Consider the following 144,179-nt stretch of genomic DNA (forward strand, 5'->3'; position numbering starts at 1 on the left):
CACCAAACTCGAAACTCAGATATTCACCCCCACGATCAGACCGTAGGAACTTGATCTTCTTGTTACGATGATTTTCAACTTCACTCTGAAATTGCTTGAACTTTTCAAATGTTTCAGACTTGTGTTTCATTAAGTAGACATAACCATATCTACTCAAATCGTCAGTGAAGGTGAGAAAATAATGATATCTGCCGCGTGCCTCTACGCTCATCGGACCACACACATCGGTATGTATGATTTCCAACAAGTCACTTGCACGCTCCATTGTTCCGGAGAACGGAGTTTTAGTCATCTTGCCCATCAGGCATGGTTCGCACGTGTCAAGTGAATCAAAGTCAAGTGACTCCAAAAGTCCATCGGCATGGAGTTTCTTCATGCGCTTTACACCAATATGACCTAAGCGGCAGTGCCACAAAAATATGGCGCTATCATTGTTAACTCTAACTCTTTTGGTCTCAATGTTATGTATGTGTGTATCACTATCAAGATTCAATATGAACAATCCTCTCACATTGGGTGCATGACCATAAAAGATGTTATTCATAGAACAACCATTATTCTCTGACTTAAAAGAGTAACCGTCTCGCAATAAACAAGATCCAGATATAATGTTCACGCTCAACACAGGCACTAAATAACAATGATTCAAGTTCATAACTAATCCTGATGGTAACTGAAGTGAAACTATGCCGACGGCGATTGCATCAACCTTGGAACCATTTCCTACGCGCATCACCACTTCATCTTTCGCCAGCCTTCGTCTATTCCGCAGTTCCTATTTCGAGTTGCAAATATAAGCAACAGAACCGGTATCGAATACCCAGGCACTACTACGAGAGCCGGTTAAGTACACATCAATAACATGTATATCTAATATACCTGATTTTTATTTGGCCGCCTTCTTATCAGCCAGATACTTGGGGCAATTGCGCTTCCAGTGACCCATACCCTTGCAATAGTAACACTCTGTTTCAGGCTTAGGTCCAGCTTTGGGTTTCTTCGTCGGATTGGCAACAGGCTTGCCGCTCTTCTTTGAATTACCCTTCTTGCCTTTGCCGTTTCTCTTGAAACTAGTGGTCTTATTCACCATCAACACTTGATGCTCTTTACGGAGTTGAGACTCTGCGACTTTCAGCATCACAAACAACTCGCCGGGAGACTTGTTCATCCCTTGCCTGTTGTAGTTCAACACAAAACCTTTATAGCTTGGCGGCAGTGATTGAAGGATTCTGTCAGTGATAGCTTCTTGCGGGAGTTCAATCCCCAGCTCAGCTAGACGGTTTGAGTACCCAGACATTTTGAGCACCTGTTCACTGACAGACGAGTTCTCCTCCATCTTGCAAGCATAGAATTTATCGGAGGTCTCATACCTCTCGATCCGGGCGTTCTTCTGAAAGATAAAATTCAACTCTTGGAACATCTCAAATGCTCCATGACGCTCAAAGCGACGTTGAAGTCCCGGTTCTAAGCCATACAAGACTGCACATTGTGTTGGAATTATGCCCTAGAGGCAATAATAAATGTATAGTTATTATTATAATTCCTGTATCAAGATAATAGTTTATTATCCATGCTATAATTGTATTGAAAGAAGACTCATTTACATGTGTGGATACATAGACAAAACACCGTCCCTAGCATGCCTCTAGTTGGCTAGCCAGTTGATCAATGATAGTCAGCGTCTTCTGATTATGAACAAGGTGTTGTTGCTTGATAACTGGATCACGTCATTGGGAGAATCACGTGATGGACTAGACCCAAACTAATAGACGTAGCATGTTGATCGTGTCATTTTGTTGCTACTGTTTTCTGCGTGTCAAGTATTTATTCCTATGACCATGAGATCATATAACTCACTGACACCGGAGGAATACTTTGTGTGTATCAAACGTCACAACGTAACTGGGTGACTATAAAGATGCTCTACAGGTATCTCCGAAGGTGTTAGTTGAGTTAGTATGGATCAAGACTGGGATTTGTCACTCCGTGTGACGGAGAGGTATCTCGGGGCCCACTCGGTAATACAACATCACACACAAGCCTTGCAAGCAATGTAACTTAGTGTAAGTTGCGGGATCTTGTATTACGGAACGAGTAAAGAGACTTGCCGGTAAACGAGATTGAAATAGGTATGCGGATACTGACGATCGAATCTCGGGCAAGTAACATACCGAAGGACAAAGGGAATGACATACGGGATTATACGAATCCTTGGCACTGAGGTTCAAACGATAAAGATCTTCGTAGAATATGTAGGATCCAATATGGGCATCCAGGTCCCGCTATTGGATATTGACCGAGGAGTCTCTCGGGTCATGTCTACATAGTTCTCGAACCCGCAGGGTCTGCACACTTAAGGTTCGACGTTGTTTTATGCGTATTTGAGTTATATGGTTGGTTACCGAATGTTGTTCGGAGTCCCGGATGAGATCACGGACGTCGCGAGGGTTTCCGGAATGGTCCGGAAACGAAGATTGATATATAGGATGACCTCATTTGATTACCGGAAGGTTTTCGGAGTTACCGGGAATGTACCGGGAATGACGAATGGGTTCCGGGGGTTCACCGGAGGGGGGCAACCCACTCCGGGGAAGCCCATAGGTATTTGTGGGGGTCACACCAGCCCTTAGTGGGCTGGTGGGACAGCCCACCAAGTCCTATGCGCCAAGGAACAAAAATCAAAGGAAGAAAGAAAAAAAAAGGAGGAAGTGGGAAAGGGGAAGGACTCCCTCCCACCAAACCAAGTAGGACTCGGTTTGGGGGGGAGAGTCCTCCCCCCTGGCTCGGCCGACCCCCTTGGAGTCCCTTGGACTCCAAGGCAAGGTCCCCCTCCCTCCTCCTATATATATGGGGCTTTTAGGGCAGATTTGAGACGACTTTCTCACGGCTGCCCGACCACATACCTCCATAGTTTTTCCTCTAGATCGCGTTTCTGCGGAGCTCGGGCGGAGCCCTGCTGAGACAAGATCATCACCAACCTCCGGAGCGCCGTCACGCTGCCGGAGAACTCTTCTACCTCTCCGTCTCTCTTGCTGGATCAAGAAGGCCGAGATCATCGTCGAGCTGTACGTGTGCTGAACGCGGAGGTGCCGTCCGTTCGGTACTAGATCGTGGAACTGATCGCGGGATTGTTCGCGGGGCGGATCGAGGGACGTGAGGACGTTCCACTACATCAACCGCGATCTCACATCGCTTCTGCTGTACGATCTACAAGGGTACGTAGATCACTCATCCCCTCTCGTAGATGGACATCACCATGATAGGTCTTCGTGCGCGTAGGAAAATTTTTGTTTCCCATGCGACGTTCCCCAACAGTGGCATCATGAGCTAGGTTCATGCGTAGATGTCTTCTCGAGTAGAACACAAAAGGTTTTGTGGGCGGTGATGTGCGTTTTGCTGCCCTCCTTAGTCTTTTCTTGATTCCGCGGTATTGTTGGATCGAAGCGGCTTGGACCGACATTACTCGTACGCTTACGAGAGACTGGTTTCATCGTTACGAGTAACCCCCTTTGCTCAAAGATGACTGGCAAGTGACGGTTTCTCCAACTTTAGTTGAATCGGATTTGACCGAGGAGGTCCTTGGATGAGGTTAAATAGCAACTCATATATCTCCGTTGTGGTGTTTGCGTAAGTAAGATGCGATCCTACTAGATACCCTTGGTCACCACGTAAAACATGCAACAACAAAATTAGAGGACGTCTAACTTGTTTTTGCAGGGTATGATTGTGATGTGATATGGCCAATGATGTGATGTGATATATTGGATGTATGAGATGATCATGTTGTAATAGAAATATCGACTTGCACGTCGATGGTACGGCAACCGGCAGGAGCCATAGGGTTGTCTTTATACTAACATATGTGCTTGCAGATGCGTTTACTATTTTGCTAGGGTGTAGCTTTAGTAGTGATAGCATAAGTAGCACGACAACCCCGATGGCGACACATTGATGGAGATCATGATGATGGAGATCATGGTGTGGCGCCGGTGACAAGAAGATCGTGTCGGTGCTTTGGTGATGGAGATCAAGAAGCACGTGATGATGGCCATATCATGTCACTTATGAATTTCATGTGATGTTAATCCTTTTATGCACCTTGTTTTGCTTAGAACGACGGTAGCATTATGAGGTGATCTCTCACTAAAATTTCAAGACGAAATTGTGTTCTCCCCGACTGTGCACCGTTGCTACAGTTCGTCGTTTCGAGACACCACGTGATGATCGGGTGTGATAGACTCAACGTTCACATACAACGGGTGCAAAACAGTTGCGCACGCGGAACACTCGGGTTAAGCTTGACGAGCCTAGCATGTGCAGACATGGCCTCGGAACACATGAGACCGAAAGGTCGATCATGAATCATATAGTTGATATGATTAGCATAGGGATGCTTACCACTGAAACTACTCTCGACTCACGTGATGATCGGACTTGGGATAGTGTAAGTGGATCATGAACCACTCAAATGACTAGAGAGATGTACTTTTTGAGTGGGAGTTTAGCATATAATTTGATTAAGTTGAACTCTAATTATCTTGAACATAGTCTAAAGTCCACTTTGAATATATTTGTGTTGTAGATCATGGCTCACGCAAGTGTCATCCTCAATTTTAATACGTTCCTAGAGAAAGCTAAGTTGAAAGATGATGGAAGCAACTTTGTAGACTGGGCTTGTAATCTTAGGCTAATCTTACAAGCTGGAAAGAAGGATTATGTCCTTAATGCTGCGCTAGGAGATGAACCACCCGCTACGGCTGATCAGGATGTTAAGAACGCTTGGCTAGCACGTAAGGAGGACTACTCAATAGTTCAATGTGCAGTCTTGTATGGCTTAGAGCCGGGACTTCAACGTCGCTTTGAGCATCATGGAGCATTTGAGATGTTCCAGGAGTTGAAGTTTATCTTTCAGAAGAACGCCTGGATCGAGAGGTATGAGACCTCCGATAAATTCTATGCTTGCAAGATGGAGGGAAGCTCGTCTGTCAGTGAACATGTACTCAAGATGTCTGGGTACTCAAACCGTCTAGCTGAACTAGGGATTGAACTCCCGCAAGAAGCTATCACTGACAGAATCCTCCAATCACTGCCGCCAAGCTATAAAGGCTTTGTGTTGAACTACAACATGCAAGGGATGAACAAGTCTCCCGGCGAGTTGTTTGCGATGCTGAAAGTCGCAGAGTCTGAACTCCGTAAAGAACATCAAGTGTTGATGGTGAGCAAGACCACTAGTTTCAAGAGAAACGGCAAAGGCAAGAAGGGCAATTCGAAGAAGAGCGGCAAGCCAGTTGCCAATCCGTCGAAGAAACCCAAGGCTGGACCTAAGCCTGAAACAGAGTGCTTCTATTGCAAGGGTATGGGTCACTGGAAGCGCAATTGCCCCAAGTATCTGGCAGATAAGAAGGCGGGCAAAGAAAAATCAGGTATATTTGATATACATGTTATTGATGTGTACTTAACCAGCTCTCGTAGTAGTGCCTGGGTATTCGATACCGGTTCTGTTGCTCACATTTGCAACTCGAAGCAGGAACTGTGGAATAGACGGAGGCTGGCGAAAGACGAAGTGACGATGCGTGTAGGAAACGGTTCCAAGGTTGATGCAATCGCCGTCGGCACCGTGTCACTTCAACTACCATCGGGATTAGTGATGAACTTAAATCATTGTTATTTAGTGCCTGCGTTGAGCATGAACATTATATCTGGATCTTGTTTATTGCGAGACGGTTACTCTTTTAAGTCTGAGAATAATGGTTGTTCTATTTCTATGAGTAACATCTTTTATGGTCATGCACCGAATGTGAGAGGATTGTTCATATTGAATCTTGATAGAGATACGCATATACATAACATTGAGACCAAAAGAGTTAGAGTAAACAATGATAGCGCCATATTTTTGTGGCACTGCCGCTTGGGTCATATTGGTGTAAAGCGCATGAAGAAACTCCATGCTGATGGACTTTTGGAGTCACTTGACTTTGATTCACTTGACACGTGCGAACCATGCCTCATGGGCAAGATGACTAAAACTCCGTTCTCCGGAACAATGGAGCGTGCAAGTGACTTGTTGGAAATCATACATACCGATGTGTGTGGTCCGATGAGCGTGGAGGCACGCGGCGGATATCGTTATTTTCTCACCTTCACTGACGATTTAAGTAGATATGGTTATGTCTACTTGATGAAGCACAAATCTGAAACATTTGAAAAGTTCAAGCAATTTCAGAGTGAAGTGGAAAATCATCGTAACAAGAAGATCAAGTTCCTACGGTCTGATCGTGGGGGTGAGTATCTGAGTTTCGAGTTTGGTACTCACTTAATACAATGTGGAATTGTTTCGCAGTTAACACCGCCTGGAACACCACAGCGTAATGGTGTGTCCGAACGTCGTAATCGTACTTTGTTAGAAATGGTGCGATCTATGATGTCTCTTACTGATTTGTCGTTATCGTTTTGGGGTTATGCATTAGAAACAGCTGCATTCACTTTAAATAGGGCACCATCAAAATCCGTTGAGACGACACCATACGAACTGTGGTATGGCAAAAGACCAAAGTTGTCGTTTCTTAAAGTTTGGGGATGTGATGCTTATGTCAAAAAGCTTCAGCCTGAGAAGCTGGAACCCAAAGCGGAAAAATGCGTCTTCATAGGTTACCCAAAAGAGACAGTTGGGTACACCTTCTATCTCAAATCCGAGGGCAAAGTGTTTGTTGCTAAGAACGGAACTTTTCTCGAGAAGGAGTTTCTCTCGAGAGAATTGAGTGGGAGGAAGATAGAACTTGACGAGGTTGTCGAACCTCTCATCCCTCTGGATGGTGGCGCAGGGCAAGGGGAAACCCCTGTGATTGCGACGCCGGTTGAGGAGGAAGTTAATGATGATGATCATGAAACTTCAGTTCAAGTTTCTGTTGAACCACGCAGGTCGACGAGATCACGCGCTGCTCCTGAGTGGTACGGTAATCCCGTCTTGACAATCATGTTGTTAGACAACAATGAACCTGCAAATTATGAAGAAGCAATGGTGGGCCCAGATTCCAACAAATGGCTAGAAGCCATGAAATCCGAGATAGGATCCATGTATGAGAACAAAGTCTGGACTTTGGAGATACTACCTGAGGGCCGCAAGGCTATTCAGAACAAATGGATCTTTAAGAAGAAGACGGACGCTGACGGTAATGTGACCGTTTATAAAGCTCGACTTATGGCAAAGGGTTTCTCACAAGTTCCAGGAATTGACTACGATGAGACTTTCTCTCCCGTAGCGATGCTTAAGTCCGTCAGAATCATGTTAGCAATAGCTGCATTTTTCGATTATGAAATTTGGCAGATGGATGTCAAAACGGCGTTCCTTAACGGTTTTCTTAAGGAAGAGTTGTATATGATGCAACCCGAAGGTTTTGTCGATCCTAAAAATGCTGACAAGGTGTGCAAGCTCCAGCGATCCATTTATGGACTGGTGCAAGCATCTCGGAGTTGGAACAAACGCTTTGATGAGGTGATCAAAGCATTTGGGTTTATACAAGTGGTTGGAGAATCTTGTATTTACAAGAAAGTGAGTGGGAGCTCTGTGGCGTTTCTAATATTATATGTGGATGACATATTACTGATTGGAAACAACGTAGAGCTTTTGGAGAGCATAAAAGGTTACTTGAATAAAAGTTTCTCTATGAAGGACCTAGGAGAAGCTGCTTACATTCTGGGCATTAAGATCTATAGGGATAGATCAAAACGCCTGATAGGACTTTCACAAAGCACATACCTTGATAAAGTTTTGAAGAGGTTCAAAATGGAACAGTCCAAGAAAGGGTTCTTGCCAGTGTTACAAGGTACGAGATTGAGTAAGACTCAGTGCCCAGCAACTGATGAAGATAGAGAGCATATGCGCACCGTCCCCTATGCTTCAGCCATAGGCTCTATCATGTATGCAATGCTGTGCACTAGACCGGATGTTAGCCTGGCCATAAGTATGGCAGGCAGGTTCCAGGGTAATCCAGGAGTGGATCACTGGACAGCGGTCAAGAATATCCTGAAGTACCTGAAAAGGACTAAGGAGATGTTTCTCGTGTATGGAGGTGACGAAGAGCTCGCCGTAAAAGGTTACGTCGATGCAAGCTTTGACACAGATCCGGACGACTCTAAGTCACAAACCGGATACGTATTTATTCTTAATGGGGGTGCAGTAACTGGTGCAGTTCCAAGCAAAGCGTCGTAGCAGATTCTACATGTGAAGCAGAGTACATGGCTGCCTCGGAGGCGGCTAAGGAGGGTGTCTGGATGAAGCAGTTCATGACGGATCTTGGAGTGGTGCCAAGTGCACTGGATCCAATAACCTTGTTCTGTGACAACACTGGTGCCATTGCCCTGGCAAAGGACCCAAGGTTTCACAAGAAGACCAGACACATCAAACGACGCTTCAACCTCATCCGCGACTACGTCAAGGAGGAGGACGTAAATATATGCAAAGTGCACACGGATCTGAATGTAGCAGACCCGCTGACTAAACCTCTTCCACGGCCAAAACATGATCGACACCAGAACTGTATGGGTGTTAGATTTATTACAATGTAATTCACATGGTGATGTGAGGGCTAGATTATTGACTCTAGTGCAAGTGGGAGACTGTTGGAATTATGCCCTAGAGGCAATAATAAATGTATAGTTATTATTATAATTCATGTATCAAGATAATAGTTTATTATCCATGCTATAATTGTATTGAAAGAAGACTCATTTACATGTGTGGATACATAGACAAAACACCGTCCCTAGCATGCCTCTAGTTGGCTAGCCAGTTGATCAATGATAGTCAGCGTCTTCTGATTATGAACAAGGTGTTGTTGCTTGATAACTGGATCACGTCATTGGGAGAATCACGTGATGGACTAGACCCAAACTAATAGACGTAGCATGTTGATCGTGTCATTTTGTTGCTACTGTTTTCTGCGTGTCAAGTATTTATTCCTATGACCATGAGATCATATAACTCACTGACACCGGAGGAATACTTTGTGTGTATCAAACGTCACAACGTAACTGGGTGACTATAAAGATGCTCTACAGGTATCTCCGAAGGTGTTAGTTGAGTTAGTATGGATCAAGACTGGGATTTGTCACTCCGTGTGACGGAGAGGTATCTCGGGGCCCACTCGGTAATACAACGTCACACACAAGCCTTGCAAGCAATGTAACTTAGTGTAAGTTGCGGGATCTTGTATTACGGAACGAGTAAAGAGACTTGCCGGTAAACGAGATTGAAATAGGTATGCGGATACTGACGATCGAATCTCGGGCAAGTAACATACCGAAGGACAAAGGGAATGACATACGGGATTATACGAATCCTTGGCACTGAGGTTCAAACGATAAAGATCTTCGTAGAATATGTAGGATCCAATATGGGCATCCAGGTCCCGCTATTGGATATTGACCGAGGAGTCTCTCGGGTCATGTCTACATAGTTCTCGAACCCGCAGGGTCTGCACACTTAAGGTTCGACGTTGTTTTATGCGTATTTGAGTTATATGGTTGGTTACCGAATGTTGTTCGGAGTCCCGGATGAGATCACGGACGTCACGAGGGTTTCCGGAATGGTCCGGAAACGAAGATTGATATATAGGATGACCTCATTTGATTACCGGAAGGTTTTCGGAGTTACCGGGAATGTACCGGGAATGACGAATGGGTTCCGGGGGTTCACCGGAGGGGGGCAACCCACTCCGGGGAAGCCCATAGGTATTTGTGGGGGTCACACCAGCCCTTAGTGGGCTGGTGGGACAGCCCACCAAGTCCTATGCGCCAAGGAACAAAAATCAAAGGAAGAAAGAAAAAAAAAGGAGGAAGTGGGAAAGGGGAAGGACTCCCTCCCACCAAACCAAGTAGGACTCGGTTTGGGGGGAGGAGAGTCCTCCCCCCTGGCTCGGCCGACCCCCTTGGAGTCCCTTGGACTCCAAGGCAAGGTCCCCCTCCCTCCTCCTATATATATGGGGCTTTTAGGGCAGATTTGAGACGACTTTCTCACGGCTGCCCGACCACATACCTCCATAGTTTTTCCTCTAGATCGCGTTTCTGCGGAGCTCGGGCGGAGCCCTGCTGAGACAAGATCATCACCAACCTCCGGAGCACCGTCACGCTGCCGGAGAACTCTTCTACCTCTCCGTCTCTCTTGCTGGATCAAGAAGGCCGAGATCATCGTCGAGTTGTACGTGTGCTGAACGCGGAGGTGCCGTCCGTTCGGTACTAGATCGTGGAACTGATCGCGGGATTGTTCGCGGGGCGGATCGAGGGACGTGAGGACGTTCCACTACATCAACCGCGATCTCACATCGCTTCTGCTGTACGATCTACAAGGGTACGTAGATCACTCATCCCCTCTCGTAGATGGACATCACCATGATAGGTCTTCGTGCGCGTAGGAAAATTTTTGTTTCCCATGCGACGTTCCCCAACACATTGAACTACTGAGTAGTCCTCCTTACGCGCTAACCAAGCGTTCTTAACATCCTGATCAGCCGTAGCGGGTGGTTCATCTCCTAGCGCAGCATTAAGGACATAATCCTTCTTCCCAGCTTGTAAGATTAGCTTAAGATTACGAGCCCAGTCTACAAAGTTGCTTCCATCATCTTTCAACTTAGCTTTCTCTAGGAACGTATTAAAATTCAGGATGACACTTGCGTGAGCCATGATCTACAACACAAATATATTCAAAGTGGACTTAGACTATGTTCAAGATAATTAGAGTTCAACTTAATCAAATTATATGCTAAACTCCCACTCAAAAAGTACATCTCTCTAGTCATTTGAGTGGTTCATGATCCACTTACACTATCCCAAGTCCGATCATCACGTGAGTTGAGTATAGTTTCAGTGGTAAGCATCCCTATGCTAATCATATCAACTATATGATTCATGATCGACATTTCGGTCTCATGTGTTCCGAGGCCATGTCTGCACATGCTAGGCTCGTCAAGCTTAACCCGAGTGTTCCGCGTGCGCAACTGTTTTGCACCCGTTGTATGTGAACGTTGAGTCTATCACACCCGATCATCATGTGGTGTCTCGAAACGACGAACTGTAGCAACGGTGCACAGTCGGGGAGAACACAATTTCGTCTTGAAATTTTAGGGAGAGATCACCTCATAATGCTACCGTCGTTCTAAGAAAAATAAGGTGCATAAAAGGATTAACATCACATGCAATTCATAAGTGACATGATATGGCCATCTTCAAGTGCTCCTTGATCTCTATCATCAAAGCACCGGCACGATCTTCTTTGTCACCGACGCCACACCATGATCTCCATCAACGTGTCGCCGTCGGGGTTGTCGTGCTACTCATGCTATTACTACTAAAGCTACTTCCTAGCAAAATAGTAAACGCATCTGCAAGCACAAAGTTAGTTATAAAGACAACCCTATGGCTCCTGTCGGTTGCCGTACCATCGACGTGCAAGTCGATATTATCTATTACAACATGATCATCTCATACATCCAATATATCACATCACAAGCATACCCTGCAAAAACAAGTTAGACGTCCTCTAATTTTGTTGTTGCATGTTTTACGTGGTGACCATGGGTATCTAGTAGGATCGCATCTTACTTACGCAAACATCACAACGGAGATATATGAGTTGCTATTTAACCTCATCCAAGGACCTCCTCGGTCAATTTCGATTCAACTAAAGTTGGAGAAACTCACACCCGCCAGTCATCTTTGAGCAACGGAGTTACTCGTAGCGATGAAACCAGTCTCTCGTAAGCGTACGAGTAATGTCGGTCCCAGCCGCTTCGATCCAACAATACCGCGGAATCAAGAAAAGACTAAGGAGGGCAGCAAAACGCACATCTCCGCCCACAAAAACTTTTGTGTTCTACTCGAGAAGACATCTACGCATGAACCTAGCTCATGATGCCACTGTTGGGGAACGTCGCATGGGAAACAAAAAATTTCCTACGCGCACGAAGACCTATCATGGTGATGTCCATCTATGAGAGGGGATGTGTGATCTACGTACCCTTGTAGACCGTACAGCAGAAGCGTTAGTGAATGCGGTTGATGTAGTGGAACGTCCTCACGTCCCTCGATCCGCCCCGCGAACTATCCCGCGATCAGTCCCACGATCTAGTGCCGAATGGACGGCACCTCCGCGTTCAGCACACGTACAGCTCGACGATGATCTCGGCCTTCTTGATCCAGCAAGAGAGACGGAGAGGTAGAAGAGTTCTCCGGCAGCGTGACGGCGCTCCGGAGGTTGGTGATGATCTTGTCTCAGCAGGGCTCCGCCCGAGCTCCGCAGAAACGTGATCTAGAGGTAAAACCGTGGAGATATGTGGTCGGGCTGCCGTGGCAAAAGTTGTCTCAAATCAGCACTAAAACCCCACTATATATAGGAGGGAGAGGGGGGAGCCTTGCCTTGGGGTCCAAGAACTCCCAAGGGGTCGGCCGAGCCAAGGGGCGAAGGTCTCCCCCCCCCCCCCAAACCGAGTCCTACTTGGTTTGGAAGGTGGAGTCCTTCTTCCCTTTCCCACCTCCTCTTTTTTTTCTCTTTGATTTTACTTCCAATGCGCATGGGGCCCTTTTGGGCTGTCCCACCAGCCCACTAAGGGCTGGTGCGGCACCCCCATTGCCTATGGGCTTCCCCGGGGTGGGTTGCCCCCCCCCCTCCGGTGAACTCCCGGAACCCATTCGTCATTCCTGGTACATTCCCGGTAACTCCGAAAACCTTTCGGTAATCAAATGAGGTCATCCTATATATCAATCTTCGTTTCCGGACCATTCCAGAAACCCTCGTGACGTCCGTGATCTCATCTGGGACTCCGAACAACATTCGGTAACCAACCATATAACTCAAATACGCATAAAACAACGTCGAACCTTAAGTGTGCAGACCCTGCGAGTTCGAGAACTATGTAGACATGACCCGAGAGACTCCTCGGTCAATATCCAATAGCGGGACCTGGATGCCCATATTGGATCCTACATATTCTACGAAGATCTTATCGTTTGAACCTCAGTGCCAAGGATTCATATAATCCCGTATGTCATTCCCTTCGTCCTTCGGTATGTTACTTGCCCGACATTCGATCGTCAGTATCCGTATACCTATTTCAATCTCGTTTACCGGCAAGTCTCTTTACTCGTTCCGTAATACAAGATCCCGCAACTTACACTAAGTCACATTGCTTGCAAGGCTTGTGTGTGATGTTGTATTACCAAGGGGGCCCGAGATACCTCTCCGTCACACGGAGTGACAAATCCCAGTCTTGATCCATACTAACTCAACGAACACCTTCGGAGATACCTGTAGAGCATCTTTATAGTCACCCAGTTACGTTGCGACGTTTGATACACACAAAGGATTCCTCCGATGTTAGTGAGTTATATGATCTCATGGTCATAGGAACAAATACTTGACACGCAGAAAACAGTAGCAATAAAATGACACGATCAACATGCTACGTCTCTTAGTTTGGGTCTAGTCCATCACGTGATTCTCCTAATGACGTGATCCAGTTATCAAGCAACAACACGTTGTTCATAATCAGAAGACACTGACTATCGTTGATCAACCGGCTAGCCAACTAGAGGCTTGCTAGGGACAGTGTTTTGTCTATGTATCCACACATGTATATAAGTCTTCATTCAATACAATTATAGCATGGATAATAAACGATTATCTTGATACAAGAATTATAATAATAACTATATTTATTATTGCCTCTAGGGCATAATTCCAACACTAACCCTTGATTTCCCATCTTCATTGTTCAGCGCTCTAGGCTAAAAATACTTTCTTGATGGAAATGGCTAAGTCCTCAACATTGTGCATGTATACTATTGGCACATAACTGAAATTCTCGAAATTAATATCATGACTGGGAATCTCGTCCCATTCTATGACAGGACAAAGCATGCAGTATACATCAACAAGAATATAAAAGATTTCACAGAAGATGCTATTGAAAGAATTACTAACAACTACAACACTCCTACCGGAAAAGGTGGTTTTGGAGAAGTCTTTAGAGGAGTCCTTGACGATGAGCTAGTTGCAGTGAAGAGATATATCCGCCAAGAGTTGAGAGAAGAGTTTATGGATGAAGTAAGCATTCATAGTCAAATGAGCCCCACGAATGTGGTGAATCTCATTGGCTATTGTATTGGGGAAAGTACCCTAACAATGGTAACTGAGTTTATCTCCAAAGGAAACCTCGATAACATGCTCCACAACAGTAACACTTCCACCCCTTTCAGTAATGCCCGTGGTAAAGGCTAATGGTCTAAGGACCTTTTTGACATAGAAATAATTACTGCAGGCAATATAAAGATTCTTGAGGAAATAGGAAAACTGGCAACTGACTGCCTGACATTGGACATTCATAAATGTCCCAGAATTACTGATGTGGCTAAACGCCTTTTGATGCTGTGGAGACAAGAAAACCGGGAGTTCTTTTTGAGAACAGAAAGTGTTGGCACAAGCAACTTAATGAGATGTTTGGGCAGTTTCGAAATGGATGTTGTGAATTCTGAGATACTGGTAAAGCTTGGCAACATGCGATTTTTCATTGAGAAGGAGCTAACTAAATTCACACGGAACTTCTCATGTCTACTCAGTGAAGGTTGGTTAGCTGAGGTTTACGAAGGCACTCTAGAGGATAACACAATGGTGGCAGTGAAGAAATCTCTTGATGGATATGAGGAGCATATAATTCATTTTGTTAATGGATTGACGATCCATGCTCAACTCATCCACACGAATATCATCAAACTGCTCGGCGTTTGCTTGGACGTTGGTATTCCAATTTTCCTATACGAGTATGCTCCTGAAGGCAATCTTTCAAGCCTCCTGAATAGTAGCAGTCATTTCCCCCTGGAATTGCGGCTGAAGATTGCAATGGGAACTGCAAAAGCATTAGCATACATGCGCTCATCTGATTCTGGTTGCATCAGACATGGTAGTATCAACCCTTCCAATATACTTGTAGACCATAACTTCATGCCAAAAATTAGTAGTTTAATGCTGACATATATGAAAAAAGGATTTTGAACAAAAACGCATGTGCTAATGTCTCGCACATGCCAACCCGGAAGATCGTCGAAATAGATAGTCAGTCAACAATATCAACAAATGGATTAGTAGGTTATTGCTAGCATATATATATAAACAAAAAATAGTAGTTTAATGCTGGCATATATGAAAAAAAGAATTTAAACAAAAAGCTAGATGCTAATATCTAGCACATGCCAACCCGCGAGATCGTCGAAAGATATAGTGAGGTGACAATATCAACAATTGGATTAGTATAGGTTATTGCTATCATATATATATAATAAAAAAACAGTTTGATAAAAAAAATAGTTCAATGCTGGCATATATGAAAAAAAGAATTTGAACAAAAAGCCAGCTGCTAATGTCTAGCACATGCCAACCCGAGAGATGCAATTGCGCTATTTTTTTACGACTGTGTCCTTGTAGGAGATCTTTTCACTGTATTTTTGTTGATCCGTGCGCACTTATGGATGCTGGGTCACGGATGGGCTCGGAGACCATCTTTTCGTCCCTGTGCACCTTTTGACGGGTCGCGGGTTGGGCTCAGCGGCCTCTTTTATTTGTGCACTTTGACATCTTTCGCAGCTGCCGTGCATTATCCCGTATTGACGATGCAATACGTGGAATTCGGCCTAATAAACCGGGCAAGTCTTGATTAAACTTGCGATACGGTACTAATCTGCGCAGCGATTCGCGCCGTGGATTTCGCGTCCCGCGCGCACTGGGAAAAACTCGGTTCGCACTGCTAGTTCTCGTCTCGACGCCGCAAAGTCTCTCTTTCCCTCGAGCCCTCTCCTCCCCACCTCGAGCGACTCCTCCCCGTCGCCGACGGCCTATTCCGGGGCAGACGGCGGTGCGCAGCACGCTCCTGTGGTCGTCTCGCTCTGCTCCGGCCAGATTCGTTCACTCGCAACCCATCCCTCCCCCTTGTCGCGGTTAGGCTAGGCTGCTAGGGTTTTTCCCTGACTCTGGTTCTGCCATGACCCACGTCTCCACTCCTCCTCACCTCGTCTCATGTTCCTCCCAGATCCACCATGCCACGGTCGCCATGGGCCTCGACGGCGCGACGGCCTGCTCCATCCCCACTCAAAATCTCGAGTGGCTGTGCATGTGGAGACGGCGGCCAGAACGACCGGATTCACGCCGTCGTGAACAGCACCTGAGACCTGACGCCATCAAGTTCCGTGGCTCCTTCGTCGTGAACAAGCAACGGACGGCTCCTTCGTCATGAACAAGCAGCGGACGACGCCATCCAGGTCCGCCACAGCACATCATCTCCAAGGTCTATGTCTTCCCCTCCCACGTCTCCCATCTTCATCTCCAAGCCTTCTCCATTTATATTATCTTGTTTCCTCTCCAGATGTTCCGCTACAAGCAAGACAAGGCCTATATCTTGGACATAACTGCTCTGCTAGGTAATCAGATCATGACGGCTTGCCTCAAACTCCATCTTAAATAATTAAATTGCTCTGTTTCGTCATGTTACCACTGCTGTCATCAGGTTTTACCACGTACTACTATGTTATCGCATGCACATTGATTGGATCCAAAAGGCTGTTTTCTTAGGCAACACTTCCTAATCATGCAAGTAATTTTAAACTGTGTTAGATCTGTTTCTCTCTCTCTCGAATTGAAGAGCATAGCTAACAATTTGCACATGTAAGGTTTTAAGTTTCGATTTATACTGTCAATCGACTGTAAGGGAACATGCATGCATATCCATACGTACCGGCTGTCACCTGGATCGTCTTTAGGTTTCTGATGTGCAAGCTGATACAATTATTTTGGTAGACGAGCATGGAAATATGCATTAACTTACCTAAAAGTTAAGCTTGTTATGTCTGTTAACTAGGTTTCAGTCAAGAGCTCTCCGTGTTATATGAGTAGATGGTGATGCTAGCATGCACATTTATAAGACGTGTTGATCGTATACTTGTCTGTCAATAGGATCATGATTCTTTAGCTTTCATTGGTCAGCCTGTCGATTTGCGTTTTGAATGTGCGTATAGGTACATAATTGTTGTTAACTTTTCTAAAATGTATACTTGTCTTGACTCATGACTAGTTTTCAGTTAAGAACTCCACACGTTATATGAGTGGTTGGTGTTATGCTAGCATGTACATTTACAATACGTGTTGACATATACTCCCTCTGTAAATTAATATACGAGCATTTAGATCATTATTACTCTAGTGATCTAACCGATCTTATACTACTTTACAGAGGGAGTACTTGCTTCAACAGGATCATGATTATTTAGTTTCATTGACCAGCCTGTCAATTTGAGTGTACAGAACCATGTTTTTATGAACCATAAGGAGTTCTTCTACCAAACAAAGTCACTGGTACCTACACACAAAACACGAGACAAACTTGTCCCCAACATGTCAAGAAAGTTGTCAAGCTTCTTGCCTTGCTATACTTGAAAGATTGGATGGCATGATATGGTAGGAATTTATAGATAGATAAACTAAAGGGAACGGCATAGCAAAGAAATAATATTTTTGGTAAAGTTTTCAATATAATGAGATAGACCCGTCGGGGCCATAGTTTCACTAGTGGCATCTATATATCTAAGATTACAAGTGTGCCGTGGTGAACAAACTACAGTTGGACATTGACTAAATTGTAATGTTTCTATATGACTATAATCATTCATGGTATAATCTCATATAGGCATTATGTATGTGATATGTATATTGTTATCCCACTACATCTACAACTAATACTCCACCTCAGAACCCGCTATCCAGCATGCATTTCGAAGTATTAAGTTCATAACAAATAGAACATTGCAATAAGCATGATGACATATAATTGTATATATATGCTCGCTTGTAAGATAAGTTAATCTTATATATATATATGCATAAACATGTATATTTAGAATTATACGAAAACTAATTTCCGAACACCAAACGAGGCATCACGTTAATCTCCCGAACACCTAAACTCTAAAACCCTAAAACCCTAAAATAAACAAAATCTGCAGAAACTCTTTAGTCCCGGTCCGTGTTAAGACCCGGGACTAAAGGACCTGCCCCTGAGGGCGCTCCGAGGCGCCCACGTGGAGCACCTTTGGTCCCGGCTTGTAACAGGGCCGGGACTAAAGGTTAGGACTTTAGTCCCGCCCCTTTGGTCCCGGTTGGTGAACCGGGACTAAAGCCCCTTACGGGCCGGGACTATAGGTCTGTCCCCACTAGTTCCCTTTCAACAATTACACATCAAACTTGGCCAAAGAACAAAAATAGATCGGAGAGCATACAAGGCTATCGAGTTATAAAACACTAGCGGAGAAACGGGCTATAGTCCCAGTTGGCAAAGACCTTTTGGTCCCGATTCACCAATCGGGACTAACAAATAGAGCCTAAAGCCCTCTCCCCTTTAGTCCTGGTTGAACACAGACCGGGACTAAAAGTCCCACCACGTGGCAGCCATGCACGTCGTGGTAAAAAATAATAGTGCCTCACACCAATGCAACTCGGGGGATTCAAACTCAAGACCTCATGTCTATTTCCCTGCGCAGCTTACCACCCCACCTACACAGATCATGTGACTTGGGATGGGATGCTTTCCTTTTGAACTATAGCCTATGGAGGACCTTTAGTCCGGGTTGGTGTTATCAACCGGGACTAAAGGTCCCACACCAACGGCGACTAAAGATGGCAGTGTCGCCCGTCTGCTCCTAGCCGTTCGAACCGGGACAGTCCCGGTTCATAAAACAGTCGGGACTATTGCTCAATCGGGGCTAGGATGAAAGTCATGTTTTCTACTAGTGAAACAAAGAAACTTCAAAAGATTCAGTTTATTTCAAGAAACAATCTAAACATAGAGTGATAATTCATCATGGATCCTGATCATGTGAGACGAGTCACAAGAACTTTGTATTGAATCATAACGGAGAAAGGATACCATCTAGCTACTACTATGAACCCAGAGGTCCTAAAGGAACTACCCACTCATGGTCATAGGGGCAGCAAAGTAGATGAAGAAACCTCTGGTGATGGATTTTCTTTCTCCAGCAAGGTGCTGGAACGGGCCTCCAGATTCGATCTTATCACAACAGAAACTTGCTGCAGCGGAAAAATTTGATGAAATTTCGCTCACAGGGTTTCACAAAATATGGAATTTATAGGCAGAAGAATGGATGGAAGGCGGTGCTAAGTGGGCCCATGTGGGCACCCGGCATGGGTCATCCCATGGACGCGTGGGGCCCCTGGCTGGTCCCAGCAGATCACGACATAATCTAGAATCTCTTGGCCGCAAAAAATCATATTAAATCCTCGGGGATATTTTACCTTCATAGATATGGATTTTCTCGAAAATTAAAAGCATGTAGAAAACAAAAGTAGCTCTTGCCACTAAATTAATAGGTTAATCCAGAAAAATAATATAAACTTTTATAAAACATATTTAAAAGTAAAATTATAAGAGCATGAAACAAAAAAATATATAAATATGTTTGAGACATATCAACACACAATCATTTTTTATATTATTCAACAAAGCCTCACAAAAAAATACATGGATTAACCTAAAAACACCTTTCTAGCAACCTCTGTCATTACACCTACAAGCTTGATGAAGCGCCCTGATCTCCTACCAAGACACGCCATCTAATCCGGTCGCCTCAATAAGCTGCCCAATAGAGAGATGAAAGCACAAACTAGTCTAGCCGACCCTTAGTGCACACCGCATTTGCATGCCCTAGAATCCTCTATCGTCATCCTACGATTGTTCCACCTTCAGAAGGGTTCAATGCATCGACCTTTCCAAACCTTGTTGTCATCGACGACACTACGAAGTCATACAATGCCACATCCTCTTGTGTGCGACCGTCAACACACGTCCAACACCAACACTCCACTACACAACGCCACCGACATCATTGTGGTCGGTGCGGAAGATGCAACACCGCTCCACCTCTGAGCCCCTCCAAGTCAGCACCTACTTCAAAAGGATGCCACTGGAAGGGAGAACGGCATAAAAAATGGTATCCGTCCAATATAGGAGACTCGGATCTAGGGTTTCCCCGAGAGCAAACAATCCTTCCTACTTAGTCCACGTGAGGGTCCAACTGCGCCACCCCTCTGACATCATATCATCTAAGGGTGTGTTTGGTTGGAGGGATATCCTCCCAGGGACAGGGATAGCCACTTTTTTCTATGGTTGCCATGCGTTTGGATCTGGGGCGAGGAGGGACAGGGTCAACCAGATGCTGGGAATATTCTCAGAAAAAAGGAATGTGGCCAACCGCCAAAAACGGGCGGGCGGTGGCAACCACCCTGGGGCAGCCCGCGCGGCATGGCGGGAGGCGGCCGTCGCGGGAGGCGGCCGTCGCGGGCGCGGCTGGCGCGGGAGGTGGCGGCGCGGGCGCGGGTGCGGCCGTGGCCGGCGGCGGCGCGGACGGTGGCGGCGCGGGCGCGGCCAGCGCGGGCGGTGGCGGCGCGGGCGCAGCCGGCGCGGGAGGTGGCCGTCGCGGGCTCCCCAGCCACCTGGTTATCCATCCTCCCAACCACCCTAGCCAAGCAAAAAAAAAGGATAACCCTACCCTTACAACCAAACAAAAAAAAGGGATATCCCCAGCCACCTGGCTGGGGATACCCACAACCACCCTAGCCTATCCCTCCAACCAAACACACCCTAAAAGTCCAAAACAGTGCCTCCAAGAAGGTAAACATGCTCAGGTGCTAATGTCTAGCACATGCCAACCCATGAACGCAATTACACAAAAAATTTACGATTGTACTCACATAAATGATCTTTTCACCGCATAGTTTTGGTCCGTACACACTTATCGGTGATGAGTCACGTCTGGGCTCAGAGGCCTTGTTTTCTTCCATGTGCACTTTTTGGTTATGGGTCTCATGTTAGACTCAACACCTAAATGCCAATGGCCAGATGACCGTGTAAAGGTGTTCGTCCACGCACTCCATATCAGCCCGACATGTAGGCCCAATCGTTGAGACCCGCTGTTTTCACTACCTTATCGCCGATTAGTGCTAGTGCGTATAAATTGTTTAAAAAGTCAAGCTTTACAGATTTGATAAAATTTATAAAAACATTATTTATATCTGCAACATCAAATATATAAAATATGAAAACTAAATCTTACGACGAATCTTACTACATATGTTTGACCTACACTTTGGTCGAGAAATCGAGCCTCAAGTTCTAGGCCTGCACTTTGGTCGTCCGTGGGACCGGCAGTCCGATGATTTATTCGACGCACACCTTTGTGAGAGACAGTCGTATGTTCACTGAGAGACCAAAACTTTTCTCTTGTCCATTGCTTCACTCCAGATCCTTGGGGTTTCTACAACTACTAGGCAGAATACTGCGAGGCACTGAATCTGAGTGTTCAACAACTACTACTCCCTCCGTTCCTAAATATAAGACCTTTTGGATATTTTACTAGTAGACTATATACGGAGCAAAATGTGTAAATCTACACTCTAAAACATGTCTATGTACATCCGTATGTACTTCATAGTGTAATCTCTAAAAGGTCTTATATTTAGGAACGGAGGGAGTAGTAAGAAACCTTTGAGGAAAACATGAAGTTTCTCGGCTCGAGCTCAAATACTTCTGGATAAACGAGAAATTAGAACAAAATAGAAGAAAAATACAAGAAATTCAGAATATTTTTTTGATAATCTTTGAAAAATGCTTTAAATGCATGCAAAAATTCATCACGAAATCACATCGGTGCAAGGCCTGGTAAAAACAAAATTGATGCTCTAGAAATGTTGCTTTCAAACTCATTTTGGAGTTTTGATTTCGTTATTTTCTGCCATGACTTTCTCCAATGTTATTTCATGATGAAAATCTGTATTTCAAACATTTCGGAAAATTTGCCATTTCAGTAGAATATATATTTTAATTTTTGTACTGTTTATAACTGGAGAATTGGAGCTTGGGATTAAAAGGATACTTTCGTAAATAGATAGGGTCTCTTGTTGGTTTCTCTCATAGATCCTCGCGCCTACTCACTCCCATGATTAACATGTCGGTCCATCCATGCATCCATGTGTCGTGCTACCTCCTACTACGTGTCACACACAAAAGGATCCTCGTCTATAAAACAAGTCTGGCCATCAGTCTGTGACACACACCAACGACGCAGACACACAGGAGTTTTGATTTTGTTTTTTTCTGTCATGACTTTCTCCAATGTTATTTCATGATGAAAAAATGCATTTCAAGCATTTCATAAAGTTTATCATTTGAAACAATAATGTTTTACTGTTCACCACCGGAAGAAGTTGAAATCCTAGAAATAGTCTCTTGCAAAAATGTAGGAAAAGGATGTGTACAATAGGCCGAAAGTGATCGGATCTTTTTTGGGACCTTGCGTAAGCGGGAGCTACATGCATCAAGCTGCTCTTTACTGTTTACAACTGAAGAATTTGAGCTTGAGATTAAATGAATACTTTTGTAGATACTTTCTTCGTTCCTAAATATAACTTTTTAAAGGTTTCGTTAGTAAAAAGAATTAAAAAACTTGTATTAAAAAACGACGTGAGCAGATAGGGTCTCTTGTTGGTTTCTCCCATAGATCCTCGCGCCTACTCACTCCCATGATCCTCAGTGTCGGTCCATCTATGCATCCATGTGTCGTGCTACCTCTTACTAGGTGTCACATACAAGCCGAGCCTCGTCTATAAAACCAAGTGCCCGTCAGCTCTGTGACACACACCGACGACGCAGAGCAGACACACACGCGGCCAGGTAGGTGGCAGATCGAGAGATGGTCCGTGTCAGGACGACCAGTGCTCCTCTACTCGCTGCAGCAGTACTAGCGGCGGTGGCGGTGGCGGTGGCCTGCTCGCTGGGGTCTGGGGCTTATGCGGCGGCAGAGCATGAGGCCGCCGGCGCTGGCGTGGACGACTTGTGGTTGAGGCAGCCTCCGATTACGCGCGGCCTGTCCTTCGACTTCTACAAACGGAGCTGCCCCAGGGCCGAGTCCATCGTGCGCCACTTCGTCCGGGACGCCGTGCGCAAGGACGTCGGCCTCGCCGCCGGCATCCTCCGCCTCCACTTCCACGACTGCTTCGTCCAGGTACCTACCTTGCCTTGCCTCCCATCAATCCGTTAGTTGGTTGATGCATCCATGCCATGGACATGGGTGCGCGTCTATGCTCATGCATGAGATCACGGCATGAGCGCGTGCATGCAGGGCTGCGACGCGTCGGTGCTCCTGCACGGGTCGGCGACGGGGCCGGGGGAGCAGCAGGCGCCGCCCAACCTCACGCTCCGCCCGTCGGCCTTCAAGGCCATCAACGACATCCGCGACCGGCTCGAACGCGAGTGCCGCGGCGCCGTGGTCTCCTGCTCCGACATCCTGGCGCTCGCCGCGCGCGACTCCGTGGTGGCCTCCGGCGGTCCCGAGTACCGCGTGCCCCTCGGCCGCCGCGACAGCCTCCGGTTCGCCACGCAGCAGGACGTGCTGTCCGGCCTCCCGGCGCCAACCTCCACCGTGCCGTCCCTCCTCAACGTGCTCGGCCGGCTCGGCCTCGACGCCACCGACCTCGTCGCGCTCTCCGGCGGGCACACCGTGGGGCTCGCGCACTGCACCTCCTTCGAGGGCCGTCTCTTCCCGCGCCCCGACCCGACCATGAGCCGGGACTTCCTCGGCAGGCTGAAGCGGACGTGCCCGGCCAAGGGCACGGACCGCCGCACACCGCTGGACGTGCGCACGCCCGACGTGTTCGACAACAAGTACTACGTGAACCTGGTGAACCGGGAGGGGCTCTTCGTGTCCGACCAGGACCTCTTCACCAACGCCAACACCCGGCCCATCGTCGAGCGCTTCGCACGTAGCCAGCGGAACTTCTTCAGCCAGTTCGGCGTGTCCATGGTGAAGATGGGCCAGATCAAGGTGCTCACCGGCGGCCAGGGCCAGGTCCGCCGCAACTGCTCCGCCCGCAACGCCGACGGCCTCGAGTGGCCGTCCCTGGTGCAGACCGTCGTGGACGCCGCTGCGGAGAGCCTAGTAATAGTGGAGTAGCAGCTGTTAATCATGTGGAAATAAACTAGTGTGCGATGTCCGAGGCAAGGCATGATGATGAATCTACAGTAGACTAGCAGCTGTTTTTCAGGAACGGGCCCATTTCCAGTTGGGCAAATCACTATGTTATCCGAGTAGCCGAAATCAACCGGCAAATCGCTGCGCAGATTAGCACCATACCGAAAGTTTAATTAGAGCGTGACCAGTTTATCAGACGGACTCTGGGAGATCATGCACGGCTGTTAGCTGCGAAAGATGTCAAAGTGCACAAATAAAAGAGGCCACTAAGCCCAACCCATGACCCAGTGTCAAGAGGCGCGCACGGATGAAAAGATGGTCTCCGAGCCCATCCGTGACCCAGCACCGATAAGTGCGCACGGATCAAAACAAATGCAGTGAAAAGATCCTCTATGAGGACACAGTCGTAAATTAAAATAGCGCAATTGCATACCTTGGGTTGGCATGTGCTAGACATTAGCACCTGGCTTTTTTGTTCAAATTTATTCGTTGAAGATTTTGACCACTAGATTCAGAGATGTAGGTGTTTTCGGTTGTTCTGTCGACGTCCTTGCCGAAACAATAGGCACGCACGTGTCATTTCGGGTCCTTTGCAATCCACCTCGTGGGGTAACATAAATGTCAGTGAGATCTTTCAAAATAAATTTTATTTTTGCAGACCTCAATCAAAAAGTCAAACATGCTTTTTTAGATGAACTGAACAACTACATCTAAATGAATTCTCAGTTTGTCATGTTGCAATAGCAGCATGCCCTAGATCATAAATGAAAACACAAATCACTCGCTAATTTCACCATCGAGTCGTGACAAACAGCAGATGGGGAGGGTTCATCGACTGATAATTACCGGTGTACAATAGAAGGGGAACTTTTGGAACCTGGGTCTATATGCATCCTATAATCCAAAAAAAAAGCAATTCAATAAAAAGTCAAAAAAATCTAAAAATATTTTTAAAATAAACTTGATCTTATATCGCACTTGTAAGAAAAACATTCATAAAAAAAATTATACTTTGACTTCTTTTCAAAAAAGACAAAATTTTGATCAAAATAGTGTGAATAGTGACCTATAATATTAAATAAATTTTGATTTTTTTGGCCCAAAAGTTAATGTTGATTTTTTCGTGAAAATTTATATACTAGTGCAAAACAAAGTCAAGTTTAATCTAAAAATATTTTGAAACTATTTTAACTTTTTAATTAATTATTAAAAAATCCTCATACAGGATACATATACAATCAGAAACCAAAATGTATTTCTCATGTACAAGACTCATTTAACATAGCGCCCCATAGGCACATCCTCGTATTAGGTGACAAAGTCGGCCTTTCTATAGATGTGGCAGTTGAACCCACCAGCGAGGCGTGGCCATGATAGGCGGCGGCAGGCACGGTTGTGCTTGTTTTTGCGAGGGACGCGGTTTTGCTTTCGTGAGAGGCACGATTTTACCTTTCGAGAGGCATGATCGTGCGTCTCAGAAACGGAAAAAACATTGTTTCTATTTTTATTTTTTGCAAGAGGCACGATTTTACTTCAGCGAGAGACACGGTTTTATTTCCGCGAGAGGCATGGTTTTGCTTTCGCGAGAGCCTCGGTTTTGCTTTCTTGAGAGGCACGGCCGTGTCTCTCAAAAATGAAAAAACATGATTTTTGTTATTGTTTTTTTTGTCAAAGGCACGATTTTGCTTCCGCAAAAGATACGGGTTTGTCTTTGCGAGAGACATGTACGTGCCTCTCGAAAAAAACGTGTTTCTTGAAAAAAATTTCGTGAGATGCATGGTTTTGCCTTTGTGAGAGGCACGTACATGTCTCTCAAAAAGGGAAAAACACATTTTTTCGCGAGAGGTATGATTTTGCTTCCGAGAGGGACATGGTTTTACCTTCATGAGAAGCATGGCCGTCCCTCTCGGAAAGAAAAAAAAGTAAAAAAAATGTGTTTCTTGTTTTTTTTTCTATCACGAGAGACCCATTTTTTGGTCTGGTTTTTTTCATGAAAAAAAAAATCGTCAAAACTTATCAACATGGGATCTAGTTTTGAAGATCTCGACGCGAGAAACCCAACGACGAAAACGGTTCGAGATTTAGATGCACGGTTTAGAGATAAAACATTTTAAAAATATGAATTTACGAAAAAAGAGAAACCTCCGGGTTGCGACAAGTGGCACGCCTGTAGTGCGTCATTTGTCACAACTTGGAAAGGTCGGAGTGATCTTTGAAAAGTGTACTCCTCAATTAGTGATTTCGCCTCTTTGCTTTGGTGCTTCAGACGTCGTTTCCTTTTGTTTTCGCAAAGGGGACTGATCTGCGCCAGCGCGCCAGCCGAAACTTTCGGCCGTTCGGCTGCCTAGCGTCCGATCTAGCGTGCGTAGAGGGTCCTGATTAGCACATAGGTCGGGCCTTCGTCGTCTCAGCAATTTCGATCGGTACTAGCAAATCTCGGTAATGGTTGCAACAAAAAATGTCTCGATTGTAGCAAAATTGACCTCACACACTCCAGCCAAACAACCTCGCTGGTCATAGCGTGGTCGTTTGGTTGTACCATTTTGTGTTACCGATTGTAGCAAAAGTCCACAATGGGTTGCAGCAAAAACATCATTGCCTTTGGCTGTAGCTGGTTGTGCATGTCGTTTTTCTGATTGAAGCTTTTCAAAAACAGCATTGCAGCAATCTTGCAAATGGTTGCAGCATTTTTAGGTACTGTTTGCAGCTCCTCCGCTCCTTTTGTGGTTGCAGAAAAAAAAGTTCGTCGGTAGTAGGAAAATCCAAATTACGGTTGCAGCAAATCGCCGTGGCGAGGTCGCAGCTATGCCTTGATGGATGTAGCAAAAAAGTACGTAGATACTAGCAAAAACCAATTATGATTGCAGCAAAAATCACCATCATCGCAAGGTTGCAGCTTATGCTTGATGGATGTAGCAAAACACTTGATCCGTAGTAGCAAAACACTTGATCCGTAGTCGCAAAAAACAAGTATGGTTGCAGCAAAACTTCCCATCATGGGTTCGACGAATGACCACATAGACCCGCGAGCAGCGCTACGTGCCGATACGTCCGGCGAAACAATTTAACCGACGCATCGTTTATAAATGTTTTCCTTTTGCAAACGGACGCTCACAGGCGCCAGGATTCGAACGGGTGACCTCAGATGCCTAGTTAGATCTTGTTCACTCCTGTCTTTTAATGTATTTTCATTATTATATTTTTTAGAATGATTTTGTTCATTTTTTCTATTCCTTTTATTTTGCTAAATTGAATGAATTTTTTTGAAAAAATTGATGAACCTTTTGAAAATCAGTGTTTTTAAAATCGATGAATGTTTTTCAAATTCGTGCAATTTTAGAAAATAATGTGCATTTTTTAATTCACTATCTACTTTATTTTATTTTATTGTGTTTTAATCTTTTCTAAGGGATATTGTATTTTAGTTATCAACAGCGAAGCGACGTCACCGAGCTAGCAGGCAGCGAGGGAGCATGCATTTTATGGCCGGGCCCAAGAATGACTGGGTGGGCACACAAGCAATAGTTGGTGCTGACAACATCCGCAACGTCCATGGGTGAACTGACCACTGCCTTGTTCTAATGAGGAGAAGGACCTCTTCGCGATGGCAACGGATATCACTGTCGGAGATGGCAGATCGACGAACTTCTGGCATGACCGCTGGCCGCAAGGCTCCAGCCCAAAGATAATCGCCCCATCTCTTTTTAAGATTGTTGCAAGGTAAAACCGTTCAGTATCGGAAGCCTTAAAGGATGAAAAGTGGCTCCAAGACCTGTCTCGGGGGCTGCTGGATAACATGATTTCTGAGTTTTCTAAGCTTGCTGGAAGGCTGGATCGTGTTGTGCTGCATGAGGGCCAATCCGATGCTATCACCTGGAGATTCTCTCAGCATAGGACGTACAGCGCTAGTTCGGCGTACCGGCTTCAGTTCGAGGGGTCGATTCAAATGCTCGGGTACAAACTGATCTGGTCCGCCTAGGCTCCACGCAAGTGCATATTCTTCATTTGGACGGTCATGCTTGATAGGACCCCGACGGCTGACGTTCTGCTGCGGCGTGGATGGGCAAACGATTACTTCTGCCCCCTCTGTGTAAGAAGCTTAGAAACCCCATCACGCCTCTTCATCGATTGCCCCTGGTTAAGAACTATTTGAAACTCCATCGCCTCACTTACGGATATGCCTACTCTATGCCCGACGAATTGGGCGGGGGACTACAATTTTACTGCATGGATGCAGGATCGATACGACGCCACAGTCAAGGAAAAGAAGAAGGGGTTGTTATCTCTTGTGCACATGATTACTTGGGAAATTTGGCGGGAGCAGAAGAGGAGAGTCTTCCAGAAAGAATGCATGACTACGGAAGGTTTTAAGTGTAAGATTAGAGATGAGATTAGGGTCTGGAACATGGCAGGTGCTGGGATTTTTTTTGACCCCGGCTGGGGTGTAATACTGTATTTTGTTCTTCTGCTTGTTTTTGTTTCTTCTTTTCCTTCTCTCTGGCCTGCTTGGGCCTCTCCTCCTGTACTCTGTTGCACCCCCACTGATAAATGAATTTGGCAAGCTTTGCCAACATTCAAAAGAAAAGAATGACTGGGTGGGCACACAAGCAATAGTTGGTGCCCAAAGCGTTGACTAGAGCTCCCATCTATTCCTTCCGTTTACCTTAAAAAAAATCTATCCTTTTCGTATCTAAATAAATTTTTTGGGATAATCTAAATAATTATAGTTGAAAAAAATAGACTACTTTTTTCAACTACAATTGTTTAGGTACAGAGAAAGTAGCTATTTATTAAAAAAAAAATTCCCAAAAAAACTATGATTGTTGTTGATGGGAATCATTGGTTGTTCGACTCAAAGTCAGCTCCCCTGCGCTCCCCTGCTCCGCCGCCGACCTCTCCTCCTCCACCGCCTCCATCCCGCAGCGGTCTTCCTCCGGCTCGGGATTCACTGAGGTCAACCGCGTCCAGGTGCAGCAGGTGCTTGCGGCCATCCCTCGTCGGAGCTCGGACAGCTTCCCTCAGCCGGAGCTTGACGCTCAGCTTCCCCAATTTCAGCTCCGTACGTCCATGGGTCCATGATAAGTTTGAGGTGAGATCCACGACTTCACACGCTCCTCCTGTTCCGACACCTACCACAGAGCACCTCTATTTCTCTGGCATATTTCGGTTCAGTTTAGTCAGCAATGAACCCCTCCTCCTTCATTCAGCAGACACAACCAGCTCCTACCCCTCCTCCTTCGTTCCCATATGTTTTACCCAACTACAAGTATTTAGATACAGAGGTAGTACATAGGAAGCAACATGTAGTTCCGGGGGCAATATCGTTCAAGTCTGTTTATTTATGAACTAAAAATGACAGCAACTACTAATCGAACAAATTTGCCATTCTACACGGCCACACCTCACACAAATACCTTGTAATTGAATCTAACGGTTTTGCAGATGCCAATGGGCTTTACAGGTACAGCTCATAGCTAGAAACATGGGTTGAATGCTCAACTGCCTGTCTATGCACTCGTCTGTTGTATTGATTCCAACCATCTCTGACCAACCGTGCAGTCCCACCTCCCAGCAAGAGCTCAAATCTCAAAACCTAGTGTAAGTGAACCTTGATAGATCCCGTGGATCGACAAGACTAGATGTGTTCGGTGTGAAGTGGAGATTTGTTACCTTATCCCGTACTCGATGAGCTCCCTCCGGCTACCGTCGTGAGGTGGTGACGACGGTGGGGAAGGAGAGAGATCCGGTAGTGGCGGTGATGGACTTCCCATCGCTTCAGTGCATCCCTCTAGATCGGATCAGGGTTAGAGAGTGGGGTGCCAGTGGCGGCGGCGAACCTCGTAACTTGTGCCACGGTCCCCACCTCCTCTTTATAGCACTGCGTGACAGGGGCCCACCAACCTTGCTTGGGCTGGACGCCCCCGATCAGGGCGTGAGTCAAGGTCCAATGGGCCGTTGGGCCCATTGAGAAAGAGATCAATCTAACATTCTCCCCCTTGATCTCATCATATACGTTAAACTTTACCCGTTTCGTAACAGATCAATACATAGGGCATGTTTCATCGCCACGGCTCAATTGCCGATGGAATCAGACAGCCACAATGTACCTCTCTATTTTGAGACAGATTCTTTAACCTTGGGCCCTTTATTGTCCGGAAATTTTAGACTATACCATAAAACCCATGCCGACTGTGTGTTCTCCGAACACACTGGGCGGTAAGCCTTTGATAAGCAGATCTGCAAACACTTGTTTGTTGCTTTTATGCTTCAAGCATTTTTTCCATAATTCCGGACTTTCTCCTTCACAACACGTAACTCTTTGTCAGTGTGTTTGGCATCAACACTTGACTCGTTGTGACAGGAGCAAAAGAACTTAAAATGGTAATCGTCGTTGTCAACCATTATCCACTCCGGGTACAGGTAGCCTTAACCACGTTGCCTGTCCTTCAGCCTCATATCAAGCTATAACATATCATTGCATCACATTGATGACAATCGTTTTACTCATTTGGAGATTTTCCACACAAAACTCCGAGTATGAAAGTTAGCGACAACTGTGGATTTCGCTATACATTTCACAAGTCCTGCCTTTGTACTCACAATCTTTTGAGAGCACTTATTTCTTTTAGCATGAGGCCAATATCTTTGACTCCATTCCATTGATTTATCTATGGACTGGACATTGTCAAAACAACCCGGATATATACGTAAACTGTGTCAGGGTAACATCTTGTGCTTCCAACAACTGAAGCATATGGTACCATATTGGTTTACAATCTTTTCTTATTAGCTTTTGAAACACCATAGTTTCCAGTTCCATTACCCTTGACTTTGAGAACAGGCGTAGGTTTTCTCGTATGCATACTTTAGAGATCTTTCTTAGCATGTCCATGCGACATTCCTAATACCCCTTTTTATTCTTTTGAACTCTGAGGACAAGAACTTCTTCTCTCCTCCTGCACTAGAATTGACATCACCACTAGCAAGTAGGACGTCATCCACATGCACAGGAATTGGGAAACAAATTTCCCATTCTATAACTTTGCATGAATGCAATTGTCCTCTCATTTTCTTTGCACAAAATCTTCCGATTTAAGTCATGTTTTACACCTTTACATATTTCCTTTGGAGTCACATTTGCCTTGTAGACCCTTCATAAAGTCTATGTTAGTGAAATTCAAATGATGGAATTTCACTAACATAGACTTTATAGTAGTCACAAGTATCTGATTTTCACATTCCTAGAGACCATCAAAATCTCAGGTACTGGCACTTCTTTCATATGGGGTTGTCGTTGCTCTGTCATTGCCAAGAGGCAAATTAATTCTATAGTCACCCATTTCCAAAAGGCAATAGGTTTTACAGGGACCTGTATCACAAGATCCCTTGTAGAGCTAACAACAGGTGTTGTATCGTTCATACAACATGCTCCCCCAGATTACTCCATCTTCACTGAAGAAATGGCGTATCTTTAAAACTTTCTTCTTTATGGCACTTTATGCACCACTGTTGTATTCCTTAGTCTGCTTTCGGAATTATAAAAGATCCGAAAATACAACTGCTTCTTTTCTTTAGGGGTATCATAATGACGGTATTCAGATGACTGTCGTACTCCCCTTGACAATCACATTCTTCATTAATGGATCACTTTAGATGCATAATGTGCATCACATCGTCTAAAGTACAGAGGAGTCATGAAATACACTACAATGTATTTCATGTCTCTATCTCCCCCTCGAAATGTGGCAAGAACTTTTCTGCCACAATTTCGAAACCCATTCATAGCTCTTGTGAAATGAGGAAACTTCGATTATCTAGCTCATTCATCTTATCACTTCATGTAAAATGAAGTTATAAGTTAACTAGTATGGGAGTACTCTTTCCTCATTTCATTTCAGAAACTCAACAGAGTTCTTTATCATTGTCTCTTTTGCAAGTCACACTTGCATATCATTCTTGTCTTTAGGTTCGTCTGTTACTTTTATCCTTTCTGGATTTAGTGATTGCATAATGACCGCTACACATAAAGTGTACGGTCGATAATAGGAAAGCTTAATAGCTACTCCATACTTTTCTCCCATAGTGGGACACATTAACCGCACATGAGTCATCATTACTTTCTCCTGTCATACAGGATAAGGCCTTTGCCAAAATTTCTCCCGCCATACACGGATTGTTGACATAATACAATGTCAACTTTACCCGGTTACGCAGGCATTCTTCCCAGACTTTTCCCGCCATGCGGGTAATTCCCTTTAAGGGACATAAATGCCATAATTGGCTCTTTTGACTGCATCAAATTCAGAAATAAATCTGAATTATCTTTGACACACATGTTTGATCCGACGTTGGTCAAATTAAACATGCATGTTGCTTGTTTCATTTCAATCATGTTGATTGAAAAAAGGAGACTCCATCATAGAGAGTACATGAAAGACATTCGTCAACCAAGACTCTCAATGATCTATCTCTTTTCTTTTCTTGAATTAATATCCAAGAGTTCTTTTCTTGTGAAGCCATTCTTTAGAGAGAATTTATTCCCTCAAGTTATGGCCTTTCTTTTCCATCTTTCGGGTCACTAGTATCCAAACCATTCGCTTTCATGAGTGAAAGCTTGAATAACTTTTAGTCTGAGAAAACTTAGCCAATGAACAATGGTAATGAGCATAAAAATAACCCTACGTTGGTCTGATTAAAATCATGCACATTAAACCTTTTAAAACTTTCTGGAATATTCTAAATCACCGTTGTGGCAGAATTAGAATAAAACATCATCCTTCTACATTAATTCCATATCACCGTTGGGCAGAAATGGAAATAATGCATATAACTCATAAACAATGTGATGATAGTATTCTTATTGAACAACTTTGCTAAGAAATAATCATCATCATCATTAACCATATGCGTTTCTTTATCTGTGCTCCGAAAATTGATCACTTTGATACAAAATTTATCAGATATTTAAGCTTTAAACATAAGATGACTCATACAATTATAGTATTGTTATCATCAACGTTGGTCAGAAAATAACAATACCATATTTAACTTTAAAACAAACATCATTTTATTGTCATAGCGGAAACTGTTTGAATCCTATTTCACCCACAAGGGAAAAACTTTGCTAATAACAGTTCTTCCAATTAAATATTCCTGTTGGTTCCAATTTAATTGGATGACTAAATCTTTTTACTTTGCAGCGGAAAAAAAACGTGAATATAAAAATTCATGCACCTTTACAGAAAAATATTCTGTTAAAATCAAAGTTTCATGAACTTTATAATTACTTTTATAAAATCGATGAACTTTTCCTTTTCTGAAAAAATATTGTATTTTCAGAAACTTTTATTTTTCTTTGCAGAAAAATTATGTTACTATTACAGAAAAATATATTCCGTCATAATTAAAAAATTCATGAACATTATTAATGCTTTTATAAAGATCATGAACTTTTCCTTTTCTGAGAAAACAATTTTGTTCTCAGAAATATTTTTACTTTTCTTTTCAGAAAAATAAATTAACAATTCTGTCTAAATTGACAGAAACTTTGAACTTTTTCTTTTGCTATTTTCTAAACATATTTTCGAAGGAAAAAATGCCTAGAAAAGTCTTTTAAATCTGCCTATTAATAGACAGAAACCTAAAACTCCTTAAAAAAGGAAAAATGGCCGAGGCCTTTTCTTCCTTGGGCCGGCTTCGGTTTCTCTCGCATATTTCAGTTCAGTTTAGTCAACAGTGAACCCCCACTAGTGGGGACGGGGCCTTTAGCCCCGGCCCGTAAGGGGCTTTAGTCCCGATTCACCAACCGGGACTAAAGGGGCGGGACTAAAGGCCTAACCTTTAGTCCCGGCCCTTTTACAAGCCGGGTCTAAAGGTGATCCACGTGGGCGCCTCGTAGCGCCCCACGGGCAGGACCTTTAGTCCCGGTTCGTTACACGGGCCGGGACTAAAGATTTTCAGATTTTGCTTATTTTCGGGTTTTTTTTAATGAAATTATTTTTGGGTTTTAGGGTTTTAGGGTTTAGGTGTTCGGGAGATTAACGTGATGCCTCGTTTGGTGTTCGGGAATTAGTTTTCATATAATTTAAATAGAAATAATTATGCATATATATATAAGGTTAACTTATCTTACAAGCAAGCATATATATACAATTATATGGAGATCTGAATTATCGGGACTAGAGCCTGTCTATTTGATTACATGGACGAACATCAGTAATGGCCCCTAGCTACACTAAATCGTCCTTTGTCATCTATAGCTTCCGTCCTCAGAAAGGTCGCAAGCTCCACTGCAACAGCAATCGCGCGTTGCTCTGGTAGGACCTTCGTCGTCATGGCCGTGTGCTATATAAGAAGAGGAGATGAATATGAATATCAATCATGATAACAAAGAATGACGGGTAAAAATAGAGGTGTAAATGTTCATTGCTTACGTCGAATATGTGATCCTTGTGTTGGGAAACGTCGCATGGGAAACAAAAATTTTCCTACGCGCACGAAGACCTATCATGGTGATGTCCATCTACGAGAGGGGATGAGTGATCTACGTACCCTTGTAGACCGTACAGCAGAAGCGTTAGAGAACGCGGTTGATGTAGTGGAACGTCCTCACGTCCCTCGATCCGCCCCGCGAACAATCCCGCGATCAGTCCCACGATCTAGTACTGAACGGACGGCACCTCCGCGTTCAGCACACGTACAGCTCGACGATGATCTCGGCCTTCTTGATCCAGCAAGAGAGACGGAGAGGTAGAAGAGTTCTCCGGCAGCGTGACGGCGCTCCGGAGGTTGGTGATGACCTTGTCTCAGCAGGGCTCCGCCCGAGCTCCGCAGAAACGCGATCTAGAGGAAAAACCGTGGAGGTATGTGGTCGGGCTGCCGTGGAAAAGTCGTCTGAAATCAGCCCTAAAACCTCCGTATATATAGGTGGGAGGGAGGGGACCTTGCCTTGGGGCTCAAGGAGCCCCAAGGGGGTCGGCCGAGTCCAAGGGGGAGGACTCTCCCCCCCCCACAAACCGAGTTGGACTAGGTTTGGTGGGAGGGAGTCCCCTTTCCTTCCCACCTCCTCCCTTTTTTTCTTTCTCTCTTGATTTTCTTCTCCTTGTCGCATAGAGCCTTTTGGGCTGTCCCACCAGCCCACTAAGGGCTCGTGTGCCACCCTCAAGGCCTATGGGCTTCCCCGGGGTGGGTTCCCCCCCCCCCCCCGGTGAACTCCCGGAACCCATTCGTCATTCCCGGTACATTCCCGATAACTCCGAAAAACTTCCGGTAATCAAATGAGGTCATCCTATATATCAATCTTCGTTTCCGGACCATTCCGGAAACCCTCGTGACGTCCGTGATCTCATCCGAGACTCCGAACAACATTCGGTAACCAACCATATAACTCAAATACGCATAAAACAGCGTCGAACCTTAAGTGTGCAGACCCTGCGGGTTCGAGAACTATGTAGACATGACCCGAGAGACTCCTCGGTCAATATCCAATAGCGGGACCTGGATGCCCATATTGGATCCCACATATTCTACGAAGATCTTATCGTTTGAACCTCAGTGTCAAGGATTCATATAATCCCGTATGTCATTCCCTTTGTCCTTCGGTATGTTACTTGCCCGAGATTTGATCGTCAGTATCCGCATACCTATTTCAATCTCGTTTACCGGCAAGTCTCTTTACTCGTTCCATAATACAAGATCCCGCAACTTACACTAAGTCACATTACTTGCAAGGCTTGTGTGTGATGTTGTATTACCGAGTGGGCCCCGAGATACCTCTCCGTCACACGGAGTGACAAATCCCAGTCTCGATCCATACTAACTCAACGAACACCTTCGGAGATACTTGTAGAGCACCTTTATAGTCACCCAGTTACGTTGCGACGTTTGATACACACAAAGCATTCCTCCAGTGTCAGTGATTTATATGATCTCATGGTCATAGGAACAAATACTTGACACGCAGAAAACAGTAGCAACAAAATGACACGATCAACATGCTACGTCTATTAGTTTGGGTCTAGTCCATCACGTGATTGTCCTAATGACGTGATCCAGTTATCAAGCAACAACACCTTGTTCATAATCAGAAGACACTGACTATCATCGATCAACTGGCTAGCCAACTAGAGGCATGCTAGGGACGGTGTTTTGTCTATGTATCCACACATGTAAATGAGTCTTCATTCAATACAATTATAGCATGGATAATAAACTATGATCTTGATACAGGAATTATAATAATAATTATATTTATTATTGCCTCTAGGGCATAATTCCAACACCTTGTGCTCAGAGGTAAACGTGCGAATGGTCTCGCAAACATAGTATCCGCATAGATGTGTTCCCCGTGGCTGTTGGTCGCACTTTACGAGAATAGAATATATATAATCAAAATAATAATCTAGCATCATAAATGTATTGAAAATAGAAGTATATCATACTACTACTTACCTGAGCCGCTCTAAAGGTCAGCTTCTCATGCTCGATACCGGGAGTCACGCACTTGAACCGCTTTCAAACCCTGCCCGACAAGGATAATGATTTGCTAAGTTTTTCATTAATTGATATATCAGAAAATCATCGAAAGAGACCGATAAAGCGCAAGAATGATTGAAATTACCCTTGGAGCATGTCCTGCAGGCTTTGGAACTGTTCCAAGGGTCTCGATAATGGGTCGAAGGCATCAACTCTTCCCTTATCAATTTGAATGTCCAACAGAATCCAATGAAAGCTGCACATGTATATATATATATATATATGTCAGTAACTTATCAATTACACTTATACGTGAATGGACACAACAGAGTAAAGACCCTCACCTGAAGTTGTATGGAAACAGTATGTGGTCACAGAAATTTTGATCTATTAGAAACCTTAGAAGGTTTTCCTCCGTCTCCTTGGGATAATTAGTTAGCGTCGCTATATGTATTTTATCTGGGTCAATAAACCCAATATTTAGGATGCTCTTACTTTTAAAATCCAGAATCTTTATTCTGCATAATAGAGTACAAGTTATATATAGACAATGAATTGAAATAAGTAAACAAGTTATATGTAGACAACAAATTGAAAAACTTACAGACAATAGCAACTCATAAGCGATTTGTCGAGGGCGTCGCCATTGTACATTTGGAAGAGTCCATCAAAGTCGATATGGATTTGTTCGGGGCGGCCGTAGTACTCCTGTGGGACACTCAGCACGATCATCGTTCTCCCATTCTTTGATTCACTTAAGTACCATTGATGCAAGTAACGCATATTTGTTGGGAGATCATCTTTGCTGACCAAAGGCTCACCCATGACAAACTGTGGCTTAGGGGCTATCACAGCCTTGGGTATCTTGTCGTCTTGGGAAGACAACAATTCTTCAACCGAGACACCACATGCAGCCGCCAACTCCTTTGCTCTTTCTAAAGCTAGCCCCTGCACCGGAGGGGGAACATTCTCGGTTAACACCTTGAGGGGTGGGATCGACTGTTTGGCCTGTTGTCCAAGCTGAGGAACGTCTGATTTTTTCTTGCTTGTAGTTGAACTTGATTTGCTCCCACTTGCACTTCCACGTGATCTGCTCTTTTTCACTTCCTTCTGCAATGTGCGTGTATAGTCATCAGGCTTATGGTGTAAGTCATAAGGTCTGATAGGAAGATTAGCATGACGTACCTTTGGGAGGGGCGACCGTTTGCGCTTTGGGGTGCTCTGTGGCTTAGGAATCGTCGGCGGAGCGTTCTTGGTGGCACACTCCCGCTTAGTATCCGGAGCGGGCGGCGGCGGAGACGGACGACCCAAGTCCAGCGGCGGTGATCGAGATCTGCTCTTTTTCACTTCCTTCTGCAATGTGCGTGTATAGTCATCAGGCTTATGGTGTAAGTCATACTGTGATGGAAGGGTCGTGAAGTATTTTGCAAATGCTATTTGCTTCTAGGTGTATTCCGGGCGGGGCTCGGGTTCCTTCTTTTTCATCTGCGCATCATGATGTTCCTTTGCTATCCTGGCGTTTTCCTCGGGGGTACGATCATAAGGTCCGATAGGAAGATTAGCATGACGTACCTTTAGGAGGGGCGACCGTTTGCGCTTTGGGGTGCTCTGTGGCTTAGGAATTGTCGGCGGAGCGTTCTTGGTGGCACGCTCCCGCTTTGTATCCGTGGCAGGCTCAGGCTTTGTATCCGGAGCGGCGGCGGCGGAGCGTTCTTGGTGGCACGCTCCCGCTTTGTATCTGTGGCAGGCTCAGGCTTTGTATCCGGAGCGGCGGCGGCGGAGCGTTCTTGGTGGCACGCTCCCGCTTTGTATCCGTGGCAGGCTCAGGCTTTGTATCCGGAGCGGGCGGCGGCGGAGAGTTCTTGGTAGCACGCTCCCGCTTTGTATCCATGGCAGGCTCAGGCTTTGTATCCGGAGCGGGCGGCGGCGGAGCGTTCTTGGTGGCACGCTTCCGCTTTGTATCCGTGGCAGGCTCAGGCTTTGTATCCGGAGCGGGCGGCGGCGGAGACGGATGACCCAAGTCCGGCGGCGGTGATCGAGATGGACTCGTGTTGTGTTGGCCGACGTCATGTGGAGGGCTTGGAGGTAATGGAGGTGTAGGTGACCTGCGACGACTCGGAGGCGGTGTTGTCCTTGGGGCCGAGCCTGGAAGCTTGATGTAGTTCTTGTCCCATAGGATGACTCCACCCAGTACTTCTCCGAGTGTCCTCTCATCTTCGGGTCCAGCTATGTCGAGCTCCATATCATTAAACCCCGTCATGATTTCATCCACCCCGACTTTAGCAAAGCCAGCTGGAATCTCACGGCCATGCCAGGGTGCATCAGGGCCAGAAGGTAAAGCTTGTCCGACGACCACCTTCATGGATATGTTCTTAAATTTCTGATGGAGTTCACATGATGTTGACTCCTTGATTCCATCCACGGGGTAGCCGGGACCGCCCTCTATCATTCTTCATTCATCGTCGGGCGGGGCCTCAGATTCAGCCACGCTGCTTTTCCGCTTAGATGGGGCGCCGGTAATATCAAGTGCAGGATCTTCCTGGCGCGGTACTCCTCTAAGCTCATCAATCTGCTTCTGTTGCTCGTTAATCCTGGTAAGCAACTGGTTGAACTTGTCATTCTCCTCATCCTGCTGCCGCTTCTTTGCTCTCTCTCGGCTTCTGTAAGTGTCTTGGTTGCTGGGGAACGTCGCATGGGAAACAAAAAATTTCCTACGCGCACGAAGACCTATCATGGTGATGTCCATCTACGAGAGGGGATGAGTGATCTACATACCCTTGTAGATCATACATCAGAAGCGATTAGAGATCGCGGTTGATGTAGTGGAACGTCCTCACGTCCCTCGATCCGCCCCGCGAACAATCCCGCGATCAGTCCCACGATCTAGTACCGAACGGACGGCACCTCCGCGTTCAGCACACGTACAACTCGACGATGATCTCGGCCTTCTTGATCCAGCAAGAGAGACGGAGAGGTAGAAGAGTTCTCCGGCAGCGTGACGGCGCTCCGGAGGTTGGTGATGATCTCGTCTCAGCAGGGCTCCGCCCGAGCTCCGCAGAAACGCGATCTAGAGGAAAAACTATGGAGGTATGTGGTCGGGCAGCCGTGAGAAAGTCGTCTCAAATCAGCCCTAAAACCTCCGTATATATAGGTGGGAGGGAGGGGAGGAGGCAGCCTCAAAACCTAAAGGTTTGGCCGAAATTGGAGGTGGAGGAGTCCTACTCCAATCCTACTTGGAGTAGGATTCCACCTTCCCACTTGGAAACTCTTTCCACCTTGTGTTTTTTCCTTCTCAAACCTTATGGGCCTTAGTGGGAACTTATTCCAGCCCACTAGGGGCTGGTTTATCTCTTCCCATAGCCCATGAGACCCCTTGGGGCGTGACACCCCTCCCGATGGTCCCCGGCACCCCTCCCGGCACTCCCGGTACACTACCGATGAGCCCGAAACTTTTCCGGTAATGCACGAAAACCTTCCGGTAACCAAATGAGGTCATCCTATATATCAATCTTCGTTTCCGGACCATTCCGGAAACCCTCGTGACGTCCGTGATCTCATCCGGGACTCCGAACAACATTCGGTAACCAACCATATAACTCAAATACGCATAAAACAACGTCGAACCTTAAGTGTGCAGACCCTGCGGGTTCGAGAACTATGTAGACATGACCCGAGAGACTCCTCGGTCAATATCCAATAGCGGGACCTGGATGCCCATATTGGATCCTACATATTCTACGAAGATCTTATCGTTTGAACCTCAGTGCCAAGGATTCATATAATCCCGTATGTCATTCCCTTTGTCCTTCGGTATGTTACTTGCCCGAGATTCGATCGTCAGTATCCGCATACCTATTTCAATCTCGTTTACCGGCAAGTCTCTTTACTCGTTCCGTAATACAAGATCCCGCAACTTACACTAAGTTACATTGCTTGCAAGGCTTGTGTGTGATGTTGTATTACCGAGTGGGCCCCGAGATACCTCTCCGTTCACACGGAGTGACAAATCCCAGTCTTGATCCATACTAACTCAACTAACACCTTCGGAGATACCTGTAGAGCATCTTTATAGTCACCCAGTTACGTTGCGACGTTTGATACACACAAAGCATTCCTCCGGTGTCAGTGAGTTATATGATCTCATGGTCATAGGAATAAATACTTGACACGCAGAAAACAGTAGCAACAAAATGACACGATCAACATGCTACGTCTATTAGTTTGGGTCTAGTCCATCACATGATTCTCCTAATGATGTGATCCCGTTATCAAGTGACAACACTTGCCTATGGCCAGGAAACCTTGACCATCTTTTGAACAACGAGCTAGTCAACTAGAGGCTTACTAGGGACAGTGTTTTGTCTATGTATCCACACAAGTATTGTGTTTCCAATCAATACAATTATAGCATGGATAATAAACGATTATCATGAACTAAGAAATATAATAATAACTAATTTATTATTGCCTCTAGGGCATATTTCCAACAGTCTCCCACTTGCACTAGAGTCAATAATCTAGTTCACATCACCATGTGATTCCAACGAATCCAACACCCATATAGTTATGTGGTCTGATCACGTCTTGCTCGTGAGAGAGGTTTTAGTCAACGGTTCTGAAACTTTCAGATTCGTGCGTTCTTTACAAATCTTTATGTCATCTTATAGATGCTGCTACTACGTGCTATTCGGAAATGCTCCAAATATCTACTCTACTATATGAATCCGTTTCACTACTCATAGTTATCCGGATTAGTGTCAAAGCTTGCATTGACGTAACCCTTTACGACAAACTCTTTAACCACCTCCATAATCGAGAAAAATTCCTTAGTCCATTAGTTACTAAGGATAAATTTCGACCGCTGCTAGTGATTCAATCATGGATCACTCTCTGTACCTCTCAACATACTTTGAGTCAAGGCACACTTCAGGTTCGGTACACAGTATGGCATACTTTAGATTCTACGGCTAAGGCATAGAAGACGACCTTCGTCTATTCTCTTTATTCTGCCGTGGTCGGGTTTTGAGTCTTACTCAAATTCACACCTCACAACGCAACTAAGAACTCCTTCTTTGCTGGTCTATTTTGAACTTTTTCAAAAACTTGTCAGGGCATGCATCTTGTTGAAACTTCTATTAAGCGCTTTCGATCTATCTCCATAGATCTTTGACGCTCAACCTTCAAGTAGCATAATCCAGGTACTCCTTTGAAAACTTCTTTCAAACAACCTTGTATGCTTTACAGAAATTCTACATTACTTCTGATCCACAATATGTCAACCACATATACCTATCAGAAATTCTATAGTGCTCCCACTCACTTCTTTGGAAATACAAGTTTCTCATAAACCTTGTACACACCCAAAATCTTTGATCATCTCATCAAAGTGCTTATTCCAACTCCGAGATGCTTGCACCAGTCCATTGAAGGATCACTGGAGCTTGCATACTTGCTAGTATCTTTAGGATCGACAAAACCTTCTGGTTGTATCACATACAATGTTTGCTCAAGGAAACCGTCGAGGAAACAATGTTTTGACATCCTACGTGCAATATTTCATAAATAATGCAGCAACTACTAACATAATTCTAACAGACCTTTAGCATCGCTACGAGTGAGAAAGACTCATCATAGTCAACTGTTTGATCTTGTCGAAAACATCTTTGCGACAAGTCGAGCTTTTCTTAATAGTGACTTATCACCATCATCGTCTGCCTTCTTTTAAAGATCCATTTTACCCAATAGTCCCATGACCATCAAGTAGTTCTACCAAAGTCTACACTTTGTTTTCACACATGGATCCTCTCTCGGATTTTATGGCTTCCAGCCATTTGTCGGAATCTGGGCCCACCATCGCTTTCTCCATAACTCGTAGGTTCACTGTTGCTCAACAACATGACCTCCAAGACAGGGTTACCGTACTACTCTGCAGCAGTACGCGACCTTGTCGACCTACGAGGTTTGTAGTAACTTGATTCGAAGCTTAATGATCACCATCATCAGCTTCCACTTCAATTGGTGTAGGCGCCACAGGAACAACTTCCTACGCCCTGCTACACACTGGTTGAAGTGATGGTTCAATAACCTCATCAAGTTCTACTACCCTCCCACTCAATTCTTTTGAGAGAAACCTTTTCTCGAGAAAGGATCCGTTTCTAGAAACCAACACTTTGCTTTCGGATCTGAGATAGGAGATGTACCCAACTGTTTTGGATATCCTGTGAAGATGCATTTATCCGCTTTGGGTTCGAGCTTATCAGACTGAAACTTTTTCACATAAGTTTCGAAGCCCCAAACTTTCAAGAAACGACAGTTTAGATTTCTCTAAACCTCAGTCTATACTGTGTCATCTCAACGGAAATACGCGGTGCCCCATTTAAAGTGAATGTGGTTGTCTCTAATGCATAACCCATAAACGATAGTGGTAATTCGATAAGAGACATCCCAGCATGCACCATACTAAATAGTGCGTGGCTATGACGTTCAGACACATCATCACACCATGATGTTCCAGGTGGCATGAACTGTGAAACAATTTCCACATTGTCTTAACTGTGTACCAAAAATTCGTAACTTAGATATTCATTTCTATGATCATATCGTAGACAGTTCATCCTCTTGTTACGACGAACTTCACTCTGAAACAGAATTGAACTTTTCAATATTTCAGACTTGTGATTCATTAAGTAAATACTCCTGTATCTACTCAAGTCGTCAGTGAAGTAAGAACATAATGATATCCACTGCGTGCCTCAACACTCACTGGACTGCATACATCAAAATGTATCACTTCCAACAAGTTACTATCTTGTTTCATCTCAATGAAAACAAGGCCTTGCTCATGTGGTATGATTTGCATGTCACTAGTGATTCGAAATCAGGTGAGTAAAGATCCATCAGCATGGAGCCTCTTCATGCAATTTATACTAACATGACTCAAGCGGCAGTGCCACAAGTAAGTGGTACTATCATCATTTAACTCGTATCTTTTGGCACCAATGTGTAACACTACAATCGAGATTCAATAAACCATTGAAGGTGATTATTCAAGCAAATAGAGTAACCATTATTCCTTTTGAATGAATAATCGTATTGCAATAAACACGATCCAATCATGTTCATGCTTAACGCAAGCACCAAATAACAATTATTTAGGTTCAACACCAATCCCGATGGTAAAGGGGGCGTGTGACGTTTGATCATATCAACCTTGGAAACACTTCCAACACGTATCGTCACCTCGCCTTTAGCTAGTCTCCGTTTATGCCGTAGCTTTCATTTCGCGTTACTAATCACTTAGCAACCGAACCAGTATCCAATACCCTCGTGCTACTAGGAGTACTAGTAAAGTACACATCAACATTATGTATATCAAATATACTTCTCTCGACTTTTGCCAGCCTTCTTATCTACCAAGTATCTAGAGTTGCTCCGCCTCAGTGACTGTTCCCCTTATTACAGAAGCACTTAGTCTCGGGTTTGGGTTTAATCTTGGGTCTCTTCATTAGTGCAGCAACTGTTTTGCCGTTTCACGAAGTATCCCTTCTAGCCCTCGCCTTTCTTGAAACTTAGTGGTTTTTCAAACCATCAACTATTGATGCTCCTTCTTGATTTCTACTTTCGCAGTGTCAAACGTCGCGAATCTCTCAAAGATCATTGTATCTATCCTTGATATGTTATAGTTCATCACGAAGCTCTCAAAGCTTGGTGGCAGTGACTTTTGGAGAACCATCACTATCTCATCTGGAAGATTAGCTCCCACTTGATTCAAGTGATTGTCGTACTCAGACAATCTGAGCACACGCTCAACGATTGAGCTTTTCTCCTTTACTTTGTGGTCAAAGAATTTTGTTGGAGGTCTCGTACCTCTTAACAAGGGCACAAGCATGAAATCACAATTTCATCTCTTTAGAACATCACTTATGTTCCGTGACGTTTAAAACGTTTTCGGTGCCTTGCTTCTAAGCCATTAAGTACTTTGCACTGAACTATCGTGTAGTCATCAGAAACGTGTATGTCGGATGTTCACAGCATCCACAGACGACGCTCGAGGTGCAGCACACCGAGTGGTGCATTAAGGACATAAGCTTTCTGCGTAGCAACGAGGACAATCCTCGGTTTTACAGACTCGGTCTGCAAAGTTTGCTACTATCAATTTTCAACTAAATTTTCTCTAGGAACATATAAAAACAGTAGAGCTATAGCGCAAGCTACATCGTAATTCGCAAAGACCATTAGACTATATTCATGACAATTAGTTCAATTAATCATATTACTTAAGAACTCCCACTCAAAAAGTACATCTCTCTAGTCATTTGAGTGGTACATGATCCAAATCCGCTATCTCAAGTCCGATCATCACGTGAGTCGAGAATAGTTTCAGTGGTAAGCATCCCTATGCTAATCATATCAACTATACGATTCATGCTCGACCTTTCGGTCTCATGTGTTCCGAGGCCATGTCTGCACATGCTAGGCTCGTCAAGCTTAACCCGAGTGTTCCGCGTGTGCAACTGTTTTGCACCCGTTGTATGTGAACGTTGAGTCTATCACACCCGATCATCACGTGGTGTCTCGAAACGAAGAACTGTCGCAACGGTGCACAGTCGGGGAGAACACAATTTCGTCTTGAAATTTCAGTGAGAGATCACCTCATAATGCTACCGTCGTTCTAAGCAAAATAAGGTGCATAAAAGGATTAACATCACATGCAATTCATAAGTGACATGATATGGCCATCATCACGTGCTTCTTGATCTCCATCACCAAAGCACCGGCACGATCTTCTTGTCACCGGCGCCACACCATGATCATCCATCAACGTGTTGCCATCGGGGTTGTCGTGCTACTTATGCTATTACTACTAAAGCTACATCCTAGCAAAATAGTAAACGCATCTGCAAGCACATATGTTAGTATAAAGACAACCCTATGGCTCCTGCCGGTTGCCGTACCATCGACGTGCAAGTCGATATTTCTATTACAACATGATCATCTCATACATCCAATATATCACATCACATCATTGGCCATATCACATCACAATCATACCCTGCAAAAACAAGTTAGACGTCCTCTAATTTTGTTGTTGCATGTTTTACGTGGTGACCAAGGGTATCTAGTAGGATCGCATCTTACTTACGCAAACACCACAACGGAGATATATGAGTTGCTATTTAACCTCATCCAAGGACCTCCTCGGTCAAATCCGATTCAACTAAAGTTGGAGAAACCGTCACTTGCCAGTCATCTTTGAGCAAAGGGGGTTACTCGTAACGATGAAACCAGTCTCTCGTAAGCGTACGAGTAATGTCGGTCCAAGCCGCTTCAATCCAACAATACCGCGGAATCAAGAAAAGACTAAGGAGGGCAGCAAAACGCACATCACCGCCCACAAAACCTTTTGTGTTCTACTCGAGAAGACATCTACGCATGAACCTAGCTCATGATGCCACTGTTGGGGAACGTCGCATGGGAAACAAAAAATTTCCTACGCGCACGAAGACCTATCATGGTGATGTCCATCTACGAGAGGGGATGAGTGATCTACATACCCTTGTAGATCGTACATCAGAAGCGATTAGAGATCGCGGTTGATGTAGTGGAACGTCCTCACGTCCCTCGATCCGCCCCGCGAACAATCCCGCGATCAGTCCCACGATCTAGTACCGAACGGACGGCACCTCCGCGTTCAGCACACGTACAACTCGACGATGATCTCGGCCTTCTTGATCCAGCAAGAGAGACGGAGAGGTAGAAGAGTTCTCCGGCAGCGTGACGGCGCTCCGGAGGTTGGTGATGATCTCGTCTCAGCAGGGCTCCGCCCGAGCTCCGCAGAAACGCGATCTAGAGGAAAAACTATGGAGGTATGTGGTCGGGCAGCCGTGAGAAAGTCGTCTCAAATCAGCCCTAAAACCTCCGTATATATAGGTGGGAGGGAGGGGAGGAGGCAGCCTCAAAACCTAAAGGTTTGGCCGAAATTGGAGGTGGAGGAGTCCTACTCCAATCCTACTTGGAGTAGGATTCCACCTTCCCACTTGGAAACTCTTTCCACCTTGTGTTTTTTCCTTCTCAAACCTTATGGGCCTTAGTGGGAACTTATTCCAGCCCACTAGGGGCTGGTTTATCTCTTCCCATAGCCCATGAGACCCCTTGGGGCGTGACACCCCTCCCGATGGTCCCCGGCACCCCTCCCGGCACTCCCGGTACACTACCGATGAGCCCGAAACTTTTCCGGTAATGCACGAAAACCTTCCGGTAACCAAATGAGGTCATCCTATATATCAATCTTCGTTTCCGGACCATTCCGGAAACCCTCGTGACGTCCGTGATCTCATCCGGGACTCCGAACAACATTCGGTAACCAACCATATAACTCAAATACGCATAAAACAACGTCGAACCTTAAGTGTGCAGACCCTGCGGGTTCGAGAACTATGTAGACATGACCCGAGAGACTCCTCGGTCAATATCCAATAGCGGGACCTGGATGCCCATATTGGATCCTACATATTCTACGAAGATCTTATCGTTTGAACCTCAGTGCCAAGGATTCATATAATCCCGTATGTCATTCCCTTTGTCCTTCGGTATGTTACTTGCCCGAGATTCGATCGTCAGTATCCGCATACCTATTTCAATCTCGTTTACCGGCAAGTCTCTTTACTCGTTCCGTAATACAAGATCCCGCAACTTACACTAAGTTACATTGCTTGCAAGGCTTGTGTGTGATGTTGTATTACCGAGTGGGCCCCGAGATACCTCTCCGTTCACACGGAGTGACAAATCCCAGTCTTGATCCATACTAACTCAACTAACACCTTCGGAGATACCTGTAGAGCATCTTTATAGTCACCCAGTTACGTTGCGACGTTTGATACACACAAAGCATTCCTCCGGTGTCAGTGAGTTATATGATCTCATGGTCATAGGAATAAATACTTGACACGCAGAAAACAGTAGCAACAAAATGACACGATCAACATGCTACGTCTATTAGTTTGGGTCTAGTCCATCACATGATTCTCCTAATGATGTGATCCCGTTATCAAGTGACAACACTTGCCTATGGCCAGGAAACCTTGACCATCTTTTGAACAACGAGCTAGTCAACTAGAGGCTTACTAGGGACAGTGTTTTGTCTATGTATCCACACAAGTATTGTGTTTCCAATCAATACAATTATAGCATGGATAATAAACGATTATCATGAACTAAGAAATATAATAATAACTAATTTATTATTGCCTCTAGGGCATATTTCCAACAGTCTCCCACTTGCACTAGAGTCAATAATCTAGTTCACATCACCATGTGATTCCAACGAATCCAACACCCATATAGTTATGGGGTCTGATCACGTCTTGCTCGTGAGAGAGGTTTTAGTCAACGGTTCTGAAACTTTCAGATTCGTGCGTTCTTTACAAATCTTTATGTCATCTTATAGATGCTGCTACTACGTGCTATTCGGAAATGCTCCAAATATCTACTCTACTATATGAATCCGTTTCACTACTCATAGTTATCCGGATTAGTGTCAAAGCTTGCATTGACGTAACCCTTTACGACAAACTCTTTAACCACCTCCATAATCGAGAAAAATTCCTTAGTCCATTAGTTACTAAGGATAAATTTCGACCGCTGCTAGTGATTCAATCATGGATCACTCTCTGTACCTCTCAACATACTTTGAGTCAAGGCACACTTCAGGTTCGGTACACAGTATGGCATACTTTAGATTCTACGGCTAAGGCATAGAAGACGACCTTCGTCTATTCTCTTTATTCTGCCGTGGTCGGGTTTTGAGTCTTACTCAAATTCACACCTCACAACGCAACTAAGAACTCCTTCTTTGCTGGTCTATTTTGAACTTTTTCAAAAACTTGTCAGGGCATGCATCTTGTTGAAACTTCTATTAAGCGCTTTCGATCTATCTCCATAGATCTTTGACGCTCAACCTTCAAGTAGCATAATCCAGGTACTCCTTTGAAAACTTCTTTCAAACAACCTTGTATGCTTTACAGAAATTCTACATTACTTCTGATCCACAATATGTCAACCACATATACCTATCAGAAATTCTATAGTGCTCCCACTCACTTCTTTGGAAATACAAGTTTCTCATAAACCTTGTACACACCCAAAATCTTTGATCATCTCATCAAAGTGCTTATTCCAACTCCGAGATGCTTGCACCAGTCCATTGAAGGATCACTGGAGCTTGCATACTTGCTAGTATCTTTAGGATCGACAAAACCTTCTGGTTGTATCACATACAATGTTTGCTCAAGGAAACCGTCGAGGAAACAATGTTTTGACATCCTACGTGCAATATTTCATAAATAATGCAGCAACTACTAACATAATTCTAACAGACCTTTAGCATCGCTACGAGTGAGAAAGACTCATCATAGTCAACTGTTTGATCTTGTCGAAAACATCTTTGCGACAAGTCGAGCTTTTCTTAATAGTGACTTATCACCATCATCGTCTGCCTTCTTTTAAAGATCCATTTTACCCAATAGTCCCATGACCATCAAGTAGTTCTACCAAAGTCTACACTTTGTTTTCACACATGGATCCTCTCTCGGATTTTATGGCTTCCAGCCATTTGTCGGAATCTGGGCCCACCATCGCTTTCTCCATAACTCGTAGGTTCACTGTTGCTCAACAACATGACCTCCAAGACAGGGTTACCGTACTACTCTGCAGCAGTACGCGACCTTGTCGACCTACGAGGTTTGTAGTAACTTGATTCGAAGCTTAATGATCACCATCATCAGCTTCCACTTCAATTGGTGTAGGCGCCACAGGAACAACTTCCTACGCCCTGCTACACACTGGTTGAAGTGATGGTTCAATAACCTCATCAAGTTCTACTACCCTCCCACTCAATTCTTTTGAGAGAAACCTTTTCTCGAGAAAGGATCCGTTTCTAGAAACCAACACTTTGCTTTCGGATCTGAGATAGGAGATGTACCCAACTGTTTTGGATATCCTGTGAAGATGCATTTATCCGCTTTGGGTTCGAGCTTATCAGACTGAAACTTTTTCACATAAGTTTCGAAGCCCCAAACTTTCAAGAAACGACAGTTTAGATTTCTCTAAACCTCAGTCTATACTGTGTCATCTCAACGGAAATACGCGGTGCCCCATTTAAAGTGAATGTGGTTGTCTCTAATGCATAACCCATAAACGATAGTGGTAATTCGATAAGAGACATCCCAGCATGCACCATACTAAATAGTGCGTGGCTATGACGTTCAGACACATCATCACACCATGATGTTCCAGGTGGCATGAACTGTGAAACAATTTCCACATTGTCTTAACTGTGTACCAAAAATTCGTAACTTAGATATTCATTTCTATGATCATATCGTAGACAGTTCATCCTCTTGTTACGACGAACTTCACTCTGAAACAGAATTGAACTTTTCAATATTTCAGACTTGTGATTCATTAAGTAAATACTCCTGTATCTACTCAAGTCGTCAGTGAAGTAAGAACATAATGATATCCACTGCGTGCCTCAACACTCACTGGACTGCATACATCAAAATGTATCACTTCCAACAAGTTACTATCTTGTTTCATCTCAATGAAAACAAGGCCTTGCTCATGTGGTATGATTTGCATGTCACTAGTGATTCGAAATCAGGTGAGTAAAGATCCATCAGCATGGAGCCTCTTCATGCAATTTATACTAACATGACTCAAGCGGCAGTGCCACAAGTAAGTGGTACTATCATCATTTAACTCGTATCTTTTGGCACCAATGTGTAACACTACAATCGAGATTCAATAAACCATTGAAGGTGATTATTCAAGCAAATAGAGTAACCATTATTCCTTTTGAATGAATAATCGTATTGCAATAAACACGATCCAATCATGTTCATGCTTAACGCAAGCACCAAATAACAATTATTTAGGTTCAACACCAATCCCGATGGTAAAGGGGGCGTGTGACGTTTGATCATATCAACCTTGGAAACACTTCCAACACGTATCGTCACCTCGCCTTTAGCTAGTCTCCGTTTATGCCGTAGCTTTCATTTCGCGTTACTAATCACTTAGCAACCGAACCAGTATCCAATACCCTCGTGCTACTAGGAGTACTAGTAAAGTACACATCAACATTATGTATATCAAATATACTTCTCTCGACTTTTGCCAGCCTTCTTATCTACCAAGTATCTAGAGTTGCTCCGCCTCAGTGACTGTTCCCCTTATTACAGAAGCACTTAGTCTCGGGTTTGGGTTTAATCTTGGGTCTCTTCATTAGTGCAGCAACTGTTTTGCCGTTTCACGAAGTATCCCTTCTAGCCCTCGCCTTTCTTGAAACTTAGTGGTTTTTCAAACCATCAACTATTGATGCTCCTTCTTGATTTCTACTTTCGCAGTGTCAAACGTCGCGAATCTCTCAAAGATCATTGTATCTATCCTTGATATGTTATAGTTCATCACGAAGCTCTCAAAGCTTGGTGGCAGTGACTTTTGGAGAACCATCACTATCTCATCTGGAAGATTAGCTCCCACTTGATTCAAGTGATTGTCGTACTCAGACAATCTGAGCACACGCTCAACGATTGAGCTTTTCTCCTTTACTTTGTGGTCAAAGAATTTTGTTGGAGGTCTCGTACCTCTTAACAAGGGCACAAGCATGAAATCACAATTTCATCTCTTTAGAACATCACTTATGTTCCGTGACGTTTAAAACGTTTTCGGTGCCTTGCTTCTAAGCCATTAAGTACTTTGCACTGAACTATCGTGTAGTCATCAGAAACGTGTATGTCGGATGTTCACAGCATCCACAGACGACGCTCGAGGTGCAGCACACCGAGTGGTGCATTAAGGACATAAGCTTTCTGCGTAGCAACGAGGACAATCCTCGGTTTTACAGACTCGGTCTGCAAAGTTTGCTACTATCAATTTTCAACTAAATTTTCTCTAGGAACATATAAAAACAGTAGAGCTATAGCGCAAGCTACATCGTAATTCGCAAAGACCATTAGACTATATTCATGACAATTAGTTCAATTAATCATATTACTTAAGAACTCCCACTCAAAAAGTACATCTCTCTAGTCATTTGAGTGGTACATGATCCAAATCCGCTATCTCAAGTCCGATCATCACGTGAGTCGAGAATAGTTTCAGTGGTAAGCATCCCTATGCTAATCATATCAACTATACGATTCATGCTCGACCTTTCGGTCTCATGTGTTCCGAGGCCATGTCTGCACATGCTAGGCTCGTCAAGCTTAACCCGAGTGTTCCGCGTGTGCAACTGTTTTGCACCCGTTGTATGTGAACGTTGAGTCTATCACACCCGATCATCACGTGGTGTCTCGAAACGAAGAACTGTCGCAACGGTGCACAGTCGGGGAGAACACAATTTCGTCTTGAAATTTCAGTGAGAGATCACCTCATAATGCTACCGTCGTTCTAAGCAAAATAAGGTGCATAAAAGGATTAACATCACATGCAATTCATAAGTGACATGATATGGCCATCATCACGTGCTTCTTGATCTCCATCACCAAAGCACCGGCACGATCTTCTTGTCACCGGCGCCACACCATGATCATCCATCAACGTGTTGCCATCGGGGTTGTCGTGCTACTTATGCTATTACTACTAAAGCTACATCCTAGCAAAATAGTAAACGCATCTGCAAGCACATATGTTAGTATAAAGACAACCCTATGGCTCCTGCCGGTTGCCGTACCATCGACGTGCAAGTCGATATTTCTATTACAACATGATCATCTCATACATCCAATATATCACATCACATCATTGGCCATATCACATCACAATCATACCCTGCAAAAACAAGTTAGACGTCCTCTAATTTTGTTGTTGCATGTTTTACGTGGTGACCAAGGGTATCTAGTAGGATCGCATCTTACTTACGCAAACACCACAACGGAGATATATGAGTTGCTATTTAACCTCATCCAAGGACCTCCTCGGTCAAATCCGATTCAACTAAAGTTGGAGAAACCGTCACTTGCCAGTCATCTTTGAGCAAAGGGGGTTACTCGTAACGATGAAACCAGTCTCTCGTAAGCGTACGAGTAATGTCGGTCCAAGCCGCTTCAATCCAACAATACCGCGGAATCAAGAAAAGACTAAGGAGGGCAGCAAAACGCACATCACCGCCCACAAAACCTTTTGTGTTCTACTCGAGAAGACATCTACGCATGAACCTAGCTCATGATGCCACTGTTGGGGAACGTCGCATGGGAAACAAAAATTTTCCTACGCGCACGAAGACCTATCATGGTGATGTCCATCTACGAGAGGGGATGAGTGATCTATGTACCCTTGTAGATCGTACAGCAGAAGCGATTAGAGATCGCGGTTGATGTAGTGGAACGTCCTCACGTCCCTCGATCCGCCCCGCGAACAATCCCGCGATCAGTCCCACGATCTAGTACCGAACGGACGGCACCTCCGCGTTCAGCACACGTACAACTCGACGATGATCTCGGCCTTCTTGATCCAGCAAGAGAGACGGAGAGGTAGAAGAGTTCTCCGGCAGCGTGACGGCGCTCCGGAGGTTGGTGATGATCTCGTCTCAGCAGGGCTCCGCCCGAGCTCCGCAGAAACGCGATCTAGAGGAAAAACTATGGAGGTATGTGGTCGGGCAGCCGTGAGAAAGTCGTCTCAAATCAGCCCTAAAACCTCCGTATATATAGGTGGGAGGGAGGGGAGGAGGCAGCCTCAAAACCTAAAGGTTTGGCCGAAATTGGAGGTGGAGGAGTCCTACTCCAATCCTACTTGGAGTAGGATTCCACCTTCCCACTTGGAAACTCTTTCCACCTTGTGTTTTTTCCTTCTCAAACCTTATGGGCCTTAGTGGGAACTTATTCCAGCCCACTAGGGGCTGGTTTATCTCTTCCCATAGCCCATGAGACCCCTTGGGGCGTGACACCCCTCCCGATGGTCCCCGGCACCCCTCCCGGCACTCCCGGTACACTACCGATGAGCCCGAAACTTTTCCGGTAATGCACGAAAACCTTCCGGTAACCAAATGAGGTCATCCTATATATCAATCTTCGTTTCCGGACCATTCCGGAAACCCTCGTGACGTCCGTGATCTCATCCGGGACTCCGAACAACATTCGGTAACCAACCATATAACTCAAATACGCATAAAACAACGTCGAACCTTAAGTGTGCAGACCCTGCGGGTTCGAGAACTATGTAGACATGACCCGAGAGACTCCTCGGTCAATATCCAATAGCGGGACCTGGATGCCCATATTGGATCCTACATATTCTACGAAGATCTTATCGTTTGAACCTCAGTGCCAAGGATTCATATAATCCCGTATGTCATTCCCTTTGTCCTTCGGTATGTTACTTGCCCGAGATTCGATCGTCAGTATCCGCATACCTATTTCAATCTCGTTTACCGGCAAGTCTCTTTACTCGTTCCGTAATACAAGATCCCGCAACTTACACTAAGTTACATTGCTTGCAAGGCTTGTGTGTGATGTTGTATTACCGAGTGGGCCCCGAGATACCTCTCCGTTCACACGGAGTGACAAATCCCAGTCTTGATCCATACTAACTCAACTAACACCTTCGGAGATACCTGTAGAGCATCTTTATAGTCACCCAGTTACGTTGCGACGTTTGATACACACAAAGCATTCCTCCGGTGTCAGTGAGTTATATGATCTCATGGTCATAGGAATAAATACTTGACACGCAGAAAACAGTAGCAACAAAATGACACGATCAACATGCTACGTCTATTAGTTTGGGTCTAGTCCATCACATGATTCTCCTAATGATGTGATCCCGTTATCAAGTGACAACACTTGCCTATGGCCAGGAAACCTTGACCATCTTTTGAACAACGAGCTAGTCAACTAGAGGCTTACTAGGGACAGTGTTTTGTCTATGTATCCACACAAGTATTGTGTTTCCAATCAATACAATTATAGCATGGATAATAAACGATTATCATGAACTAAGAAATATAATAATAACTAATTTATTATTGCCTCTAGGGCATATTTCCAACATTGGTCTCTGGCAAACCCAAGCCACCACGGGTAAGATGGACCGAAGCCTCGCGTTCGTCCTCCATGTTCGTCATTGCCGAGGACCAGTGTGAGCAAATCTTTATCTCTATCTGCAGTGAACTTTCTTTGTCCCTCCTTAATTTCTTTCACTATCCTTTTCCAGTTCTCCCTGGGTATCCTAAGATTGTCATTGCAGATGAGGTCCCCTCTTGTTTCGTCGTACGACCCACCATGCGCAAGGAACCAATTTCTTGCTCTCAATTCCCACTCATCACGGAGTGGTTCAGGTACGATGCCTTTATCTATCAGATCTTGCTCTTTCTTTTCCCACTTTGGGATGGCAGTCTCATAGCCCCCTGGCCCCAGCTTGTGGTGATATTTCTTCTTGTCGGCATTTATCTTGTTCTTTTCTGATAATGCCTGGGCATCTTCTGACTCCTTGTACTCTTGAAATTCCTTCCAGTGATTCGCCTGCTTGGCTAGATACCCCTCGAATACTGGCACTTTCTTTGTCTTCAGATAGTTTTTTCATAGCTTCTTCTTCCAGCTATGGAACAGTTCGGCCATTATCTTTAGAGTCCACTGCTTGACTTTGGCCCTCAGTTTGTCTGCGGCGTCTTCATTCTCACATTCTGGCAGGTTGAAATGTGACATGAGATCATTCCAAAGATTATCTTTGTACCTTTCGGCGACATAGTCACTATCGGCTGCCCCTTTGCGCTTGTTCCACTCCCGAACGCTGATCGGGACGTGATCCCTAACGAGAACTCCGCATTGCTTCTTGAATGTGTCAGCAGCATTCTTAGGAAGCTTGGGTTCGCCCGTAGGCATTATCACCTCAAAGGTGTAATGCGTTCGTGCATCCAACTTTCTAGTCGGGCCTCGTTTCGTAGATTTGCTCGATGTGGAGGACTAAGAGGGAGAAACATTCGTCAAATGAATGTATATGTATACAATATAGAGCTATCTCCAATATTTTTCACATATTACAAGTGATTGTCGAACTTCATATGTATACCTCGCCGGACTTTATTATTTCTTCACCGGCTTCTCCACCGGCTTCTCCATAAGTGGAGCTATCACCTTCTCCGTCATTGGACCTATCTCCTGCCCCATCGGCTTCATCTTCGTGTCGCTCGACCTCCATTCCATATCCGGAGTCGTTTAGATATGACGTCGGAGATTCGGCTGGTTCAACGTCGGGGCCGTCTTTGATTATATCTTCGAGAAGTTCTTCCTCTTCGAGGTTCCTGATATGTTAGATATAAACTAACAAACTATATAAGAGGGGTTGGAAACTTCGAAGGCTCGTTTTATATAGGAGGACCTTTAGTCCCGGGTCTTGGCTAGAACCTAAACTCTAAAATACCAGCCGGGCGGAGCCCAGTCCCGGACACTTAAGCATATACAATAGCAAAATTAAACTAGTTCTATTTATTTTCTTGCTAAAAATAAACTATTAACACTTAAGCATATACAATAGAAAAAGTAAACTATTAACACTTAAGCATATACAATAGCAAAATTAAGCAATAATCTAAGAAACACTATTAACACTTAAGCATATACACTATACAATAGCAAAATTAAATGACAAAAAAAAATTCTTCTTCTTGTAACCCTAAACTAATTTTTTCCTCTTCTTCTATTTCTCTTCTTCTACTACTTCTTCTTCTACTTCTACTTCTCCTCTTCTTCTACTACTTCTCCTCTCCTCTTCTTCTATTTTTCCTCTTCTTCTCCTCTCCTCCTCTTCTTATTCTCCTTTTTCTTCTTTTCTTCTCCTCCTCTTCTTATTCTCCTTTTTCTTCCTTTCTTCTCCTTTTTCTTCTTTTCTTCTCCTTCCCTTTTTCTTCCTTTCTTCTCCTTCCCTTTTTCTTCCTTTCTTCTCCTTTTTTTTCCTTTCTTCTCCTTTTTCTTCCTTTCTTCTATTTTTCTTCCTTTCTTCTCCTTTTTCTTCCTTTCTTCTCCTTTTTCTTCCTTTCTTCTCCTTTTTATTCGTTTCTTCTCCTTTTTCTTCCTTTCTTCTCCTTTTTCTTATTTTCTTCTCTTTTTTCTTCCTTTCTTCTCCTTTTTATTCTTTGCTTGTGCTAGCCGGAGTGTTGGGGAGGAGGGGGCGTGGGGCTTACCGGCCGGAGGTGTCGACGGCGCGCGGCGAGGAGGACGGTGGCGCGCGGCGAGGAGGACGGGGCGGCGCGCGGCGAGGAGGGCGGCGCGCGGCGAGGAGGACGGCGGCGGCGAGCAGGACGACAGCGATGGCGAGGAGGACGGCAGGCGGCGGCGAGCAGGACGGAGGGCAGCCTGACGGCGTCGTCGAGTTCGTCGCTTGCCGCGCCGGGCAGGAGAACGAGAGGAAGAAGAAGAGAAATGGACGATTTGGGTTCGCAATTTTCTAACTCCCGCTTATACAGGTGGATCTTTAGTCCCGGTTCGGGGCTCGATCCGGGACTAAAGACCCTTTAGTCCCGGGTGGAGCCACGACCCAGGACTAAAGGCCCTTTTTCGGGTAGACCAAAAGGCGGGAAGCACGGGCCTTTAGTCCCGGGGCGCGGCAAGAACCGGGACTAAAGGGGGTCTTTAGTCCCGGTTGGAGCCACGACCCGGGACTAAAGGCCCTTTTTCGGCAAACTAAAGGCGGGAAGCAGGGGCCTTTAGTCCCGGGGCGTGGCAAGAACCGGGACTAAAGTGTTGCCTATATAAACCCTCGCCCCTACCCACCATATCCCCTGTTTTTTGGTTGTTGAAGTGTGACCATGCCATGCTCTTGCCACTCTAGTTCATGCACATGACGTGTTCGATGAAATGCCCGAGCCACTCTACTTAAGCTTTCTCCTCTCCAAGCTCGACCTCCAAGCTCCATTTTCCTTAATATTTGTCTAGGTTTGGCCGTGCAGCAACTGCGAGCACCACCGTTGTGAGCCTCTTGTTCTTATCTTCTTTTTAAAATCAAAAAAATCTTACTTGTATGATTTAGATACATACTTGTATAAATTACTCACTTTCATTATTTTTTGTTATTATATAGTGCGATGGTTTTGGTATCCGCCTCCGTCGGCCCTCGTCCTGTCTATGATTCTGATGTGGTATATATTATCTTTTATAACTATTTGTTTTATTTAGTGTTTATGACAATTATGACGACCAATGTGACATATATTTTTTTAATCTAGGAGGTATGTGAACCGGAAATTCCAACCCACATAAAAATTCTTGTCGAGAAGTTAAATTTGGTTGAAAAAGAAAACAAATACTTGAAGAAAAAATTGAAAATAATTGAGGATAAGAATATGGAACTAGAGTTGCATGTCGCCGATGTCATCGATGATCGCAAGATGAAGATCGATGCGATGCGGTTGAAGATGGATGCAATGCGGTTGAAGATGGATGAAATGCGCTTGAAGATTAGGAATATTAGAAAATATGCCATTGATAAAGAGGCTTGGTATCATTATGCTGTTGCGTCAATTGTTACCTTAGTTGCAATTTTGATCGCGTTTGTTGTTGCATTTAAATGTTTTACATAGTTGTATGTTGTTTTATGAGAGAACTTTATGTATTTATTTTTTGCAATAGTAACATTTGATCGCTACTGTTCTTTGGCTTTAATGTGATGATGAACTTGTATTAATTTGGTCATATGTTCTCCAATGGTTTTTTGATATATTTAATTTCATAATAGAGATGAATCGCCAATGATAATATTTAATTTCATAATATGGTTTTTTGAATTCCATACTTTTTGTGTGTTCAACAATTTCTGACTTCATTTGGTATATTTCGTGCATTTACTTATTTTTTTGAGCTAGTTGACCCTGAAATTGAAAAGCACTACAAATGAACTCTGAAAATGTTGAAAGTTGGCATGCTATCATCATTTCACCCACATAGCATGTGTTAAAAAGTTGAGAGGGCTACGACAAAAACTAGATGCACTTCCTGTACAAAACGGACAATCTCTCTCGAAGTATCAGAGTTTCGAACGAGAACTCATCTCTTACAAAGGGATTTCATTTTTTTGAACTTATTTGAACTCCATACTTTTTGTGTGTTCAAAATGCACCATTCAAAGGCACATCACAAAATTTCAACAATTTCTGACTTCATTTGGTATATTCGTGCATTTACTTATTTTTTTTGAGCTAGTTGACCCTGAAATTGAAAAGCACTACAAATGAACTCTGAAAATGTTGAAAGTTGACATGCTATCATCATTTCACCCACATAGCATGTGTTAAAAAGTTGAGAGGGCTACGACAAAAACTGGATGCACTTCATGTACAAAACGGACAATCTCTCTCGAAGTATGAGGGTTTCGAACGAGAACTCATCTCTTACAAAGGAATTTCATTTTTTTGAACTTATTTGAACTCCATACTTTTTGTGTCTTCAAAATGCACCATTCAAAGTCACATCACAAAATTTCAACAATTTCTGACTTCATTTGGTATATTTCGTGCATTTACTTATTTTTTTTTGAGCTAGTTGACCCTGAAATTGAAAAGCACTACAAATGAACTCTGAAAATGTTGAAAGTTGGCATGCTATCATCATTTCACCCACATAGCATGTGTTAAAAAGTTGAGAGGGCTACGACAAAAACTGGATGCACTTCGTGTACAAAACGGACAATCTTTCTCGAAGTATCAGGATTTCGAACGAGAACTCATCTCTTACATGGATACTATGAAAATGAAAAGTGTTTGAAATTTAGTACATTCCATACATGCATTAAATAAAAGGTTTAATACATTATTACATTATTGCACCAATATTCCTATCTATTATTTCTGTTTTCTTCTGGGTCGTAGCCATGGAGAATCTTCATCATTCAGTAGGATGCTTGGGTCAGTTTTCACTTTGAAGGGCGGAATTTCATGAAACTTATTATAATCTTCTGACATGTCTGTCTTGTCATCTACTCCCACGATGTTTCTTTTCCCTGAAAGAACTATGTGGCGTTTTGGCTCATCGGACGATATCTTCTTTTGCTGATTTCTTTTTCTCGTTAATGTAGACATGTCCTTCACATAGAAAACCTGAGCGACATCATTGGCTAGGACAAATGGTTCGTCCATGTACGCAAGATTGTTGAGATCCACTGTTGTCATGCCGTACTTTTGGTCTACAACTACCCCGCCTCCTGTCAGCTTCACCCATTTGCACCAAAATAAAGGGATCTTAAAAGTAGGTCCATAGTCAAGTTCCCATATCTCCTCTATGTACCCGTAATATGTTTCCAAACAGTGCCCATTCTCGTCTGTTGCATCAAAGCGGACACCACTATTTTGGTTGGTGCTCTTTTTATCTTGGGCAACCGTGTAAAATGTATTCCCATTTATCTCATACCCTTGGAAAGTACATATAGTCGAAGATGGTGGCCTGGCCAAACAGTACAGCTCATCTCCAACGGTGTCGTCATTCATGAGATGTGTCTGCAACTAACTGTCGAAAGTCTTCTCGTGTTCCCCTTTAATCCAAGAGTCGGCCTTCCCCGGGTTTTCGGAGCGTAGAACATTCTTGTGTCTCACGATATACGGAGCCACCACGGTGGAATTGTGTAGAACTGTGTAGTGTGCTTGAGAAAAAGAATGCCCGTCCATACATACTTTTGCTTTCCTTCCTAGTGTGCCTTTTCCTGTCAGCCTACCCTCATACCGAGATTCAGGAACACCAATCGGCTTAAGGTCAGGAAGAAAGTCCACACAAAACTCAATGACCTCCTCTGTTCCATGGCCCTTGGAGATGCTTCCTTCTGGCCTATCACGGTTACGAACATATTTCTTTAAGACTCCCATGAACCTCTCGAAGGGGAACATAGTGTGTAGAAACACAGGACCGAGAATTCTAATCTCTTCGACTAGGTGAACTAGGAGGTGTGTCATTATATTGAAGAAGGATGGCGGGAACAACAACTCAAAGCTGACCAGACATTGGACCACATCAATCTGTAACCCTGATAGACTTTCTCGATCGATTACCTTTTGAGAAATTGCATTGAGGAATGCACATACCTTCACAATTGCCAGGCGAGCATTTTCCGGTAGAATTCCCCTCAATGCAACCGGAAGCAATTGCGTCATAAGCACGTGGCAGTCATGAGACTTTAGGTTTTGGAATTTTTTGTCTTTCATATTTACGATTCCCTTTATATTCGACGAGAAGCCAGTCGGAACCTTGATACTGAACAAGACTTCAAAGAAGATTTCCTTCTCTTCCTTAGTAAGAGCGTAGCTGGCACGCCCTTGAAACTGCCCTGGATGCATGCCATCTCTTCCTTTATGACGTTCCTGGTCCTCCCGTGCTTCCGGTGTATCTTTTGACTTCCCATACAAGCCCAGGAAGCCTAGAATATTCACGCAGAGATTCTTCGTCAGGTGCATCACGTCGATTGCCGAGCGGACCTCATGGACTTCCCAGTAGGGTAGCTCCCAAAATATAGATTTCCTCTTCCACATGGGTACGCGCTTATCAGGGCCGTTAGGAACAGGTTGGCTGCCAGGACCCTTTCCAAAGATTACTTTTAAATCTTTGACCATATCAAATACTTCAGCACCAGTACGGATGACAGGCTTCCCCCGGGGTTCTGCCTTGCCATTGAAATGCTTGCCTTTTTTCTTTAAGGGATGCTTGGGCGGAAGAAAATGACGATTGTACGGATACACATTCTTCCTACAGTTGTCTAGATATATACTTTCTGTCTGATCCAAACAGTGCGTGCATGCATTGTATCCCTTGTTTGACTGTCCTGAAATGTTACTAAGAGCAGGCCAATCATTGATGGTTACGAAAAGCAACGCTCGAAGGTCAAATTCCTCTTGTTTGTGCTCATCCCACACACGTACACCTGGTTCGGCCCACAGCTGTAAAAGTTCATCAACTAATGGCCTTAGGTACACATCAATATCGTTGTCGGGTTGCTTTGGACCTTGTATAAGCACTGGCATCATAATGAACTTCCGCTTCATGCACAACCAAGGAAGAAGGTTGTAGATACATAGAGTAACGGGCCAGGTGTTGTGACTGCAACTCTGCTCCCCAAAAGGATTCATGCCATCTGTACTCAGACCTAACCATAAGTTCCTTGCGTCAGCTGTAAATCTCGGGAACTCTCTCTCTCGATTTTTCTCCACTGCCGATCATCGACGGTGTGCCTCAACTTATCGTCTTTCATACGATCTTCAATGTGCCATCGCAACAACTTCGCATGATCTTTATTTCTGAACAGACGTTTCAACCGTGGTATTATAGGAGCATACCACATCACCTTGGCAGGAACCCTCTTCCTGGGTGGCTCGCCCTCAATATCACCAGGGTCATCTTTTCTGATCTTATACCGCAATGCAGTGCATACCGGGCATTTATCCATATTCTCGTACTTCTCACCACGGTAGAGGATGCAGTCATTAGGGCATGCATGTATCTTCTGCACGTCTAATCCTAGAGGGCAGACAAGCTTCTTTGCTTCGTACGTGCTGGCGGGCAATTCGTTCTTTCTTGGAAACATCTTCTTCATCAGTACCAGCAACTTTTCGAATGACGAGTCAGTCACACCGGTCTCTGCCTTCCACTTCAGCAATTCCAGTGTGCTACCCAGCTTCTTCTGGCCATCTTCACAAGTTGGGTACAACAATTTGTTGTGGTCCTGTAACATCTGCTCGAACTGCAACCTCTCCTTTTCTGTGTCGCAACCTCGCCGTGCATCAGAAATGACCCGGCCAAGATCATCAGCGGGCTCATCTGGTTCCCGTTCTTCATCCTGATCTTCTTCTTCATTATCTTCCATTGCGGTATCAGCATACTCAGGGAACATAGATCGGTAGTTGTCATCATCGTTCTCTTCTTCTTCATCGTCGTCTTCCATCATAACCCCTCTTTCTCCGTGCTTGGTCCAAACATTATAGCCCGACATAAAACTGGACCGAAGCAGGTGGCTCTGAATGACTCTTGAGGAAGTGTAATCCTTCTCATTCCGACATTCAACACATGGACAAAACATATAGTCACCACCATGCTTATTCGCATCGGCTGCATCTCGAAAAGAATGCACGCCTTCTCTATAAGCGGCTGTGCGTCGATCACCGTACATCCATGGATGGCTCATCTGTGTTATACGACAGTATATCAAATACAATCACGATCCTAAAAATTAGTACCGCACGGTCTAAACGAGGAAATATAGTTGCTAACCTTTTAGAATAAGTAGAAATAAAGAGGAAGAGGTTTAAGCGTGGCTCAGGCATCTCATATCGTAGTTGTGTTCGATGAACTGAAGCGGCATCGCTCTAACACACATTTCAACAAACACCTCTAGTGCATCAAAAAAAGTGGAGAGCAAGCACCCACCCACAATCCTCCATCCAAGAAAAATGCAAGGAAGAGGGGAGAGGGGGGTTGTGCTATATATAGGCAGAGGACTTTAGTCCCGGTTTGAGACACAAACCGGGACTAAAGGTGGCGCACATGCGGGCTGCCAACCGCGTAGCCCTTTAGTCCCGGTTTGGGACACGAACCGGGACTAAAGCCTCGAGGGAGGCATGGGGAATTGAGGCGACGTGGCCGGGCCTTTAGTCCCGGCCCAGAGGCAGGCTGGGACTAAAGGGTCCAGGCCAAAGGCCCGTTTTCCACTAGTGCCCGCATCCTTCATTCAGCAGACACAGCCAGCTCCTACCCCTCCTCCTTCATTCGCATATGTTTTACCCAACTACAAGTATTTAGATACACAGGGAGTACATAGGAAGCAACACCTAGCTCCGGGGACAACATCGTTCAAGTCTATTTATTTATAAACTAAAAAATGACAGCAACTGCTAATCGAACAAATTTGCCATTCCACAGGGCCACGCCTTGCACAAATACCTTGTAACTGAATCTAGTAACGGTTTTGCAGATGCCAATGGGCTTTACAGGTACAGCTCATAGTTAGAAACATGGGCTGAATGCTCAACTGCATGTCTATGCACTCATCTGTTGTATTGATTCCAACCATCTCTGACCAACCGTGCAATCCCTCCTCCCAGCAAGAGCTCAAATCTCAAAACCTAGTGTAAGTGAACCTTTCCTCCATTTTGTGAGGAAAAATACTACTCCGTAGTTGCTACTCGTTAGTGACTAGTGAAAGCACAATCCTTGTCTCCCTGCGTCTGCGTGCAACAGCATCTCAAACACACGCATATCAACATTCTTTTTTTTAGAAAAGGAGGATTGTCTCCCGCCTCTGCATTCACACATATCAACATAGCAGTCGCATCTCAAACAGAGACTGGACATTTTAATTTTATACAACTCGAGTTGTTTGAAGTATGTTGGTGTCTTGGTGATGAATGTTAGATTTCTCTCCAGCATATATCTTCTCTAGTTCGACGTACATACTACATAATATGTTGTTGTGGGAAATATGCAGCTATGAGTGTAGATAGTAAATCAGGGTAGTTGGGCTACTTTGCTTCTGTAATCTGATCTTTCTTGTAGAACATTTGAGTTGACAATAGAGGATCTAACCCCTTGATTTCCCATCTTCAATGTTCAGGTCTCTAGGCTAAAAATACTTTCTTGATGGAAGTGGCTTAGTCCTCCAAATTGTGCATATATACTATTGGCACAGAACTGAGATTCTCAAAATTAACATCATGACTGGGAATCTCGTCCCGTTCCATGACAGGACAAAGCATGCAGTATACATCAACAAGAATATAAAAGATTTCACATAAGATGCTATTGAAAGAATTACTAACAACTACAGCACTCCTATCGGAAAAGGTGGTTTTGGAGAAGTCTTTAGAGGAGTCCTTGACGATGAGCTAGTTGCAGTGAAGAGATATATCCGCCAAGAGTTGAGAGAAGAGTTTATGGATGAAGTAAGCATTCATAGTCAAATGAGCCACATGAATGTGGTGAATCTCATTGGCTATTGTATTGGGGAAACTACCCTAACAATGGTAACTGAGTTTATCTCCAAAGGAAACCTCGATGACATACTCCACAACAGTAACACTTCCATCCCTTTCGATGTAAGGTTGGGTATTGCTATAGGCTGTGCAGAAGCATTGATCTACTTGCATTCTATGCATTTGTCAGGTGACAGCCTTGTATGTCATGGCGATATTAAACCTGCCAACATACTTCTAGATGCCAATCTTACAGCAAAAGTATCAGATTTTGGACTGTCAAGGCTTCTTTTAGGAGGCATCACTCAATACACTAGGAATGTAAAAGGAAGTATAGATTACATGGATCCTATATATCTTCGAGAGGGACGTCTTACCCCAAAGAGTGATGTATATAGTTTTGGAGCTGTGCTCTTGGAATTAATAGCTAGGAAAAGTGTAAAGGAGGGTAGTTGTAGCCTCATATCGACTTTCAGTAATGCCCGTGGTAAAGGCGAATGGTCTAAGGACCTTTTTGACAGAGAAATAATTACTACAGGCAATATAAAGATTCTTGAGCAAATAGGAAAACTGGCAACTGACTGCCTGATATTGGACATTCATAAATGTCCCAGAATTACTGATGTGGCTAAGCGCCTTTTGATGCTGTGGAGACAAGAAAACCGGGAGTTATTTTTGAGAACAGAAAGTGTTGGCACAAGTAACTTAATGAGATGTTTGGGCAGTTTCGAAATGGATGTTGTGAATTCTGATATACTGGTAAAGCTTGGCAACATGCGATTTTTCACTGAGAAGGAGCTAACTGAATTCACACGGAACTTCTCATGTCTACTCAGTGAAGGTTGGTTAGCTGAGGTTTACAAAGGCACTCTAGAGGATAACACAGTGGTGGCAGTGAAGAAATCCCTTGATGCATATGAGGAGCATATAATTCATTTTGTCAATGGATTGACGATCCATGCTCAACTCATCCACACGAATATCATCAAACTGCTCGGCGTTTGCTTGGACGTTGGTATTCCGATTTTCCTATACGAGTAGGCTTCTGAAGGCAATCTTTCAAGCCTCCTGAATAGTAGCAACCATTTCCCCCTAGAATTGCGGCTGAAGATTGCAATGGGAACTGCAAAAGCATTAGCATACATGCACTCATCTGATTCTGGTTGCATCAGACATGGTAGTATCAACCCTTCCAATATACTTGTAGACCATAACTTCATGCCAAAGGTCTCAAGATTTTCACTCTCAAGGGCACTTACCATTGAGTACGATTATGATGACTCTGTAGTCGTGCACATGCACTACAGCGACCCAACCTTCATACAATGTGGGCTTCTTACAGTCAAAAACGATGTGTACAGCTTCAGGATCATTCTCTTGGAACTCATTACCAGGAAGCTATCAACATATGATGAAGATTGTCAACTAACAGATCTTGTTATCCTATATAACAAAGCATATGATTCGGACAACAGTGGAGCGGCGATGTTTGATAAGTATATCACAGCCGCGGAAGACGTCATACTGCTTGAAGACATTGGGAAGCTAGCAATTGAGTGCACGAAACTGGGACCAGATCTTAGGCCAACAATGAAGGAGGTGGCAGAACGCCACGAGATTCTTAAAATATCTTGGGGCAAAGCTATCCAAGGGAGGTAGCTACTAGCATCTCATGTTGGAATCTGGGGCTATATATGGCTGTAGTATGCTTAAATGACACAGGAAGGACAACAACCATGTTTAAAACGTATCTGCCGCTTAAGCTTCATGCTTAGCTCTCTTTGAACTGAGTTCACAATTCTAATATTGTTTTTTTATTGTTATCTGGATTTATGTAACCTGGGTGGAGAAGCATCTAGCGTTTCTCTGTAATGTTATCTCGATTCCTCGTGCATGCAGACGTTGAACTATACTCCCTCCGTCCCATAATATAAGAGCGTTTTTGACATAAAAATGATTTTATATTATGGGACAGAGGGAGTAGATGTTATCCAATATGTCAATATTAGTGTTACATCGCCTATTTAGCATTATATTATACGTACTACATTCATACCATAATATAAGACTTTTTTACAATAATGGTATAAAGGTAGTATGTTTTACTCATTTCATTTTTTCTCTTCCACCCACGTACGTGAATGGGCTGAACTGCTCCGTCACTCTCAATCTATCTTTTTTGGAACATCATTGTCTGTTTTTTTTTACATACTTGGGGTATGCTTTCGGGAGTCATTTTCTTTTGAGTTGCATGCTTGCTTGGAATTGCAATCCATACCGGCAGCTCCTCGCAAGCATCTCTCCCAAGTTTCAAGTAAACTCCGTTTGACTTTACTATTCCAAGTTTGGCTTTCCATTTCTTTGTAAATATTTGTGTAAATATCCGGAAGTATATGACATGCTTAAATTACTTTCGGTCACTCACATATTTGCACCTTGTTCAGAGATGCTCCGCTCCACAGCTCTAGGAGCGGAGCTGACGGAGCCATAGTTGAAAATTAGGGAGCAGCAGTTTCCTAGCTCCGTAGATTTCTGGAGCTGGTGGGTTTTCGAGCAAGGACTTGGTGTCACTTCCTGATCCATCCTTCCTTCCTTTCGGAAATGTCAAAACAACAATGAACTTGACAGGGATTCACTTGGCTTGCTTGCGTGTAGGCTTCGCAGACCAACAAGTTGCGCCAATCGGCGCAAGACTAACTGCAGCTAGGAAGTTAAGTGAACTATGTGGTTTTTGTCTTGCCAAGATCTGACGATTTGAAGGATTTTTCTTCTTAAGTATCTGCAAATGATCATGATCGTATTGCATTTCTAATTGCCCTGATGGTGATCATCGCCCATACCTTCCTTTTACGGTTTGTTTTCCATGGCATGATATATACTCTCATTAATAGCAAGCATTCCTACAATAAATAGATGGCGCGTTACGCCATTTCGCAGTGACCAGTCGCAACACAGAAATTAAGTGCACTACTTGAAACATAAAATGAAAATTAGGTAAACTATATAAATAGACCAAGCGCATCCATTGGCGCAGAAATCAACAATAGTCAAGAAGACTTGTAATGAGCAGAACGAAAAGTTTAGGTGAACTCGTATTGTGTTTGTGTCTGAAATTTCTACAAGTGATTGCATTCCTATTCTGTTTGTAATTGCCTTTGTATATTTACACAACGATACAATATGATGACCGTTGCCCATTTGCTTCGTTGGCCGGCTAGGGCAACCCAACGACTGGATCAACTGTTGGCACCATCTGAAGAGGCCACCAACCAACCAAAAGTTGGGTGAATTATTCGAAGGACAACTCTCATAAAATGCTCTAAAAGTTGTACTTGCACAGTTGCACTATATATTTACCAACAACAGACAAAGACGATCATTACCACTCTAGCTGACCAGGTCATCCCACGTGTTTTTGTAAGATTCTTATAGCTTGCTTAACTTTCTGGTTGTAGTTGGTCTCTGCACCCAGAAGTTGCACACAGTTAGGAAAAGGTACATCATGAACAGAATCTCATGTCATCAGAAACAAATCACCAAAAAAAGTTATGGCCAATGATCATTGTTAAGGCAAATAAAAACGTAGTATAAATTTAATCACTTATAGACAGTTGAGGAAACGGATCCTTCAAATAGTTTGCTTAACTTCCAAACTGCATTTGGTCTCTGCGTCAATTGACCCAACGGCTCATCCAGTACAATAAAGCATTTTTTCTTACAAACTCATATGGCGGAGCAACATATATAAGGGGAAGTTAAAAATAGGCTCCACCCACATGAACGGTAAGATAAGATATAAGACATAAACATAGATAATAATCACAAATGTTTGTAGGTACCAGACCTTACCATAGTCTTTAAACAAACAAATCAAGTTCAATAAAAATAAGTTCACAAGCACAAAGAGTCAAACTACTCCTATAAATTATTCTTGAGTACCCACTCCCGGGTCTCGTAGATGGCGAAGAGGGCCTCCGCGTCGTCCATTTCATGGTGGTGTGCCGTAGGGGCTCTCCATGGCATCTGATCTAACCGGGCGTTGCGGATCTAGGCGAACCGCCTCGGCAGTCCATGGCGGGTGGACCGTGGGCGTGCCCAGGACCAATGTCATGAGGCATCTTCGAGCCATGCGTGCAGGTCCTACTGGCGTGAGCGACCGGGGTGCTTCCCATTAGGTCCATGACAACATATTCAGAGTCACCGTCATGACTAATGTTCATATTTTTCAAAATTTGTTCATTTTCAAAAATTTGTTCGTTTCCATAAAATGTTCAGGGATTTCAAAAAATGTTCTTTCTTTCGAAAAATTGCTTTGAATGTTTTCTAAACTAAGGTTTTTAAAATTGTTAATGTTTTCAAAAAATTCTTCACATTTTCATTATTTCAAGAGTTTTAAAAATGTTCCAGTTCCGAAAATTGTGTACAAATTTTTCGAAACACCTAAAGAATAAGAAAACATAAACATTTTTTGGAATTTCTGGAAAAAAATATCAATCTGTGAACAAATTTTAAAAAAACAGAAATATTTTCGAAAAACAGAACATTCTTTGCAAATAAAGACCAATGTTTTTGAAACGGGGACTTTTTTGAAATCCGAAAAAAATGTTGGAAATGTCAACATATTTTAAAACTTCCAAAAAAAATTCAAAACATGAATATATTTAAAATGATAAACTAGAACGTTTTTTGAAAGATCTAAAGAAAAATAAAACACAAACATGTTTTCAATATGTTAACAAATCTTTAAAAAACAAAAACATTTTAGAAAAACAGGAACATTTGTTTTGCATATAATGATCAATTTGTTTGAAATGGGGACATTTCTCTAAATTCCAGATCAAAAATTGGAAACACAAACATATTTTGAAACTTACGCACAAAATTTAAAAACGGGAATATTTTATAATTTGTGAACAAAATTTAAACTAGAACAGTTTTTGAGAAACCTAAAGAATAAGAAAACATGAACATTTTTTGGAATTCATGAACAAGTTTTCAATTTGTGAACAAATATTTAGAAAACATAAATACTTTTGAAAAACTGGAACATTTTTTGCAAATAATGACCCTTTTTAAAACGAGAACATTTTTCGAAATTTCAGAAGAAAAGTTGGAAACACAAACATATTCTAAAACTTCCGAACAACAACAACAGGAATAACAACAAAGCCTTTAGTCTCAAACAAGTTGGGATAGGCTAGAGGCGAAACTCATAAGATCTCGCGACCAACTCATGATTCTGGCATATGGATAGCAAGCTTCCACGCGCCCCTGTCCATGGTTAGTTCTTTGATGATGTTCCAATCCTTTAGATCTCTCTTTACGGACTCTTCCCATGTCAAGTTCGGTCTACCCCGACCTCTCTTGACACTACCAGCATGCTTTAGCCGTCCGCTATGCACTGGAGCTTCTGAAGGCATATGTTGAATATGCTCAAACCATCTCAAACGATGTTGGACAAGTTTCTCTTCAATTGGCGCTACCACAACTCTATCTCGTATATCATCATTCCGTATCTCGTACATCCATCTCAACATGCGCATCTCCGCCACACCTAGCTGTTGCACATGTCGCCTTTTAGTCGGCCAACACTCAGCGCCATACAACATTACGGGTCGAACCGTCGTCCTATAAAACTTGCATTTTAGCTTCTATGGCACCCTCTTGTCACAGAGAATGCCAGAAGCTTGGAACCACTTCATCCATATCCCCATCCTTCTGCAACATTGACCCCGAATAACAAAATGTGTCCTTCTGAGGTACCACCTGCTCATCAAGGCTAACACCGCCTCCTCATCACGCTTAGTAGTACTGAAAGCGCACCTCATGTACTCGGTCTTAGTCCTACTAAGTCTAAAACCTTTCAATTTCAAGGTTTGCCTCCATAACTCCAACTTTCTGTTGACCCTCGTCCGACTATCATCTACTAGCACCACACCATGGGATATCTCCTTGTATATCCCTTGTGACCTCGTCCATCACCAAGGCAAAAAGATAAGGGCTCAAAGCTAACCCCTGATGCAGTCCTATCTTAATCGGAAAGCCATCAGTGTCGCCATCACTTGTCCGAACACTTGTCACAACATTATCATACATGTCCTTGATGGGGGTAATATACTTTGCTTGAACTTTGTGTTTCTTCAAGACCCACCACATAACATTTTGCGATGTCTTATCATATGCCTTCTCCAAGTCAATGAAAATCATATGCAAGTCCTTTTTTCTGCTCCCTATATCTCTCTATAAGTTGTCGTACCAAAAATTGGCTTTCATGGTCGACCTCCCAGGCATGAAACCAAACTGATTTTTGGTCACGTTTGTCATTCTTCTTAGACGGTGCTCAGTGACTCTCTCCCATAGCTTCATTGTATGACTCGTCAATTTAATTCCACGGTAATTAGTACAACTCTGAACAACCCCTTTGTATTCTAAAACTTCCAAAAAAATTTAAAAACATGAATAATTTTAAAATTTGTGGAACATTTTATGTAGCACCTAAAGAATAAGAAAACATGAATAGTTTTGGAATTTATGAACAAGTTTTCAATTTATGTACAATTTCTAAAACAGAAAGATTTTTTGAAATCTTGAATTGTTTTTGAATAGTTATGAAAAATTTGAACAAAAACATTGCAATCTGAAAATTAAGAACATTTTTTAAATGACTGAAACTTTTTTTAAAAATACAAACATTGTTTTGTGAACAATTTCTGAAATCATGAACACTTTTTAAAATTTGGAATGTTTTTCGAAAGAACAAGTAGTTTTTGAAATTTCCGAACAATTTTCGAAAGATGGGGCTTTTTAAAAACGAAAAGAAAAAACAAAAAAAGGAAAAATAGAGAAGAAAAAAGAAACAGTAAATGAAAAGAAAAGAAAAAACCAAACAAAGAAGCAAGAAAACCTTTTAAAGAAACAAAAAACCAGTGAGTTGGCTAGCTGTTGCTAATTGGGCCGGTTCGTTTCTAGCGCTGCGGGGCTTCTGCCAAATAGAAAATTCTGTGGTGTGTGGTGTGTACCCTGCTAGTCGACTGGGCCAAGCGGCTGGGCCACGAGGACCAGCTTGCCAGCCCGCCTTGAGGGCAATTCATCCAGGGGTCCACGCGACAACAACAATTCTAGAAATAACTTATCTGTCACAAAAATCCAAGTCTGCTCCCAGGTTCGGTTAAAAATACAAATCAAAATAAATAGTAGAAAATTTTAAAAGAAAAATAATTTTTTTTTGTGGTAGATAATTTAATTCGTGATGTTTCCTTTTTGTTTTAACTTATTTAAACTTCTAAGCAGCTGTCGGCAAAAAAGATAAAGCTCGGGAGCCAAATCGCCGCTCCCGATCTGTCAGCTATAACCTATTCAAAACAGTTTCCCTGCAACATTTTGTATATATATAAATGATTTGATCTGTCACCTAACCTAGTCAACTCAAGTCCACGCCACAAACAACAATTTTCCTTTTTCAACCTCCATTTCAGGGCACAGCACTCATTCCTGAGAAAACACAGCAATTGTATAGCGAGTAGCGAACCCGCAGGGATATCTTTGCCCCTCCCGATTTATTAGAAATTTACGGTTTCTGATCTACCCTCTATTCCTCTGCGCTTATCCGTGGTATCGCTCACAATCGCATATCTGAGGCTAGGGAGTAGGGACCTTTTTATACTGTGTTTCCAAAGAGTCCACCTCTTTTACACTTATAAGATTCCTAGTCTTTAAACTAGTTCCCGGATAGAGTCCAGATCAAACTACCAACCACGATATAATTTGTCTGTTAACAGATCTTATTTGTTTATGTCCCCAGAACACATGCTTATGAGCAACGCGTCATAATAGAGTGTAAATTCCTCTAATTATGTAGATGAACATTAGGGTTGTAATCTAATTATACAATCTACCTCCTTCCAATTATCAGCGTACCCGGATAGTCTTTCTAATATATAAAATACTCCCTCCGTTTCATAATATAAGTCTTTTTAGAGATTTCACTAGAGGACTACATACGGATGTATATAGACATACTTTAGAGTGTAGATTCACTCATTTTGCTCCGTATGAAGCATATTGTATATTGTATTTCCCCTAGTGAAATCGCTTAAAAGACTTATATTTAGGAGAGGAAGTATATTGTATTTCACCGATAATTGACCAGCTTCCTTAAGTATATAACTTAAGTATTCCAACAAATAATAATTCCATGATAATCATGTAAAGTAATGTACAATTCTATAATGAGGTATTTCTAATATTAGTAATTCCTATATCAATGTTTGAATATACTTGCAGGACACATAATTCCAACAGAGATGAGGCCCGACTTCTGATTCAAGTTCGGGGACCCATCCCACTCGGGCTGCCGCGCCTGACGGAGTGGGCGTTCACAACCTTGGAGAAGTGCGGCCTGAGGAACAGTATCTTCTTCAAGCCCTGGTGCTGGTTGACCACTTCAAGCCATGCTCCCGTGACGATGGAGACATCCTCTGACTCCACTGGCATTGTGCAAACGTGGGACAAGTGCTTCCATGCATGACCCTATTGGTTCAACGTATCTAGGGTCAAACGGTTCTGGACTTCGGTTATTGTAAGGGTCATCTTCGAGCTGGATAATCCGACGAAGAGAAACTGATGGATAGCTAATTTGTTACTCTTCTTCCCAAGAACAAAGGTGCTGACGATGAAGTACATGAGGTGGCGGCGGTTCCGTATCGTGAAACACGATGGAATTTCCTCTCTTTTTTTCTCCAAAAATAAGAATTTATAGTGCTGGAAATAGGGTCAGCGGAGCCCCGAGGGCCCCACTACCCACGAGGGCACACCGGGAGGGGGTGGCGCGCCATGGTGCCTAGTGAGCACCTCGGGACTCCCCTCTAGTGGGTCTTGGTTTCAGTATTTTTTTTATTCCATAAAAAATCTTCAGAAAATTTCGTTCAGTTTCGTGAACTTTTATTTTTGCACAAAAACAACACCACGATAGTTCTGCTGAAAACATCGTCAGTCCGGGTTAATTTCATACAAATCATGCAAATTAGAGTCCAAAACAAGAGCAAAAGCATTAGAAAAAGTAGATATGATGGAGACGTACCCACTCCCCCAAGCTTAACCATTGTTTGTCCTCGAGCAATTCAGTTGACAAACTGAAAGTAAAAAAGAAAAACTTTTACGAACTCTTCTGTTCTTGTTTACATATACATGCTTAAAGAGCACCCAGGTTTTCAACATAAATCATGACATCAATAACCCTTAGAAACATTATTAGCCCATATCAATGTCATAATCAACTAGCGAGCAATAATAAGATAACTCAAAACGCCAATACTTTGTCAAAACAATCATGATATAATATGACAACAGTGGTATCTCGCTAGCCCTTTCTGATACTGCAAAACATAAATGCAGAGCAACTTCAAAGTTCAAGCAGCGACTAGACATTGTAATTCATGGTAGGGGAGATCCAATCATGCTGCAAACAACATTTAACTAGACACAAAGCATGAGGATGTCAGCAACGCTCTCAGGTCTGGTACTTAATTCAGAAGGTGATGACTCAAAGTGAAAATAAAATAACACAAAAGTAAATAGAAACTCCCTTCACAAAGGGAAGCAGGGATTTGCAGCGGTGCCAGAGCTCACAGCGAAAACCGGGGATAAATTATTTTGGAAGGTAACGTTACGACCAAGCAGGGGCGGACCCAGGAAAAAATTTAAGAGGGGGCAAAGTATGACCACATTCATGAACCAACAAGAAAAGGACCCTTGTAAAAAAATGTAGGCGTAATCACTTTATTCCTGACAATCATGTTCTTTTAAAAATGAAAGGAACTAACCAGTAAACACTTGAGACAATGAATCTTATCAGCATAACAATAAATTGTTTCAAAGTTGCAGAAGAGAACATTGAGATATTTTTCTAACACTCTAGTCTACAACCTGCAACAGGAACGAAAACATGATCAAATCGAGGAAGAGTGAAAACATTGAAGAAGGTCGGTATTAAGAAAAAAGAAGAGCTTTAGGTAGCACATTACCTTTCGTTTCATCCCACAACGATCTTGAACTGCATGAAAACACTTAACTATCACTTCATTGGAAATTTTGCTCAACAAATCTTTTTCAACAAAGCAGATAAGGCAATGATGCATAAAATCATCACTGATTTTGTTACGTAGAGCATTCTTCACAATCTTCATAGCTAAGAAGCACCTCTCAACGGTTGCAGTGGCAACAGGGAAAGTTAATGCAAGTTTTATAAGTCGGTATACCAAAGGATAAGAAAGATGCTTCTTTGTAGTCACCATCATTTCAGCCAGATCTCCAATATTATCCAAGCTAGCAAACCTTGTATCATGGGTTACATTGTCGAGATAGAGATCAAGTTCATGCTCAAGACTCACCAAATCATTGAAGTCATCAGGGTAAAACTGAGCCAATTTCATAAGTTTCTCAACATTGTAGTGACAAAACTGATCACTTGGACTCAAAGCTGACATACAACAAAGTAACTCAGAATTTGTAACATTGAATCTTCCATTTAACTCTTCTACCAACATATCTAGGATAGCAAAGAAACAATCAATTCGATAATGATGCTCGTTGTTAATGCCGGTCCTTTGCCTTATCTTCTTTTGATTCACATAATGATCTTCCATGTGCATTACTAAAATCCCATTCTTCTCACAAAAAGAACGTACCTTGTTCAGAAGATCATTCCAACCATTCTCAGATCTAAGATTTTTGTACCTCTCTCTTAGTGGATTCCACATCTGACATGGCATTAACAATGTCCACATCCTTTCTCTGAAAGGTTTTAGATAGCCCATTTGTTAAAGAAAATATGGTCATCATCATGTGTAGATAGAATGCAGAATCAAATGATTGAAAATATTTTAGAATCCCACTGGCTTGACGTTTCTTAATAGGATCGGTACAATCTTCCTCAACATATTCTAGCACTTTAATCACTGATGGAAACATCTTTGACAAACCTACCAAAGTTCTGTAGTGAGAGTTCCATCTAGTGTCTCCCGGCCTCTGAAGAGAAAGTTCTTGATTGAGTCCAGTTCCTGTAGCAATCTCGCCTTTACCAATTGCTTTCCTCACTTCTTCTTGATGATCCGCTCTAAGTTTATCCTTTCGCTTACAAGATGATCCAACAACCGTCACCATAAGTGATATCATATCAAAGAAGTCTCCCACATCAGCAAAAAAAAATTGCAATGGCGACAACAACCAAGTTAAGTTTGTGAGCAAAACAATGTACAAAATAAGCTGAACTGTTCTCTCTCATAATTTTTGCTTGCAAACCATTAAACTCACCAGCCATATTACTTGCACCGTCGTACCCTTGTCCTCTCACTTGTTTTAGACTCAAACCAAACTTTGCAATCATGAAATCAATTTTGGACTTGAGAAAAATAGATGTTGTCTCCTCAACGTGAACAACACCTACAAACCTCTCATATGACAATCCACCACTCACGTAACGTAGAACCAATGCCATTTGTTCTTTGTCAGAAATATCTCGATACTCGTCAACCAATAAGCTGAACACATCACTCCCAATTTCTTGCAAAATACATGATAAGATTTTTGGAGACAACATCTGATTATTATGTGGGGCATTTTTGAATGCCTCGGCTACAACTTCATTCTGACTAATAGTATAGTCCATCAACTGTAGATAGTTACCTTTGTTTACCGAATCCTCTGATTCATCATGACCACGAAATGATTGTCCCTGATGCAACAAGTATCGACAAACATCAATTGCAGCATTGACCCGAATAAGATGCTCAATTTTCTCAATTTCAGTTTGCTTCTATAAGGCTGCGGGGATTGATTGATCTATATTTAATAGATCCTCGCAGTTTTTTACTGCTCTATTGTGGAAACTGTTGCGATCACCTACATGAGTCAGAAATCTTTCTGGCTTCTTCCAGTTGTGAAAACCATCTACTATAAATGCATCATGCCCAAGTTCGTTTCCTGTGATGTTGTCCCTAAATAAATAGCAACACAAGCAATATGCCTTGTCCTCTGCCTCACAATACTCTAGCCAATTACCACCATAATCCTCATACCAATCAGGATTAAAATACCTATTGGTTTTTCCAAACATCCCTGGCTTAAATTTTTTAGGAAGAGGTCGATGGGGCCCCCACATCAAGTACTTCCTTCTTATATCCTCATGTTGATTGGGATTGTAATCTACAATCCTTTTCCTCTTAGATGGATCCCTAGGAAGTTTGTCTAAATCAACTAGTTCAGGCATCTTAGTACTAGAACTTGTTGATTTTTGAAAAAATCTCTCCATTAGCTGATTAGATTCCCTGTATTTATTATATACACAAGTTAACAAGGCTAAGATTGTCTTTGCCATAGAAGCAAACGAACAAAAAAGTTTGAGAAAAAGTTTATAGAGATTAGGGTTTACCTCAATCTTGATCTCAATTGAAAATTTGAAATTAGGGAATCACAAAAGATGAGATTGTCCAGTGCTGCCGATGCCCAGTGCAACTTTCGCTGTGAAGGAAGGGCGATTGGGGCGGCGGCCGTCGGCCGGCAGCACGGCGCAGGCGCAGCGAACAGGCGAGGCGGCCACTATGCGGCTGCGCGGTGGTTTGCGTTGCGTCAGGGGCAGGGGACTGCGTTGCGTGCGTATAGGATACTAAGGATAGGCAGCGCCGCAGAGGTTGACCGCTGACCGGCTGAGCTACGTGCGTAACGTGCCTGACCGGCTGAAACCTTGTACGTACTAATTCCTATTTGATGGGCCTAATCAGTCCTGGGCCTAATGACTAATATTGTTATGTTTGCGCTTTAAAAAATACACAAAGGATAAGCTTAGTGGGGGCAGGTCATTAGACTTACTGGGGGCACTAATGAACCGTATCCTACCCTATAAACCGGTACAAAAAATCAAGTGGGGGCAGCTGCCCCCATAAGTCCTAACGTAGGTCCGCCACTGCGACCAAGAGTTATCGGTATCTTTCATACTAGTTTTCGTCGTACTACCGTGGTTGAAGATGAATAGATTGAAAGTTTTTTTCGCAAAAAAAAAGGAAGTCTAGTGAGACTTTCAAATGCCCAACATCACAAGTTTAGTGAGAACTTCACATGTTAAATTAACTAATATTACCGAGTCTACATGTCTTTTGCAGCTAGACACAGAAAACAACATGTGGTGATTTGATTCATTTTCCGCACCAAATCCACACGTCACGTAGAAGACTGGGTTTGTTGTACTCCAATACTACTGTACCCTCTATCTTGACGGTCTAGATTGCGTCAAGTTTTATGCTCTCCTTGTATATAAATTTTCCATTTGGATTTTTTTCAAACAAGAGAACGTTGACCTTGAAACTTTGCAGATCAACTATACACAAATGTCACTCTTTGTAATAAGGTGTTTCCGATTTTTCTGATGAAACATAACTTGTGTGTCTACAGAGTTCCGAACTCAAATGTTTTTTTTTTTTTTTTGAAAAACAAAAAAAGAAGCTTTAATGTATGAACTTTATAGAAAAATGGACGGCCAGGATAAAAGGTTACAGTGGTATGGTAGTACAATCACAACTTTCCTGTATATTAAATAGACACAATGTCTAATTAAGTACGAGCGGTCATAAATGATTGAGAAGCAAAAAAAACTTTGGCTCAAATATCTACAAGTATATGTATATGTGCAATTATTTCTTTGGAATCTTTAAAATACCCTCTTAAAAGATGACAAATACTTTTTATATTATTTGTCGCTCAAATGTATATGTCTAGCACTTAAATACGTCTAGAGACATCCATTTAAGCAACAAGTGATATGGATAGAAGGAAGTACAAAATTTCCATGACATTCATGCCGATTCAAATTGCTTTTGGACAAACATGGTCATAGCATATCTTTCTGAGAATGTCTCTTTCAATTTCTTATCCTATTGGCTATTATAGAACTGAGAACGAGCTCTGTTTTTTCTTATGTACTCCAGCACGATAAAGAAAGTTTTAAAGAGCACGTCACAAGCAGGACCAGATATATCGATTGAATCACTAAGTTCAGAAACAAATTACATTGCATTTCTGGAAAAACGATTGCAGCAAACACCGATTTTAGCAATTCTTGGGCAAATGCATGAAAAATACTCAAGTCCACAACACAACAACAATTTTCTTAAACAGCTGAATCTTTTGACAATGCAAAACCAAAACAGTTTCCCTGTTGCATTTTGTATATATACAAATAATTTGATCTGTCATCTAACCTAGTCAACTGAAGTCCACACCACAAATAACAAATTTCCTTTTTCTCCCTCCATTTCAGGAAACAGCACTCATTCCGGCGAAAACCCATAAACTGTATACAACAGAAACCAACAGCAAAGAGCACTGAGGCAATGAAAACTCTAAATCTTTCGCCCGTCTGCACCCTCATGGTCAGCTGCACATAACAAATGAAGGGATGACGATGATGTCTAGGTCGTTTCCGCTTGTTTTCTCGGGGCACCTAGAATTCATCACCGGGCACCTAGAATTCATCGTCGAGCGCGTACTCTTCGTCGTCGGGCAGCATGGCCGTCAGCAGTGAGTAGCGCACCCGCAGGGATATCTTGCCCCTCTCTAGGTGTAGCTTAGCGCCGGAGACCACCCAGTACCCCGGCAGGTCCTGTGGCCCACGCACCATCTCCGTCGTGTCCACGAACTTGAGCAGCTTCGGGGGCTGCACCGGGGCGGGCGGCCCGCCGGGGTACACTGCCGAGTTGATGTTTACGTCGGCGGGGCGGGGCATCGGCTTCTGGACAGCCGTGGAGAAGTGTGTACTGATGAGCGTCGAGATGAGGCCCGATTTCTGGATCAGGTTTGGGGACCCCTCCCACTCGGGCTGCCTAACAGCATGGGCGTTCACGACCTTGGAGAAGTGCAGTCGGAGGAAAAGTATTTTCTTGAAGCCCTGGCTGATCACTTCTAGCCGTGCTCCCGTGACGATGGAGGCATCCTCTGACTCCACTGGCGCTGTGCAGACATGGGAGAAGCGCTTCCATGATCCTATTGGTTCCACATATTTGCGGTCAAATGGTTCTGGAGTTTGGCTATTGTAAGGGTCGTCCTCGAGCTGGATGATCTGAGGAAGAGAACAAAGATGTTGGAGATGGATAGCTAATTTGTTGCTCTTCTTTCCTTCAAGAAACAACCGGAGTCCCGTGATTGGTCTTTTACCCACGTCAACCTGCGCCAAAGTGAAAAGCTACTCAAACGATGGAAGAAAAATACATAGATATATCATCGAACCCCACAAAGTGAATGGAAACTGTCAAATATAATAAGCTAGTATACTCTGTATGCAGTGTGAACTCTTGATTGACAACTTGTAACAATAACGAGTTCATGAAGGAATTTTAAAATTCCTAAATTATCAATTTGACAGAATCTGCATATCCCCTGCTACCGTGTTTTCATAACCCCCAAATGGAACTATCAATAGTCAATCATGACATTCACAAATACAAGATAAATGTGATTGATGCAATGCCGAATAGAATACCAGCAGTTCCAGTTTTGATAGCCACCAGGGTTGGATTTACAGAGTACTAGGCTAAAATATTTTTCCAGTGTCAGGATTTTGTACTTCACAATTGCAAGCTAGAGTTTTCCCACTAAACTTTTGATCCATTTATCATTGCAAGTACGTACCACATATTATACCCTCTGTACCGTTGTTTTCACTCTGGAAATGCATTATCTTATCCCTCTATCTAGATCTCGCTTTTGAGTCTTGAGTAATAAACTAATAATTGGTTCATATTTATCTAGACATGTGAAATGACTTCAGTTGTGAGTTGCAACATACAATAGCATCAGCTGGTTATCATCAGATAGATCAACTGTCTAAGCTGACCAGGTTGTTTATGGAATGATAAGCACTATAAATTCTCTGCACAATAGAATAAGAATTTGAATGGTCAAATAAACAGGGAGTATTTTATCTCCAACACTTAGCCTAACCTATGCCTACTTTCTATGGCGATGTAAAAAGGATAAAAACAAGGAAATAGATACATGAACAATGTTTCAGTTATGGCAAAAGGAAAAGTGTGCATACCATGTTGGTACAAACATAAAGTGTTGGACCAATAAAATTTACTGGCAAAGATGCACTGCTTTGCTTTTTCCTCTGAGGACCGAGAGGGAGGTCACTATAAACTGGTGCCCACTGCCTTGGAAGCTGGAACTCCAAAAACTGGTGCAATTCCTCAACTGGGGGCTTATCTGTATGGAATTCAAATATATCACCTTGTTATGAATACATCACCCATCACATTATTTGCTGTGCAAAACGATGTTTGCTAGCTTGCTTTTTCGTTTATGACCTAATGATAGGATGGTGACAAACATGTAGCTTCAAAAGATTGCAATCCGCACATTACATTAAATAGAGATTTTCCTTGAAACTGGCACATTTCTATATTTCTTTTATGGCTCATTTGCAGAGACTAGAAATTTATGCCATTATTAGGACTCCAGATTGAAACACAAATATAAAGTATATTAAAGATGACCGAAAACACCCAGAAGAAGATGGTGCCTCACAGAAGCAGGCTGATGATGTTGATCATAAGCTAAAATAGAGTGTAGTATTTTTGCCCAACAGAAAATATATAAGTGAAGTCGGTGAACAGAGCTATAAACGACAACTATTTTCTAATAAATATCACCCAAGAAAACTATTTCCTTATAATCTAAACAATAGGGACTTTGTTTGTGAAAGAAAAAACCCAGCACCCTTTCCTCATTTGACCATTAGGGTGGCCAAGGGTGCAGGTTCTAAAGTCCTGAATAGACTAGAAAACTTACACCCAAATACATTGCGAAAAACACAAGTTCTTTCCCTGTAACCCTAACTCTACACACTATGATGAACTATAAATCAATGGCAAGGAAGCTGTAGGAGAAAAAGGGAGGACAAAGAGAGACCTTATTTTGAAATACCCAGAATTAAAACGCAACTAAATTACTAGGGCTAAAGATCAAAACGTTTCTTAATATTATTACTAATTATGCAGTTTCAACTTTCAACATTTCATGTTTATAGGTTAAGAGCTGAGAGATGAATAAATTATTCAGCAAGTTTGAAAGAGTCAGAACTTGTACTTACAACGAAGGTACAGATTAATTGCATGATTCAGAAATCCACTACCAGGAACTCCATTCAACAATGAAGTAATAGGTATAAAAGACATTGAAATAACATCAGGTTCTGCTTGAACACTAGTCAGCCACTCGCTGTGAGAGATCATATCTCTATCCTTTCCACCTCTTCGCTTAGGCATCATTACCAAATCCTGAGATTATCACAGAGAATAAACATAAATAACACTTCTTCTATGAACAACCATACATTACATCAACACAAAGAACTATACCTCCTTCGAAGCATAAGAATTTAGTGGGCTTGACTCCACAAATCTCAGTCGCTGCTCTCTTCTGTCAGTCTGCACGGCACAAAAAAACATAAATCACCGAGCTAAGAAAAACACAACAGCACCTTTTATACCAAGACATATGACTGCCATAAACATTAAGGTGTGATGTTCGAATTCAAGTGAACAACCTATACATGAATAACTCTTGCCTCTTGGAATAAAGAGGTGGAAAATAAAGCTATTGGCAAATGCCTCGGCCCTCACTATGTCTGCTGTATGGCTATTGGCACATGTACAGATGGTAGGTGGGCATGTCAATTTCGAAAATTCAAATTAATGAACTTGGAGCTAGTCTGTGATCTACTTTCAGTTATCAAAAGCTGAAGTCCCTTGGGTACTGCCAAACTACAGACATGGATTGTAAAAATAAAATATTGTGCAAGTGGCGGATTATGCTATGGCTAGATACGGTTAAATGATCATTAATATTGAATAGAAAATATGCAAGGGAAAGACGAAGACCAATAAAAGTTTAGAGGCTAGAGTAATACCTTATCCTCCTTCCCATACGTATCCCTGAAACTAATGTCAGATTGCCCATTTGCATCAAGAAATCTCCTGTCAGACATCTCCTTTAATCGTTTTTGAACATCAACAGCTTGCAAGCTTGATGAATGCTGTTGTTTCAAATAAATTACATCCTTCCCGCCCATTTTTACACCAACAACTATATGTGTCCCAAATTTTTGAATAAACCTGCAAGGTTGAGCAGTTAAGGTTGAAGTTCAGATTTACGAACTTAGGCAAAATGACAAGAACAGTGTCCATCCAATTCGAATGTACATGCTTAGAAAGCTGGCTGTAGAAAAGCAAACTGATACTATTTACATATGCTCAGATCTCACATGAAAATTGCAAGGACTAAAACTGGCATTAGAGGGCAGCTTTCAAGGAGTCGGTGCTCAGATAACCCACCCATCAGACATGAATGTATCATACAAAATTCAGAAAAATGGCAGTCAAAAATAGATGCTATCATTCTATCAGGATTTCACTGAAGGAGCAAGAAGACAGAGGCCTATCTTATTTTCAATGAATACATGATTTTGGGTATGAGTGAATAAAATATGGTTCTAACCTTGCCAAAGCAGCAGGCTCCCAGGTTGATGGAACAGCCTGCTTAACATGATCTCGTAGTACAATTTGTGCCTTCGAGAGTGCAACAGTATATAGTGTGATACACCAACCGTCGAAAGCAAGTGTCTTGGTACTCGCAGCATCTTTCTGCCAGGAGCCAGTAAATTCAAACATGCTATTGAACAGGCCAGATGGTATCTTTCCAGACAAAGATAACTCCCGGTTGAATTGCTCGGACATCTGCAAAATGCTTCATAATTTGAGAAAGGTAGCTATTTTTTCTCTGAACATTGTAAACACAACACAAACATTATTTAAAGCAGGTTGACAGCTTCCCTGACAGGTTTGGAAGGAAACACATGACAGGGACATAAGGTTGTACTAGCGAAACACAATATTCAGTAGGAGAGATGCTATACAAATCGCCAAGCATAGAAAATAAGAAAAACAAGGTACATCTCATGCTTCTGCAGCACATAAACCATAATCCCGTGCGATACTAGAACACCATCACAACTGAACTCCTGCCCTCCAAGGTGGAAATGGACAAACCTATCATGGGAAGTGTAGTAATTAACCTAGTTGTAGTCTAAACGTACACGTCTGTCCTAATTTGGTTAGTATTGCAAACCGAGTAGGATTAGTAGTGGTATTGCAAACCGAGTCGGTTTGCAGTAGGCCTAGTTTAGCAATATATATACGTATACCCCTGTGTAGTTTTTGTACCAGATCAGAGATCAAAGCAATACAAAGTATTTCATCTATCTAGCTTAAGTCGCTGAGTTAAGTTCCGAGCCGTCGAGACGATCGATCAATTGATCGCAAGCTGTGTATACGTGCGTGTATTGCTACATCCATCAAGCTGCTTGCTTGGTTGGTTGGCTAGCTTTCCACGTTCGTGTATAGCTTCCGCGTGATTTGGTCTACGGGATCAAAAGCCAACAATTGGTATCTAGAGCCTCGACGATCTACGATCTACGATGACGGACAGCGACGCTGAGTCGGTCAAGTCCGGCAGCGGCGGTGCCAAGGCGAACAAGAACGGCGACAAGGTGAAGAAGGGCGTCAAGTCAGCAACCAGTGGTGGAGGAACGAGCGGCGCCAACGTCCAGGCGCATCGCAACATCCCCATCCAGTACCCGATGCTCACCGACGCCAACTACGGCGTGTGGGCGGTGAAGATGAAGATTATTCTCCGAACCCTTCGAGTGTGGCAGGCAATCACGGACGACGACGTCGATGACGAGTCCGACGAAGGTGCCATGGCCGCCATAGCCCAGTCCGTGCCGGATTCCGTGCTAATGACATTGGCGGAGTTCGAGACGGCAAGAGAGGCGTGGAACGCACTCAAGGAGATGAGGATCGGAGAAGATCGTGTCACCAAGGCTCGGGCACAAGTGCTAAAGCGCCAATTTCACAAGTTGCAGATGGAGGAAACTGAATCGGTGAACGACTATGCCATGCGTCTTACTACTTTGGTGGGAGAGATCCGCGCGCTTGGTGCAAAGCTCGAGGAGACCGAGATTGTGGAGAAATTTTTCAGTTCAGTGACTGACAAATTCACGTACATCATCGGCACGCTCGAGCAGCTTTACGACATCGACGACATGACTATAACGGAGGCGATCGGACGCCTGCGGACGTGGGAAGAGAATGCTCGTGGCTGTCGAAAAGGCAACGGAGGAGGTAGTGACCAACTCATGTACTCGCGTGCAGATTGGGAGTCCCCAAGTAGCAAAGGAAGGCGTGATGGCAACGAAGGCTCAAGCAACGCAACGCGCGGCGGACAAACCGGAGAAGGCAAAGGAAAAGGCAAACCACAAGGTCGTGGTAAGGCTGACCGATCTAAAGGGCGGAAGCAACGGAACTTGGATATGTCCGAGGTCAAGTGCTATAACTGCAACAAGATGGGTCACTTTGCAAAGGATTGTTCGAAGCCTAACAAGCGGGAGATCAAGGCAAATTTGGCAAAGCTGGAAGACGAAGGTCCAGGTCTTCTGATGGCCGAAGTTTGTGATCTCGCTGAAACAGTGGTTGTGAAACCAAGCCGAAAGGTGCTACTTCATGAGAAGAATGTGACACCTAAGTTATCCGGGGATCACAACGTATCGTGGTATCTCGACACGGGTGCCAGTAACCACATGACGGGATGCAAGGAGAAATTTCTCGAGCTGGAATATGATGTTGAAGGCTCGGTCAAGTTTGGTGATGGTTCAAATGTGGAGATTTGTGGGCAAGGATCTGTCCTCTTCGAGGGTCTCACAGGCGAACATCGCATACTCACCGGAGTGTACTACATCCCACGGCTTCGCAACAACATCATCTCTATTGGGAAGCTTGACGAGAATGGATGCAAGGTGAATATTGAGAGCGGAGTGATGACGATCTTCGACAACCTCCGAAACGTGCTAGCTCGTGTTAATCGCACACGGAATAGGCTCTATATCCTCAACCTTGATCAATCTCAACCGGAGTGTTGGCTTGCCAAGAGTGATGATGATTCGTGGTTATGGCATGCTAGATTTGGACACGTTAACTTCTACGCCTTGAAGAAGATGTCAAAGATGGAGATGGTATCTGGGATGCCAGTTATCGACCATGTTGATCGAGTATGTGACGGGTGCTTGGTTGGAAAACAGCACCGCAGGCCATTCCCTGCTCAGTCTACCTATCGTGCAAGTGATGCACTCGAGCTGCTCCATGGTGATCTATGTGGCCCTATCACCCCGGCAACTCACGCTGGAAAGAAGTATTTCTTCCTTGTGGTAGACGACTACTCGAGATATATGTGGGTCATTCTCCTACGATCTAAAGATGAGGCGTTTGAAGCGTTCAAGAAGTTGAAGGCTGCAACAGAGATGGAACACAAGTTGAAGGTTCGCGCTCTACGGACAGATCGCGGCGGAGAGTTTACGTCGAATGAGTTCAACGACTACTGCGAGAAGATTGGCATAAAGAGGTTCCTCACGGCACCTTACACGCCGCAGCAGAATGGGGTTGTTGAAAGGCGCAATCGAACCGTCGTTGACATGGCAAGGAGTTTACTCAAGAGCAAGAACCTGCCGGGGATTTTTTGGAGAGAAGTTGTCTCGACGGCGGTCTATCTTCTCAACCGAGCTCCAACGAAGGCGGTGATCGGCAAGACTCCGTATGAAGCAATTTACGGACGTAAGCCGAATGTGTCTCATCTACGGACGTTCGGGTGCGTGGCACATGTGAAGACGGCGGAGCCACATCTCTCAAAGCTTGCCGATCGTAGCACCAAGATGGTGTTCATCGGATACGAGAGCAGTTCTGGCACCAAGGCATACCGTTTCTACGATCCACAAACCAAGCGTCTACGGATTTCACGCGACGTCGTGTTTGAAGAAAACCAAGCGTGGAATTGGAGCGCCGGAGCCGACGATGCTCCAAACAGTAGCATATTTGCAGTTGAATTTCCAACTGACGATGATGCAGGAGAAGATGTCCAGGTGGTTGGCAAGACGCCCAACCAAGGTGACCACAATGGTAGTGATCATCATGGTGCCGACACCGACGACGACGCGCATAGGTCGCAAGGAGATAGCGACAACGCCGCGCACGACACAGACGGAGATCTCGACGACAACATCGACAACGAGGCGCATAATGACGACGACAATCAAGATGATGGTCACGGTCACGACGACTACGCCGACGACACGGATGTCGATGACACACCAGGGTCTCAGCCGTCTTCCTCAAGTGCATCAACACCGACACAATTTGTGTCGCCTCCTTCGCAAGCCACAACGGACTCCTCAGGGCCTCGTCGCTACAAGACCCTCAAGAAAGTCTACAAGTACACAAAGCCAGTTACGCTCCAGTACTCCGGACTATGTCTGTTCGGAGTTGAGGAGCCGGCGAACTTCGTAGAGGCGAGCAGAAGTCCTAGCTGGACGCACGCCATGGATGAGGAGATGAAGGCGATTGAGAGCAATGGCACGTGGACTTTGGTAACCCGTCCTCCAAACCAAAAGGCGATAGGTTTGAAGTGGGTTTACAAGTTAAAGAAGGACACACAGGGTGCCATTGTGAAGTACAAGGCAAAACTCGTTGCAAAGGGCTACGTTCAACGTCAAGGAGTTGACTATGATGAGGTGTTTGCACCAGTTGCTCGAATCGAGATGGTGAGAGTGCTCCTAGCTTTGGCAGCACAAGAGGATTGGAAGGTTGACCATATGGATGTTAAATCCGCTTTCCTCAACGGCGATCTCACAGAAGAAGTGTACGTGGAACAACCCCTTGGCTACGAGAAGAAAGGCGAAGAAGGGAAAGTTTACAAGCTCAAGAAGGCACTTTACGGGTTGAAGCAAACGCCAAGAGCTTGGAACTCAACGTTAGACCGAAGTCTGGTCTCGCTCGGGTTCAAGAGATGTCCCCTCGAGCACGCAGTCTATACAAAGAACTCCAAAGGCTCAAACCTGCTAGTTGGAGTTTATGTCGACGATCTGATTATCGCCGGAGATAGCGTACAAGAAATTGAACGTTTCAAGGCGCAAATGAAGAACAAGTTTAGCATGAGTGATCTGGGATTACTCAGCTATTACTTGGGCATCGAAGTGAAGCAAAGCTCCGGAGAGATTTCCCTATGTCAATCGGCTTACGCGGTCAAGTTATTGGACAAGTGTGGCATGTCAGATTGCTACGCGACACAAGTTCCAATGGACCAACGTCACAAGTTGAGCAAGCGTAGCTCAAATCCGCCGGTGGACACCACAATGTATCGAAGCGTTGTGGGCAGCCTGAGATATTTGGTGCATACCCAACCTGACTTGGCGTATTCAGTTGGGATCGTGAGTCGTTTCATGGAGAATCCGACAACCGAACACATGAGCGCGGTCAATCAAATTCTACGCTATGTGAAAGGCACCATTAATCTTGGTTGCACGTACAAAAAGGGAAAGGAATGATTGATCCTTCGTGGATATTCAGATAGCGACATGGCAGGTGATGTTGATGACCGAAAGAGCACAACGGGCATGGTTTTCTACCTTGGCCCAAATCCGATTAGCTGGAATTCTCAGAAGCAAAAGGTGGTGGCACTGTCTTCATGCGAGGCAGAATACATAGCGGCAAGCACGGCGGCTTGTCAAGCAGTGTGGCTGAGAAGACTCCTAGCTATTCTTGCAAAGCGGGAGGTGCAGAAGGTGTCATTGAAGATTGACAACCAAGCTGCAATCTCATTGTGCAAAAATCCGGTTCATCACGAAAGGAGCAAGCACATAGATACCCGGTTCCACCACATCCGGGAGTGCGTTGAGGAAGGGATGATAGAAGTTCTGCACGTGAATACGAAGGACCAGCTTGCCGATATTTTCACCAAGTCCCTCGGTCGACAGAAGTTCATCGAGATGAGGAAGAAAGTCGGAGTGCAAGCAATGAAGACACATCAACAAGGTTAAGGAGGTGAATGTAGTAATTAACCTAGTTGTAGTCTAAACGTACACGCCTGTCCTAATTTGGTTAGTATTGCAAACCGAGTAGGATTAGTAGTGGTATTGCAAACCGAGTCGGTTTGCAGTAGGCCTAGTTTAGCAATATATATACGTATACCCCTGTGTAGTTTTTGTACCAGATCAGAGATCAAAGCAATACAAAGTATTTCATCTATCTAGCTTAAGTCGCTGAGTTAAGTTCCGAGCCGTCGAGACGATCGATCAATTGATCGCAAGCTGTGTATACGTGCGTGTATTGCTACATCCATCAAGCTGCTTGCTTGGTTCGTTGGCTAGCTTTCCACGTTCGTGTATAGCTTCCGCGTGATTTGGTCTACGGGATCAAAAGCCAACAGGAAGTTCGCATGTTTCTGAGAAAGGAGCTATTGGCTAGAGCATGCTGCATGCCAAAAAAGCATCCAGCTGGTGCTAGCAAACTGGTAGAAGCCTACGATCCCATAATTTCATCTAAATGCCTAACCTGATAATTTTGGACCTTCTATCTAATAAGGTAATCAGAACATTATCTATATACGCCTCTATTAGCATTACTCAAACTGGAAAAATAAATCTGTCTGAATACGTGTATGCAGGCCTCAACTGTTTGGTGCTTCTATATGTTTTTGAAATGGCAAAAATCAGTCCCTGATCCAAGGTATGCTGCCAGTAAAAGAAGCATACAATCCCAGAGCTGCGGACTTTCTGCCAAATATCTAACCTGATAATTGACAACCTTCTAATCTGGTAACGACCAAAACATTATCTACATACACCTCACATTATTCACACAGGCCTCTACATATCTCTACAGGCCTCAAAGTGTTTGGTGCTCCTTGAAGGGCAAAAATCAGTGTGTGGTGCAAGGAATAGGAAGATTTTACTCTTAAAAGTGCTTTAGTTACTCAGAATAGGTTGTTCTGAAATGGTAAATTGACTCATGTTCAATTCTATCATCTTCCTTGTTCTGAAGTACTACTAGTATATAGGCATACAAGGAAGCATACCTGCTGGAACGACAGGACATCGGACCGGAACCGCATCCGCTCGCCCTTGTCGCACTTGATGGACTTGGGCACGCCGGAGACCGTGGTCAGGCTGCCGGGGAGCACGATGTCCTGTGTCCCATCGCGGTCGAGCTCGATGAGCGACGGGTCGGGCGCGCCGCGCTGCTTGCAGAACTTGAGCCGGACGTCGGCGGCGACGTCGTAGCCGAGGCCGATGGAGCGGATGGCGGACTCGGCGGCCCGCTGCAGCATCTCCTTGCTGCTGTCTCTAGGCGCCATCCTCGCTCATCCCACGGCCGTCGCCGGGGTAGTATACTTCACCCCCCGCTGCAGCCGGAACACCTACCCGGAGCGTAATCAGCAGGCGACGACGCGGTTAGGCGAAATCATTTCGGCCGCAGGACCGGGAAAAGAAACTGAAATCCCCCGCCGGATCGGCCGGAGCCGCGGGAGCTGGCGGGGGCGGATCTGGGCGGCGCGGCCGGAAATACGGGGGGACTGACCGGGGATTGGAGCGGCCGCCGGAGGGCAGAAAGGTCGTACCTTTTCGCGATTCGGAGCCCGGGACCTCGCCGGCCAGCCGCGGGGAGGCGGGGGAGGAGGACGGCACCGCGCTGCGCGGCGGCGGCGGGGTGGGTAGGGTCGTGGGGAAGACCACGGGGGCGGCGTGGGAGGGGAGGGGAAAGGTCCAAGAGGGGATGAGGGGAAGGTCGGAGGAGGATGGGTTGGACTGTTGAAGCAGTCGAGGAGGAGACAGTGACAACCGATTTTTATTTTCCTTTTGCAGCTGGAGAGTACTTTACTTTACAGTGATAATTATCATCTATTGGTGGCAGGTGGACTGCATTAAAAGTGGAAAAGTGAGAGCCATTGACTTTGATGAGGTAACAAGGATTAGGTGCTACGCTTTGCTCACGATTATAACGACCTATGTCATGTTTGGAACCATTCAAATTATATAATCCAACTTTTATAATCTATTCGTCTTCAAACAAAACAGATTATAGCATAGATTATAAAAACTAGATGGATAGATTATTAAAAACTCACAATCTACTCTATTCCGCTAAAATCAGATTATAGATTATTAATGACCTGTTACCCTTGTCAAGTTGGAGATAATTACTTTCCGCCACCGTCGCTCTCCTCTTTTTTAAAAAAATACAGAGGACAGAGAGGTCATTATGCAATATAAAATCTGGATTGCGGTTTATATAATCTGGCATCCAAACATGCCTATCTAGGTTATTTTTATAAACCAGATTATATAATCTATCTTTATAATTCAGATTATCATAATCTATTGTGGTTTCAAACAGGGCCCTAGTATTATCTAATTTTATTTTATCTTTGCTTAAAAAATTATAGTCTTTTATGTTGAATTTCTTCTTCCTAAAAGTTTATTATTATTATTATCATCATTAATATTATTATTGAATTGAAATTTTATTATTATTATTACTATTATTCGAGAGTTTTATGTTTGGGTGGGGGTGGGGGTGTCTTTCTTTTTTGTCAAACAAAAGAAGAAGAAAAGGGTTGAAGTGGTGAATTTGGCTTCAGCCTCTTTGTACTACTTTGTTTTCCTTTTTTGACTTTCTTCTGTCATTGAAAAGTATGGTTGTTGGGTGTTGGGGCAAGCCAGTTTCACGTGCACGTATACTGTTTTTCTCTCTCTCTTTCTCTTTCTCTTTTGATTCGGTTTATGGATGTCTATGTCTAGCTCGTCTAGGTTGGATTACAGATGCCGTATTTTGATTTTGGGCACATGTTGTCAACATAAGACCTTTGACCATCTTAATCAGTTTAGAAATCATTTGGTGCTACTTTACTCACATGATTTTACCCTGTGAATCAAAATGTTACGTATATGACCTCACACCACAATTTTAAAACCCGAACTGCATTCAAATATGTCGGTTTGTCGGTAGTTGCGGACCCAGCCCAATGTGTGAGGATGGGTCAACAATATATAATTTTAACTTATTATTGTTTTGCTATGATATAAAGCCAATAGAAAATCCAAGAGTAGGTTGCAACCAACGCTTTTCATCCTCTAGATCTGTCATTGTTGTTAGCCGTCGATTTATGGGTTCATTATAACTATTTCAAGTAGTGCAGTTCGGCCCTTGAATCATTTTGTTCCAAAGTGCGTGAAAGTGTACCATGTTTCTATAGAAGGCAAGAAATATTTAGAAGACGGGCATTTAAACATGAAACTTGCAATGTAGACATATTTTAGAGCTCACCCCAAGATCGTACATTTCTTTGACTGCTCAAAACATCTCCGGTTTCTTCCAGTTTGAAATAAATTTGCTTGTTTGATCGAATTTCTCCATCTCACTTCCTTGTCACTCGGTCTTTTCTATCATGATGGACAGATAGGGCGTCGATTCTAGTGCATTCATGCAGGATCGTCGATCCAACCTGATTTTTCAATTAGCTAGGATTTACACTTGACTTCCTTTTTTCTTAAAGGAGTCGGAAGTTTAGTCATCTTAATTAGTGACTTGAGCACAAATATTTACAAGACATATAAAGTATACATCTTTCATCATTAAAAATCTCAAATTCTTATGTTGTACTCCCTTCGTTCGGAATTACTTGTCACAAAAATGGATAAAAATAAATGTATCTAGAACTAAAATATATCTAGATACATACATTCCTACGACAAGTATTTCCGGACGAAGGGAGTATTCAATTTGGAGGCCTCCTCTCCTTTATTTTTGGCTGAAGATTGTTGTAGGCATGTGGAAGTGCTACGACAAATATGATTGTTACATTCGTTTCAAACATCCCAAACCATGAGCAAACAAGGAGTGAGCAAAGGGTGCCTATATTTTCGGCATATCGATATTTATTCCACTGCAAAGATGCCTTAGAAGTAGAGATCAGTGCCAAGTTGGAAGGCGTGACATTGAGTTTGCAAAGGTCAGAACTACCTATTATTGTCCAATTTGATAATTCCACTTCGGTTGCCTCCTTGACAAATGAGTCTCTAACTAGTCAGCTTATGGTCACCTAATACGGGAAATCAAGAAGATTTTGACTCTTCAGGGTTTTGTTTCATTGAAGATATAGCATAGTAAAAATAAAGCTGCTGCTCATAGTCCGGAAATTCACCCTGTCTCATAGGTGTATATGCACTTTCTAAATACAAATTTCAAAATATTAAAAAAAATTGGAGAAAAAATCCCACGTGTAAATCCGGACATTATATGTGCGTGCACCAAGTTTCGATGAAAAGGGACATTTTTTATGCCTTGTGCAAACAAGACAATTTTCGATGCATGATTACACCTATTCACGCGGCATTTTCTTTATCCTTTTTATGCATGGTAGAAAAAATGATTTTGTAATGGAATTTTATGTGCGAACATAGGATATCCGGATGTACAAGCAAGATATTTTAAACATTTTGAAATGTGTTTTTTATACATATTTCATAATAGGTGTATATACACCTAGGAGCCAAAACACCACTCTCGCTAATGTTGATTGATCTGGTTATGTCATGTCCCACACAGTAGGAAGTAGTTTGTACTCCCTCCGTTTTAAAATAATTGTCTCAACTTTGTACTAGCTCTAGTACGAAGTTATACAAAACTTAAGACAGTTATTTTGGGACGAAAGAAGTATTAGTAGACTGTAGTGGAATAACACCAAGTTTCACCCCGAAAAAATCAAAGATACATAGACGTGGACGAAATGACACTGCATGAGCACGCATGGTCAGCGCAACAACAAACCCCATGCACGTACGTACGTGCTACATGCATAGGTGGCCTAGCTTCCTTCCGTTAGTCAGGTCAAGTACGGCAGGATTTTCTTGGCGAAATGTCGAACCTAATGGTCGGAATCAAAAGCAGCAGCAAGTTAATTTCAAAGATGCTGGAGACAGCTGCTGGCCACATCTCTCGATGACATTCTCTCTGACCAAGGAGCCAATCGGGTGTAGGCCAGTTGGGCCTGCTCTACCTATGATATATACTTCCTTCGTTCCTAATTAAGTATCTTAATTTATACTAGCTTTAATATAAAATTATGCTTCTAGGTTTAATACTTCCAGAAATACTTATAGCTTTAATTTATACTAGCTTTAATATAAATTTATACTCCTAGATGTATATACATCTAGGAGTAATAAGTTTAAGACATTTATTTTAAGATGAAGGGAGTACTACTTACTCTATACCATAATACTTGTTGTTGGAAAGAATTAGTGTAAATCTTCTCAACAACAAGTATTTAGGAACAGAAGGAGTAGCTTTTATATCAAGTTAAAAAATCAAAGTGCACGATTTCTGGAAGACTAAACCGCTGTGTGTCCCCCTTGAGATTCAACAAAGTGCATGATTTCTCGATGGGTTCCCGAGAATAATTCTTCAGCTTTGGGTTTGCTTTTTCTCCCTGCAAAAATTTGTGTTGTAGCTTGTCGATCGGGCCGCGGAATTTGGCTGGGTCGGAATCACAGGTTGGCCGGCGCGCGCGTGCACCTTTCGAGATCTCGATCTCGATCGGTCGACCGGACCGAAGCACAGCGCATCACGGCACGGCTGCCCCGCCCGTGACGTTGCTGTCTTGATTGACGTGGCCCATGCACGCGTACGTGTGTGTGGTCGTTGCTAACTTGGTGATTAATCGGTTGATCGCTTTGCAGTACCTGTATTTTTGTTGGACGCCCCATCGATGCGTTCCGGTGCGGCGGCTTCTTTGCCGACTGTTAATCCATTACCTGACAAAAAGCCTGCCATGCATGTGGTCTACTAACATAAATGTCCGTGTGTTGCATCGGGTAAAAAAAAAGCATAATCGATTCATGTATCATTGTACACCATTTTTTATATTCGATTTTACTAAACTTCTATGATAAAGTTAAATGTGCAAATTTTCGTTAGATGCAAGTAAACATAACAAGCACGTACACGTGAAGAGCAAGCATGCTACAGCCACATCAATCTCGGGGAGAAGAGAAGGGCCACCCTTGAAGAGGCTCACTCTTCACATTCATTGGTCAATGTCATTGTCGATTGGAAGAAATCCAAGAACTCGGTCATTTGATTTCCTATTTCATCACATCCCACATAAACCACAACTTCAAAATTATAGTAGTATTGTGGAGATTTTGAAACTCAGTGGCGGTATAGAGATGGCACCATGAAAATATTATTGAAGAAGATGTTTATGCAGCTATGACAACATGATAGTAAGGCGATCACTTCATAATGAAAGTGTCCAACTAATGAAAGTTTTTTCACAACCAAAAGCACCAGCAATAGCACATGTTCATCGAGAGGATAGGTACATCGAGAAAATGTCACACCTACATATAGACAATGGGTGTCAGTATCATTGGTTCAAACTCCAACTGCATCATAAAGCTGCACAATTACCACAAAAACACAATTGCAATGACCATAGTATGCCACAAATTCTTGAATCAAACCACAAAATTGCTCAAGGTGCTCGATCCGAGAAGCCCGAGTGCGTCAACCGAGCTGATTCCACAAGCGCGGCCCAACTGGCGGACAACTGCAGGGGGTCAACGCGAGCGAGCATCTTCTTCCAGACGAACTCGAGGCGGCCATGGCCGATCTTGTGCGGCGCGGGGAAACGACATGCGATTGGGGACAGCTCCTCCACGTGGCCGCCGCCGCCGACGTATAGATGGAGGTGGCCTCCCTCCTCCCGCTCGAGCACGGCGCCAACAGTGGCCAGATGGAGGCGGCCTCCCTCCTTCTGCTCGAACACCGCGACCTCCCTCCTCCCGTCCGACCACGGCGAGCCGTCCTTCCTCCCCCCGCCTGAGCACGTCTCCTGCGCCTCACCTGCACATGGATAAGATAAACAAAGGACCGCAGGGTGAATTCTTACAAATGTAGGGGTTGTTGTGTAGAAACAAAACTTTTTCAGATCCACTTAAGAAGGGACCGCGGGTTAAATTCTCAAAAACCATAGGGACCTTTCTGCAAAAACGACGGCGACCGGACGGACGATAGAAGCAATAGCCGCTTTATTATTAGGGAGAAATATGTTTAGCAAAGCGGGTGTACGGTAACAGAACTCGAAATTATATCAATGCTCATAGCTTACAGAGGGGGGAGCACACAAGCAGTATCGTCGATGAAAATGGCCGCCAAAAATCGTTTTAGAAATACTACTACAAGCTAGTAATTCGTATCTAAACTGGATTAGAAGTGTCACTCACACCCTAGCGCTTGCATCAACATATATTGCACAACATGAACAACACCTTGCTCTGAAGGCCAAGAGCATGCCCGTGTCGATGCTGGCACGGCAGACCTCAAGGGCGGCACGGGGGATCAGGGAGCAACGTGACGACAGCAGGAGGTGGATCTGCGGATGAGCGCCTTGTGACATACTAAAGCACAAGAGCGGCTTTAAGAATGCTCAGTTATTTGGCTGATGTTCATGTAATGTAGTCATGCCTAAACAGGATACAACGATGCATTTGACACAATGCCTGAGAATAGAGAATCGGCTTCTGCAATAGCTTTGTATCAGGGTATATTAACTCTGGACTTGCAGTACATAATGATTGGCAAAGAAAAATGTTGCCCCATTACATGCCTTTGTTGAAACTCTTTTGTGGCTCAGTAAAAAACTATCCAAAATCCTCGACTGAACTTACATATACGGCACACCAGAAGTCATTGATCAACCAAATGATAAAAACATTATGCCTTGTAATTTGTAAATAAGATACAACACGGCGGAACATTCAGGCAAAAAGTCACATCAAAGTTCAGTCAGCTGAACTCCACTTTTTCATGAATCAAAATTGTGTCAGTGTGCTGCCATTGCCACAGAGATCCAAGTGTGGTATAGTCCATGTGTTTTTGGCCTGGAAAATACACAGCTAGTAAAACGCATACCATTTTCATGCAATATGCATGCTCTGAAAATAACATGGAAAAACCTAGGAATACAACAACAAATTGTTCCAACAAAAAAAACTTGAGGGTGAAGCTGGGGAGTCTACTCATGAATAAATATTCTGGGGATTAATCTCGTTAAACAAATTGATGTAGAAGCGGAATCCATCTGGGCTGACATCCCTGCAGAGGAGACCTGAGAATTTGCTTTATATTGGTTAGTTCATTCAGCCTGGAACTAAATACATGTCTTGCAAAATACTTGAAAAGGAGCAATCTCAGGACACCTTTGTTTTCTGCATTTAGAAGATGCTCCTTCGCTAAAGCTGGTGCAATCCCCAGTGTAAATGCAGCGTCGCTCGGGCTTATTCCTTTCAGAAGAGCATCCGGCTTTTGCGCGAGTGATGAGATTCTTGCAAATACCTATTTTTATCGGGGGGAGATCAGTATGTGACTATATGCTACTAAAGATGGTAGGTGCAACGCAACTGGCGACAAGCCGACGAGTGCATGGAAACATGTAGATACCAGTAACAACACAAAAACAGAACCAGTCATTCATTCATACTTTTGGCTAAAACTATGATTTAGGTGAGAATCATATTTGCCAGGTCTAGACACAAAATCAAGGCACTGTTTTGTATGGCTGCTAGCTTACTCCTGCTATGTCATGCAGCGCTATTTAGTATGAATCTAAAATGACATCTGGACTTATCATTGCCACGACATACCTCATCATCACTATGCGTCTTGGTCTGGATCGCCTTCACTCCACTATCAAATTTCCGGAGCATTACTGGCTGCTTATTACAAATCAACATCTATAAGCAAAACATCAAAAACATAATTAATGGCTGGCGACAAACCAGCTGAAAAGACATATTCTTTCTTTTTACAGAACCATATCTAGGGATCAGATTACTCTTGTTTTTATATCATGTTGCATTTGTATATTCTCACAATTAAAGGTTTCAACGATTATATCAAGAAAATGATATACATACACATCAAATTTCTCCCAAAGGGAGCAAGCTTGCAAAAGATCCGAGATCAACTCTAGAACAAACAAAAAATCAATTTCAGAACACAAGTGACAAGGGAATTTCGTACAGATATTCATCAGCAAAAATACAGACCTGTTCCCCTAGCGCGGTTGAAGAGACAGTAGACATCCGTTCGTAAGTGTGGACATGCCCTGCAAACACGAGATCGACTTTGTACTTCACAAACCATGGCTCGTACATCACTCTCATGCTTTCACCTTCCATGTAATGGTAGTTGTAGCTGTTGTACCACGGGGCGTGCATCAGAACGATCAGCCATGGCGTCTCGCTTCTGTTCACCTTGGGGAACTCGGATTCAAGCCACTTGTACCGAGGGGTGTATTTTTCTAGGAAAGAAGCAACAGAGCAGTCAATTCACCTTCAGCTTCAGCTTTGGAACTGGATTATCTGCAAATACGCCGAGGAATGAGAGCATGGAGAGGATAATGGACTGACCAGCGCCGCCCTACGTCGCCGAGGTTGCTTCGCCGCCTGCCGTCGCGTCGACTGGCGGCCGGCGTAATGCCGGATCCAGGGTCATCGGGTTTGGTCGCCTCTTGGCGGCTGGGATCGGGAGGCGAGGGCGTCGGCCGGGGCAGTACCGGATCGAGCGTTGCCGGGGTCGTTCGCCCGATGACGGCTGGGATCGGGAGGGGAGAGGGAGCTCGAGCCGCCGCATCGTCCCAGCCGCTCGAGCCGCCGCGTTGACCCAATCCAGATTTAGGTAAAAAAGGATTGCGGGTTGAGTAGGCAAAACTACAAGGGGTTTTGTGTAAGAACGAAACGTTTTCTCAAAGTATCCACTTAAAACAGGACTGCGAGTTGAATACCCAGAAGCGGAGGGACTTTTATGCAAAATGACCGACGACGGACGACAGAAGCGCTGCGCGTTTTATTATTAGAGGACAGTAGGTCCGGTACCCATCCATGCGTGAAATCAATGTTGCAAAAAAAGGATTTCTAACAAAGTCGCTTTCATCCTGTGCAGTGTCACTGTATGCATGCAGTTTAGCAACCAATCTCTCCATTCCACTAGAAAAAAACAAAGTGTTGCTATAAAATAAAGTCAAATTTTATTTTACACCTAAGTTAAGAGAGCAGACTTGCTGTGACGTTTTTATGCAATATGTACAAAATTAGCATATTGGAAAATTTGCCCCACAAATAATTTCTTCTATTTGCCTAGCTGGTTTCCGGTTTAATTCTATTAAACTGTGACATCATTTCATAAAAGCTTGGTTGTGCTTAAGAAAATCCAGCTATCACAATGCTGTTTTGTTGTGCTTGTCATTTTAATTCTATCTAGCTGACATGTTGTCTCATAAAGCTTGTTAGTTACTAAAAAACTAGTTGTGTTTTTTTACCTAGCTGACTAATTCTTCCGAGTTGCCATATTATCTTAAGTTTGTTGATTGTTCTAACTAGTTGTCACATTGTTTTGTTCTACTACTTATCAGTTTAATTCTACTCAGTTATCTCATAAAGCTTTTTGGTTGTTAGAAAGGCTAGTTGCCGCATTATTTTTTCACGCTTGCCATTTTAACTATGCTTAATAGCCAGTTATTTCATAATGATTGCCATTGGTTGTAAAAGCTAGTTGCCCCATTTAATTTGACATAGGGTGTGTTTGGTTTGAGGACCGAAAGTCATGGAATGTCATGGTTCCGTCCCGAAGTCATGGGTTGGTTTCATCCTTGTGTTCAGTTGATGATAAAAAAAGTCATGGGTTGGTTCCGTCCTGGTGTTTAGTTGGAGAGATGAAACGAGAAGAATCTGATACCACTCACCTCTTCGATATAAATGGTGAGATTACATTTCTGAACAAATAGAGTTATTTGCATTTAACAAGCCTATAATTTAAATTTTCAGCAACATTTTCTTTCTATTTTCAACACAGGCAAATAAAAATATATGATCATGAGTACATATCAAATATTTACGAAAAATAATCACGAAAATGAAAAAATAACCACGAAAAAAATTAATCACAAAAACGAGAAAAAATAACCACGAAAAAATAACCACGAAAACTTTTGTTCGGGTGCGGGGGTGAACGCGGTGAGAATTGCTCGGTTATTTTTTTTCTTTGCTTTCTCGGACGAATAACGAGTCGATTCCTCCAAATCGGTGGAATCACTTGGTGAAGCATCTGGAGGGAATATTCCCTGCATGCGGATGACCCAATTCCGATTCCTAACCCAACTAAACACGAGAACGACTGCTAGGGATGGAACCAACCCGTCCGATTCCACCTCATCCTGAAACCAAACACACCCCTAATGGCCAGTTATTTCCTAAAGATTATCACTGGTTATAAAAACTACTTGCCTCATTATTTTGTTGTGCTTTCCATTTAATTCTACAGACTGTTCGGTTATTTTATAAAGATTTTCATTGCTTGTAAAAACTAATTACCATATTATTTTGTTGCGCTTACCATTTAATTCTACAGAGTGTCCAATTATCTCATAACGGTTGTCATTACTTGAAAAAACTAGTTACCGCATTATTTTCTTGCGCTTGTCATTTAGTTCTACAGAGTGTCCGGTTATTTCATAAAGATTGTCATTGGTTATAAAAACTAGTTACCACATTATTTTGTTGCCCTTGCCATTTAATCCTACAGAGTGTCCGCTTATTTCATAAAGATTGTTGAAGGATGTTTTGTCGTCACTTGTCTAGTTGATTGTCGATTTAATTTTATCAAATTACCATATTATTTTCATAAAGCACGCCGAGTGTATGTTCCGCACCACCACACGGGTATACACAGTAATAAGTAATGAGTATGTGTCTTTTTATAGTTTTTTCCAAGGGTGAAAAGACTTAAAAAAACATCTTGGTCTTGATTAGATTATATCAATAATACAAATTTCTAGATATTTGATGAATTAAGAGACAAAAAAATAGTCACATTACTATTCAATAACTATTGTAGTAGGGATACTATACCTAATTATGTACTATAGCAACATGACAAAATATAAAAAATAATGAGTACTACTCGCTCTGTTTGATAATATTTGTTGTTGGGGAGAACTAGTTTAGTTCTCCCAATAATAAATAATGTGGTACAAAGGGAGTAGTAAGGAGAGAAGCATGGCAGCGGCTGGTCACACACACCTACATGGTACAGTAGTTTTAGTTTAAAAAATCTATACCTAGCTACTTCCTGCTGACCTCACCTAGCTGACAAACCCCTACATGAGTGCTACAAAGAGGAAAGGGATTCACGTGAAATCTGATTAAAATCAACTCAGACCCTCATATATGGATAGAATGGACAATGGATGGCGTTGTGCACCCGCCGCATGGAAACACAACGGTGCGCACACTTCTAAATAGATTTTCTCATTTTTGTTTTGTTAAGAAAACGAACACTACGAGATTATCCATTATTTACGCGGTACGTGTGCGCACGGTCATTCTTCACTGTCACGGTGGACGATCCTGCGGCTCGTGAGGATCACCGTGTTTTTACACACAAACAGATCGACTTGTATCCATTGGAAAACCAACAAAAGATGGACGGTCAAAACAAAATGGCACTGCTCATAGACCTAGCTCATGATGCCACTGTTGAAAAACGTCGCATGAGAAATAAAAAAATACGCCCACCAACATCAATCTATGGAGATCAACAACTACGAGAGGGGCAGTGCATCTACATACTCTTGTTGATCGCTGAGCGGGGAAGCATTAGGAAACACGGTTGATGTAGTCAAACGTCTTCCCGATCAAATCACGATCCGTCCTGCAGTCCAATCGCGAACGTCCCGATGAAGTACCGAACGGCCGACACCTCCACGTTCAACACACGTACAACTCGATGACACCTTCACCTGCTCGATCCAGCGAGCAATTGTGAAGAAGTAGCTTGAGTTCCCGGCATCACGACATAGTGGTGGCGTTCGTGGTGGAGCTGTCCCGACAGGGCTTCTCCAAGCGGTGCCGCGACAAAACGGGAGAGAGGAACTACGAGAGAGAGGAGGCCAGAATCGCGGCTGTTTTCTGGTGCGGTTGCCCTCCCTCTACTCTAGTATATATAGGAGGGAAGGAGGAGGAAGCCAGCGCATTAGGGTTTCCCCTAGGGTGGGGCGGCGGCCACCAAGTGGCTTGACCCCCAAGGAAGGAGGGGCAGTTGCCACCTCTATGCCAGCCCTCCTCCTTGGCCGCATGGGCCTTAGGTGGGAGGGGCGGTCAGCCCACCAGGGACTGGTGCGCCACGTCTCACAACGCATGGGGACCTCCGGGGCAGATGGACCCTCCCGGTGGACCCCCGGAACTCTTTCGGAACCTCCGTCACAAAACTGGTTACCTTCCGGAACTTTTTCGGAACTCGAATACGAACTTCCCATATATCAATATTTTCCTTCGGACCATTTTGAACCTCCTCGTTATATCCGGGATCTCATCTGCGACTCCGAACAACCTTCGGTCATCATTCACAATAACTCAACTATACTAGACCGTCGTCGAACGTTAAGTGTGCAGACCCCGCGGGTTCGAGAACTATGCAGACATGACCAAGACACCTCTACGGCCAATAAGCAATAGCGGGACCTGGATGCCCATATTGGTTCCTACATATTTTACGAAGATCTATATCGGTCGAACCACAATGTCAAGTATTCAGCTAATCTCGTATGCAGTTCCCTTTGTCCATCGGTATGCTAGTTGCCCGACATTCGATAATCGGTATCTCCATACCTAGTTCAATCTCGTTACCGGGAAGTATCACTACTCGTTCCGTAGTACAAGATCCGGTGTCTAACTCCTTAGTTACATTGCTTGCAAGCTTACTGCGATGTTGTATTACCAAGTGGGCCCCGAGATACCTCTCCGTCACAAGGAGTGAAAAATCCCAGTCTTGATCCATACCAACTCAAAAGATACCATCGGAGATACTTGTAGAGCACCTTTATAATCACCCAGTTACATTATGACGTTTGGTACACACAAGGAATTCCTCCGTTGTCAGTGAGTTGCATGATCTCATGGTCATAGGAACAGATACATTGACATCCAGAAAGCAGTAGCAGCAAACTGGATACGATCAAATGCTATGCTTAAAGTTTGGGTCTTGTCCATCACATCATTCTCCTTGATGTGATCCCATTATCAAATGACAACTCATATCTATGACTAGGAAACCTTAGCCATCTTTGATCAACGAGCTAGTCCAGCAGAGACTTACTAGGGACACTTTGTTGTCTATGTATCCACACATGTATTTGAGTTTCCAATCAATACAATTATAGCATGGATAATAAACAATAATCATGAACAAGGAAATATAACAATAACCACTTTATTATTGCCTCTAGGGCATATTTCCAACAATGCACGGGTCGGGGCTGAAAGGGGGGGGGGCTGAGCCATGCGGGAAGGAGATGTTAGGGTTGAAGCTGCCTAGTGCGTCGCCGTCGACGTACTCGGGCGAGGGTGTGTGCCCAACAGTGAAGGAGAGAAGTGTCCGGCAACGCGACGCTCTGTTGGCTCCCCCACGCGCCTTGTGGGTACTGGTCGGCCTGTTGATTAGGCGGAAGGTTCGTCATTCCCACGCGAGATGCCTCCTCCTGCCTCGCCGCCGTGTCCCTGACCCTCTTCATGTTGAGCCTGTTCTGCCGATCAGTCGTGGCCGCCAACTGGCGATCAATGTCGGCTTGCCACTGGTTGTTCGTCAAGCCCGGGGGCCTTGCCATCGGAGCCCTAGGCTTCCTCTGCTTTGGTTGGACGGAATCGCTGGCTAGGCGAGGGGGCGCATACTTCTTCAGCGGCATGGCGGGCGGATCTAGGGAGAATGGCAGGAGTGGTGGGGGAAAAGGGGTCGGTAACGAGAAATGGAGGGAAAGGGGAAAAGCGGCCGGTGTCGCCGACAGCACAGGGCCCACGCGTCTTTTTTGTCTCACCCCATGCCCCTAGGCGAACCCCGATGCGCTGGGTTCCACTTGGGTTTGTCGGTTGTAATTTCTGCCCAAACCGGTGAAAAAGAGGATCTGGGGGCGCGACTATGACTTTTTTCGGCTTCAGCGGTAGAAAATGCGCCCTCGGGCTGGGGGGGGGGGGTTGTTGTGTGTGTGTGTGTGGGGGGGGGGGGGGGTGGAGATGCTCTAACCTTGGGGATGCGCAAGGCACCCTTTCTTCAATAACAACTGTAGTTTTTTTTGGTTGGACCTATGTGTTTATTTATCCACATGATATGTGCTACTCTTAAGCATCATTTTGCTTTCCTTTTGCTTGCTAATCTAAAACAATCATCACACATGAATAAATATGCTTTCGGAGATCTCGGGCATGGTTATACACTAGAAGGGTTGAGTGCACTTTTCTGCGGCAATGGTGTTTTTGTGGTTTCATAATTTTTTACACCTTTTGTTATAATATACTCCCTCCGTCTGAAAATACTTGTCCTAGAAGTGACGGAGGGAGTATAAGGTGTATTAGTTTTTCTAAAAATACTTTAAGTTTGAACAAATTTGTAGAAAGATATATCTATATCCAGCATCAAATTGGTATTATTAAATTAATCAAGAAATATTTTTTTATTTTTTTATTCAGTATTGTGTATGTTGATATTTTTTGGCTCTGAACTTCATCAAAGTAAAAGAAATTTGACTTCTTAAAAAACTTATACACCTTATATTTTGTAACCAAGGGGATATTTGGTTTGTCGAGTGGGAGAGATTATGGGGTGAGTTTTCTCGTTATTTAAAATTTAGTGTTTTGGCGGACCTTTCACGTTTTGATTCTGTGTTATCGTCTAATCAACTCATATTATGTGGGTGAATTTCTCCTTTGGTGATTGTATGACATGTCATTGCTTCCCTTTTCTATGTAATGAGAGGATGTGCGAGATTGATATGTTTATTTCGGTTGCTGCCGATTGATTTTAGAAGTTGTTGGCCCGGTCCAAATCTAAAATTGTATACCTCAATCAAATAAGAGAGCTAAAAAAATATGACAAATTAAAATGATTCAATGAGAGAGCTCCTTCAAAAATTGTTGACCCGATAAAATCAAGTGATCCAATTTCAAATTAAAGACCTCACTTGATAATGAGGCCTTTAAAATTAGGAAGCATAATGTATGTAATATATCTATAGAATCTGCATTTTTCTTGGCTTATACTCACTCTATTCCAAAATAAATGACGCAAATTTTGTATTAAGTTAGTACAAATTTTATACTAAAGCAACAACATTTATTTTGGAACGAAGAGAGTACTTTTTAGAAGGTTATAATGAAAAGCGGGCATAGCCGTCGTCCCGACGATCGAGGAGGTACGGGCGGACGACCGTAGGAAAAGAAGGCGGAGATAGACGACGTCGAGCGTGTGAGAGATGTCAACAGTTAGACGAAATGGCCCATGCAATGCAGGTACGTGTGTGGTACATGTGTGGCTTCCTTCCTTTGGTTCGGTATGGCAGGATGGATTATCTTGGCGAAAGGTCGAAGAAGCTGTCAGAATCAAAAGGAGCATGCTGGCCAAGCAAGCAAGGGGAACCCCGGTGGGAAGAGGGAAAGAAAGATCAGGGGAAGAAGCGGGGGCCTCCGTATCCATACCTAGCTACTGACTATGGTACACAAATTTCCTTGTTCACACACCACATGTGGATTGGCGGATTTCTAATAGTCGGTGCTGCTGCACATGCAGCAATTTTTATGGTAAGAGACTAGGTAAATGCCCCATAGTAAGAGGGGTAGTTATGAACCCTGTGGACCGCCCCCATGGGGGCGGTGAAGGGAAAGCTCCCATTGGTAGAAAAAAACCCACAACCCCTTGGGGTTATCCTGCGCTTGGAAGAAGAACTAGGAAAAGGAAAAAAAAATCACGCAGCAAGTTTCAAAGGAGTGGTGACAGCTGCGACATCCTCAATGACAGTCTCACTAGCCAAGGAGCCAATCGGGTGTAGCTACTTCATCGTTTATAAATACTAGCAAAATGGCCCGTGCGTTGCAACGGGAGAAAAAAACATAATCTTCAATGATGATGACCATATTTCATTCACACTTCATCGCTTGATTTTAAAATTTTGTGCACAAATGCAAAAAAATGTTTATTCTTTTAAATTTATTCACAAGCTGAAGCAATCTTTACATTTTCACAAAAAAAATCATGGTTGTCAAAAATCTTGGTAACTCAAAGAATTATTCTTAATTTCAAGAATTTTTTTAGAAAACATACAATAATAATCCGATCCATCCAACAGTTAATTCCTCAAAGATCACACGGGTATATTTTCACAAAGACTTAGAAGCATTAATGTTTAACTAAATACATTAGATCTATCATGAAATTTTTTACAAATATGAGGACAGTTTTAATATCGGAAATATTTTTTACAATTTACAAACTTTTACTAAAAATCGTGAATATTTTTTATATTTCAAACGGGTTTAAATATTTTTTTTCATTTGAATTGGCGACCAATTCTAGAAAAGATGAACATATTTTTTTATGTTGGAGGATTTTACTTTAAATTCACGAACATTTTTGAAACGCATGAAGTTTTTCTGAATAAACAAACATTTTTATAAGTCAGTAATATATTTATTAAATTCACGAACATTGTTTTGGAATTTGCAAAAAAAATATAAAAATTCGGCGCCTTTTTTGAATCCACAAACATTTTATGTTTTCGTCAACATTTTCATTTAAAATTCCTTTTTTTAATATGCAAATGCTTTTGTAATTCTAAATTATTTAAATTAGAAGTAAACAAAAATGGAACGGAAAAATTTAAATAAAAAAAGAAACTATCAAAACAGGCATTAGCTATTTTTAAATTTTTAGGACATTTTTTAAATGCATTAACATATTTTGAATTAGAAAGCATTTTGTTAAATGCTTTTAATAATTTTTAATACATGGAGTTTGATTTGAAATCATGGACTTTTCTTATTTTACAAACATTTTTCCAAACTTGCAAACATTTTATTGTATATGCGAGCATTTTTTACAAAAACTCCGAACAGTTTTTGAAGTCACAAACATTTTTTTTAATATGTTGATTTAAAATTTTAAGTTTATTAAAAGTTTAAAGGTTATTTTAATTTCTAAATTGTTTAAAATAGAAAAATAAAAAGGAACTGGAGATAAATAAATAAACGGAATTAAAAAAACTGACGTCTGTGCATGGGCTGGCCCATACGGTGTGCTGGATATTCTTCCAGGGTGCAGAGCGTGATATAGGAGGTTTTTACATGGGCCGGCCCAGTCTGAGATTTTTCGCTTTGTGAAACGTTTTCTATTACTTACCGGTGACATGGTGAGTAATTTATGCAAACTTCAGGGGCAATTTCCATGACGTACCACGGAAGCAAATAAGAGAGCTAAAAAAATATGATAAATTAAAATGATTGAATGAGAGAGCTCCTTCAAAAATTGTTGACCCGATAAGATCAAGTGATCCAATTTCAAATTAAAGACCTCACTTGATAATGAGGCCTTTAAAATTAGGAAGCATAATGTATGTAATATATCTATAGAATCTGCATTTTTCTTGGCTTATACTCACTCTATTCCAAAATAAATAACGCAAATTCTGTATTAAGTTAGTACAAATTTTATACTAAAGCAACAACATTTATTTTGGGACGAAGAGAGTACTTTTTAGGAGGTTATAATGAAAAGCGGGCATAGCCGTCGTCCCGGCGATCGAGGAGGTACGGGCGGACGACCGTAGAAAAAGAAGGCGGAGATAGACGACGTCGAGCGTGTGAGAGACGTTAACAGTTGGACGAAATGGCCCATGCAATGCAGGTACGTGTGTGGTACATCCATACATGTGTGGCTTCCTTCCGTTGGTTCGGTACAGCAGGATGGATTATCTTGGCGAAAGGTCGAAGGAGATGTCGGAATCAAAAGGTGCATGCTGCACGCAGCAAGTTTCAAAGGAGTGGTGACAACTGCGACATCCTCAATGACATTCTCACTGGCCAAGGAGCCAATCGGGTGTAGCTACTCTATCGTTTATAAATATAAGATAATCTAACTTTTGTGAATCTGATGTTTAGACACGTTTTAGTCTGTTTGTTTAATCTTTTCACACTGTATGTAGTTTATAATAAAATATCCAAAACATATTACATTTATGAATGGAGGAAGTAAGTTTATGCTATCAAAGCTTTTCGCAAAAAGAAAAAACAAGTCTATAATACGAAGACTATTCTTGGTGGAAATGTTTGTTCTCACTTGTGGGGCTGCAAAATTTTGCTTGGTCGGAATCACTAGTTGGCCGCTGCGCGTCGGATAAATTTAGTGTTTTGATTCTTTTTTAAAAAGTTGATCCAGATCTGACCGTAGTTTATAAAATTTCGGGATCTGACCCTTTTCTTATCGTCGGACCCCCTTGATGATATCGTCAAGGTCCCTGGCGGTAGAAAATTGACTCATCGCCGCAGCGACGGGCGTAACCATGTCTAACCTTACCGTCTAGGGGTCTGACGATAGGCACGCACGTGCATTGTGTCTGTAATTTTTTTTTACGATAGACATGCAATCCTATCGTTAGTGACCTCGACGATAGGTTGTTATACCCCACACCATATAATCTGACGCATCCTAAAAAAATTATACACTAGGATCAGATCTGGTTAAACTTCATCTAAAGGGTCAAAAGCGTGAATTTGTCCCGGCACAGCACCTTTCGATCGATCGATCCAAATCACAGCAGACCACAGTTGGCTTTGTTGACGTGGCCCTGTGATCAGTAGTAGCAGTTGTTTGGGCGCCTACGCTCTTGCAGTACGTCTGTACGTGTGCTGGGCTGCTGGCGCTATCTTAAATTTGTCAATACTTTTACCCCGTGTGCAACCGGTCATTCTTCACGCTCACGGTGGCGACGACGTAGTCAGGTGCTCTGATAAGATGCTCCCAGTGCATCTCGGCTATTGAATCGTGAATCGGATGGACAACTTTTAGTCAATGCAAATTTTACAGAAAAACCCGGGACATTTCGTAACTAACGCTTGAATCCACACCCCGTGAATGTCATCCGATTCACATGGCGTTAGCAATAGGATCTGTGATGAATGAGGCATACCCTCTACTTATTCACGTAGATTCGGCGTGTGCCACATGCTATCACTAATGGAGAAACGGCTAGTCACAACTTACATTCATAGCACCCGAATTTGACGCGATGTCAGCACTAATTTTTTTCAAATAACCATGGTGTTGGATGAATTGGTTCGCTAGCCTTGTATACTTAGAGCTGACGTGGACTCAGAGAGGAACGACACCAAAATGTGGGTCCTGCTTAGCTGACCAGTCGGAATATATTGCTGCTTAGCTGACCAGTCGGAATATATTGCTGACGTCGAATGTGCTATGACGCCACAGATATATTATATAGTGCTGTCGTTTGTTACTCGTGAATGCCAGCACTAAGTTTGGCCTATACTCCCTCCTTTTCGGTTTATAGGGATCAAATCTGAAATCTCATCAACCAAGGTGAATTGTGAGTGGATGACACTAGTTTTAACTAACCAATGAAATATTTCTCACATATTCAATTTCCAAGGCAATAAATGTAGCATCCTCCTTCTCATTGGACTTTCATTATGGATGTAGAAAACGATGTATGCATAGCCACTCATCTCCTTTTTTTAAACTCTATGAATTAAATATGGCGTGGGACTCAAAGCACTTTAACTCTATTAGACTCAAAATGAGCCTAATATAATGGAAATCTGAAAATTTTGAGATGAGCCCTATAAACCGGAAAGGAGGGAGTATAAACTAGTGTCCATGGGTTCTCAAAATACATTCACTTTCAATTCTTCTCTCTAATTAGTTATAGGTCCTCTTAGTTATGGAACCACATCGACGAAGCGTTTCGAAAGTATGGGACTCCGTCGCCCTCGCCGAGCTCGTGTCTGGCCCTATGAGCTACGCCATGATCTCCCCACGGCAAATGCAGCACGCCCTGTTCGGCGAATCATGCCACCACAACAGCGCGACTTCTGTTTATTCCGGCAGCTATCTCACCAACATCGAAGATACCGGTCATGTGCTGCTTTGCGGCTGTTGACACCCTGTTGATAAGCATATATCACACACAAAATGGAATCCAGAGCAAGAGTTTTACATCTGCGCCAACAATGGAAAGGTGCATATATGAACAAAAATACATTTTAATCTATTTTCAGATAATTTACGCACTTAAAATCTTCTAGTGTCGCTCACATCAATATGTGTATATATATTGTGATCCATAAAAAACAGAGGGAAAATATTGCTTCAATGGATATGGGTTGATCTGAGCGAGTTGCTCGACTACTCTATTGGACCACTGAGACAACAGATAGATGAGATGCAACTTAAGAACGATGTGATGCAAGGCCAAATCAAGAAATTCAAGATGCTTCGATATGCACTTTTAGCCGTTTGCATGCTTGACCTTTTTCTCCCATATGAATCGATGATATCATTTCTTCTCATGACCGTCATCACACTGATGATGTTCTTAATGTAGATTTAGTAGTAAATTATAACTTTATTGTTAATTATCCTTTTCTAATGTGTATATGTAAGTATACTAAATTAATTAATGTAATCTATGTTGTTCTCATCTAAATAAGGTAACAAGTAATAAACTACAACAAAATAAATAGCAAATGGAGTTGACCATGTTGGTCAACGCTATCAAACACACCACCGTCTATCAAATCCAACCGTCCGTATACACACCCAATCTATTCCCCATGCAAACATCCCCAAATCAACCACAATCACTAGATTCCATCGCCGCCGGCAACGACCAAGGCCCCGGCCCTGTCGCCGTCTCCGACTCCACACCGTCGTTGTGTCAACTGTCGCCTTCTCCATCTCCACCTCCACCACTTTCATGTCAAGGACCCGTCAGCCCATCGCCTCCACCGTCGCTGTCATCTCCGTCGTCGTCCCCTTGCCATGGTCTCCATCGCTGTCCCCTCGTTGTGGTCTTCGTTGCAGTCTTCTCCACCGCCGCCGTCAAGGACCCGCCAGCCCCGTCGCCTCCATCGTTGGTGAGTAATTGTAGTGTCGAATTTAGTGTAGTTGTGTTCGTAGTGTAAGAACGCAGTGTAAATTTTTAGGGTAATTATAGTTTCAGATTTTAATGTAGTTGTGTACTGTAGTATTTTAGGGCAATTACAGTTTCAAATTTTAGTGTAGTTGTGTAGTGTAGTTTCTGTGGGTAATTGTAATTTCATACTTTAGTGTAGTTGTGCAGTGTAGTTTTTTAGGTTAATTATACTTTCAGATTTTTGTGTAGTTGTGTAGTCTAGTTTTTTAGAGTAATTGTAATTTGAGATTTCAATGTAGTTGTGTACTGTAGTTTTTTAGGGTAATTGTAGTTTCAGATTTTAGTGTAGTTATGTAATGTAGTTTTTTTAGGATAATTGTAGTTTAATATTTTAGTGTAGTTATGTAGTGTATTTTTATAGGGTAATTGTAGTTACATTGTCTATATTGTATATATATGTGATGTCGGTACAGTTAGATGGCTCTGAAGTTTCATGGTGTGCGGCGGAACGGGACTAAGTACTATGCAACCACCAAGAAGGACAATTTCGTCCAACATCTTGGACACTGGGATACCCAAGAGTTAGCGGTGCACGCCTACGATGCAAAGGCGTTTGAGTATCATACGGAAAAAAAAGATTTTCAACTTTCCCGATTGTCGTGAGTACGTGCAGTACCTCGCGCTGGAGAACATAAGGATATGCACTAGGGCTGAGGAGAAAGAGAATCTCCAAGCCGAGCAACAGTTGTTCGATCCATTAGTGACGGAGCTTGCGAGAGATGAGAAACTCTTAGAGAACAACAAGATGATGCTCCTTCAGTATGCTACGAGGAAGAGCCACTACAAGAATATGTCAACTAACGACCTTCAATATTGGTCACTGAATGGTTATTGATTTCCATTTGTGATCTTTTTATGATAAAAAACAAAAGGTCTAAAGCCGAGGGTCTTTAATGAACTATAACGACCTTTTTCTGGATTGGTCGTAGGATTTTATGACCAAACAGAAGGTCGTAGCTTTAACGACCAAATGATTTGGTCACTAGCAATCTGCCCGCACCACGTCAGAGCCACCGTGGCAGGCTGACGTGGCAGAATTATAACCAAATGAAAAGGTCGTAAATAAGATTCAGCCCGGTCCATTCTGGTCGTCTACATGGGTCGGGCCCAATAATTTGGCCTTTTATTTCTGGGATAGAATCTTTTACTGAGGAGGTTTTTTATTAGTCCACTTTTCTTTTGGGCCTTGGCCTACTCTTTTTAGTCCAGTTCTTGTTTGGGCCTTGGCCTACTTTTTTTTAGGCCCAAGCCTTTTTAGACAAATTCTAGTTTGGGCCTTGGCCTACTCTTTTTTTAGGCCCAAGCCTTCTTAGTCTATTTCTTGTTTGGGCCTCGGCCTTTTTGTTGTCCAAACTAACTTTAGTGCCCAAACAAAATGGTCCAAACAAAACTTAAATAATTGACAACTTCACAAAATACTTCATCAGGTTCAAATAGAGCAAGACATTGTTTCATCACCAGAATGATCAATCACTTAAATAATTGACAACTTCACAGGTGCACAGCTTCACAAAAACTCATCACGCATTTCCACCGAGCTCTCAAAGTCCATGCCCAGCGGACTTTCCTGATGGTCTGTCGCAGCCGCCATAGTTGCTTTCTGCCTTGTGACTCTATCAGGTTCATCAGGTTCCAGGATCCTCTTTGTTTGTCCTGGAGGTGGGGCCATCACCCTTCCTGGAGGCATTGCAGCATATGCTTCTGAGCTCTTCCTCTTCTTGTTGGCTGTCTTCAGTGCCTTGTATAAATAGCACAGAAAAAATTAGATCACAAAATAAATATGTGAGCACAAGGAAACACAGAGCATACAAGAACCTGAACCCTCCAAGCAAGACAGAGTTTGCACCTTAATAGTCTTGTGCACTACAACTTCATCCTCCTTAGGATTATATTCTGGGTCATCACTGATAACTCCACTACCTTCTTGAACCCCATTAGTTGTACCTTCTTGTACATCATTTGTTTTCCTAATCATTGACGCTATTGCATCAATGCCAAGGGAGTGGAATATCCGATTGTTCCTCATCATATTTCTAGCCCTAACCTTCTCGTACTCGGTAAGAGGATGCTCATCTTTACAAGGCAAAGTAAACATAATTATTAGGTTAATTGTTGGAATGCATGGACAGACAGCCAAACATATGTTATGATATTTTATTATCATTTAATCCTACTTATTCAACCAAGACCCTGTTTGGAACCACCCAGATTATATAATCCAGTTTTTATAATCTATTTTGTCTCCAAACAGGACAGCTTATGGTGTAGATTATAAAAACTAGATGGATAGATTATTAAAAACTCATAATCTACTCTATACCAGCTAAAATCAGATTATGAATTGCTAATGACTCATTACCCTTGTAAAGTTGGAGATAATTACATTCCTACCACCGCCATCCTTCTTTTAAAAAAAAACTGAGGACACACAGGTCATTATACGATGTAAAACCTGGATTACAGTTTATATAATCCGGTCTCCAAACATGTCCACCTAGATTATTTTTATAAACCAGATTATATAATCTATCTTCATAATCCAGATTATCATAATCTATTATGGTTCCAAACAGGGCCTAAGGAAGAGTAACAGCACTCTGGCACAGCTAAGCCAGCTAATTCAGATTACAGCAATACATTTGCATAATAAAATCTGACAGTATTTTACATCACCAGCCTCCAAGATATTTTACTTAGCATATTACATTTCACTTAGCATATTAAGACACATTTTATAAATCTGACAGTATAACCACGAGGAGCAACTTGCATACCACTGGTTGGCCTCGGGTTTGACCTTGTCATCCTTGACATGGATGATCTTGAGGTGGTGCTTGCAAAATAGAATAAACAACAATCATATACAACAGGGATAAAGTAAAATGATGCATTTATATCAATAAAGGAAAGCATTTAGACGAGCATGCACATACATGTAATACATGTGAAGCTAGCAAACTTGTTGGATCAACAATATAATGATGTAGTTAATGCATCAGTACTAATATATGTAAAACACTTGGACCAGCATGCACATACACGTGTAGCGATGCACATAGAGTTAATGCATCAGCACTAAACTGACAGTTGAAGCAAGCAACTAAATTGAAGCACTTGGACTAGCATGCACATACAAGTGTAGCAATGCATCAGTATTAAAACATGTGAAACAGGCGGTAGTAATGTACTAAACTGATAGTTGAAGAAAACTATATATGTGAAGCAATGCATTAACTATTTACAACAGTTACTTTTATGTTTTAACTTGCATTTTTATCCATGTACCTGCAATCATCTATAACCAAAGTAATTACTCAACTGTATCCCTAATGGAGGCAAACATATGCATTCATAGCAACTGGTTGCCCAACATTTGTTGAATAAAGAAGTAAGCAATGTGCAAGCAAGCAAGCAAAGTGCATAAGTTCTACTAATACAAGCAAGCAAGCAAGCAAAGTGCATAAGTGCTACTAATACAAGCAAGCAAGCAAAAGAAGTGCTACTGATAGAAACAAGCATAGTGCTACTGATAGAAACAAGCAAGCAAGGAAGAAAATTGAAGAGGAGCAAGCAAGCAAGTACCGTTGATACCAACCCTAGTAGCTTCTTCTCCCAGTGCTACTGATACAAGCAAGTATTGCTGATGGAAACTCTAATTAACCAGAGGGGGATAGAACGAACCACTAGGAATAAATCCCATGAATACGAACAAGAACCTCCAGGAGCTCCTAGATTGACTGAATCCTAACCCTAGATCGACCAGGTGGGGGATGTACCCCCATTTGTTACCCATCACAAATGCAGGACCCCATGATCCAGCCCCATGACAACTACAACCCTAACCCCATGAATCTAACCCTAACACCATGAACCCTAACCCTAACCCCATGAATGTACCGAACCATCCCAATTGATCCAGCCCCATGAACCCTAGAAGAACACATGAGGGGGATCTATCAAACCCTAGAAGAACACATGAGGGGGATCTATCAACGGGAGATGGGTCGAGGGGAGAGGTACCTATCGTCGTCGACTGTTGATTATGTACATGTACCCGTTGTCGTCGTCGATGTAGTCATAGCCGTCAATGTCGATGTAGATGTAGCCGTCGACGTCGTCGATGTAGATGTAGCCGTCGACGTCGTCGATGTACTCGTCGTCGGGGAGAGGGGAGAGGGGCGGAGGGGCGGCGGGGCGGCGCAGAGCAGGGGAGGGGCGGCGGAGTGGGGACTTGAATGGATCTCGCGTGGGTAGTGGGGAGTGGAATGGAGAGGGGAGTGGGAGAGGGAGTGGTGGGTCCCGCGTGGTAGTGGGAGAGGGAGTGGAGGGAAATTATGGTGGGGTGGGAGGGAAAATTTGGTGGGGTGGGAGGAAAAAATTTCACTAGTTTTTTGGGGTTTGGAGGCACACTTTTACTTTTTCTTTTTTATAAACATTGTAGAAATAATGGTTAAAATCATACCGAATAGTTTAAGAAGACATCGGTACTCAAATTTATATATCTTTTCTAGTTGGCAGGTCACATGTGATGATGCTGTTGGAATTATGCCCTAGAGGCAATAATAAATGTATAGTTATTATTATAATTCCTGTATCAAGATAATAGTTTATTATCCATGCTATAATTGTATTGAATGAAGACTCATTTACATGTGTGGATACATAGACAAAACACCGTCCCTAGCATGCCTCTAGTTGGCTAGCCAGTTGATTGATGATAGTCAGTGTCTTCTGATTATGAACAAGGTGTTGTTGCTTGATAACTGGATCACGTCATTGGGAGAATCACGTGATGGACTAGACCCAAACTAATAGACGTAGCATGTTGATCGTGTCATTTTGTTGCTACTGTTTTCTGCGTGTCAAGTATTTATTCCTATGACCATGAGATCGTATAACTCACTGACACCGGAGGAATGCTTTGTGTGTATCAAACGTCGCAACGTAACTGGGTGACTATAAAGATGCTCTACAGGTATCTCCGAAGGTGTTAGTTGAGTTAGTATGGATCAAGACTGGGATTTGTCACTCCGTGTGACGGAGAGGTATCTCGGGGCCCACTCGGTAATACAACATCACACACAAGCCTTGCAAGCAATGTAACTTAGTGTAAGTTGCGGGATCTTGTATTACGGAACGAGTAAAGAGACTTGCCAGTAAACGAGATTGAAATAGGTATGCGGATACTGACGATCGAATCTCGGGCAAGTAACATACCGAAGGACAAAGGAAATGACATACGGGATTATACGAATCCTTGGCACTGAGGTTCAAACGATAAGATCTTCGTAGAATATGTAGGATCCAATATGGACATCCAGGTCCCGCTATTGGATATTGACCGAGGAGTCTCTCGGGTCATGTCTACATAGTTCTCGAACCCGCAGGGTCTGCACACTTAAGGTTCGACGTTGTTTTATGCGTATTTGAGTTATATGGTTGGTTACCGAATGTTGTTCGGAGTCCCGGATGAGATCACGGATGTCACGAGGGTTTCCGGAATGGTCCGGAAACGAAGATTGATATATAGGATGACCTCATTTGATTACCGGAAGGTTTTCGGAGTTACCGGGAATGTACCGGGAATGACGAATGGGTTCCGGGAGTTCACCGGGAGGGGGCAACCCACCCCGGGGAAGCCCATAGGCATTTGGAGAGCCACACCAGCCCTTAGTGGGCTGGTGGGACAGCCCACAAGTGCCCTATGCGCCAAGGATAAAAATCAAAGGAGAAAAAAAAGGGAGGAAGTGGGAAAGGGGAAGGACTCCCTCCCACCAAACCTAGTTCAACTCGGTTTGGGGGGGGGGGAGAGTCCTCCCCCCTGGCTCGGACGACCCCTTGGGGATCCCTTGGACCCCAAGGCAAGGTCCCCCTCCCTCCTCCTATATATATGGGGCTTTTAGGGCAGATTTGGGACGACTTTCTCACGGCTGCCCGACCACATACCTCCATAGTTTTTCCTCTAGATCGCGTTTCTGCGGAGCTCGGGCGGAGCCCTACTGAGACGAGATCATCACCAACCTCCGGAGCGCCGTCATGCTGCCGGAGAACTCTTCTACCTCTCCGTCTCTCTTGCTGGATCAAGAAGGCCGAGATCATCGTCGAGCTGTACGTGTGCTGAACGCGGAGGTGCCGTCCGTTCGGTACTAGATCGTGGGACTGATCGCGGGATTGTTCGCGGGGCGGATCGAGGGATGTGAGGACGTTCCACTACATCAACCGCGTTCTCTAACGCTTCTGCTGTTCGATCTACAAGGGTACGTAGATCACTCATCCCCTCTCGTAGATGGACATCACCATGATAGGTCTTCGTGCGCGTAGGAAATTTTTTGTTTCCCATGCGACGTTCCCCAACAGTGGCATCATGAGCTAGGTTCATGCGTAGATGTCTTCTCGAGTAGAACACAAAAGGTTTTGTGGGCGGTGATGTGCGTTTTGCTGCCCTCCTTAGTCTTTTCTTGATTCCGCGGTATTGTTGGATTGAAGCGGCTTGGACCGACATTACTCGTACGCTTACGAGAGACTGGTTTCATCGTTACGAGTAACCCCCTTTGCTCAAAGATGACTGGCAAGTGACGGTTTCTCCAACTTTAGTTGAATCGGATTTGACCGAGGAGGTCCTTGGATGAGGTTAAATAGCAACTCATATATCTCCGTTGTGGTGTTTGCGTAAGTAAGATGCGATCCTACTAGATACCCTTGGTCACCACGTAAAACATGCAACAACAAAATTAGAGGACGTCTAACTTGTTTTTGCAGGGTATGTTTGTGATGTGATATGGCCAACGATGTGATGTGATATATTGGATGTATGAGATGATCATGTTGTAATAGAAATATCGACTTGCACGTCGATGGTACGGCAACCGGCAGGAGCCATAGGGTTGTCTTTATACTAACATATGTGCTTGCAGATGCGTTTACTATTTTGCTAGGATGTAGCTTTAGTAGTGATAGCATGAGTAGCATGACAACCACGATGGCAACACGTTGATGGATGATCATGGTGTGGCGCGGGTGACAAGAAGATCGTGCCGGTGCTTTAGTGATGGAGATCAAGAAGCACGTGATGATGGCCATATCATGTCACTTATGAATTGCATGTGATATTAATCCTTTTATGCACCTTATTTTGCTTAGAACGACGGTAGCATTATGAGGTGATCTCTCACTAAAATTTCAAGATGAAATTGTGTTCTCCCCGACTGTGCACCGTTGCTACAGTTCGTCGTTTCGAGACACCACGTGATGATCGGGTGTGATAGACTCAACGTTCACATACAACGGGTGCAAAACAATTGCGCACGCGGAACACTCGGGTTAAGCTTGACGAGCCTAGCATGTGCAGACATGGCCTCGGAACACATGAGACCGAAAGGTCGATCATGAATCATATAGTTGATATGATTAGCATAGGGATGCTTACCACTGAAACTATACTCAACTCACGTGATGATCGGACTTGGGATAGTGTAAGTGGATCATGAACCACACAAATGACTAGAGAGATGTACTTTTTGAGTGGGAGTTTAGCATATAATTTGATTAAGTTGAACTCTAATTATCTTGAACATAGTCTAAGTCCACTTTGAATATATTTGTGTTGTAGATCATGGCTCACGCTAGTGTCATCCTGAATTTTAATACGTTCCTAGAGAAAGCTAAGTTGAAAGATGATGGAAGCAACTTTGTAGACTGGGCTCGTAATCTTAAGCTAATCTTACAAGCTGGAAAGAAGGATTATGTCCTTAATGCTGCGCTAGGAGATGAACCACCCGCCACGGCTGATCAGGATGTTAAGAACGCTTGGTTAGCGCGTAAGGAGGACTACTCAATAGTTCAATGTGCAGTCTTGTATGGCTTAGAACCGGGACTTCAACGTCGCTTTGAGCGTCATGGAGCATTTGAGATGTTCCAGGAGTTGAAGTTTATCTTTCAGAAGAACGCCCGGATCGAGAGGTATGAGACCTCCGATAAATTCTATGCTTGCAAGATGGAGGAAAACTCGTCTGTCAGTGAACATGTGCTCAAAATGTCTGGGTACTCAAACCGTCTAGCTGAACTAGGGATTGAACTCCCGCAAGAAGCTATCACTGACAGAATCCTTCAATCACTGCCGCCAAGCTACAAAGGCTTTGTGTTGAACTACAACATGCAAGGGATGAACAAGTCTCCCGGCGAGTTGTTTGCGATGCTAAAAGTCGCAGAGTCTGAACTCCGTAAAGAGCATCAAGTGTTGATGGTGAGCAAGACCACTAGTTTCAAGAGAAACGGCAAAGGCAAGAAGGGAAATTCGAAGAAGAGCGGCAAGCCTTTTGCCAATCCGCCGAAGAAACCCAAGGCTGGACCTAAGCCTGAAACAGAGTGCTTCTATTGCAAGGGTATGGGTCACTGGAAGCGCAATTGCCCCAAGTATCTGGCAGATAAGAAGGCGGGCAAAGAAAAATCAGGTATATTTGATATACATGTTATTGATGTGTACTTAACCGGCTCTCGTAGTAGTGCCTGGGTATTTGATACCGGTTCTGTTGCTCACATTTGCAACTCGAAGCAGGAACTGCGGAATAGACGAAGGCTGGCGAAAGACGAAGTGACGATGCGCGTAGGAAACGGTTCCAAGGTTGATGCAATCGCCGTCGGCACAGTGTCACTTCAACTACCATCGGGATTAGTGATGAACTTAAATCATTGTTATTTAGTGCCTGCGTTGAGCATGAACATTATATCTGGATCTTGTTTATTGCGAGACGGTTACTCTTTTAAGTCTGAGAATAATGGTTGTTCTATTTCTATGAGTAACATATTTTATGGTCATGCACCGAATGTGAGAGGATTGTTCATATTGAATCTCGATAGTAATTCGCATATACATAACATTGAGACCAAAAGAGTTAGAGTAAACAATGATAGCGCCATATTTTTGTGGCACTGCCGTTTGGGTCATATTGGTGTAAAGCGCATGAAGAAACTCCATGCTGATGGACTTTTGGAGTCACTTGACTTTGATTCACTTGACACGTGCGAACCATGCCTCATGGGCAAGATGACTAAGACTCCGTTCTCCGGAACAATGGAGCGTGCAAGTGACTTGTTGGAAATCATACATACCGATGTGTGTGGTCCAATGAGCGTGGAGGCACGCGGCGGATATCGTTATTTTCTCACCTTCACTGACAATTTAAGTAGATATGGTTATGTCTACTTAATGAAGCACAAGTCTGAAACATTTGAAAAGTTCAAGCAATTTCAGAGTGAAGTGGAAAATCATCGTAACAAGAAGATCAAGTTCCTACGGTCTGATCGTGGGGGTGAATATCTGAGTTTCGAGTTTGGTACTCACTTAAGACAATGTGGAATTGTTTCACAGTTAACACCGCCTGGAACACCACAGCGTAATGGTGTGTCCGAACGTTGTAATCGTACTTTGTTAGAGATGGTGCGATCTATGATGTCTCTTACTGATTTGCCGTTATCATTTTGGGGTTATGCATTAGAAACGGCTGCATTCACTTTAAATAGGGCACCATCGAAATCCGTTGAGACGACACCGTACGAACTGTGGTATGGCAAAAGGCCAAAGTTGTCGTTTCTTAAAGTTTGGGGATGTGATGCTTATGTCAAAAAGCTTCAGCCTGAAAAGCTGGAACCCAAAGCGGAAAAGTGCGTCTTCATAGGTTACCCAAAAGAGACAGTTGGGTACACCTTCTATCTCAAATCCGAGGGCAAAGTGTTTGTTGCTAAGAACGGAACTTTTCTCGAGAAGGAGTTTCTCTCGAGAGAATTGAGTGGGAGGCAGATAGAACTTGACGAGGTTGTCGAACCTCTCATCCCTCTGGATGGTGGCGCAGGGCAAGGGGAGACCTCTGTCATTGCGACGCCGGTTGAGGAGGAAGTTAATGATGATGATCATGAAACTCCAGTTCAAGTTTCTGTTGAACCACGCAGGTCGACGAGATCACGCGCTGCTCCAGAGTGGTACGGTAATCCCGTCTTATCAATCATGTTGTTAGACAACAATGAACCTGCAAATTATGAAGAAGCAATGGTGGGCCCAGATTCTAACAAATGGCTAGAAGCCATGAAATCCGAGATAGGATCCATGTATGAGAACAAAGTGTGGACTTTGGAGATACTGCCTGAGGGCCGCAAGGCTATTCAGAACAAATGGATCTTTAAGAAGAAGACGGACGCTGACGGTAATGTGACCGTTTATAAAGCTCGACTTGTGGCAAAGGGTTTTTCACAAGTTCCAGGAGTTGACTACGATGAGACTTTCTCACCCGTAGCGATGCTTAAGTCCGTCAGAATTATGTTAGCAATAGCTGCATTTTTTGATTATGAAATCTGGCAGATGGATGTCAAAACGGCGTTCCTTAACGGTTTCCTTAAGGAAGAATTGTATATGATGCAACCCGAAGGTTTTGTCGATCCTAAAAATGCTGACAAGGTGTGCAAGCTCCAGCGATGCATTTATGGACTGGTGCAAGCATCTCGGAGTTGGAATAAATGCTTTGATGAGGTGATCAAAGCATTTGGGTTTATACAAGTGGTTGGAGAATCTTGTATTTACAAGAAAGTGAGTGGGAGCTCTGTGGCGTTTCTAATATTATATGTGGATGACATATTACTGATTGGAAACAATGTAGAGCTTTTGGAGAGCATAAAAGGTTACTTGAATAAAAGTTTCTCTATGAAGGACCTAGGAGAAGCTGCTTACATACTAGGCATTAAGATCTATAGGGATAGGTCAAAACGCCTGATAGGACTTTCACAAAGCACATACCTTGATAAAGTTTTGAAGAGGTTCAAAATGGAACAGTCCAAGAAAGGGTTCTTGCCAGTGTTACAAGGTACGAGATTGAGTAAGACTCAGTGCCCAGCAACTGATGAAGATAGAGAGCATATGCGCTCCGTCCCCTATGCTTCGGCCATAGGTTCTATCATGTATGCAATGCTGTGCACTAGACCGGATGTTAGCCTGGCCATAAGTATGGCAGGTAGGTTCCAGAGTAATCCAGGAATGGATCACTGGACGGCGGTCAAGAATATCCTAAAGTACCTGAAAAGGACTAAGGAGATGTTTCTCGTGTATGGAGGTGACGAAGAGCTCGCCTAAAAGGTTACGTCGATGCAAGCTTTGACACAGATCCGGACGACTCTAAGTCGCAAACCGGATACGTATTTATTCTTAATGGGGGTGCAGTAAGCTGGTGCAGTTCCAAGCAAAGCGTCGTAGCAGATTCTACATGTGAAGCAGAGTACATGGCTGCCTCGGAGGCGGCAAAGGAGGGTGTCTGGATGAAGCAGTTCATGACGGATCTTGGAGTGGTGCCAAGTGCACTGGATCCAATAACCTTGTTCTGTGACAACACTGGTGCCATTGCCTTAGCAAAGGAACCAAGGTTTCACAAGAAGACCAGACACATCAAACGACGCTTCAACCTCATCCGCGACTACGTCGAGGAGGAGGACGTAAATATATGCAAAGTGCACACGGATCTGAATGTAGCAGACCCGCTGACTAAACCTCTTCCACGGCCAAAACATGATCGACACCAGAACTGTATGGGTGTTAGATTTATTACAATGTAATTCACATGGTGATGTGAGGGCTAGATTATTGACTCTAGTGCAAGTGGGAGACTGTTGGAATTATGCCCTAGAGGCAATAATAAATGTATAGTTATTATTATAATTCCTGTATCAAGATAATAGTTTATTATCCATGCTATAATTGCATTGAATGAAGACTCATTTACATGTGTGGATACATAGACAAAACACCGTCCCTAGCATGCCTCTAGTTGGCTAGCCAGTTGATTGATGATAGTCAGTGTCTTCTGATTATGAACAAGGTGTTGTTGCTTGATAACTGGATCACGTCATTGGGAGAATCACGTGATGGACTAGACCCAAACTAATAGACGTAGCATGTTGATCGTGTCATTTTGTTGCTACTGTGTTCTGCGTGTCAAGTATTTATTCCTATGACCATGAGATCGTATAACTCACTGACACCGGAGGAATGCTTTGTGTGTATCAAACATCGCAACGTAACTGGGTGACTATAAAGATGCTCTACAGGTATCTCCGAAGGTGTTAGTTGAGTTAGTATGGATCAAGACTGGGATTTGTCACTCCGTGTGACGGAGAGGTATCTCGGGGCCCACTCGGTAATACAACATCACACACAAGCCTTGCAAGCAATGTAACTTAGTGTAAGTTGCGGGATCTTGTATTACGGAACGAGTAAAGAGACTTGCCAGTAAACGAGATTGAAATAGGTATGCGGATACTGACGATCGAATCTCGGGCAAGTAACATACCGAAGGACAAAGGGAATGACATACGGGATTATACGAATCCTTGGCACTGAGGTTCAAACGATAAGATCTTCGTAGAATATGTAGGATCCAATATGGGCATCCAGGTCCCGCTATTGGATATTGACCGAGGAGTCTCTCGGGTCATGTCTACATAGTTCTCGAACCTGCAGGGTCTGCACACTTAAGGTTCGACGTTGTTTTATGCGTATTTGAGTTATATGGTTGGTTACCGAATGTTGTTCGGAGTCCCGGATGAGATCACGGACGTCACGAGGGTTTCCGGAATGGTTTGGAAACGAAGATTGATATATAGGATGACCTCATTTGATTACCGGAAGGTTTTCGGAGTTACCGGGAATGTACCGGGAATGATGAATGGGTTCCGGGAGTTCACCGGGAGGGGGCAACCCACCCCGGGGAAGCCCATAGGCATTTGGGGAGCCACACCAGCCCTTAGTGGGCTGGTGGGACAGCCCACAAGTGCCCTATGCGCCAAGGATAAAAATCAAAGGAGAAAAGAAAAAAAAGGGAGGAAGTGGGAAAGGGGAAGGACTCCCTCCCACCAAACCTAGTCCAACTCGGTTTGGGGGGGGGAGTCCTCCCCCCTGGCTCGGCCGACCCCTTGGGGATCCCTTGGACCCCAAGGCAAGGTCCCCCTCCCTCCTCTATATATATGGGGCTTTTAGGGCAGATTTGAGACGACTTTCTCACGGCTGCCCGACCACATACCTCCATAGTTTTTCCTCTAGATCGCGTTTCTGCGGAGCTCGGGCGGAGCCCTGCTGAGACGAGATCATCACCAACCTCCGGAGCGCCGTCACGCTGCCGGAGAACTCTTCTACCTCTCCGCCTCTCTTGCTGGATCAAGAAGGCCGAGATCATCGTCGAGCTGTACGTGTGCTGAACGCGGAGGTGCAATCCGTTCGGTACTAGATCGTGGGACTGATCGCGGGATTGTTCGCGGGGCGGATCGAGGGACGTGAGGACGTTCCACTACATCAACCGCGTTCTCTAACGCTTCTGCTGTTCGATCTACAAGGGTACGTAGATCACTCATCCCCTCTCGTAGATGGACATCACCATGATTGGTCTTCGTGCGCGTAGGAAATTTTTTGTTTCCGATGCGACGTTCCCCAACAGATGCGACACGAAGGTTTCCCATTTTTTTGATTTTGTTTGAATTTTTCATGGCCGTTTCAAAATGCGGTCGAAACGGCGGGCATGACCGTTCCTACCTAGTGGTTGAATATTGGAAACCTTTTGGTGTTTCTATGATTAAATAGATACTTGTGTACCTAGAAATAATTTTTGAAAAAAAAAAGAGGAAACTATAAGGCAGCCGCGGTTCGAATTTGACCCGCTTCCAACTGATTCAACATAGATTTGTCTTTTTCACGAGAGATGGATAAAAGCTTTTGACACCCAACCATTTTTTCAATTGTACATTAAATATTGCCTAGTATGTTAGAAAAATGATTTGGACCAATTTTGAAACAAATATATGGTAGGTCCTTCACAAAAAAACTCATTTCGGGTACTTGAAAAATGAAAAATGAATTTTTCATACAAGGAAGATGAAAACTTCCTTAATCAACATTGTTTCTCACTCCAACATGCACCATTATGCAAAATATGAGACCATTTCAACAAACTATGCCACAAATATGGCCATGAGATTGATCATGTGGCTTGAAAGACATGAATCTTCACACATGATAGCTTATTTATGTGAACACTTTTTAAAAATAATTGTCGTATTACAAGTTTATTATTTTACATGGTAACTTTATCACATATGATGACATAATGCAAAGGTTTCCCATTTTTTTGATTTTTTTTGAATTTTTCATGGCCGTTTCAAAATGCGGTCGAAACGGCGGGCATGACCGTTCCCACCTAGTGGTTGAATCTTGGAAACCTTTTGGTGTTTCTATGATTAAATAGATAATTGTGTACCTAGAAATGATTATTGGAAAAAATAAAGAGTAAACTATAAGGCAGCCGCAGTTCAAATTTGACCCGCTTCCAACTGATTCGACATAGATTTGTATTTTTCACGAGAGATGGATAAAAGCTTTTGACACCCAACCATTTTATCAATTGTATATTAAATATGTCCTAGTATGTTAGAAAAATGATTTTGACCAATTTTGAAACAAATATATGGTAGGACCTTCGCAAAAAATCTAATTTCGAGCACTTGAAAAATGAAAAATGAATTTTTCATACAAGGAAGATGAAAACTTCCTTAATCAACATTGTTTGTCACTCCAACATGCACCATTATGAAAAATATGAGACCATTTAAACAAACCATGTCATGAATATGGCAATGAGATTGATCGTGTGGCTTGAAAGACATAAATCTTCACACATGATAGCTCATTTGTGTGAACACTTTTTAAAAATAATTATCGTATTACAAGTTTATTATTTTACATGTAACTTTATCACATATGATGACATAATGTAAAGGTTTCCCATTTTTTTGATTTGTTTTTGAATTTTTCATGGCCGTTTCAAAATGCGGTCGAAACGGCGGGCATGACCGTTCCTACCTAGTGGTTGAATCTTGGAAACCTTTTGGTGTTTCTATGACTAAATAAATACTTGTGTACCTAGAAATATTTTTGGAAAAAATAAAGAGCAAACTATAAGACAGCCGCAGTTTAAATTTGACCCGCTTCCAACTGATTCGACATAGATTTGTCTTTTTCACGAGAGATGGATAAAAGCTTTTGACACCCAAGCATTTTGTCAATTGTACATTAAATATTGCCTAGTATGTTAGAAAAATGATTTGGACCAATTTTGAAACAAATATATGGTAGGTCCTTCACAAAAAAACTCATTTCGGGCACTTGAAAAATGAAAAATGAATTTTTCATACAAGGAAGACGAAAACTTCCTTAATCAACATTGTTTCTCACTCCAACATGCACCATTATGCAAAATATGAGACCATTTCAACAAACCATGCCATGAATATGGCAATGAGATTGATCGTGTGGCTTGAAAGTCATGAATCTTTACACATAATAGCTCATTTGTGTGAACATTTTTTAAAAATAATTGTCATATTACAAGTTTATTATTTTACATGGTAACTTTATCACATATGATGACATAATGCAAAGGTTTCCCATTTTTTGATTTGTTTTTGAATTTTTCATGACCGTTTCAAAATGCGGTCGAAACGGCGGGCATGACCGTTCCTACCTAGTGGTTGAATCTTGGAAACCTTTTGGTGTTTCTATGATTAAATAGATACTTGTGTACCTAGAAATAATTTTTGAAAAAAAAAGAGGAAACTATAAGGCAGCGGCGGTTCGAATTTGACCCGCTTCCAACTGATTCGACATAGATTTGTCTTTTTCACGAGAGATGGATAAAAGCTTTTGACACCCAACCATTTTTTCAATTGTACATTAAATATTGCCTAGTATGTTAGAAAAATGATTTGGACCAATTTTGAAACAAATATATGGTAGGTCCTTCACAAAAAAACTCATTTCGGGTACTTGAAAAATGAAAAATGAATTTTTCATACAAGGAAGATGAAAACTTCCTTAATCAACATTGTTTGTCACTCCAACATGCACCATTATGCAAAATATGAGACCATTTCAACAAACTATGCCACAAATATGGCCATGAGATTGATCATGTGGCTTGAAAGACATGAATCTTCACACATGATAGCTTATTTATGTGAACACTTTTTAAAAATAATTGTCGTATTACAAGTTTATTATTTTACATGGTAACTTTATCACATATGATGACATAATGCAAAGGTTTCCCATTTTTTTGATTTTTTTTGAATTTTTCATGGCCGTTTCAAAATGCGGTCGAAACGGCGGGCATGACCGTTCCTACCTAGTGGTTGAATCTTGGAAACCTTTTGGTGTTTCTATGATTAAATAGATAATTCAGCTCATACATAATTAAGAGATTCTTCTCATCTTTTAAGATACAACAAGTAAGATCAACCAATCTATCAACATACTTGGGTTGAACAAAGATAAAGTCACTTAATCATACATAATTAAGAGATTCTTCTCATCTTGTATTACAACATTGCTACAAAATAGAAACACACCAACAATAGCATAGTACAGTTACAAACATTGCATAGTGGAGTCACTTAATCATACATAATATAGAGATTCTGATCATCTTGCATTACAACATTGGTACAAAAGAGCAACACATCAACAACGCACCGTCTCCCTCATCGCCTCGTCTCCCACACCCAATGGAGGGCGCTCGTTGCGCCGTCGCCGTTGCGGATCCGCTTGAGGTGCCGAAGCAGCAGGAGGTCGACACGACCGCAACCGTTGTCGCCACCGCTGCGGAAGAGAAGGAGGTGCATGTGCCGAAGCAAGAGGACACGACCGCAACCGTTGTCGCCGCTGCGGAGGTGCCGAAGAAGGAGGACACGACATCGAGCGGTGCTGCCGACGATGAGGTGGGTTTTTTAGATAGGGTTTTCTGGTTTTTTTATAGTTGATTTGTGCTTGAATGCTACATAGATTTATATATTGAGACTTGGATTTCTTTAATTTCAATCTTGATTTGTGCATAGGGATGTGGTAATGCTTCTTGTTCCCCTGCTTTCATAGTTATCGTTGATAAGCAGGAGATTATTTAGATAGGGGTTTCTGCTTTCATATATTCAGAGAGTCGAACACACTCTGCTTTTGCATGTGTTGGCGAACTTTTGCATTTTGTTGGCTTGAATCAACGGAATCTTTCTCTTATTAGTAAAGATTTCACCTAAGTCATGTGCTTGATATATACGAACACCCATTCCTAAATTTCTCCTAGGTCTGCCCCCTCTCTTGCATTTTATTGGGATTATTAGTAAGGATTTAATAAGAGTTAGGTTTTGAATTGGGATCTTGATTGTTGCATGTGCTTAGATTTTATTATGTGCCGAATATGTTGATAGATTTGTTGTGGTTATCCCCTCACCGGGGCACGGCAGGGGCTGAGCAGCCCAATAGTGCAATGCTCTGCTATATAAAATGCAGAACAGAGAGAATCGTCTTATGCAAACAGATAAGAAAAGATAATGAAGTGATACTTACAAATTTCTTGGAGACATCACATTTTGGATGAAAGCGCTCCTTGTAACAAGTTTTATGGTATGGATAGTTTCGTGACATGGAGAACTACTTGTTTTTGTTGGTAAAGTCAATACCAATGCAACTGCTTAATTAGTACACAAAACAACAAAGAGCTACCTCATAGTCATATATTGACTGATTACAAGCATATAGTTACAGTATAGTCATATATTGGTTGATTACGTCCATGGCCAATTTCATTGTGACATCCAACACATGTCCTGACAAAAGAAGTGTATACATAACATATAGTTACATAGTACAGTTTGATTTTTTGAAAGGACATTTAAATCTTTGTATGAAGGATCGAAAGATTGTATAAGTGACTTGCACAAAGGATAGACCCAGTGCAGAGAATAGGGTGGCTGATGCAACAGCACTATGAATGTAATTAGAAGCATATTGTTGAATGCTTGACCTTTTGAATATTGTGTTACATAGTTTGTACTAATCGAATTACTTATATTGTAGGAAAAGGAAGCTGCAGGCATGAAGAGGAAGCTCGTCAAGACTGGTTTCAAGAGCCCGTATGACTCTGACTACGACGACGACGAACCGTATGAGGTAATCCCAACTATTTTAGTTCAGCGTAACCACTATATGAATGCATGTTGGTGGGCTTTTTAATGAAATTGATGTAAAAAGTGTTTTAATGTTGTTTGTTTAATTAGATTACTGTACATGACTTTTTTCTTTGTTTCTTCATTAAAATTTGGTAAATGGGAATTATCAGATGTTTGTTCATTGCATCATTCTGAATCAGAAGTGTGTGTTCTGGCTCCATAATGCCTATATGAATGCATAATGTGTGTGCAATTAATTTGTGTGTGCAGTATAACTCTGGAGATGACGTGGAGGACGGCAACAAAGAGTCCTTCATTGAGAAGGAAGCCCAGAAGATCAGGGAGAAGGGGAAGGCGGCCTACTTCAGGAGGGGAATGTTCAGATGCCCATACTGCACCACAAAGCCAAAGCCCAGTGATGGGATTTATGAACACCTGATGTCGCATGCGCGCGGTTTATCGCGGAGTGCTGATCAAGACATCAAGACCAGGGCAGAGCATGCAGCCCTCCTGAAGGCTCTAGGTCTCATTTAGTCACCCTCCATGATCCTCGGTTTATCGTCGTCGTTGTGAACTGTTGTACTTTTGCGCACTGTGTTATCGGTCTGTTGTTGTGAACTGTGTTGGAATGTGTTATACTTTTGATGTTAATTATGGCAGGATGTTATGGCTGCTTCTATTTTGCTTCACTGATGTTATGGCATGATGTTATGGTCGACTGGTTAGCAACAGGCAACATCTCAATTCAGCTCTCTGATGTAGATAGAAACAGCAACAGCAACAACTGCCGATGGGTGAGGTGGCCGTGGCATCAGCACCACCACCACTGGTCACTAGCCTAGTAACGACCATTCATATTGGTCATTATCACCTAGAAATAAGGCAGTGCCAGGTGCTGTCCGCTTTATGACCTTTTCCAGTAAGCAAGTGATGACCTTTCTGATGAAAATGGTCGTTGGTTTTTGGGGCTAGGACCCCTCTAGACAGCTTACGACCAAATGATGTCAAATGGTCATAGATTTATGACCATTCCTTCCAGCGTCACTGACAAAAGGTCATTAGTTGACATATTTCTTGTAGTGAGCGCGGAGGAGAATACCGTAGATTGGGGTAACCTCGGGGCATAGGAGGAGGAGGAGGAGGTGCAGTCGCTACATCATAGTCGTAGGGACGACCACGAGGCCGGCCTCTCTCGCTAGTAGCTTGCTAGATGATGAACGTAGCGCTATATAGCTAGCTATTTCGTATATGAATCGAGTGTTTAACTTTATGCATGATATTATATGTTTGAACAGTGCACCGTTTATAGAATTGCTTAATTACTAGTATATGTTATACTTTGATGTGTTAGTTATTTAGTTTAATGATCTATGCATGCTTACTTTGATCAACGATATTGACAGCAGTTAATGGATGTCCCGTGTAAGAACTGTTGTGCTTTCAGATGCCAAAAGGATATAAAGTTCTTCATCGATCTTCCGGAAGATTTTATCACTAAGACGGTATATATATGATTTAGTACAACATGTTTTGTTTGTGTTTCATTTGGTACGGTTATGGTCAAAATTGTCTAAATAGTTATATTTTCAATTTTACTCAGGTCATCTCTTGCGGGGCAAGGAGTGACTTCTTAGAGAAGTTTCGAGTTACGCTTGATGCAACCATCACATTCCAATGCACCCTCATGAAGATGCTGACGACCCAACAGTTCAATTGTGTGCTCACCAGTGAGCCAACTCGCACCTATTTCGGTTGCCGTGGTTGGACAACTTTTGCAACTACTTACGATATGAAAGCTGGGGAGAGAGCCACGTTGTACCTTGACTATGATTGTGACGAGATCATGGTCTACTAATTGCCTGGTGGCAACGATGATGATTGTCTACTTACTCGAGACTACGATCCTGACTCCGCCCACCGTAATGTCGAGTTAGCTATCTAGTAGGCTTACATTTGCCACCTCCTGTTTTGTTGAATTTGTGTACTTGTGTTATTTGCCTACTTTATATACTTTTCTAAAAAATATCAAATAAATGGGTACTGTTGAACTTAAATTCTGGTATTTAAATTGTATTTTTTTAATTAATGTTCTAAACTTGGATTATGCTGTCATTTTGGTTTGATCGTGTTGCTGTAAAAAATTGATTTAAACCTGAAAATTAAATTACTGGCGTCGCACTAACATGCAATGCCAGTACTGTGCTGGCGTTGTCTCCTCGGAACGTCATAAACATGTCAAATACTGTTGGCGTCGTGTCCAACGTCGGCACTATTTTTTAACAGTGACGCGATATTGGTGACATTGGATGCCTACGCCAGCAAGGCCGTTTTTGCCGCGCCATAGTTAGGCTTTTCCTACACTAGTGTATCTTTGTAAACAATAAGAATATTATAAAGATGGGATGTGTGCTTCACCTGTTGTACATTCCAGATTTGGCTGGTGCACATTTTAAAACTACTTGAAAATTATGCTCAAAATCTATTAAATAATATAAATAAGAACTAAAATGGTTTCATATATTTTTCATGGTGCAAAACACATATATCCATAATAGAGCCTAGAAACTTAAATCTAGATATTTGTTAGATACTATATAATGCCCAAATGGAACCTTACACATACATAAGCACTATGATTATTAATTCTGAGGTCCCCATATTAATTTTACTTTTCTTCGGTGCTGGGTACTATTTGAATGAAATGTTTATAAGAGTCAAAACAACAAATGTGAAATAATGAAAAAAGTTAAGTTACAACATACTATGGAAATGTACTAAAAGTATATTTCCACCAATAAGTACTAGCATCATATGATATATAGAATTGTATCATAATATTTGACAAAATAATATGTTTTCATTTTTTTCTAAATTTAATGGAAACTACACGCTCCACATCAAAATAATTATACTAAAGTTGAGACACTTATTTTGGAATGATGGTGGTATAATGAAATAAAAAAGTTCAATCTAAATAAGCAATAATGGTTACCTTTATCGAATATAATTATAAAACTTATGTACTACCACTAAAAAAGGAAGAAAGGGGATCTAATTTTAAATCTAGACCCTTTAATCACTTAATTAATGGTTTAAATGCTTTGTTAACGAAACTAACTAAATCTTCGTTAACGCTAATCGCACCTCACACGTCCTCTCACCCGCTCACACGTCCTCTCGCCCGCACACCTCCCTGCACACAATCCTTCCTAACTGGGGATTTCACACGCACCCTCATGGTCGTCGCCCCCTCGCCCCGCCTGCGCCGATCGCTGCCCGCTCATCCCTCGTCGCACCGCGCCGGTCACCACCCCCTCGCCTCGCACGCACGCCGCGGTCCTGCCTCCACGCGCGTGCCCCCGCTCCCTGATGGCGGCGTCCACCTCGATGGCCGCCGCACTCCTGCCTCTGCGCGCCTACCCCCGCTCCCTGATGACGGCGGCGTCCTCGATGGCCGCTGCGGCCCCCTTCCCCACGACCGATGAGACGGTCCACTTCCGCTGCCGGTCGCAGGCGTACAAGGCGACCGTCCATGCGGTGTGCCACGAGGGCGTCTAATCCATCGCCCGCCTCAAGATCACCGAGAGGACCCCCAGACGCCGCTTCTCGGTTGGCGAGCCCGACACGCTGGAGGCCGCCGATGGCGCGCAGTAGGCCGGGAAGGTTGCCGATCCTCGGCGGCGAGGATTGCGCTCTTTTGGCCGACTCGATGTATATGTGGGTCTTCGTTCGCCTCCCCGTAGGTTCGAACCCCCCTCCCCCCTCTCTCTCCCCGAATCATGGTCTATGGTGTCTCCAGTTGTGTTCTTATGAAGCACTACACTGTAATTTGTAGAATAAACCGAGTTAGGGTTGGGTTCGATTTCAGTTGTAATCCGAGTTCAGAATACATCGATTCAAGCGAATTTTGCGGGCATTTTACCCAACATAGTCGAGATCCTTTTAAATCGACACAGAGCATCTGTGTGGTAACATTATATACTGTATCGCATTTTAGGGAGAGCATGAGTTAACATTGGGCAAGCTTGTGAATGCAAGCGATATGTTAGTGATCCGGCCAAAGATAGCAGGGACATACCTATTAAAGCAGAATCTGCCAAAGAAAGTCACACCAGCTCTTTGAACAACTGTTTACACGCATTTCTATTGACATCCAGACAAGATATAATTTAAGCATTTGTACATATGATCTGGTGTAAGAGTAAGAATTTCTCCAGCCAGACTAGGAATTCTGAAACACTCCACCTTGAATTTGCACTGCACTCTTTGTTTCTGTCTTTGCCTGTAACAGGCTGTTCATCAAAATTTTGTCATCAGAATGAATGTCTTTGCCATGTTTTATGCCAATCAATCAGGCAACCATACTTACATTAGATCCCTTCGCTATCTTGCTTTTATGCCTCCGTTATATGGCGGATAAGTAGAAAACCTTCAGTATCCTCATTTAAATAGTTCTTTCCTTGAGGCGGCAATACAAATCTTACCATGATTTACAAGTGGCACAGACTTCCGAAGGATTAACAACTTGTTTTTTTAGTAAAACCTTCAGGCAACATTGCTTTTTTGCTTTCCATCAGACCTTGCGCTCCCATTATATTTTTTATCATGTAGCTCGTGAAGTGCTTGTTTTATTGATTGTTTGCCGTTGAAAGTGTCAATTCTTGCAATATCAGTCATTTAGTAGTTTTGTGTCCCCTATGTTTACAAGATTTCCAAAGGTGTTGTTTTAAGGTTTATACTTTGTTCAAGCAATATGAACATACTTATAGAGGTTTAATGTGAAACAAAAATGCTTACGTAAGTTACAAATTTTCTAATGCAGCAGTGGATATGGCTTAGTTTATATGTGGTTGTTACCGAACTTTGCTGATGTACACCCGTAATGCAGCCATTGTAAGATGCTCATGTTCCAATACAGTCAATCTTGTCAGACCAGGTAATGCTAATTCTGCTTCATATTCTGGTATTTCTTCTTAAGAGCTTTCCATATTTATGCTGTTGATACATAAGCATTTTAATTTGTCACAGGAATGTGGAATTTTGCTAATATATTGTTGGTAAATATGTATGTCATCCTGGAACTTTAGATGTGGTCAACTATCTTCCTAATTTCACAAATACTGATGCAAGACCTTAGTGGCATGTGATATGGTTTAGAATAATAGCAGTCTCACATGGAGAAGCGTGTAATGGCCAGTTCGATTTTATATTGTTAGATGGTAGCAGCAATGGAAGGACTCAAAGATGTTCATTTACATTCGCAGCTGCTGGCCACACACACACACGCGCGTGCACACACACACACACACACATACATGCATATATATATATATATATATAGAATCGCGCTATTCGTCACCCTGGGTGAGGAATAGTTATTCTTCACACCCTCTATTTTCACATTAGTACACCGTAATTTTACGTTTTTTAAATTTTAATCTTATCTCATACGTAAAAAGAGACCGTAAAAAATACATAGTCACCGTTAAAAATATTTTATGTCACGTAAAATTACAAACATAAAAACATAGTGTAAATTATACATAAAATGCGATTTTCTCGTCTTATGATCTAAATTTTGGCTTATTATGGCAAATTTCCGTAGTTAATCAATATAAATGTATCTATTTGCATTTCAAATTTAATTTATTTATGAAATGGTCGTAAAATTACCTAGAGTGAGGAATAATTTATTCTGCACCCTGGGTGATGAATAGTATATATATATATATATATATATATATTAGTAGTCTTGATATACAGGTTTGATCAATCTTCATCTTCAAGTTATTGGACCCTAAATACTTTTGTTCTCACATGTCCTTTGCTCCCAGGAAATCTGGTTTAAACTATATTGCAGTTTTATAGAAGGAAGTTGAAGACAACATTGAAAGAGACCAGCCAAGTTCTTCTTCCGGGTATGAAGATAAAATCTGACTAAAAATTTCTTGGCTTGTCGTTGCTTTTTTATTCCTTGTGTTCTTATTGTATTGGATAACATGATTGACATATATGTCAGAAAGTGCATACTCTCCAGCAATTGATAGATTTTTCTTTATTTGTTCACATGAAGATATATGTTAACTTATTGCTATCATACAATGCAATAGCAATGGGCAATGATTGCAAAGTTTATATATATTATGCATGTGTATTGTAATTTTGTTGATTAGTATGTTTTCTTTTCCTGTATTGCCAATATGTTGCGTCCAAATTTAAATGTGACACATTTGTTGAAATTGTATAAGATGGCGCCAATTAATCTTAGATGTCAACGAACATTGTAACTTACGATATGAAAGCTGGGGAGAGAGCCACGTTGTACCTTGACTATGATTGTGACGAGATCATGGTCTACTAATTGCCTGCGGGCAACGATGATGATTGTCTACTTACTCAAGACTACGATCCTGACTCCGCCCACCGTAATGTCGAGTTAGCTATCTAGTAGGCTTACATTTGCCACCTCCTGTTTTGTTGAATTTGTGTACTTGTTTTATTTGCCTACTTTATATACTTTTCTAAGGTACTGTTGAACTTAAATTCTGGTATTTAAATTGTATTTTTTTAATTAATGTTCTAAACTTGGATTATGCTGTCATTTTGGTTTGATCGTGTTGCTGTAAAAAATTGATTTAAACCTGAAAATTAAATTACTGACGTCGCACTAACATGCAATGCCAGTACTGTGCTGGCGTTGTCTCCTCGGAACGTCATAAACATGTCAAATACTGTTGGCGTCGTGTCCAACGTCGGCACTATTTTTTAACAGTGACGCGATATTGGTGACATTGGATGCCTACGCCAGCAAGGCCGTTTTTGCCGCGTCATAGTTAGGCTTTTCCTACACTAGTGTATATTTGTAAACAATAAATTTTTTATAAAGATGGGATGTGTGCTTCACCTGTTGTACATTCCAGATTTGGTTGGTGCACATTTTAAAACTACTTGAAAATTATGCTCAAAATTATTAAAGAATATAAATAAAAACTAAAATGGTTTCATATATTTTTCATGGTGCAAAACACATATATCCATAATAGAGCCTAGAAACTTAAATCTAGATATTTGTTAGATACTATATAATGCCCAAATGGAACCTTACACATACATAAGCACTATGATTATTAATTCTGAGGTCCCCATATTAATTTTACTTTTCTTGGGTGCTGGGTACTATTTGAATGAAATGTTTATAAGAGTCAAAACAACAAATGTGAAATAATGAAAAAAGTTAAGTTACAACATACTATGGAAATGTACTAAAAGTATATTTCCACCAATAAGTACTAGCATCATATGATATATAGAATTGTATCATAATATTTGACAAAATAATATGTTTTCATTTTTTTCTAAATTTAATGGAAACTACACGCTCCACATCAAAATAATTATACTAAAGTTGAGACACTTATTTTGGAATGATGGTGGTATAATGAAATAAAAAAGTTCAATCTAAATAAGCAATAATGGTTACCTTTATCGAATATAATTATAAAACTTATGTACTACCACTAAAAAAGGAAGAAAGGGGATCTAATTTTAAATCTAGACCCTTTAATCACTTAATTAATGGTTTAAATGCTTTGTTAACGAATTAACGCTAATCGCACCTCACACGTCCTCTCACCCGCTCACACGTCCTCTCGCCCGCACACCTCCCTGCACACAATCCTTCCTAACTGGGGACTTCACACGCACCCTCATGGTCGTCGCCCCCTCGCCCCGCCTGCGCCGATCGCTGCCCACTCATCCCTCGTCGCACCGCGCCGGTCACCACCCCCTCGCCTCGCACGCACGCCGCGGTCCTGCCTCCACGCGCGTGCCCCCGCTCCCTGATGGCGGCGTCCACCTCGACGGCCACCGCACTCCTGCCTCTGCGCGCCTACCCCCGCTCCCCGATAACGGCGGCGTCCTCGACGGCCGCTGCGGCCCCCTTCCCCACGACCGATGAGACGGTCCACTTCCGCTGCCGGTCGCAGGCGTACAAGGCGACCGTCCATGCGGTGTGCCACGAGGGCGTCTAATCCATCGCCCGCCTCAAGATCACCGAGAGGATCCCCAGACGCCGCTTCTCGGTTGGCGAGCCCGACACGCTGGAGGCCGCCGATGGCGCGCAGTAGGCCGGGAAGGTTGCCGATCCTCGGCGGCGAGGATTGCGCTCTTTTGGCCGACTCGATGTATATGTGGGTCTTCGTTCGCCTCCCCGTAGGTTCGAACCCCCCTCCCCCCTCTCTCTCCCCGAATCATGGTCTATGGTGTCTCCAGTTGTGTTCTTATGAAGCACTACACTTATGAAGCACTACACTGTAATTTGTAGAATAAACCGAGTTAGGGTTGGCTTCGATTTCAGTTGTAATCCGAGTTCAGAATACATCGATTCAAGCGCATTTTGCGGGCATTTTACCCAAGATAGTCCAGATCCTTTTAATTCGACACCGAGCATCTGCGTGGCAACATTATATACTGTATTGCATTTTAGGGAGAGCATGAGTTAACATTGGGCAAGCTTGTGAATGCAAGCGATATGTTAGTGATCCGGCCAAAGATAGCAGGGACATACCTATTAAAGCAGAATCTGCCAAAGAAAGTCACACCAGCTCTTTGAACAACTGTTCACACGCATTTCTATTGACATCCAGACAAGATATAATTTAAGCATTTGTACATATGATCCGGTGTAAGAGTAAGAATTTCTCCATCCAGACTAGGAATTCTGAAACACTCCACCTTGAATTTGCACTGCACTCTTTGTTTCTGTCTTTGCCTGTAACAGGCTGTTCATCAAAATTTTGTCATCAGAATGAATGTCTTTGCCATGTTTTATGCCAATCAATCAGGCAACCATACTTACATTAGATCCCTTCGCTATCTTGCTTTTATGCCTCCGTTATATGGCGGATAAGTAGAAAACCTTCAGTATCCTCATTTAAATAGTTCTTTCCTTGAGGCGGCAATACAAATCTTACCATGATTTACAAGTGGCACAGACTTCCGAAGGATTAACAACTTGTTTGTTTAGTAAAACCTTCAGGCAACATTGCTTTTTTGCTTCCCACCATACCTTGCGCTCCCATTATATTTTTTATCATGTAGCTCGTGAAGTGCTTGTTTTATTGATTGTTTGCCGTTGAAAGTGTCAATTCTTGCAATATCAGTCATTTAGTAGTTTTGTGTCCCCTATGTTTACAAGATTTCCAAAGGTGCTGTTTTAAGGTTTATACTTTGTTCAAGCAATATGAACATACTTATAGAGGTTTAATGTGAAACAAAAATGCTTACGTAAGTTACAAATTTTCTAATGCAGCAGTGGATATGGCTTAGTTTATATGTGGTTGTTACCGAACTTTGCTGATGTACACCCGTAATGCAGCCATTGTAAGATGCTCATGTTCCAATACAGTGAATCTTGTCAGACCAGGTAATGCTAATTCTGCTTCATATTCTGGTTTTTCTTCTTAAGAGCTTTCCATATTTATTCTGTTGATACATAAGCATTTTAATTTGTCACAGGAATGTGGAATTTTGCTAATATATTGTTGGTAAATATGTATGTCATCCTGGAACTTTAGATGTGGTCAACTATCTTCCTAATTTCACAAATACTGATGCAAGACCTTAGTGGCATGTGATATGGTTTAGAATAATAGCAGTCTCACATGGAGAAGCGTGTTATGGCCAGTTCGATTTTATATTGTTAGATGGTAGCAGCAATGGAAGGACCCAAAGATGTTCATTTACATTCGCAGCTGCTGGCCACACACGCGCGCGCGCGAGCGCGCACACACACGTACATACATATATATATATATATATATATATATATATATATATATATATATATATAGGATCGCGCTATTCGTCACCCTGGGTGAGGAATAGTTATTCTTCACCCTCTATTTTCTCATTAATACACCGTAATTTTACGTTTCTTAAATTTTAATCTTATCTCATACGTAAAAAGAGACCGTAAAAAAATGCATAGTCATCGTAAAAAATATTTTATGTCACGTAAAATTACAAACATAAAAACATAGTGTAAATTATACATAAAATGCGATTTTTCTGGTCTTATGATCTAAATTTTGGTTTATTATGGCAAATTTCCGTAGTTAATCAATATAAATGTATCTATTTGCATTTCAAATTTAACTTATTTATGAAATGATAGTAAAATTACCTAGAGTGAGGAATAATTTATTCTGCACCCTGGGTGATGAATAGTATATATATATATATATATATATATATATATATATATATACAATATATATATATTAGTAGTCTTGATATACAGGTTTGATCAATTTTCATCTTCAAGTTATTGGACCCTAAATACTTTTGTTCTCACATGTCCTTTGCTCCCAGGAAATCTGGTTTAAACTATATTGCAGTTTTATAGAAGGAAGTTGAAGACAACATTGAAAGAGACCAGCCAAGTTCTTCTTCCGGGTATGAAGATAAAATCTGACTAGAAATTTCTTGGCTTGCCGTTGCTTTTTTATTCCTTGTGTTCTTATTGTATTGGATAACATGATTGACATCTATGTTAGAAAGTGCATACTCTCCAGCAACTGATAGATTTTTCTTTATTTGTTCACATGAAGATATATGTTAACTTATTGCTATCATACAATGCAATAGCAATGGGCAATGATTGCAAAGTTTATATATATTATGCATGTGTATTGTAATTTTGTTGATTAGTATGTTTTCTTTTCTTGTATTTCCAATATGTTGCGTCCAAATTTGAATGTGACACATTTGTCGAAATTGTATAAGATGGCGCCAATTAATCTTAGATGTCAACGAACATTGTGCCTTACGATATGAAAGCTGGGGAGAGAGCCACGTTGTACCTTGACTATGATTGTGATGAGATCATGGTCTACTAATTGCCTGCTGGCAACGACGATGATTGTCTACTTACTCGAGACTACGATCCTGACTCCGCCCACCGTAATGTCGAGTTAGCTATCTAGTAGGCTTACATTTGCCACCTCCTGTTTTGTTGAATTTGTGTACTTGTGTTATTTGCCTACTTTATATACTTTTCTAAAAAATATCAAATAAATGGGTACTGTTGAACTTAAATTCTGGTATTTAAATTGTATTTTTTAATTAATGTTCTAAACTTGGATTATGCTGTCATTTTGGTTTGATCGTGTTGCTGTAAAAAATTGATTTAAACCGGAAAGTTAAATTACTGGCGTCGCATTAACATGCAATGCCAGTACTGTGCTGGCGTTGTCTCCTCGGAACGTCATAAACATGTCAAATACTGTTGGCGTCGTGTCCAACGTCGGCACTATTTTTTAACAGTGACGCGATATTGGTGACATTGGATGCCTACGCCAGCAAGGCCGTTTTTGCCGCGCCATAGTTAGGCTTTTCCTACACTAGTGTATCTTTGTAAACAATAAGAATTTTATAAAGATGGGATGTGTGCTTCACCTGTTGTACATTCCAGATTTGGTTGGTGCACATTTTAAAACTACTTGAAAATTATGCTCAAAATCTATTAAATAATATAAATAAAAACTAAAATGGTTTCATATATTTTTCATGGTGCAAAACACATATATCCATAATAGAGCCTAGAAACTTAAATCTAGATATTTGTTAGATACTATATAATGCCCAAATGGAACCTCACACATACATAAGCACTATGATTATTAATTCTGAGGTCCCCATATTAATTTTACTTTTCTTGGGTGCTGGGTACTATTTGAATGAAATGTTTATAAGAGTCAAAACAACAAATGTGAAATAATGAAAAAAGTTAAGTTACAACATACTATGGAAATGTACTAAAAGTATATTTCCACCAATAAGTACTAGCATCATAAGATATATAGAATTGTATCATAATATTTGACAAAATAATATGTTTTCATTTTTTTCTAAATTTAATGGAAACTACTCGCTCCACATCAAAATAATTATACTAAAGTTGAGACACTTATTTTGGAATGATGGTGGTATAATGAAATAAAAAAGTTCAATCTAAATAAGCAATAATGGTTACCTTTACCGAATATAATTATAAAACTTATGTACTACCACTAAAAAAGGAAGAAAGGGGATCTAATTTTAAATCTAGACCCTTTAATCACTTAATTAATGGTTTAAATGCTTTGTTAACGAAACTAACTAAATCTTCGTTAACGCTAATCGCACCTCACACGTCCTCTCACCCGCTCACACGTCCTCTCGCCCGCACACCTCCCTGCACACAATCCTTCCTAACTGGGGACTTCATACGCACCCTCACGGTCGCCGCCCCCTCGCCCTGCCTGCGCCGATCGCCGCCCGCTCATCCCTCGTCGCACCGCGCCGGTCACCACCCCCTCGCCTCGCACGCACGCCGCGGTCCTGCCTCCACGCGCGTGCCCCCGCTCCCTGATGGCGGCGTCCACCTCGACGGCCGCCGCACTCCTGCCTCAGCGCGCCTACCCCCGCTCCCCGATGGCGGCGGCGTCCTCGACGGCCGCTGCGGCCCCCTTCCCCACGACCGATGAGACGGTCCACTCCCGCTGCCGGTCGCAGGCGTACAAGGCGACCGTCCATGCGGTGTGCCACGAGGGCGTCTAATCCATCACCCGCCTCAAGATCACCGAGAGGACCCCCAGACGCCGCTTCTCGGTTGGCGAGCCCGACACGCTGGAGGCCGCCGATGGCGCGCAGTAGGCCGGGAAGGTTGCCGATCCTCGGCGGCGAGGATTGCGCTCTTTTGGCCGACTCGATGTATACGTGGGTCTTCGTTCGCCTCCCCGTAGGTTCGAACCCCCCTCCCCCTCTCTTTCCCCGAATCATGGTCTATGGTGTCTCCAGTTGTGTTCTTGTGAAGCACTACACTGTAATTTGTAGAATAAACTGAGTTAGGGTTGGGTTCGATTTCAGTTGATATCCGAGTTCAGAATACATCGATTCAAGCGCATTTTGCGGGCATTTTACCCAAGATAGTCCAGATCCTTTTAAATCGACACAAAGCATCTGCGTGGTAACATTATATACTGTATTGCATTTTAGGGAGAGCATGAGTTAACATTGGGCAAGCTTGTGAATGCAAGCGATATGTTAGTGATCCGGCCAAAGATAGCAGGGACATACCTATTAAAGCAGAATCTGCCAAAGAAAGTCACACCAGCTCTTTGAACAACTGTTTACACGCATTTCTATTGACATCCAGACAAGATATAATTTAAGCATTTGTACATATGATCTGGTGTAAGAGTAAGAATATCTCCAGCCAGACTAGGAATTCTGAAACACTCCACCTTGAATTTGCACTGCACTCTTTGTTTCTGTCTTTGCCTGTAACAGACTGTTCATCAAAATTTTGTCATCAGAATGAATGTCTTTGCCATGTTTTATGCCAATCAATCAGGCAACCATACTTACATTAGATCCCTTCGCTATCTTGCTTTTATGCCTCCGTTATATGGCGGATAAGTAGAAAACCTTCAGTATCCTCATTTAAATAGTTCTTTCCTTGAGGCGGCAATACAAATCTTACCATGATTTACAAGTGGCACAGACTTCCGAAGGATTAACAACTTGTTTTTTTAGTAAAACCTTCAGGCAACATTGCTTTTTTGCTTTCCACCATACCTTGCGCTCCCATTATATTTTTTATCATGTAGCTCGTGAAGTGCTTGTTTTATTGATTGTTTGCCGTTGAAAGTGTCAATTCTTGCAATATCAGTCATTTAGTAGTTTTGTGTCCCCTATGTTTACAAGATTTCCAAAGGTGCTGTTTTAAGGTTTATACTTTGTTCAAGCAATATGAACATACTTATAGAGGTTTAATGTGAAACAAAAATGCTTACGTAAGTTACAAATTTTCTAATGCAGCAGTGGATATGGCTTAGTTTATATGTGGTTGTTACCGAACTTTGCTGATGTACACCCGTAATGCAGCCATTGTAAGATGCTCATGTTCCAATACAGTGAATCTTGTCAGACCAGGTAATGCTAATTCTGCTTCATATTCTGGTATTTCTTCTTAAGAGCTTTCCATATTTATTCTGTTGATACATAAGCATTTTAATTTGTCACAGGAATGTGGAATTTTGCTAATATATTATTGGTAAATATGTATGTCATCCTGGAACTTTAGATGTGGTCAACTATCTTCCTAATTTCACAAATACTGATGCAAGACCTTAGTGGCATGTGATATGGTTTAGAATAATAGCAGTCTCACATGGAGAAGCGTGTTATGGCCAGTTCGATTTTATATTGTTAGATGGTAGCAGCAATGGAAGGATCCAAAGATGTTCATTTACATTCGCAGCTGCTGGCCACACACGCGCGCGAGCGCGCGCGCACACACACACACACACACATACATGCATATATATATATATATAGGATCGCGCTATTCGTCACCCTGGGTGAGGAATAGTTATTCTTCACACCCTCTATTTTCATATTAATACACCGTAATTTTACGTTTCTTAAATTTTAATCTTATCTCATACGTAAAAAGAGACCGTAAAAAAATACATAGTCACCGTAAAAAATATTTATGTCACGTAAAATTACAAACATAAAAACATAGTGTAAATTATACATAAAATGCGATTTTTCTGGTCTTATGATCTATATTTTTGTTTTATTATTGCAAATTTCTGTAGTTAATCAATATAAATGTATCTATTTGCATTTCAAATTTATTATTGCAGAATAAATTATTCCTGACTCTAGGTAATTTTACGACCATTTCATAAATAAATATATATTGTAGTCTTGATATACAGGTTTGATCAATTTTCATCTTCAAGTTATTGGACCCTAAATACTTTTGTTCTCACATGTCCTTTGCTCCCAGGAAATCTGGTTTAAACTATATTGCAGTTTTATAGAAGGAAGTTGAAGACAACATTGAAAGAGACCAGCCAAGTTCTTCTTCCGGGTATGAAGATAAAATCTGACTAGAAATTTCTTGGCTTGCCGTTGCTTTTTTATTCCTTGTGTTCTTATTGTATTGGATAACATGATTGACATCTATGTCAGAAAGTGCATACTCTCCAGCAACTGATAGATTTTTCTTTATTTGTTCACATGAAGATATATGTTAACTTATTGCTATCATACAATGCAATAGCAATGGGCAATGATTGCAAAGTTTATATATATTATGCATGTGTATTGTAATTTTGTTGATTAGTATGTTTTCTTTTCCTGTATTTCCAATATGTTGCGTCCAAATTTGAATGTGACACATTTGTCGAAATTGTATAAGATGGCGCCAATTAATCTTAGATGTCAACGAACATTTGCAAACTTCACAAAAAAAGAGTGGAGCCTACATAAGTTTAACATGCTTTCTCGTATTTCAAAGAAAATGAAAAACAAAATATTAACTAATCTAATCTATTTGTCGCGCATTCGTAGACTTTGACGACCTCAACTTTTCGAATACATTCAGAACATGTATCATCTGCGTAAAGGTAGATGTCAAATTTCTTGTTAATCCGAGGGACGATAGCCTTCACTTCATTTTGATGGACAACATGCTTAAGTGGGTTCTACATTTTAAGTTTAATGTGAGAAATGTTGCCAAATTTTCAATATGCACTTATTATTGTAACTCAACGTGAATTGAGTTCTTCATATTTCTTCGTGCTTGCTACTGAGTATTATTTGT

General features: G+C 42.7%; 3 protein-coding genes and 1 pseudogene across 4 annotated transcripts; 2 read left to right on the plus strand and 2 right to left on the minus strand.

Moving 5' to 3' along the window:
• The first annotated feature begins 22,712 nt into the window (after window positions 1-22,712).
• LOC123441077 (cationic peroxidase SPC4-like) lies at window positions 22,713-24,269 on the plus strand. Its single transcript, XM_045117598.1, has 2 exons — window positions 22,713-23,106; window positions 23,224-24,269. Exons 1-2 carry the CDS (start codon window positions 22,795-22,797, stop codon window positions 24,052-24,054), a joined length of 1,143 nt encoding a protein of 380 aa, XP_044973533.1. The 5' UTR covers window positions 22,713-22,794; the 3' UTR covers window positions 24,055-24,269.
• A 4,619-nt stretch (window positions 24,270-28,888) lies between these two features.
• LOC123442253 lies at window positions 28,889-66,136 on the plus strand (annotated as a pseudogene).
• Window positions 66,137-78,616: 12,480 nt separating this feature from the next.
• Window positions 78,617-90,269, minus strand: LOC123445618 (MACPF domain-containing protein At4g24290). Of its 2 annotated transcripts, XM_045122627.1 has the most exons (8): window positions 90,026-90,269; window positions 89,483-89,824; window positions 83,021-83,259; window positions 82,434-82,638; window positions 81,883-81,951; window positions 81,615-81,801; window positions 80,562-80,728; window positions 78,617-79,688 (listed from the first exon to the last, which is right to left on the minus strand). In XM_045122627.1, the coding sequence occupies exons 2-8, from the start codon at window positions 89,759-89,761 to the stop codon at window positions 78,990-78,992; spliced, it is 1,845 nt and encodes a 614-aa protein (XP_044978562.1). In that variant the 5' UTR covers window positions 89,762-89,824; window positions 90,026-90,269; the 3' UTR covers window positions 78,617-78,989. The 2 variants fall into 2 exon arrangements, with proteins under 2 accessions (XP_044978562.1, XP_044978563.1); XM_045122628.1 differs by lacking the exons at window positions 89,483-89,824; window positions 90,026-90,269 and adding an exon at window positions 88,274-88,407.
• A 6,219-nt stretch (window positions 90,270-96,488) lies between these two features.
• Window positions 96,489-97,337, minus strand: LOC123442254 (vacuolar protein sorting-associated protein 36-like). The gene is made up of 3 exons (XM_045118291.1): window positions 97,113-97,337; window positions 96,669-96,804; window positions 96,489-96,577 (listed from the first exon to the last, which is right to left on the minus strand). Exons 1-3 carry the CDS (start codon window positions 97,200-97,202, stop codon window positions 96,489-96,491), a joined length of 315 nt encoding a protein of 104 aa, XP_044974226.1. The 5' UTR covers window positions 97,203-97,337.
• Between the last annotated feature and the right edge of the window lie 46,842 nt (window positions 97,338-144,179).

This window comes from Hordeum vulgare, chromosome 3H (genome assembly GCF_904849725.1).
Source record: "Hordeum vulgare subsp. vulgare chromosome 3H, MorexV3_pseudomolecules_assembly, whole genome shotgun sequence".
Taxonomy (NCBI): domain Eukaryota; kingdom Viridiplantae; phylum Streptophyta; class Magnoliopsida; order Poales; family Poaceae; genus Hordeum; species Hordeum vulgare.

Coding starts and splice junctions, on each gene's coding strand:
- LOC123441077 (XM_045117598.1), top strand. CDS start 22,795: ATGGTCCGTGTCAGGACGACCAGTGCTCCTCTACTCGCTGCAGCAGTA. Junction 23,107..23,223: donor TCCACGACTGCTTCGTCCAG/GTACCTACCTTG, acceptor GCGTGCATGCAG/GGCTGCGACGCGTCGGTGCT.
- LOC123445618 (XM_045122627.1), bottom strand. CDS start 89,761: ATGGCGCCTAGAGACAGCAGCAAGGAGATGCTGCAGCGGGCCGCCGAG. Junction 82,639..83,020: donor GAGCCTGCTGCTTTGGCAAG/GTTAGAACCATA, acceptor TCAACCTTGCAG/GTTTATTCAAAAATTTGGGA. Junction 79,689..80,561: donor TTTATGTTTGTACCAACATG/GTATGCACACTT, acceptor ACTTTGGCGCAG/GTTGACGTGGGTAAAAGACC.
- LOC123442254 (XM_045118291.1), bottom strand. CDS start 97,202: ATGTTGATTTGTAATAAGCAGCCAGTAATGCTCCGGAAATTTGATAGT. Junction 96,805..97,112: donor AGACGCATAGTGATGATGAG/GTATGTCGTGGC, acceptor CGATAAAAATAG/GTATTTGCAAGAATCTCATC. Junction 96,578..96,668: donor TCTAAATGCAGAAAACAAAG/GTGTCCTGAGAT, acceptor GCAAATTCTCAG/GTCTCCTCTGCAGGGATGTC.